General features: G+C 41.5%; 5 protein-coding genes across 5 annotated transcripts in view; all 5 read left to right on the top strand.

The window, feature by feature from the left end:
* LOC137269806 (NFX1-type zinc finger-containing protein 1-like) overlaps nt 1-10,633 on the top strand; it is a 10,918-nt gene extending 285 nt beyond the window's left edge. The window contains exons 2-4 of the mRNA XM_067803643.1: nt 2,656-2,720; nt 2,958-8,452; nt 8,657-10,633. Of these exons, the coding sequence (XP_067659744.1) occupies nt 2,677-2,720; nt 2,958-8,452; nt 8,657-8,760 (5,643 nt within the window). The 5' untranslated portion in view covers nt 2,656-2,676 and the 3' untranslated portion in view covers nt 8,761-10,633. The remainder of the gene's footprint in view (nt 1-2,655; nt 2,721-2,957; nt 8,453-8,656) is intronic.
* A 5,206-nt stretch (nt 10,634-15,839) lies between these two features.
* On the top strand, nt 15,840-31,791 carry LOC137269822 (NFX1-type zinc finger-containing protein 1-like). Its single transcript, XM_067803658.1, has 5 exons — nt 15,840-16,537; nt 21,072-21,132; nt 21,593-26,798; nt 26,958-28,413; nt 31,230-31,791. Exons 2-5 carry the CDS (start codon nt 21,095-21,097, stop codon nt 31,325-31,327), a joined length of 6,798 nt encoding a protein of 2,265 aa, XP_067659759.1. The 5' UTR covers nt 15,840-16,537; nt 21,072-21,094; the 3' UTR covers nt 31,328-31,791.
* An 8,636-nt stretch (nt 31,792-40,427) lies between these two features.
* On the top strand, nt 40,428-55,248 carry LOC137269826 (NFX1-type zinc finger-containing protein 1-like). Its single transcript, XM_067803661.1, has 4 exons — nt 40,428-40,551; nt 45,650-45,706; nt 46,194-51,652; nt 52,517-55,248. Exons 2-4 carry the CDS (start codon nt 45,678-45,680, stop codon nt 52,708-52,710), a joined length of 5,682 nt encoding a protein of 1,893 aa, XP_067659762.1. The 5' UTR covers nt 40,428-40,551; nt 45,650-45,677; the 3' UTR covers nt 52,711-55,248.
* Nucleotides 55,249-60,747: 5,499 nt separating this feature from the next.
* LOC137269816 (NFX1-type zinc finger-containing protein 1-like) lies at nt 60,748-70,592 on the top strand. Its single transcript, XM_067803654.1, has 4 exons — nt 60,748-60,890; nt 63,122-69,197; nt 69,783-69,876; nt 70,070-70,592. The coding sequence occupies exons 2-3, from the start codon at nt 63,191-63,193 to the stop codon at nt 69,872-69,874; spliced, it is 6,099 nt and encodes a 2,032-aa protein (XP_067659755.1). The 5' UTR covers nt 60,748-60,890; nt 63,122-63,190; the 3' UTR covers nt 69,875-69,876; nt 70,070-70,592.
* A 3,999-nt stretch (nt 70,593-74,591) lies between these two features.
* LOC137269848 (NFX1-type zinc finger-containing protein 1-like) lies at nt 74,592-143,739 on the top strand. Its single transcript, XM_067803690.1, has 7 exons — nt 74,592-74,694; nt 75,767-76,299; nt 76,619-77,149; nt 77,333-77,372; nt 77,570-82,605; nt 82,889-83,111; nt 143,132-143,739. Exons 2-6 carry the CDS (start codon nt 75,819-75,821, stop codon nt 83,092-83,094), a joined length of 6,294 nt encoding a protein of 2,097 aa, XP_067659791.1. The 5' UTR covers nt 74,592-74,694; nt 75,767-75,818; the 3' UTR covers nt 83,095-83,111; nt 143,132-143,739.
* Nucleotides 143,740-144,179: the final 440 nt, after the last annotated feature.

Raw genomic sequence — 144,179 nt, 5'->3', positions numbered from 1 at the left:
CAGAAAACAACTTATCAACATTCTTTTCTGACAAAATGTGATAGATGTAGGAATATGCAGGATGTATTTTGATAGATGTAGGAATATGTAAGATGTATTTTGATAGGTATAGGGATCTGTAGGATGTATTTTGATACATGTAGGGATCTGTAGGATGTATTTTGATAGGTATAGGGATCTGTAGGATGTATTTTGATAGGTATAGGGATCTGTAGGATGTATTTTGATACATGTAGGGATCTGTAGGATGTATTTTGATACATGTAGGGATCTGTAGGATGTATTTTGATAGATGCGTCTGAAATGATGCAGATATTTTTTTGTTGTAAATTTTGTCTTTTTGTTACAAGAGATTACATGGGTGGGTAAAAAATGGCTTCCAGTGATGATAGTAATTGCTCTTTATTTGGCTTATATCTTTGAAAAACAAAACATGATTCCATTGAACATAACCAAACCGACACTCTTTAGAGTATGTTTGATCAAAGTCAACAGTGTTATAAAGGGACATAACTCGTGATGACTTAATGATAAAATGATAGCAGTTGAGTTTGTGTTAAAGGACAGGTGAAGATCAGAATTACTTTTCGTACACCCTAACAAATCCGCCCTCATGGTTTCGTATGCCTTGGCTACTGACAAATCAGAATTTGATCAATTCATCTTAAGATATTAATAATGTCATTTATAACCTTAATGGCCATTCACTGGGTTGAAATGCATTTTATTCATTAGAATTATTTCGAGGTCAGATTTAGGGTTTATGGTAGTTTTAGACTTTGTACAAAAACAAAAACAAAAACGAAAAAATAGACTTATGTTCTTACGCACAGAATGATTTTTAAAACGTACGAGGGTTCCGAGAGGAAACCATTTCCCCCTTTGTCTGAAATTGCCTCATCATGAAATGCTGCAGATTTACCGTCACTGTTCGACCTGTTTCCCTGCTAAAATGTGTGTGTTGAACAATCAAGTTTGGACTCGACGTATTTTGCCATAAGTTCACAAGGAACACCCTTAGATCGGTCCTTCTTGTCTGATTTTTTTTCTGACGAAGGTGACCCGTGATATTCCGGATTAGAATTGATCTTCAGTACCCCATGCTTAAAATAGGATTAACGGGATCGGGTGGTCAGGCTCGCTGACTTGCTTGACACATGTCATCGTTCCCAATTGCGCAGATGGATGCTCATGCTGTTGATCACTGGATTGTCTTGTCCAGACTCGATTATTTACAGGCCATATAACTGGAATACTGCTGAGGCGTAAATCTGAACTCACTCACCCAGCACACACACTCTTACGACGATAACTATAAATATAAATATCACGTTATGGTGGGAGAACGATATTCCTGTGGTACTGATCTGATTCTGGGGCTCAAGGAGGTGCGGCTGGGTAGCCTAATGGTTAAAGCGTCCGATCGTCTCGCTGAAGACCGTGGTTCGATTCCCCACAAGGATACAATTTCCGGGATCCTCCCTGGTGATATAGCTGTAATATTGCTAATATCGACGTAATATCACACCCAGTCATACACTGTTTTCACGAAAGCAGATCCATATTTCTTGGAATATTGAGGACAGGTAATGGAGTTTTCGACTCCAAACACGTTCACCCCAGCACAGTTTCACCGCAGGCTATTTCACGCGGGTTTTTTTTCACCCCATTCAGTTTCACCTCATTTAGAGGTTGTCATTATATTTATTCAGATTGTTTAAATAATTGTTTCAGTGCTGGATCGGGTGAAGTCCTGTACAAGCACTAAAGACAAGTAATTGTCAGTTCAATGAATAGTAAGAGTTTACAGATTTACTCAAAATATAATAAATATATAAATATATCAATCAAACATTATTTATTAATGAGCATGAAGTACATAAGGGATTGGTCTATAAAAGCACTGTGTACTAGCGCGTAGACAGACAGAGACAACTGAGGCAGATCTGCAGACATGCAGTCGCCAGAAATGCAAGTGTAATGTCTAACTCACTGTCGACTTATTCTAAAGTTCGTTTAAGCTTAAAGCGCGATGAGATGAGATTAGATGATATATAAGCTCAAGTCATATGTGCCATCTCAACAAAAACAGGGTAGCATCTTCTCTTATTGTTGCAAAACGACTGCCTTATCATAATTATCACATTAAAAAATAATTATATTCTCCATGTATTAATGAGTTCTGTGAAACAACCCAGAATATGAGATGAATTGACGTAGATTGGAAATGGGTTGAAATAACCCGGGTGAAACTACTTGAGGTGAAACGACCTGGAACCCTTTCAGGGCTCAGGTGTTAACCGTCTATTTGACACCCAGCACCCGTTTAATTTAGCGACTTCGTAACAAATCCTTACACTATAACGCAGCTGTTCACACGCACGATATTAATTTTGCACATGCTTTTCAGCACAGTTCGATGCAATTCATCTGTATAAGGTTTGCAGTAGTTCCCCCAAGTTAGGGAGAAGTTCATCTGTATAAGGTTTGCAGTAGTTCCCCCAAGTTAGGGAGAAGTTCATCTACGATGTAACACATAATGGGCGTTTTAAGTGAATCTAAACTCTTGGTGGGAGGTATTTAATAGAAAAAATACTGATAAATTTATATTCGTGTGTTCAAAGCCTGCAGTGTAAATTGCTCTTGGTTTTCCAGGAGATGGAATAACCCAAAGCTATGTTCAGGCGTTCCTCAACACCGGGATTTCTGTACAACTCAGAGTAAGATTTAATTTTTAACTTTGTCACCACTATGTCATTCTTGAAACTCCGAGTAAATCAATTAAATTTTTTATGTTAAATGGTGTAAAATAACGTTGATATCAGGCACTTTAAAAGTTATCCACTAAGTGTTGTCGTTACATGTTATGATTGGTTATCTGTAACTGAAACCCGAATGTAAAATGCACAAAAGCAGTTCAGATACAACCCACAGTGGATTAAAATGTGATCTTTCAGACACTCTGCCAGAAGTCGAGACGAACGTCGAGATTACACAGAACACGCACGTCGAGAACCATGTCGGACGTGGGATGATAGCGATAACGTCCTAGAAAGACATGAAGACGAAAGGGACAGAGGGCCAGTCAGAGCATGGTCAACAAACAGATCAGTCAGTAGTGAAACAAGGCAGGGAGGAGGAAGAGGTGGATCCAGCAGAGGAGGTAGATACTATGATGACAGAGGCACAGGTCACAGCAGTGGAGGTTTTAGAGGAAGAGGAGCACATTTAGGAGGAGAGCGAGGGCGTCAGAGAGGGGGATTCAGAGGAAGAGGAATCTTTGGAGATGGAGAGAGAGGACATCATAACAGGGGTTATAGAGGAAGAGGACGAGGAGGCAGAAGAGATGGCCTGAACTTAACCCTACTTGAAGAACTCAGGGAAAAAGACCCTTCAACCATTGTAATGACGCTAGGATTGGACTCAGGAATTGACCTTTTCTTGAAACGGGAATCGCTTAATCAACGTGAGGTGTATGCCTTTGTGAGTGTTTTAGCCAAGGCATGTCGTTGCACAACTGCTCCTGAAAGTTTCAATAGAATTTTACTTTCTATTCGAGAGTCTCAGTTTTATGAACATGTTTCTGGTGTCTTGAGAAGTGGTGCTCGCGGGTTTTCAGTAACGGAAGAAGAGAAAAAAAACTTTCTTGGAGACCTGGCAATATTTATGAAGGAACTCTACATTCGGCTACCTCACTCGGCCATGGAGATGAGAGTTCTCGGTTTTGAAGATCTCTTGACAAAAGAAATTCACAAAATGCAAAGTACATCTGACGACATTCCACGCAACATTCTGTCGAACATTACCGCGCTCCAGGAACTAAAGAAAACTGTGCTTGATCAATCAAGAAGCAGGGCGGCAGAGAGAGATGACCACAAAGAGGGTGGCCCACCTGATGACTTCAGAGATGTATCTATATTTCCAAATGCTGATGACATCCATCCAAGTGAGAAACCATTCCTCAGAAAAAACAAATCAGTTGGCGGCTACAGGGATCTAGACCATTATCTTGATGTACAATTCCGACTTCTGAGGGAGGATTTTATTTGTCCCCTGAGAGAAGGCATAGAAGCCTATCTTGTTGCAGAAGCACCTGGCAAACGTGGGCAGCGTTTGAAGGATATCAGAGTGTATCACGATGTGCACATTGTTAGAACTTTGTGCTCAAACAATGGTCTACTTCACAGATTATCCTTTGATGTGAGTAACCTTCAACGTGTTAGGTGGGAAAATTCGAAGAGACTCATTTATGGATCCTTACTTTGTCTATCAAAGGATAATTTTAAAACGCTTTTGTTTGCAACCATCACTGAACGAGATCCTAAACTGCTGAAAGAAGGATGTGTAGATGTACTTTTTGAAGCATCTGAAGATCTTGACAAGAGACACTTTGACACAAAGTTTGTCATGGTGGAAACAACAGCTTTCTTTGAAGCTTATCGTCATGTCCTACGAGGATTACAAAACATAAAGGAGGGAGACCTACCTTTTGAAAAGTACATTGTTGCTTGCGAAAATGCAGTCAATCCTCCAAAGTATCTCAGTGAGGCAAACATACTGGGAAAATCACCAAAGTTTGATTTGCGCCCACTGATAGATGACAAAATTGATTTGCGTGAAGACAAACACCTACGTACTCAAGGGCGTGAAGTGAGCTATTTCTTCAGTCATGATGCAAGATGTGGAAGAAGTGTTCATGTCTTGGAAGACAGGGACTGGCCCTCTCCAGAGACACTCCATGTTGATATGTCACAGTTCCAGGCCCTGAAAACAGCTTTGACAAAAGAGTTTTCGATCATACAAGGACCGCCGGGCACTGGAAAGACTTATGTTGGGTTGAAAATTGTCAAAGCCCTTCTTCATAATGACCAGATGTGGAAAAAGCAACAATCCACACCTATGTTGGTCGTGTGCTACACAAACCATGCCTTGGATCAGTTTCTAGAGGGGATAATTCGTTTCTACAAGGGCGGTGTCATCAGGGTAGGCAGCAGAATTTCAAACGAGGAACTTGAACGCTACTCGTTGAGGACCCATAGACAAAAGATGAGAAAAGACAGGGACAAGGATCGAGATATGAAAAATGTTGGAAAAAGGCGGTGGGAGACAAAAAACAGAATGCTTGACCTTCAGTATCAGATTGAGGAAGTTGGAATGAAGTTGGAGGCTGCTGAAAAGACAGTTTTGCATGAAGACGTATTGAAACCATATATGAAAAGTCATTATGACACAATATTAGCAATGATGAAGAGAATGCACAGACAACAAGAATTTGAATCCCGTCAGAAGTTGCCGTTTCCAAGGTCCTTCATAGTAGAATGGCTTGGAGTTGGAAGCATGGAGGCTACAATGGAAACGTTTGGAGATCAGAGGCAAGATGCATTTCAACTGGAATATGATGATGAAGAAGGTGATGAGATTGACGTTCAAGAAGAGGCAGGGATTGTTCAAGCACAGCGCAAGGTTTATGACATGGATACTGATGATTTCCCCACCAATGAATTTGAAATTAAACAAAAGAAGATCCGAGGTCTCCAGAATCAAAGAAATCAGTATGTGGCGTTAGATGTTGCCTCGTTTGACAAAAACCAAATGCCTGTAGGAACAGGTACAGGATTTCAATACACAAAAAAGGCAAGAAAAAACATCAAACGTCGAATGTTAAAGCAGTTAAAATCCACACAGAGAATGCATGAAATGGAAGCACGTCGTGTTAGAGATCCATGGATGCTGACCATGGAAGACAGATGGAGGCTTTACAGACACTGGGTGTACAAATTTTGTGAAAGGTTACAGAAGGACATACACCTAAGAGAACAGAGCTACAAAGAAGTTGTGGCAGAATACAAAGAGCTGCAAGTGAATGAAGACATGCAGATTCTACGAGAAGCAACTGTTATTGGCATGACAACTACTGCAGCAGCACGGTATCAACAAGCTCTTACAGAAATTGGCCCACGTATCATTGTGGTAGAAGAAGCAGCTGAGGTTCTCGAAGGACACATCATCAGCACTTTAAGCAAGAAGTGTGAACAACTGATTCTCATTGGAGATCACAAACAACTGAAGCCAAACCCAACGGTGTATAATCTGGCCAAAAAGTTTAACCTGGATTTATCATTGTTCGAAAGAATGATCGACAATGGAATCCATTGTGATACCCTCGCCCTTCAACACAGGATGAGGCCAGAAATATCCACAGTGATGCGCCATATATATCCAAAACTTCAGGATCACCCATCTGTGTTTCACTACGAGAACGTCAAGGGAATATCTGCCAACATGTTCTTCATAGATCACAGCAACCAAGAGGAGCATGATGCAGATATGATGAGTCATTCTAATACATATGAAGCAACATACATAGTTGCTCTCTGCAGTTATCTCCTGAAGCAGGGATATGACAAATCACGAATCACTGTCCTTACAACCTATTCGGGTCAGCTGCTTAAACTGAAGAAGTTGATGCCAAAACAGGAGTTCCAAGGATTGAGACTGACAGTTGTTGACAATTACCAAGGTGAAGAGAATGACATTATCCTTTTATCTCTTGTGAGAAGCAACGCTGAAGGAAGTGTTGGGTTTCTGAAAATAGAGAACCGTATATGTGTTGCTTTGTCAAGAGCTAAAATTGGACTCTTTGTCATTGGCAACTTTAATCTTCTTTCCCAACAGAGTTTATTATGGAAGGACATCTTGGCAGACCTGAGGAAGAATGGTAAAGTGGGCCCAGCCTTGAACCTATATTGTCAAAACCACCCCTCAGAAACAGGAATCTGTGTTCAAAGCCCAGATGATTTCAAGAAAGCTCCAGAAGGAGGCTGTCTGAAGCCTTGTGTGTTCAGACTTGAATGTGGGCACGTGTGCACATTGCTTTGTCATCCTTATGACCCTGAACACAAAGATTATATTTGCCGGAAACAATGTACAAAACACTGCAAGAATGGTCACCAGTGCCCACGGTACTGCCACGAAGAATGTGGAAATTGCATGATACGTGTTGAAAAGATTATTCCAAAATGTCAACACAAACAGATGGTTCCATGTTTCAAGGATCCCAGTACATTTTCTTGCCAGGCCGAATGTAACACAACCCTTGATTGTGGACACACATGTGGAAACCCCTGTTCCATGAAACATGGGTGTACAGCAGTCGTGAAAAAAACATTCGGATGCGGGCACACAGGCGACGTCCTTTGTGCGAGGAAAACATTAGCACAATGCGAGGCCAAATGTCCTGAACTTCTGAAATGTGGACATAAATGTGAGGGTGACTGTACACGATGCCATGAAGGAAGGCTGCACATACCATGCCGCAAGATGTGTAAAGGTACTCTGATCTGTGAACATACCTGTGTATCTGGGTGTTCTCAATGTAATCCATGCAGAAAAGCATGTGAAAATCGCTGTCAGCACGCAACATGCACGAAATATTGTGGGGAGCCCTGTGATCCATGCAGTCAGCAATGCACATGGGAATGTGAACATTACAGATGTACACTGTCCTGCAGCGAGCCTTGTGACAGACCACCTTGCAATGAGCCATGCAAGGAGAAACTACCTTGTAAACACCCATGCATAGGTTTGTGTGGAGAACCATGCCCCAAACAATGTGGCATTTGCAACAAAGATGAAATCATGAAAGTAAATCCAAGGCCTGGTGCAAGATTTGTATTCCTTGAGGACTGTGGTCACATTGAAGAAGTGTCAGTGCTTGACCGCTATATGAACCGAGACTCAGCGGAGATCAAACTGAAAGTCTGCCCACATTGCAAGACAGTGATCAGGCACAATATGAGATATGGTTCTGTGATCAAGAAGACTTTGAAAAATATTGAAGTAGTTAAAAAAATCTGCAATGAGAACAAAGACCAGGTTCCACACACGAAACAAAGACTCATGGTCAAAGTGGGGAATGAGGAAAGAAACGACGAGAATGGCATCAAGACAGTCATGTTCAGTCGAGCTTACACCAACACGGTGGCGGGTCTCTCTGCGCTGGAAAACCAGTTTCATCTACTAGATTTACTGAAAGAGGTTTCTGCTGAATACGAAAAATATACAGGGACCACATTTATGAATGACCATGAATCAGGTTCACAGGAGGCAGATATGTTCTATAAATGGCTGATAACCCCAAGACAAGTCTTCAGTGAACAAGAGCAATACGATGCCATAAATGAACTCCTCAGACACAGAGCACTTTTGGTATATCTTGCCTGTGGCCAAGAAAGACAGACTGCATTGATGCGAATCTATTTGCCAATGCTAAAAGCCATTCTGTTGTCAGGAAAGCCGTACACAGAGGAGAAGCAGACCAGAGTTAAAACTCGGTTTCAAATCCTGGGGGATGCCGTGCCAAGTGATAAGGTAGACCAGATGACACATACAAAGGTGAAGCTGGTAGGCAATGTAGGACCAGCATCTGGAAAATGGTTTTCCTGCAAGAAAGGTGTGTACTATCTTTATTGACCTTATTTTGCAAGGTATCAGCATCACCATATCGGTACAGGTTGACATCTTTGGATTTTAAGAATCTCATTATTATATATAAGACTATATTGACATTTACGTAATAGTAACCGCATCCATATAACTACATTTCAGACATATATGGAATTTCGTGACCTATTTAGTTATTTTCATGTCTGTTTAGGTCATGTGTATTCAAATGGAGATCAGTCTGTATGTCCAGACTGCAAGACCATGAAAGACATTAAACAGCGGCGAATGTTTATGATGACTCCACTGGGAAAATAATCAGCATCAGCATGACGAAGAACTTTGTTATGAGTAGCACACGTACGCTGATGGCGCGTCCTGATACATGCTACCTAGACATTACGAATGGATCCACTATTAAGGACTTTACTACACTGCCATCTACGTTATGAACACCGTTACAAACAATGTGTGAACCTGTGTTCCGTTGCTACTGTGATGAACATTGTACTGCAGCATTTTCAGAATGCTGTTGTCGAAAGACTGGATTGTGCATGAAGAAAAGGAAAGATAAACATTTCAACTCTATGAATCTAATTCACGTTTACTGTGTTCGTGTATATACAATACATAACTATCATCGTCATTATTTGACTGTAGAAAGAAATATTCAGTGGCTGTGTGTCCACTGTTCATTTTGTCTTAGACTGAAACAAGTATATTGTTCGTTTTTAATACATGCGTATGCCCATTCTGGATGTAATATACACACTTTAATGTTTATGTTTACCCACTTAATTGTGTATTTGGACATTGCCAGTGCTTGAAATTTCAGAGTATTGTATTCTTTTAAACAAATGATTTACATGATATTGCTTAGAACTTTACTTTTAGATGGTTTAGGCAGATATTTACTTTATTATTTACACTTTAATCAGATGTGCTATGTACTCTCAGATATGTTGACCCACATGCCCGTATATTTGAAGTGTGTCAGAGCATTCAATGAGTATGGTATTAGAAAGTTTACAACAAAATACTAACATGATCTCATTTAGGTCTCGAAGAAACACAAGTATGTATTTCCTTATTTGTGCTTTAATATGTATGGTATTTTTATGATGTCTTGCTTACACTTTCAATGTGTAGCAAAGTGCCTGTACATGTGTAGGTGCGTTCAATGAAGCAGTTCTTGGAATGTACGAAATACATTATTAATCTGATCTCACTTTATAAATGCTATTTTATTGTCATTATGCACTGGTACTATTTTGTATAATTTAGCTAGTGCTCCAAGACGCATTTTAACATCCAGCATACTGATATACTTTGCTGTGTTTAAAATAGTCTTACTATTGTTATAATGACTGAGAAAACTGGTTGAAGAAAGACTGTCATGTTAGTTTTGTCTATAGTGGAATTCAACCATTACATTAACAGACATACAATGGACCTGGATGAAGACTTATATGGATAGACAACTTCTTTCCTGCAGAGGATGAGACGTTTCGGTGTAGATGCTAACACCGTTATCAAGCGTTTCAGTGTAGATGCTAACACTGTTATCAAGCGTTTCAGTGTAGATGCTAACACCGTTATCAATCGTTTCAGTGTAGATGCCAGCACCGTTATCAAGCGTTTCAGTGTAGATGCTAACACTGTTATCAAGCGTTTCAGTGTAGATGCTAACACCGTTATCAAGCGTTTCAGTGTAGATGCTAACACCGTTATCAATCGTTTCAGTGAAGATGCTAACACCGTTATCAAGCGTTTCAGTGTAGATGCTAACACCGTTATCGAGCGTTTCAATGTAGATGCTAACACCTTTATCAAACGTTTCTGTGTAGATGCCAGCACCGTTATCAATCGTTTCAGTGAAGATGCTAACACCGTTATCAAGCGTTTCAGTGAAGATGCCAACACCGTTATCGAGCGTTTCAGTGTAGATGCTAACACCGTTATCAAACGTTTCTGTGTAGATGCCAGCACCGTTATCAAGCGTTCAGTGAAGATGCTTACACCGTTATCGAGCGTTTCAGTGTAGATGCTAACACCGTTATCAAACGTTTCTGTGTAGATGCCAGCACCGTTATCGAGCGTTTCAGTGTAGATGCTAACACCGTTATCGAGCGTTTCAGTGTAGATGCTAACACCGTTATCAAGCGTTTCAGTGTAGATGCTAACGCTGTTATCAAGCGTTTCAGTGTAGATGCTAACACTGTTATCAAGCGTTTCAGTGTAGATGCTAACACCGTTATCAAGCGTTTCAGTGTAGATGCTAACACTGTTATCGAGCGTTTCAGTGTAGATGCTAACACCGTTATCAAGCGTTTCAGTGTAGATGCTAACACCGTTATCAAGCGTTTCAGTGTAGATGCTAACACCATTATCAAGCGTTTCAGTGAAGATGCTAACACCGTTATCAAGTGTTTCAGTGTAGATGCTAACGTCGTTATCGAGCGTTTCAGTGTAGATGCTAACACCGTTATCAAGCGTTTCAGTGTAGATGCTAACACCGTTATCGAGCGTTTCAGTGTAGATGCTAACACTGTTATCCAGCGTTTCAGTGAAGATGCTAACACCGTTATCAAGCGTTTCAGTGTAGATGCTAACACCGTTATCGAGCATTTCAGTGTAGATGCTAACACTGTTATCAAGCGTTTCAGTGTAGATGCTAACACCGTTATCAAGCGTTTCAGTGAAGATGCTAACACCGTTATCAAGCGTTTCAGTGTAGATGCTAACACCGTTATCGAGCGTTTCAGTGTAGATGCTAACACCGTTATCAAGCGTTTCAGTGTAGATGCTAACACCATTATCAAGCGTTTCAGTGAAGATGCTAACACTGTTATCAAGCGTTTCAGTGCAGATGCTAACGCCGTTATCGAGCGTTTCAGTGTAGATGCTAACACCGTTATCGAGCGTTTCAGTGTAGATGCTAACACCGTTATCGAGCGTTTCAGTGTAGATGCTAACACCGTTATCGAGCGTTTCAGTGTAGATGCTAACACCGTTATCAAGCGTTTCAATGTAGATGCTAACACCTTTATCAAACGTTTCTGTGTAGATGCCAGCACCGTTATCAATCGTTTCAGTGAAGATGCTAACACCGTTATCAAGCGTTTCAGTGAAGATGCCAACACCGTTATCGAGCGTTTCAGTGTAGATGCTAACACCGTTATCAAACGTTTCTGTGTAGATGCCAGCACCGTTATCAAGCGTTCAGTGAAGATGCTTACACCGTTATCGAGCGTTTCAGTGTAGATGCTAACACCGTTATCAAACGTTTCTGTGTAGATGCCAGCACCGTTATCGAGCGTTTCAGTGTAGATGCTAACACCGTTATCGAGCGTTTCAGTGTAGATGCTAACACCGTTATCAAGCGTTTCAGTGTAGATGCTAACGCTGTTATCAAGCGTTTCAGTGTAGATGCTAACACTGTTATCAAGCGTTTCAGTGTAGATGCTAACACCGTTATCAAGCGTTTCAGTGTAGATGCTAACACTGTTATCGAGCGTTTCAGTGTAGATGCTAACACCGTTATCAAGCGTTTCAGTGTAGATGCTAACACCGTTATCAAGCGTTTCAGTGTAGATGCTAACACCATTATCAAGCGTTTCAGTGAAGATGCTAACACCGTTATCAAGTGTTTCAGTGTAGATGCTAACGTCGTTATCGAGCGTTTCAGTGTAGATGCTAACACCGTTATCAAGCGTTTCAGTGTAGATGCTAACACCGTTATCGAGCGTTTCAGTGTAGATGCTAACACTGTTATCCAGCGTTTCAGTGAAGATGCTAACACCGTTATCAAGCGTTTCAGTGTAGATGCTAACACCGTTATCGAGCATTTCAGTGTAGATGCTAACACTGTTATCAAGCGTTTCAGTGTAGATGCTAACACCGTTATCAAGCGTTTCAGTGAAGATGCTAACACCGTTATCAAGCGTTTCAGTGTAGATGCTAACACCGTTATCGAGCGTTTCAGTGTAGATGCTAACACCGTTATCGAGCGTTTCAGTGTAGATGCTAACACCATTATCAAGCGTTTCAGTGAAGATGCTAACACTGTTATCAAGCGTTTCAGTGCAGATGCTAACGCCGTTATCGAGCGTTTCAGTGTAGATGCTAACACCGTTATCGAGCGTTTCAGTGTAGATGCTAACACCGTTATCGAGCGTTTCAGTGTAGATGCTAACACTGTTATCAAGCGTTTCAGTGAAGATGCTAACACCGTTATCAAGCGTTTCAGTGTAGATGCTAGCACCGTTATCAAGCATTTCAGTGTAGATGCTAACACTGTTATCAAGCGTTTCAGTGTAGATGCTAACACCATTATCAAGCGTTTCAGTGAAGATGCTAACACCGTTATCAAGCGTTTCAGTGTAGATGCTAACACCGCTATCGAGCGTTTCAGTGTAGATGCTAACACTGTTATCAAGCGTTTCAGTGTAGATGCTAACACCGTTATCGAGCGTTTCAGTGTAGATGCTAACACTGTTATTGAGCGTTTCAGTGAAGATGCTAACACCGTTATCAAGCGTTTCAGTGTAGATGCTAACACCGTTATCGAGCGTTTCAGTGAAGATGCTAACACTGTTATCAAGCGTTTCAGTGTAGATGCTAACACTGTTATCAAGCGTTTCAGTGAAGATGCTAACACCGTTATCAAGCGTTTCAGTGTAGATGCTAACACCGTTATCGAGCGTTTAGGTGTAGATGCTAACACTGTTATCAAGCGTTTCAGTGTAGATGCTAACACCGTTATCGAGCGTTTCAGTGTAGATGCTAACACTGTTATCGAGCGTTTCAGTGTAGATGCTAACACCGTTGTCAAGCGTTTCAGTGTAGATGCCAGCACCGTTATCGAGCGTTTCAGTGTAGATGCGAACACCGTTATCGAGCGTTTCAGTGTAGATGCTAACACTGTTATCGAGCGTTTCAGTGTAGATGCTAACACCGTTATCAAGCGTTTCAGTGAAGATGCTAACACCCTTATCAAACGTTTCTGTGTAGATGCCAGCACCGTTATCAAGCGTTTAATGAACATGCTAACACCGCTATCGAGCGTTTCAGTGTAGATGCTAACACCGTTGTCGAGCGTTTCAGTGTAGATTCTAACACCGTTATCAAGCAAAAGATAACGGTGTTAGAATCTACACTGAAACGTCACATCCACTGCTAGAAAGAAGTTGATTATCCATAAAAGTCTTCATCCTCATCATACCAACTTCTAAAATGCCACTTAAAGAAGTTATACTTAGGGCGTGTTTTCTTCTACGTGAGAAACCTACACAAAGGAATACTCACAAAACCTATGTACGAATAACAGTGTTTTAATGCAATTGTTTGTAATGGCAGAGGTCAGGTTGACAATTTTGCACTCTTCAAAACCATGATGATAAACGTGTTTTTACATTTAGAATTCTATTGTTAAGACAAAGAAATGTCACTGGTGTTAATACTGCAAGATGTCTTCTTTTTAACCCTTTCTGATTACTTCACGCTTGTTTACAGACGTAGATACAAGATTGTGAAAAACTGTACTTTGTGAAAGGTCAACAGTTTGTCGAATTTTAGTCTAAAACATTTATTTGCTTTTTTTATCTGCAATTATCAGAGTAGTTGTGAATAAATTAAGTGAACATATAACTATGGTCACCTATTTTTGCAAAGATTCATGCCATTACTTTATGCCGCTTATGTGTCCTTTTTAGTGGTCCGCTGCGATTTGATTGGAGACTACCGGTATTTCGGGCAATAAGAGAGAATGATAGTTCGCTGAACAGGGGGTGAGAAATTTTGAAGTAGAGCAGATTCATATTTGATTTGTCATTTATTAGCAACACTGATCATCTTCTGATAAAAAATTATCACTAATCCGCGATACTCTGTTATCTATACCAAGTACCGGTAGTCAGCTATTCATAACCAATACCTGGCAAAATGAGTTCATTAATAGAAACAGTTCATGCAGCTACAGGGGAGTGGGTACAGCTGACAGAACAGCCAGACAGACAGCTTTGGTGGTACATCCCTAATTACCTCTCCCAGGAAACCGAACTATACATTTTAGCCTTACAGGGACATCTGAAAAATAAATTTTAACCTTCCCGGTACGACACCAGAGGCATTAAGTAGTAGCTTGTAACAACAGGGGGCATGAGGAATGGGGGATAGAGGGGCGGAGTCGTTGGGTATGCCAAACCAGATCACTTTCATATAGATGCCACATCGTAACCAGCGGTTCAAATTTGCTTAATCCAAACTGGTGTGTGCGGATTTTAGTACTGAACGTTTCTGTTGCGTACATATAACAATAATATGTAGTACTGTTACGCTTCCATGCATATCTGTGTTTCAAATTTGAGTGAGAGTCACAGCGGCAAAATCTGAGGCATACCTTGCCTTCAAACCTTTTGCATATGCTGTATTCTTACATCATCATGTAAATTTATCAACCAGTGATCAAAGGACTGTAAAATAACAGATGTATCACAGAAAGTAGTACGCAGCGATTAAATAGATCATCATATGTAACGGTACAATATAAAAACACTCTCTCTCTCTCTCTCTCTCTCTCTCTCGAGAGAGAGAGAGAGAGAGAGCTTTCAAACACAAGTAGCATACATATACATGTGCGTATATTGCACAGTCACACTATGATTAATACAAGTCGCCAGAATATGTCAATTTATCCGTATTTCTGGACAAATAGAATGTCCATATTTAACATAAGTTACAAGAAGGACAGCGACGAATAGATATATAACGGGTTAAGGGCGATTCTACTGTTCATTAAAAAGCATACTGAACTATATTCGGTAAGTGGTAATTCCGAGTTTTATGTCTTGCGGGGCCTAGTTCAAAAAAGGTTTTATTTGATTTGTTTTATTACAACTGGAGACGCAATCTGAATGACAGTAGTAATGTTACACACGTTTCATCGAAATAGCTTTCCCATTTTTCATGGCGTACATATTTGTCGTTGTAATGAAGATTCTTATACAGGAACACCTTTCGAAGATCCGTAAAATGAAACCACTCATTAACCCAGTACAGTGGAAGCTGTCAACACCGGCATCCGTCTTTTCCAGCAGGTTGTCTAAACCGGCACAAAATCTAAGTCCCTTCCCTGACTTGTACATTTAACATCAGCTCTACAATCCAGCACATTGTCTGAAACGGATGATTTCTTCAGTCCCGGTGAGTGCCGGATTAGACAGATTCCACCGTGTCAGTCAAGTCTCAGTCTTGATTCACTTTCGATTCGATTTCCCTCTCACTGTTAGATTCCTCCAATACATATTTATTGCATTATCCGGCTATGACTGACACAAAGACGACATGAAAGCAGACTGCATTTGCTTTTTCTTCTCATGATAACTGTGCGGCTTACAGCAAATCCATTCACATTGTACCGTTGTCCTGTGAAGCTGTTTAGCTGTAGGGCGAGGCAATGGGGCGTGCTAGTGGGTAAATCGCTCGCTCGTCAAGCAGTAGCCACGATTTCGATCCTCCAGATGGGTGCAGTGTGTAGTGCCCATTTTGGTGCCCCCGCCCCCGCGTGATGTTGCGCGAATATAGCTAAACATTGTAAAAGCATACTCTAAACACTAAACGAATGACTTTGGATGATGCTTATATGGCACTGTTACTCTTGCTATTTCCGTGAAGGTCTACATGGCAGTGATATTGCCAACACTCACTCACTCACTCACTTCACAAGACGCTCACACGAAGTCCTCGAAAACAGGCTGCAGTTTCTGTTTCTATTTTTGGAAACACGATGCATTATGCAGGATAGTCAGCGAATGAGTTTGGTTTTAAACCGTTCTTAGCAAAATTCCAGAAATATCGTGGACTTCACACGCTGTACCCATGTGGAGAATCGAACCCAAGTCTCCAACGCTTTAACCACTAGGCTCCTGCACCGCCCCTGAAGAAAACACAGATTGCTTGACTTAAACAGAAAGTAGCTGTAATTCCTGGATAGTGAGATGACGTCATAGGAATTCCAGGAAATTTACCCTGATAACAAGAGTGGTGTCAAAAGTCTGTTGACAAGAGCAACAGAATAGAACATGTTGTGAAACAGGTATGTGGACTGGTCGCAGACTTAACCGTGTATATCACTTTTATTTGTCCTCGCTTTGCTTGTGCTAGTTTCTAAATAACAAAGCTAGTGTCACTGCAAGCTTCCTGATTCTGATTTTGAATCTGTGAGTTAGTGTATAGGCTACTACAGCCAGATAGACCCTGCGTAATCTGGTGGTTAAAGCGTCCGCTCGCCAATAGCTTTTCCTGCTTTATATTAAATATGCACTGTAATGTTGTAATTCTATCAGTTAGTGGTATGTTGGTGCATGTTACATTACACATACGATACGTCCCTCCGTGTAATACCATTTTTGTTAAACGTGTAAATGATTTGGTATCACACGAGCGTAAGCAAGTTCGATACAAAATCTTTCATGAGTTTAATGAAACTGGTATTTCATGGAAGCGACTTTTGTATTCTGTTTATTACTTCCAACACAAATTGATAGAAACTGCGGCTACATTGTGGGGGCCTGTGCCAGCCATAACAATTGTACCATAAATGACAACATACAGCAATGAAAATATCGACTTGAAGTCTTACGTTGTTGATCACTGAAAACAATGGCGGCTGGTAGTATGAGCAAAGGTCAAGGTCAAATGTCGTCACTCACAATAGTGACGTCATCTGTGTTGTTCTATGACATGTCTATATTTGTAAAATGTGTGTCAGTGACCTCCGTCGTTTTGTTGTTGGCAGTAAATGCTTCTAAACCGATGCCGCTGTTTTTATTCATTTTAGCTCCTCGGGCAGTTAATGAAACACCTCGGGCTTCTGCAAATGATAATGCCCTGAAAAATAGCGTTACCCTTATAGTAATAAACGACTTTATTCAGTCATTGTACATATTATGTGTTAAATTTGTAACAATATGAATAAATTCATAAACATAACTTCATAGAATAGTTTGTGGGATTTAATTTAAATGTATGTCATCGGAAACATTTTCTGGGTTAATTCCTAACAAACAGACATAATATAAAGTTTTCTTTAAGGACTGTTGAATGAAAATCAGAAAGTTAGATAAGTAAAGTTAGATGGTACATGATCTGTCATGGGAAATAAATTTTGTCCATTTAATGTTATCAAATCAAGAAACACATATGTAATGTAATTCTACCATACACATGGCCGGAATTTTTAAGTCTCTGTAAATGACTAGTTATATTAAGAGCTTTAAGTGATGAAAACTCTTGTAAGAAATGAATCAATAAATTGACATATATAAAATGACTCACAACACTGACTGATGGACATATTTCACAAGGGGTAAATATTTTATTTCAAGCTATGATGACTGGTGTTTCTGATGCAACCGACTACTTGCTTACGTGTATGGCACTTGTATACGTATACATAAAAATGTGCGGCAGTGTCAGAACCGAAATTTAAAACCAAAATGGATTCAGATGAGTGAGGAACTGATGCTCTAAACCAAATTTATGTGTTTCTTACTAACTTTTGCATTCTATACGGAATTTCTTCAGTTGTCAGGGATTTGTAATAATAAAAAAATTCTCGATAAAGAACTTTCAGGGGATACTCATGCGATGGAGGTGCATCTCCGAATTATTTTATATTAAGATCGGTGGTAGTATAGGAACTATTCGTAAGAATTTTCATTATTTCATAGATGTCACGGCACCCGAGACTGGCACGGCTTCGTGTTCTGTCGTCGGAAATTCGGTGATAATATACTAATTTTTCATGTCGTTTTCCCCGTTATCTTCTATCCTGTCAATTCGTTCAGCATTTGGAAATTTAAACGAACGATGCTTTTCTCAACAAAAAGCAGAGCAAAACGTGTAAGTTAGTGGCTTTTCGTCGTAAAAGATATTTTTTGTTAGTGAAGGTGACCAAGGCAACGCGTAAGCTGGGTTCTGTCTTTACATGTATCAAGTTGTCGCAGCGCACATTGAGTCGGGAACCAGACCGGAAACGAGACGTTGAACCGTCATTTTAAAAGGAGAGTCCACCGACTCGCAACCAAACGATCGCCCATTGTTATGTCCTTTGATATCGTTGCCATGCGAGAGCATTACCAGTTATGGATGGGTTGTATCGTATTGATCCAACTGTGAATAATACGCATGTAGCTTAGTTGGTGAATATTATATTATTAAGTTTCGTATACCTTCTCATAACTTAAATCTCTCTGCGATATGGTGGCGACCTAGACATAAAAGAAAAGGGAACTTCAAACTCTTGCTAAACAAATGATGGTCAAAGCTGTTGTCCTCTTCTTTGAGGAGTGGAAACTGTACATCCAGGAAATTGTCAAGGTTCTTGCAACCACCGATGGTTTTGTTCTTCCTCAGGAACATGTCCTTTAGCATATATGTCAATGGCATTTGGTATTACGGATAGATCTCTAAAACCATCAGTTGTATTTCAGATTTGGAGATCCAGATATTGGTCAAGATTCCTGTAACCATCGATGGTTTTATGCTTTATCATAACTAGTACCAGGTACTAGGTCATATATACATATGGAAATTAATTAAGCAACACCAAATTCAAAGACACATAAAAACTTAACAAAGTTTAACGAAGTAATTTTGATGATTGATTATTCAATTTTGATGTATTGACATACAGCATGAGCTTTTCATGGGTTGATATGACGCGCGTGAAGCTTGCACAGCGCACGTGCATTGCTTTAACCTCAACTTTCGAAAAATGCACTTTTTCCCTGGGGTGTTTACAAGCGCAGGTTGTCGATTGCATTCGGTTTTTCATTCATTTCAATGTCATGGCACGTAGGAAATTATCAGAGGCCACTCGTTGGCAAATAATCGGCATGAGGAATGCTGGTATGTCTCTAAGACAAATCGGGACTCAAATCGGACGACATCATTCCATAATTTCAAAACTTTTGAAAAAATACCGGGCCACTAATGAAGTTAAAGACCTGCCTAGACCAGGAAGACCCAGGAAGACCACAGTCCGGGAGGACAGAGCTTTACTGAGACTTGTACGGCGCAGGTCCTTCGACTCGAGCTCTCGGTTGAGACAGGAGTGGCTTCCAGGGAGACCCATCTCGAACAGGACTGTTCGGAATCGTCTGAAAGCTGCAGGATACCGGGCAAGGAGGCCAATCAAGCGACCCAGACTGTCTCCAGCCCATAAGGCAGCCCGACTGGCCTGGTGTAATGACCGTTTGCACTGGAACATTGCCTCTTGGAGGAAGGTCCATTTCTCAGATGAGAGCCGGTTCTTGCTGCACATGGTGGACGGTCGTACTCGGGTCTGGAGGCAGAGGAACACAGCAATGGCTCCACGGAACATCCAGGAGACTGTGGCCTTTGGGGGAGGTTCCGTTATGGTATGGGGGTGCATTTCCATGAACTGCAAGTTGGATATCATTACCATCCGTGGCAACCTTAACGGTGTTCGTTACCAACAGGAGGTTCTTGACAGGGCTGTGGTACCTCATTTTGAGAACCATCCTCTGGCAACGAGACCCATATTTATGGACGACAATGCTAGACCTCACAGGGCGCATGCTGTAAATGATTTTTTGCGGCAAAATGCAATTGACAGAATTCCATGGCCTGCCATGAGCCCTGACCTCAACCCCATTGAACATTTGTGGGACTTTATTGGCCGTCGTGTGAGGCAGAGAGACCCACCAGTCCATAATCTCAACGAATTGACGGCTGCCCTGCATGAGGAGTGGAACAGGATCCCCCAGAATCAGATCCGGAGACTCATCCAAGGAATGAGGAGGCGTCTGGAATCGGTGGTGCGTGCGCAGGGAGGACACACTAGATATTGATGAAAGTCGGTGTGCAGACTCTCAGATGACTGTTCTTTCTTTCCATGTGACATTTGTGTTAATACACCTGACAACAACGTCTGTGGATGAATAGTAAATTGTGTCCATTTTTTCATGAATTTAAGACAGTTTTAAGAATTTGGATTTCGTTGCAATAAAGCAAAGTCTTGATACTTTTTCCCTTTAAGTTGTTTGTCAGAGATCGTCTGTTGAATAAAAAAGTGTCAAACTATATCAACCCGGCATATTTTGATTGTCAGAACACTTCAAAGTTGCTCCAATAGAAAAAATTGGGGTGTTGCTTGATTAATTTCCAGGTGTATATATCAATGGTATTTGACATCATGGATAAGACTCTGAAACATCTGCTGTCTTTCAGATTTGGCGACCGAAGCTGGTGTTTTCCTCTGTTTCTATTTGTTTTGAAAAAATACTATCTTTTAAGAATGTATGACATTGAAAAGAAACAAATTCCAACGATACGCTAGTAATTCATACTTTTGTTTGTAAAGCTGTCACCACGTTATGCTACAATGTAAACTAGCATATGTCTCTGCTCAAGAAGACGTTAAAATAATTGATAAGGTAGGTTTATGGTTTGATTGTAGTTAATACGAAATGTGGAAAATGGGTGGTTTTGTTTTATAGTTATCATTCTTTGTTTTCTCGATTTGTCTTAGGGAAATGTGACACGTTTCAGACTGACTATAATTATCTGATACAAACATAATATACATATCCTTTATACACTAGATTCACAGGAGGAACGGAAAGTGATGGAAAGGGAGACTGGGGATGCGATAACTGATGGAAGGTAAAATAAAAAGCGTTTTCTGTAAAGCATTTCTGAATTTGTGTATTGCCTGTATTTACGTATAAAAAGTATTTCAGCTTAACTGATGTGTTTGGATCTCATGGAATTACCCCGGTGCAAATTTTCGAAAACGTTTGAAAAATGTGTTTTAACAGGCCTAACACACCCAGTTGATGTTTATTAATGGGATGGGGACTGCAGGTGTTTTAACCGTTAATGCTGAAACCCCTGGTTCGATGTTTGAAGTCCATATCTGGTGTTCTCCGCCATGCTATTGCTGGACTATTGCCAAAAGCAGCATAAAAATCACTTTGTTTCTGACCTCCGTGTCTTCACATCACCCCATGGATTATTGATCAAGATTCAGTCCGTCCTGACATAGCCGAAATACGCCATTACACAATATTCTAAACGCCATTTTCCAGAAATACGTTTACATATGTCCCTTTTTAACAATTAGGTGTGTCGCAGCACAACCAGATAAAGGAGGGGGAACATGTGAAGATAAAAATCAGAGTGTCAGAAGAGCAGAAGGAGATTTGAACGAAAGAGGCAGACAGTTTGATAGAACAGGCACTTGGAGCGGTGAAGCAGGTATCCAACGTCATGCCGGTTTCAAAGACTTGGAATTGCACAGAGATAACCACACGGGTCGGGGGAATACAGAATGCAAGAGTCTAAGCGATTGGAGAGACAGAGATTCTCGTAGTCCACACAGCAATCAGAATGGTTTCAAGAAAACACCTTTAGACGGAAACACAGGGAAAGTTGGAGGCAACTACGTAAGGGCAAACAATTGGAGAGTTCGACAATACCAGGGAGCAGATACTGAACAAGATGTGGGTTTCAAAAAGCTTGACAGACCCACAGATGGAAACCAAGGCACAGTTGATTCTACAAGTACAGACAACTGGAGGGATCGGTGTCCTGGCGGACCAAATAAGATGCAGCATATAGGCTTTAAAACCCGGGAAGTAAATTCAGATGGAAATAGCCAACAAGGCCCAGTTGATGCTACAAGTACAGACAACTGGAGGAATCGGTGTCCTGGCGGTCTAAATAACAAGAAGCATATAGGCTTTAAAACCCGGGAAGCAAATTCAGATGGAAATAGCCAACAAGGCCCAGTTGATGCTACAAGTACAGACAACTGGAGGAATCGGTGTCCTGGCGGACCTAATAACAAGAAGCACATAGGCTTTAAAACCCGGGAAGCAACTTCAGATGGAAATAGCCAACAAGGCCCAGCTGATGCTACAAGTACAGACAACTGGAGGGATCGGTGTCCTGGCGGACCTAATAACAAGAAGCATATAGGCTTTAAAACTCGGGAAGCAAATTCAGATGGAAATAGCCAACAAGGCCCAGTTGATGCTACAAGTACAGACAACTGGAGGGATCGGTGTCCTGGCGGACCAAATAACAAGCAGCATATAGGCTTTAAAACTCGGGAAGGAAATTCAGATGGAAATAGCCAACAAGGCCCAGTTGATGCTACAAGTACAGACAACTGGAGGGATCGGTGTCCTGGCCGACCAAATAACCAACAGCATATTGGCTTTGAGCCCCGGGAAACAAACTCAGATGGACATAGCCAACAAGGCCCAGTTGATGCTACAAGTACAGACAACTGGAGGGATCGGTGTCCTGGCCGACCAAATAACCAACAGCATATTGGCTTTGAGCCCCGGGAAACAAACTCAGATGGACATAGCCAACAAGGCCCAGTCGATTCGGCAAGAACACGAAATTGGAGGGATCGGTGTCCTGAGGGACCAAATATCAAACAGCATATTGGCTTCAAAGCACGGGAAGTACACTCATGCGGACAAGCAAGACAATACACACCTGGGTCTACAAGAACAGGCAATGGGAGAGATCGATGTTCTGAGGGAGTAGATATGAAAGGGGAAATTCCCACAGACAGAGAAAAAGGACAGCGTGAAAAAAATGTAAAAGGAACAAGTATCCAAAGATATGAAAACTCCGCTGGTCTGGTTTTGTCCCAGCTCAAAGAACTGACAGATAAGGATCCTTCTACTATTCTGTTGTTATTGAATTCAAGAATACATAGTTTGATGGATCGACCTACTCTTCAACCTGATGCTGTGTATACATTTGTAAGTCTCATAGCACAGGGCATCCAATGCAGAACTGAGTCCAGCAATGTCAGTAAACTGCTACTAGCTGTACACGAGTCTAACTTCTATGAACATGTTTCACATATTTTGGTGCTACTTGATACACATCTAACAGAAGAAGACAAAAGTCGATGCTTCCTAAAGGATCTGACAACCATTCTTTGTGAATTGTACATTCGACTGCCACATGCCTTTATGAAAGTAAAGGTACTTGGCTTGGAAGAACAGTTGATATTGGTAACCCAAAAGCTGCAAGGAAAATCCAATATCGTTGATGACGAAATTGTTTCTAACTTGAGTGAACTCCAGAAAATGAAATATTCAGCTCTTCAGAAATCAGTGACAGTTAAAAAAGAGGATATAGAGAGAGAACCGCCTGATGATTTTAGAGCTTTATCCATTCTACCAAGTACCAGTGATATCTATGGTAAGGAGGAAATATTCCTTAGAAAGAACAAAACCATTGGTGGTTACAAGAATCTTGACCATTATCTGGATGTCCAGTTTCGACTCCTCAAAGAAGATTTTGTCGGTCCATTGAGGGATGGTATTGGGGCTGTTGCTGGAAACACCAAGTTAAAACAAGGACAGAGGATAAATGACGTCCGAGCATATCATGGCGTACAAATTTGTAGCAAAGTTTATTCAGCCAGTGGAATATTGCACAGACTGCACTTTGATGTAAACGGTCTGCAGGAGATGGTGTGGGAAGACTCCAAGAATCTCATCTATGGTTCGTTAGTGTGCCTGCTGCCAGATAACTTTGAGACATTTATCCTTGCCACTATTACTGACAGAGATTCCAAACTTCTAAGATCAGGGATCGTAGATGTATCAATTGAATTTGGTCAAATAGGATATGACAAGAAATATACCATGGTTGAAACAACTGCTTTCTTCGAAGCCTATCGCCATGTGCTCAAAGCTTTGCAAGAGATTCAAGAGGGGGAACTTCCTTTTGAAAAGTATATAATTCACTGTGACACCAGTCAGGATTCGCCAAGACACCTAACAAGATGTACTGGATCATCATTATATGACTTGCAATCACTGAGAGTAAAAGCTTTGTCTGAACATATGGACAATTTTCCTTATGAATCTGCTACAGTTGTGAACATTTTGAAAGACGAAGATTGGCCTACTGCAGACACTCTCCTTTTGAATCCGCCACAGTATGAATCTTTGAGGAAAGCCTTGACCAAAGAATTTTCAATCATACAAGGTCCACCAGGAACAGGCAAAACTTTTATAGGTCTGAAGATTGCCAAAGCTCTGCTCCGTAATAGCCATCAATGGAAGAAGCCCATGTTGATTGTGTGCTATACAAATCATGCTTTGGATCAATTCCTTGAAGGAATCATTAGCTTTCAAAGAGAAGGGGTCATCAGAGTTGGCAGTAGGATTTCAAAAGAATGCCTTGAAGACTACTCACTAAACGTTATAAGGTTGAAAGAACGAAGCAAAAACATGAAGCGTGTCAGATGGGAACGCAGAAAAGCCATAGAATGGTTTCAAGTAGTGCTAGAGGATGCATATGTGAAACTGAAGAATGCAAGAGAGACAGTATTACATGAGGACATTCTTTGTCCATACATGCATATGTCTTATGACAAGTTGCTGAATGGGATGAAGAGCAAACTCACAGACCTTGAATTGGAACTTGGCCATGAAGTGGAATTACCTGCATGTGTTATGCAAGAATGGCTTGGAGTGGGAAAAATTGAAGCTACTGCACATTTGCCCCATGATGTATTTTCAGCTGAAGGAAAAATGGACAAAAAAGACGTGTCAGAAGATGGGAACGCAGCAGATGAGACAGAGAAGACAGAAATATATGAAACCGGTGGTTTTGCAAATATTGGGCCATCCTTTGAAGAGAGTTCAAAGGATAATCATCAAAAAGACAACAATGTTCCTTTTGGTACGTCAGAACGTAAAAGTTCGTCTGCTTCGAATGTGACCATCTATGGCTTCCAGTTTCTCAAATGCAAAAGAAAAAATGTGAAACAACGCATCCTAGGACAACTTAGGTCATCTGAGCGAATGGCAGAAGATGAAGCAGAACGAACTGGTGAACCATGGAGTCTGTCTATGCGTGACAGGTGGCGACTGTACAGATATTGGGTGTTCACATTTTGCGAAAGGCTCGAAAGAAGAATTCGGATCTATGAAGAGTGGTACAACAATGATTTGACAGAGTTAAAGGAATTACAAGAGGAGGAGGACAGCCAGTTATTGCAAGATGCCTCAGTGATTGGCATGACAACAACAGCAGCAGCTCGGCATCGACGAATGCTTGCCAAGATTGGGCCTAGAATCATCATAGTAGAGGAAGCAGCTGAGGTTCTTGAGGGACACATCATCAGTACTTTGAGCAAGAAGTGTGAACATCTGATACTCATTGGAGACCACAAACAACTGAGGCCAAACCCAACCGTTTACAACTTGGCAAAACGGTACCACCTTGATTTGTCCTTGTTTGAGAGGATGGTGTCAAATGGGATTCACTGTGACACTCTCTCTCTTCAACACAGAATGAGACCAGAGATATCATCATTGTTGCGCCACATTTATCCCAAACTTGAGGATCATCCATCTGTGTTTGATTACGAAAACGTGAAGGGTATTTCTACCAACATGTTCTTCATAGATCACAGAAATCAAGAAGAGACTGATGAACATATGATTAGCCATTCCAATGAATATGAAGCAGTCTATGTTGTTGCTTTGTGTAGTTACCTGTTAAAGCAAGGATATGACCATTCACAAATCACCGTCCTTACAACATATGCAGGACAGCAGCACAAAATAAGGAAGTTAATGAGGAAGGGTAATTTCCCAGATGTGAAGCTGACAGTTGTTGACAACTACCAAGGTGAAGAAAATGATATAGTTCTGTTGTCTCTTGTCAGAAGCAATCCTGAAGGAAGTGTGGGATTTCTGAAAATCGAAAACCGCATCTGTGTAGCTTTGTCTCGCGCAAGAATGGGGCTCTTTGTTATAGGCAACTTTGAGATGCTTGCTACGCAGAGTTTACTCTGGAAAGATATCTTGGAAGATTTGAACAAAAAGAAGCAGGTTGGACCTATCTTGCACTTGTATTGCCAAAACCATCAGGGAGGAACCGGAATCAGGGTTAAATGTCCAAACGATTTTAAAAAGGCTCCTGATGGAGGTTGCCTTAAGCCATGTGCGTTTAAACTTAAATGTGGTCATGTTTGTTCAAAATATTGCCATCCCTATGACCCTGAACACAAGGAATACCTTTGTATGAGGTCTTGTACTAAGATACTTTGCAGTAAAGGGCATCCATGCCCACAACCATGCCACGAGAAATGTGGACCATGTGTGGTGCCACTTCAAAAGATCGTCCCGTCTTGTGGCCACGAGCAGATCGTCCCATGTTTCCAGGATCCAAACACATTCTCCTGTATAAATGTTTGTGAGAAACTGTGCAGCAAAGGTCATTCATGTCCTCGACTGTGTCATGAGAAATGTGAACCATGTGTGGTGCCTGTTCAAAAGGTCATCCCATCTTGTGGCCATGAACAGATAGTTCCATGTTTCCAGGATCCGAGCACATTCTCGTGTAAGAATGACTGTGAGAAACTGTGCAGCAAAGGTCATCCATGTCCACGACTGTGTCACGAAAAGTGTGAACCATGTGTGGTGCCTGTTCAAAAGATCATCCCATCTTGTGGCCACGAGCAGACCGTCCCATGTTTCCAGGATCCACAAGAATTCCCGTGTCATGCAAATTGCGAAACGCGTCTTGACTGTGGGCACATATGTGGAGAAGCTTGTGGGAAAGCACATCGGTGCACAACAACAATTAAGAAGACATTTAGATGTGGACATGAGAAGGAGGTCTTATGCATTAACAAAGACACGGAAGAATGTAACGTCAGATGTGGTGAGACCCTTGACTGTGGACACAGTTGTGAAGGTAACTGCTACAGGTGTCATGAAGGAAGGCTTCATGTACCATGCCAGAAGATGTGCAAGGAAATACTGATCTGTGGCCATGATTGTGGCTCTAAGTGTTCACACTGTCCTCCTTGTAGGATGGCATGTGAAAATCGCTGTCCTCACAAAAGGTGTCCTAAATTTTGTGGTGAAATTTGTGAACCATGCAGTGCTCCCTGTGAATGGAAATGTGAACATTTCAAATGCACTTCGCTCTGCTATGAGCCTTGTAACAGACCACCCTGCAATGAACCATGCAAGAAGAAACTACCCTGTGAACACCAGTGTATTGGCTTGTGTGGCGAACCATGCCCAAAACAGTGCAGATTTTGCAACGCTGCTGTAGTAAGCAGTGTGAGCGGAAAGCCGAATGCAAGATTCATTTTCCTGGAAGACTGCGGGCATATTGTGGAAATTACTAGCCTAGACAGGCTTATGGAATCTACATCAGACCAAATCAAACTGAAGGAATGCCCGCAATGTAAGACAGTAATCAGATACAATATGAGGTATGGCAATGTAATCAATTCCATACTCAGAAAAGTGGATGTTGTCAAAAGGCAGTGCAATGGACAGGCAGAAATGGTTCTGGACACAGAAGAAAGGATGATGATTGAAGTGCTGAAGGATGAAGAATGCGAGGGAAATACAAAAGAAATGATGCTGCGTCAAGGATTTACCAACACTGTGGCAGGTCTCACTGCACTACAAAACCAGTTTACTCTCTTAGATGAGCTTACAAAGATTACCGATGAATATGATCGTTTTGTCGGTTTAGAAGGCGTGGCTGACTGTATCGATCTGACCATTAAGGAGACTGAACTATTCCGCAAATGGCTGTTGATACGAAGACAAGCCTTCAGCAGGCAAGAGGAATCAGATGCTCAGAAAGAACTGCTTAGACACAAAATGATTATTCACATGTTGGACTTAGAATTTCTTCTCGGTGCCAAATCTAAAGACAGTGACATACATGGTTACATGCTGATTCTGAAAGACATCCTTGTTTCTGGCAAATCGTACTCAGGTGAAAAACAACTCAGGGTTGAAAGAATATTTGACAGACTTTGGGGTATCGTAAACATCAACTTCTCAGAGGAGATTGACAACACAAAGGTGATGATTACGCCAACAACTGGAATTGCATCTGGTCACTGGCTGTCCTGTTGCCATGGTAAGTATAAAGTTTGAGATCTTAAAACGAAATAAGTAACATTCCTTTGTTGTTTTTTCATAACAACTGATTTTCTGTTAATTACACCTTGATATTTCTGTAACAAATTACCCATGCATATCATTCCATTTGCGTTATTATATACGAGATTGCTTCCGTAGCTTTTATAACGCGCCTGGACATCTCCATTTTGTTTTGAACAGATGAGGGGGAGAGCAGGAATGATGTTTGGTCTTTATTGCATGGATCTACAATTAGTCACCCAGAACCTGGAAACATGTTAGATATTATGACACATAATCAAACAGGTCATGATTGGTGTCCACTGATCATAGTTTAAGTTTGTGATCTTAGATTATATGTTCTTGTTTGCTCGTTGGTAAAAGCATCATCTATAGTATGCAGGCAAATGATGTAAAGTCGATGAAAATTGAACATGCATGACTAATATTATGTATCTGTTCGAGAAACATCAACTAAAGGACAAGGTATGACAGAGGCCATTATTGGCCCACAACATGTCATGATTATCAAAATTTTACAACACAATAATTTTAGCATAAAAGGAGCTAAACTAATTGTTGAAGTTACCTCCAATTGCATTTTTATGTTTTTAGTGTTGTTAGTTTTCCTCTTTGAAGACCTCAAAGTTAACATATTTTACAATATCTTCTAGAAACCTACATTTTCTGATTTTCAGAGTGGTAGAAAAGTGTGAGCAAAAGCGTGACCCATCCCAATTTTTTCACCACATATGAAGAGAGTAAATTAGAATGCACACCTAAAAAATTGTGGTGGGTCACGCTTTTGCTCACATCAAAATCTTTAAAAAAGTACATTTTTGCGGTTTATGAAATTGCCCCATACAACATCTCAAAAAATAAACATTGACATAAACTAACATCTTTAAAAACAATCCATCACATTTACACATCTGTGCCATGATACATTATATTTTGAATGGTTTTGTTATCTAAAATACACATATCAAACATCTTTATTAAAATTTTCAATATCATAAGGCACTCACAAGGCTGATTTATGAGAGGTAAACATTGGTTTTGGGTTGTTGGTCTCTGCTAGAAAAGTAAGAAGATGTATGAAGATTTTCAAAATATGATCAAGCAGTACTGTAAAGGTGAGAATCTTTGTTATTATGTAAGAATTTGATCATAGTTTTTCTATCATCTGTGTATCAAACACCTTTGAATCCCCTGTTACTGTCAAAATAACACTGTCATTCAACAGGATTGCCATATATAAACATATGGATTTTCCAAGACCTTATGTACCTTGATGTTTTCAATGACATATTAGATTTAACCAAAATGACTACACTTAACTGTATGAAAAGGATTTTTTAGCTAGAATAAGAACACTGTATCAAGGTCTAGCAGATGATGAACACAAGCTGACGTCAAGTCATACATAGTTGTAAAGTGTAATATCTAAGCTTAAATTCACACTGGGAGGCAAAGGATTATGTAGCCTAATGGTTGCAACAGTGGACTTTTTTGTTATCAGACATGCAAGTTCAAATCCATGTAACTTTTCTTTCTTTTTTTCAAAGTTTGTTTATCAAGTCTACAATGTTTAATTAAACTGTTTCGCATCAAATCCAAATATTGTAATTTGTTTTCATAAGTTTGGTAATCTATGTTACAACACTGGTGAAATAAGCTTTAATTAACATCATGTAAATCTTTTCTTGAGACACACTGACCATTCACCTTTTCAAGTCAGTTGCCTTTGTTCCCAATATTTTAAATTCATATTTTAGATATTTTGATCTACTTTAGGTTTATACACTTTTGAATACTGCAGTCCTTGAGAGTGAATCACATACTGAGATTGATGACTGTGTGAATGAAAAGTAATAGTGGATGTTTTTTATCTTTAAAGTGGATAAGTAGTGAATAATTACTCTGTGAAGTCTTTTGAATACTGACTTTAACACTTGCATGGTGTTGATATGAACCTGCACTTACAATGAAATTTCACCTGAAATGGTCCCCTTTGAGGTCAAGACCTGTGATTTTTAGTGCAACATGGTTGCCTATTGTATTAACATATGATGATTGAGATGATAACTGTATATTTGCTAAAACTGGTTGTAAATGCTGACTTGTAACACTTACTAGCTGGAATGAAACTGTGCCCAAAATGTAGCTTTACCCAAATCAGGCCCCTGTGATTCTTAGTACAACATGTTTGTCATCATGCTTACATGTTGTACAATGAACCCATGGATTACATTTGCAAAGAATGCTGTGAATAATGACTGAGTTTTGGGGACACAATTGGCAAGTAATTGAATTAACAGTGTTTTGCAACCCTAATTGGGCCCCTTGTGGTTAAAACAGTATGATTGACATTGATATGTTTTTCAGCATGACTACCTGTCGTAAAACTGCGGTAATTTGTATGTAAATAAAATGACAGTTGTAAATAAGCCATTATGGCACACTGATATTTCAGACTTTGTGTTATTTTTCATGGGAACTGATAAAACCCATTCTGGGCCCCCACTGCAGTAAAATTACACCTCAGAACATATAAAATATAGCATTTTTATGCAAAGCTAACTTGTCTCTAAACAAATAACATGTTTTCAGCCAATTCTGTTAGTGGGCCAAAAACCACCCTTATCATACCTTGTCCTTTAGGTCATATAGTCTCGTAGGACGAGAAACGTTCTACTGGATATATTATTTTCTGGAATGTCAGTGCATTGCACTGTTCTACAAGGGGAGATGTTTTCATAGAGTAGTATGGAGTCATGTTTTATTATTCAGTGACTATTCTTGCAATTACAGGGCATGTCTATTCAATAGGTGAAAGTCGGTATGGCTCCAAGCGTTTCTGCCCCCGGTGTAATCAGAAGGCATCACAGAATATTTTGAAGATGAATTGATTATTATTATCATTATGTGACTTATACTATGAAGAGGCTGGTGCGAAACCAAACATCAACATACGTGTTGTGAATATGGAACTGTTTTCTACTTCACTTGCACGTGGCAGTTCCTATGTGATGTTGCAAGAACTGGCGAGAGAACAGAGATGGAGAGGTACCGACTCTGTATGTGCAGTGGTTTCAACAGCTGTGCTACGCTGCGCCCATAACGCATGCGCAGTGAATAGTTTCGCGGAACTTGAAACAGTATGTATGCCCGGAGTATGAGGTCTTGAGCAGCAGTCTAATCTTGGTTGTTTAAATAATCTAGTCGTCACGTAAAAACAACTTGTTGATTGTGGTAAGCAGTCTGTGTCACAGAGAAAGCTCAGTGTCTGGTTTATTGACACCTATGTGTCTGCCTGCTGTCTGCTAAGACAACATACACGGCTTCAATCACTGACCACATGGTATTTGAACTATACGCCATAAACAAAATAAATTGAGTTTTGACTCCTGCATCCGAGTCCTGTCTCTGCCACATTATGCAATTAGGCAGGTGTGATACTTATACACATGACATGTTTTATGTCTGTAGTGTGCAAACAAACTACATCCATTTTTCTCCAATGACTAGATCGGATGGAAACTGGTGCAAACTTTTGTCAATTTCAAGTCCTGTTTTTACTTGGACAGTGACAGTTTCCAGTAAAGAGTTCACCATCTCTACTGATATGATTTTTGATTGGATCGAACGGAAATTCAGAGACCATGTACTTACAAAACCCAAAATCTCTATATACATTCTTTATGGATAACACCTTCTTCTAGTTACATGATTTTGTTTGACAACTGTATATGAATCCATACTGAAACGGTGAATCAAGTACAATAAATGAAGTTGTTATCCGTAAAGAATATTACGCTCTTGTGACTCGCCATAATTCTAAAATGCCCCTCAAACAGATCATCTTTCTGTACACACAATGAGCCCTCAGCGTATCGGCAAATGAACCAGCCAATCGGAAGCCATCGTTACACTTGAGTGCCCATCCACCCGCTGTGACTGGGTTCGGTCTCCCACTGGCTTCTTTTCGAGGGAAGTAAGCCCAAGTACAAAATATTGCACTTTTGAATCGAGATTGTACGCTTATAATTTTGTTTATTTGAATTTTTACATACAGCAATGTATGTTATATACCATGAATAAGTAATAATTGTGTTTTAATTATGTTTGAGTTTTTGGTTGTATGTGACCTTTAATGTTCATGTAAAGCTCCCTGATCTCTAAAATGTAGCTGTTTTGATCAGAGGACAAGACTGACTGAAATCATTCACCCTGTTGTATTTTCATCTGGATAGCCTTCTCGAGTTCACACAAGATGTGTAACAACATTGTTTTGTCCTCTGTGTACATGTATGTTATGGCGGTTGAACATGGACTTTCTTCTGGGTTTGCCACCACTGTCAAGCCAGTGGATTTCACGAAAGTAATAAACGTCTGCGACGAGAATCTGAATCACTTTCCGAGCCCATATAATCTATTCGTATATAGCACAGAGCCTACTCAATGTTATCATGAATATCTCAGTGTGAGGACTGTTTATCAGTGAGATAGGGTACATTTATGTTCCCTAGCCTCCTTGGGAAAAGTTCCGAGCCCATATAATATATTCGTTTATAACATAGAGCCTACTCAGTGTTATCATGAATATCTCAATCTGAGGACAGTGAGATAGGGTACATTTATGTTCCCTAGCCTCCTTGGGAAAAGTTAGTGCTACAATCCCCGTGACTGTGGATATGTAATTGAAACCAATAACATAGGTAATATTTGTGGAAAGTAGTGTTCATTAGGACACTGAGTCTTCATACAACAGATGTAATTAGGTTATTTTCGTAACATATATGCCTCATTATCTTAGTTCATGTCCCATATTTTGATTGGATATTTTTCAAACCAGTAATTTCAAATTCATTATACTTGAACACATTCAGCATACGCCTCGTTACACGTTCTGACAAATAGTTTGATGTATTTTAGGATGTGCTTTTAGGATAAATGTTTATTGTATTTGTTAATGTACATAGAGAGATTTATGTTGGCTATCACACACTTAAATACGTCCCCCTCATCCTCTGTAAGGAGGTCAAACTTTTTGCTAGTAGCCTGGTTTTAATTGGTAAGAATGAATCTGTTGAACCTACTGTCTTCATGTTTTAAATATGGTCTGTTTGGTTTTATTTTGGAACTGTGATATACCCACCTGTGTTACTGTCTTCTGTCAACAGATAATTTTTGAATCATTATCTAATTTTCGTCGCTACATTGCCGTAATATTGTCGACACAATGTAACATTTTAACTCACTTGCACACTTAAAACAATATGTTGCTATGTGTATATTTGCACTGATTTTGACACCAAAAGGTATATTATGTATATTACGTATATATTATATATTATTATATATTATGTATTAAAATATGTGAATATTTAGCAAGATTCATAACGTGAAGTTCAACATGAATTTGATGATTCATCCACGCAAATATATATGCTACTCAAATTTATGTTAAAGCCATGGATGGGGCAGAGATTGTATGCTGGTGTTGACAACCATATATTTATATTGTTACAAGCCAATAAGACATGATTTAATAAGACAACAGATACGTCCCAAGTATCTGTAAAAGTATATTGTTTCAATTTCGTACCATATTGCTGTCAAACAAGAGTATGACATGACAGACATTTCAATGCACTTGACTTAATGTTTTAAAGTTAGTTACACTGATGTGTGCTTGCTGCATGATGAATCAAATCAAGAAATGTCATTTAATGAAATCTAATGTAGTTGTTGTTTTAAGAATGAATATCTGCAGTCTTGGTTTGAGTGGTGACAACCTCTGGTTTTCATTTTTAATACATCTGTCCAGTTGCTTTTTGTCAGTTTAATAATAGACACAATATGTTGGTATGTACGCGTTTATGTGTTATTAATTTGAATTAGTTACCAATTTTGATGAAAGGATTAAGCAGTATGAGGACATATTATATATACGTCTATCTATCTATCTATCTATCTATCTATCTATCTATCTATCTATCTGTCTATTTATCTATCTATCTACATTAAATGTTTAGACTCACTTAAAGCACTCACTATTATATTTAGTTACATCGAAGATACATTTCCACAGTTTTTGGGGGGAACCAGCTGCAAGCTTTGTTCAGATAAACTTCACGAGGATCATGCATCAAATTGCTGAAAAGCATGTGTAAATATCGTGAATGTGAACAGCTGCGTATTTAGCGTAAACTGTTGTAAAGAATTCGTCAATTAACACAGTTTCATCATGTATTTTCGTCACTATGTGGCTGTGATATTGCCGATATGACGTAAAGTATTATGGAACTTATGCCAGTAATCGTTTCAGTGATACGAATATGTTTTACAATACCTTTAAACAGTTTAGAATGTTATGATATTATGCAAAATCTATTTTAGAACAGCTGACTGAATTCCAAGTAAGTGGGAACATTGTCATACGTGTGCACTTTAGCTTAATAAAACTGTCAAACAACAATTGCCAATTTATATGTTTATGACGGACCCAGTAGTTCGAACAGATCACCGTTTCGCGAACACTTGAAATCATCACGTTTTGAACGTAATTAAGAAACTCCTGATATCAGCAGAATCTACAGTCGATTTTACTTTCGGTAGAGTTTTATTCAGCACGTGGAAAGGGTTTATGGATTTTGATTACAACAGGTGGATGAAATTCGCATGAAGCAATACAATAAATGCTTTGTCGATCATCGCAAAATCAGTATTGCTTGCATTGTATTTGACTGTGACAAACATTGATATCATGATATAGAAGCATTAATGCCGTTGTCATTACATACAACACACACACACACACACACACACACACACACACACACACACACACACACACACACACACACACACACACACACACACACACACCTGAATACATTACCTAATATTATGTGCATGATTTGCGAAAGTGTTTGAAATTGTAAGACAGATGTTCCCTGCCGAGCGTTCCGACCCCTCCTTGTTCCAGGGTTCAATGGGTTTGTGTTAGGAATACCAAATATGTCTTTTGGAACCCTTATTTTGCTCTTTGGTGACCAACGTTACGAGTCGTTTATATCTGTTTCGTTAACGTTATGTGTGTGTGCAGTCATGTAACTACAATGTCGTGAGTGATTGAGTTTAGTTTTAAGCCGCCCCCAGTAATATTCCAGCTTCGGTCAGTAATTGATAGGGTCTGGACCTGACAATCCAGTGATCAACAGCATGAGCATCGGGATCGATGGCGTGTGTCAAACCAAGTCAACGAGCCTGACCGTCCGATCCTTTTAGTCGCCTCTTACGACAAGCATAGTCGCCTTTTCGTGGCAAGTGTGGGTTGCTGAAGCCCTATTCACGGGTCTCGTTACAAGTGACGCTGATCGAAACTCACTCACTCATTTAGATATTATAATATCGTTGTTTGTTGAAACAGACCTTGATGTCGCTTATCACTGCTCAACGGCTGTTTTTGCCCATCTTGTCATTCGTCAAGACAGTTTAACCATCGCGCCATATTCCACACACAATGTACTGTACTGATGTTTATTAAATCGACAATGCCTTCCGTACTCACTGCGTAGCTCTAAATTAGTTATAAATATTGCTGTGGATGGACATGTTAAATGTCATTTTACTTCCTATTAACATTACGCGCCTGTGAAGAGCACATTTGGACGTCATTAATTCATAATCAGGCAGATAATCTCGTGACGTCGTGCTTTTTTGTACATATATTTGGACTGAAAGGTTGTTTCAAAATAATTGCATGATTTCCTCAGATATCGACTCATATGGATTGTGTCACTTGGATTAGGATATATATCGTGAAAATGATATGTTCAAGGCAGTATTATAAATTAGATGATAGACCAACATAGACACAGTTTAAGCAAACTTAGCCTCGGTACTTTCCGTTACACTCCACTACTGAGTCTAACAAAACCTTATGGGAGGTCGCGTCAAGTAACCTTTGAGATTGACCAATCAGAACATAGCTTACCAGATCGCGAAAGTGGACATTCGCACGTACCTTTTGAACTTTATATCTCGAAAAGGTTCGTACCCGAACGATTCCGAATGCTGTTTGAGGAACGATCGCTTCCGGGTGATGCACACGACGCACGTTACAACCATGACAACGGTGAGTAAACAGTCGCTGAAAATGATGTTTTTGGCCATATTCAAGGATGCCAGCTTGTGGAAATATTAGCTAATGGTAACCGTGTCAATAGAATCCGCAAAGCGTATATACTGCAGGTCAAATAACTGTGTTATATGCGGATTCATATTTGTGGAGACATCCGTGTCAGTGACCTGAATAATTTGTAAGTCCCTCCGGTCCCTGAGTAGTAGCCGTTGTCTGATTGGTTAAATCTATTTAACCGTCTCGCTATTGATTGGACGGTCATAGGTCTCTCAAAGGCTGACGCGACCTTCTACTGGTAAATACATATAAGATGATCCACGACCTGACAAATGACCCCACTTTGCATACTTGGGAACGCCCCACAGAAAAATCCACTTGAAACAAGAGGGAGACAGGTTGTCTGATAAATATCGAGAAGTTCATTTTCCCCGTGCGGTTCACGCATGAAATGTTATAGCACACTCGATTTGGGAACAGGTACAATCCCAACGAATTGAATCAACACAATATACTGAGCAAATATGTTTAGGACCACCGATCCATTTCACGAAGCAAATGCCATTTTCCTGTTTTTTTTAAAACAAAATTGTTGAATATCTAAAATGTTTGTCAATGCCCCAATCATCTATTTGTCGTCGTCTTAACTAAAGGTTAGCGTGGAATATCAGTATCTTATGCCTGAAATTGCAGTCTTATCATTCGAAGGAATGTGCGGTGTTTTTTTAATGGGTAAAGTTGACTTTTCGTCTGCTAAATATTAAATAGATAATAACTACATATAGTTAATTGTGTTTCATTTAACCTTTTAATATCTGAAAAGTTATCTGTTACTGAATGGTGGTGGCTAAATCAGAGTAGCAAGGGGGAAATATATTTATCTCATAATTTTGTGCCTATTTCTCTGTACGAGCTGATTTGCATCCATAATTCCGCTGGTGATCGACCGGGAATACATGTCTTGGAAATTTATATAACCGGTTCCAGAGAAATGGCTAGTATTCAAACAATATTTCCAAATTTCTGTCATATTTTTATTATGGTCACCAAAATTGTGTACAGAAACCTGTAAGTACCTTTTGACATTGATAAGTCAGTGAGAAATATCTTTGTACACAAATTTGTCGGTTTGGGGATTACTCAGTTCCAGACTCAGTAGATTTATCAGTGACTAAAAAAATATAAAATACAGACAACTCACCAAAGATTACTCTTTTTTATGACAAAGTATGGGAACAGTAAAAACTTGATACAGCATGTGTCAATTATCATACAAGACACAACATTGCTGGAAAATTAGGTGGATTTATTGATTTATGCTTTAATTATCACTCTCTGAATCAGTCTCGGTGTCTGAATCACTTGCAAGTCCTAAGTCAATCACTAGTCTGTCAATTTCCCTATCGACTGCGATTTCACGTTGCCAGTAACCATCATCAGTTGTTTTAACATGTTTACAACATTCCGACCATTCTTTTGCACCGATTGCAGACATCCTTTCATTTATGGCAACTCTGAAGGAACTTTTTGTGAACTGCAAGTTTTGTGAAGCGACATAATTTTTCACATTTGCCCAAATTAACTCAATCGGGTTTAGTTCTGCGTGGTATGGAGGGAGACGTAGTACATCATGACCATGTTGCTTGAACATCGTGTCTACACTGTAGACAGGGCCCGATTTGCTGGATTTTGCAAGAAACAATAGTTCGGCTTTAAGCATTTTCTCATCAAATGAGATATTGTGCCTTTGTAGCCACGCTTTTAAGTCATCTTTTCTGTTGGCGGTTGTCGGACATTTGTCCACCTGCTTGCTATGATATGGTGCATTATCCATAACGATGACAGTGCGCAGGGGAAGGTTTGGGATCAAATTTTCCTGGAGCCATTTGGAAAAATTATCAAAGTTCATCTCGCCATGATAGTCTGCTGATTTGAGTTTGGAATCAAAAACAAGCACAGCATTTGGAACAAAACCGTTTTCACCCCCTGCATGAACCACAATAAGCCGAGGTCCGGTGCCAGACGGAGGTTGAACTCCATTTATTACGACTTCACCCTCAAGTTACCAACACTTGCAACCATGTTTCATCGATAAAGATGAGTGTTCGATTTTCTTCTCTGTATTTCTTTATTGCACTCAAGTATTGCAAACGCTTGGAAACATTAAAAGTTTACGGTTTGACTGCGTTTTTTGCCACCTAAACCCCATGTCTTTGAGATTTTTTCGAAAACTTTCCTTAGAACCCTTGTAGTTCAACTGGCACTTTGCCATATCATACATCGTATCCAGAGTGGGTAGTTGTTTTTTTACGCCATATAAACTTTGTACAAATTGACGGACTGCACACCGGTCGAAATCATCAAGTTTGTAACTGCAAGTTTTGGGTTTGCGCAACTGGGTGGGACTGATAAATGAAGGTCCACTCGCACTCCTACCACCTTCTGCCTTAATGCGCTTTAAAGTTGCCGTTGAGAGTCCAGTAGCAAGGCTACTTTGTAAAAGAGAATCTGTTTTGGTTGCACATTTTTTGTCCATATGCATGATAACATTGTATGCTATCTCCCTTGCCTGAGAATTAACTATTTGCCCATGTTTTCCTGACTTGGACATTTTTTACTACAACTGAAATCTGTTTAACAGTATTGAGAGAGGTGTAAAACAGTAGCGAGACAGGCGTTTCACAGTACTGAGACAGGTGTTAATCAGTAGCGGTGTTGATGTCATGTCACGGTTAACATGTATTGCATGTGCATTATCGTCAAGCTACCTGTAGCAGCCAAGTGTACTCGCCCAATTCGTTATACCGCCTCTCTTGTCACAGATGCATTGAGTGCGCAGGATCATCTAATATGCGTCTAGCATTACTAGGTTTTGTTAGACTCAGTGGTGGAGTGTAACGAATAACACTGAGTAAGTGTACTTAGACTGACATAGACATTACTGTGGAACACAGAGAAAAGATACACGCAGCCACATATTCTATAGCATAATAACTAAACTGACATTTAAAGCTTAATAATTATTTTGAGCCGGTTTTACAATTCTAATGTTTTATTTAAGTGGGTAATTTTCCTAATATACGTAAACTGTTCCTTTAATAAAGAACATGGCTTTCAACCCCCATCCCGTAAACGCTGAAACCCCCCACTCCAATAATCTGTATTCACGCTTTTGCATGTAACCCTGGTCTTCTCGGTGAACGAATTGTTACGGATCATCCAAAAGATCGTAAATAAGGCTTACGGAGTAGCGTCCCTTGCATAGCTTGTCCGTGCACTAATGCTGAAATTTATTGGCCTGTATTTCTCCTCCACCCAGACAACCTAAAGCACCCGTGACAGTTAATATACACACGCACACGAACACGCACGCGCACAAGCAGACGCATGTACACACACATCTGTTTTCGATTCCCGGCTCGAGCACTTTTCTTTTCTCTCTCCAGTTGATGTAAGTATATGATGGATATTACGAAACTACAACACTGACATGCTTTTCGATAAACTTGAAACTACATCAAGCGACTGAGATAGATACCGTTTCTTCACAAGGTTGTCTGTTTTATCCAGTTTCAATGAAACCCTGATAAACCCCAACCTCTCCCTGCCAGCGTCACGACTATATATAGACGCTCGCGTAACATTTGGAAATTCCAGGTACAGTCGATACGTCGAGTGACATTCATTAGATGCCCCGTAACCACACAGATCGTGGTGACATGACAAAACGTGTCATATATATCAGTTGTATGAGTCACGTGATAACACCTGCCGTAATCAAGCATACACGACCTGTAGTAAACAGAAACGAAAACGAAAATAGAGTGATTAGGCTGAAATTCTGATGACGTCACAGCTCTTAGACAGTTCCTGGAAAGCCCATGTTGCAGTGCCTTGTATATAACAGTGGGTGTTGTGTGCTACTATCAGTTCTGGGAAATCTAAAATGTGATTTGGTAGAACTTGGAGGTCCCGTGAAGGCCGATGGTAAGTACAGTTAAGCTTGAAGGCACCTTCATGTCCCTCTGATCAACGAAACCCGATTTAGCCGTGTTTGATCGATCTTTATATGCAGGAATGTATGTGCATGTGATTCAATTACTGACGAATTGTTGCGGTTATTTTATCAACTGTCGATGTGGATACTAGTTTGACAATGTATGTGAAGGTTACAAGCAAGATATGTTACGTGTAGTAAACACGGTTCATCGGTAGAGAGCCCGTACGTATTTCCTCAAATGCTTAAGGACAGGATATTTGCTGTGTTTTGCATCATTCGAAAATTGTGTTTATTTTGATTATCTATTAGTACTATTTTCACTGTGAGATATCTGGTACTTAAATATGGAACTGCCCAGAGATATTTCTAAGAATGGTGTTTCAAAATCGTAGATTAGCCTTTTGGACAGCCTTTACTACCAAAGCTTCCTTTTTCACCACTTTCTCCTCATGCGTGAAAGGCATGAATGAAAATCACCATGTCGCATATTTAGTATGTCTGTATCTCGCCATTTGACATGTAGGAAGCATCCACGTGCATGTGTACAATATGTATGAATCTCAAATCCTACATGTGTGAAGTATCCATGGATCTAACTACATGTATATCACAAATAGTTTGTATACATGGATCTCATTAACCTGTATACATTCTGCATAGATCTCACTATCTGACATGTATACAGTACACACTGATCTCAGAATCTGACATGTATACAGTATGCATGGATGTACCAAGCTGACATGTATTCTGTATACATGGATCTCACAATCTGATATGTATACAGTATGGATGAATAACACTATCTGACATGTATTCAGTATATATGGATCTCACTATCTGATATGTATACAGTATACAGTGATCTCACACTCTAACATGTATTCAGTATGCATGAATCTGACTATCTGACATGTATTCAGTATATATGGATCTCACAATCTGATATGTATACAGTATGGATGAATAACACTATCTGACATGTATTCAGTATATATGGATCTCACTATCTGATATGTATACAGTATACAGTGATCTCACAATCTAACATGTATTCAATATGCATGAATCTGACTATCTGACATGTATCCAGTATATATGGATCTCACTATCTGATATGTATTCATTATACATGGCTCTCACAATCTAACATGTATTCAACATGCATGGATCTGACTATCTGACATGTATTCAGTATATATGGATCTCACAATCTGATATGTATGCAGTATACATGGCTCTCACAATCTAATATGTATTCAATATGCATGGACCTGACTATCTGACATGTATTCAGTATATATGGATCTCACAATCTGATATGTATGCAGTATGCATGGATCTCACTATCTGAAATGTATACAGTATGGATGGATAACACTGTCTGGCATGTATTCAGTATATATGGATCTCACTATCAGATATGTAATCAGTATGCATGGATCTCCCTATCTGACATGTATTGAGCATATATGGTTCTAACAATCTGATATGTATTCAGTATGCATTGTTCTCACAATCTGACATGTATTCAATATGCATGGATCTCACTATCTGATATGTATTGAGCATATATGGATCTCACAATCTGATATGTATTCAGTATGCATTGTTCTCACAATCTGACATGTATTCAATATGCATGGATCTCACTATTTGATATGTATTGAGCATATATGGATCTCACAATCTGATATATATGCAGTATACATGGTTCTCAATATCTTATATGTATACAGTATGGATGGATAACACTATCTGGCATGTATTCAGTATATATGGACCTAAGTATCTGACATGTATTCAGTATGCATGGATCTCACAATTTGACATGTATTCAGTATATATGGATCTCCCTTTCTGATATGTATTCAGTATGCATGGTTCTCACAATCTGACATGTATTCAGTATGCATGGTTCTCACAACCTGACATGTATTCAGTATACATGGATCTCACAATCTGATATGTATACAGTATGGATGGATAACACTATCTGGCATGTATTCAGTATATATGGATCTCACAATCCTACATGTATTCAGTATATATGGATCTCACAATCTGACATGTATTCAGTATATATGGATCTCACTATCTGACATGTATTCAGTGTGTATGATTCTCATTATCTGTTATGTATACTGCATGTATAGACTTCACAGTGTGGCATGTATACAGTGTGCATGAATACCTCTATCTGACATATATACAATGTGTATGAATATCACTATCTGACATGTATAGAGTATGCATGGATCTCACTATCTGACATGTATACAGTACGCATGGATCTCACTATCTCAGATGAGTACAGTGTATATGAATATCACTATCTGACCAGTATACAGTAGATATGATTATGACTATCTGGTGTGTATACTCCATGTGTAGATCTAACAATTCTGCATGTATACATTGTGTACTGACTTCACTATCTGGTATGGATACAGTATGTATGAATCGCTTCTGCTATGTATACTGCATGTATACATCCCACTGTCTGACATGTATACAGTATGCATGGATCTTGCTCTCCCGGTATAGGCCTCACAAAGTGGCATGTATACAATATGCATGAACATCACTATCCAACAATGTCCAATAGACCGTATGTATGCATCATAATATGTTTTCCGTTGACAGGACGTGTGCATCACATACAATGCATGTTTGATTACGATATTTGATGCAGTGACAGTATGTATGTATCACATACTGCATGTATGCAACACATTATGTGGTACAATGACAGTATGTATGTATCAAACAGACCGTGTGTATGTATCACCTTACGTCTTACGTTGAAAGTGTATGTATGCATCACGGTACGTGGTACAGTAGCAGCATGTATGCATCACATGGGCCGTATGTATTTATCACGGTATTTGGTACATTAACAGTACTTATGTATGACCTGTGGCACATTGGCAGTAGGTATGCATCACATATGCCATATGGTATTGAACCCGGTGTGTGGTACAATAACATGATATTCATGGTATGTGGTGCAGTGACAGGAGGTACGTATCGCATAAACTTTTGGAAGTATCTTGGTATGTGGTAAATTGACTACTTGTGTATCACATGTGATACACTGGCATTAAGTATGTATCACATAGACCGTATGTATGTTTCATGGTGTGTAAATAGACAATATGTATATATCACATATAGTGTATATGTATCACATAGTATGTACGTTTCACATATACTGTGTGTATGTATCACTTACTAGATATGTATGATCATGATATGTGGAACACAGACAGTATGTGGGTATACCATGTGAATGTATCACATACATATTTTGTATGTGGTACATAGACAGTATTATGCATCAAGGTATGTGGTACATAGACAGTATGACTATATATGGTAAATATCCATTTTAGATGTATCACATGTATGTATATTAACATGGTTTGAAGCGGGAGATGAAAAGTACTATTACATGTTTCACCTTTCAAATCTTTTGTTGTGGGGTAGTAAAATCTTGTTATTTGTTGATATTTATTGCTTTTTATGCATTCCGAAGTACAATGGAAACTACTCTTTCTTTCGTTGTTTCTGAACTCGTGATGAATGGTCTCCCTACTGCGACTTTGAGAGAGATTTTTCAGTACTCTGAACCGACAATCTTATTCAGTGATGTAGCTGTAGACGTTGTAGAAGCCCGTCACTTTGGTCGAGATACATCTACCCCAGTCTTCAAAGTGTTGTGTTTGCATAATGAACGTTATGGGTTTTCCAACTATATAATACCACCACGTACCAATGTGGAGAAGCTTCTGCTCATTAGCGTACATTTTATCCACGATAATGTCCAGGGTATACATTCCGATAAACACTCCACTAAAATAGAAGTGATTTAGTGTAACATATACCCTGGAGATTATCATAGATGCATACACGTATGCTCATTGCAGTCATTGCATGTGCTCAAGAGAAGCTTAAAAAGGAGTAAGAATATACTGAAGGGGTTAGAATATACGAAAGGAATATGATTATACTTAAGGAATCAAAATATACAGGAGTAAGAATATACTGGAGGAATAATATTATACTAAAGGAATCAAATATACTGAAGTAGTAAGAATATACTGGAGTAATAACAATATACTGGAGGATTTGAATGTACGGGAGGAAAAACGATTGTAATGGAGGAGTAAGAATGTGCTGGAGGAATAAGATTATACTGAAGGAATCACAATACAGTGAAGAAGTAAGAATATACGTAAGGGGTTAGAATAGACTGGAGGATTTGAATATACTGGAGGAATAAGATTATAACGGTGGACTAAGAATATACCGGGAGAATCAAACTATACTGGAGGAATAAGATATTATAATGGAGGAGTTAGAATATACCGGAGGAGTAAGACTATACAGGAGGATTAAGAATATACTGGAAGTGTTGCAATATAGTGGAGGAGTATGAATATACTGGAGGGATAAGAATATGCTGGAGGGGGTAGAATATACTGGTGGATTTGAATATACTGGAGGAAAAACGATTATAATGGAGGAGAAAGAATGTGCTTGAGGAATAAGAGTGCACGCCACTGGTCTATTTATAGTCATTATTTCTGCAAAGGGAATTGACGACAGACAACCTAAACATAGAACCGCCACGTCAACAAAGTCAGTGGAGCCGATATGTAATAGGGACGAACGGTGACTACTGGTTATAAATCCTTCATGTGGATGAATACTCGCCTGTGTTCCTTTCGTCTAAATGCACATTTGAAATTTGGCGGCATATTATCTGTTATACCACACGTGTTTGCTGTTTTATGGAAGATCTGCACTGATAGTGACAGAATCTTTTCATAAAGAAATGTCTGGTAATTTATTTGAAATATGACGGATATGATTAATGCTAAAATAACACATAATCTCGACTATTCAGAAATATTCATGAAAAATGGTAAATATTGCTTCGTACTAAAAGAAACATCGATAAAACCGAAACTGCTAGAAACAGGAAGTTGTCAACTTTGTGCCTTAGATCCATGTGTATGCTAGTATATATTTCCTTTTTTACATACTTGTATTGTAACCGACACATTTTGTTATCTTTAGATCACACCACACACCTGGCTTGTTTACCATGGACAACGATGATGGTCACTTCAATAGGTGAGATGTAGTTGCAAGTTTATTTTGATGAGCTTCTTTAATATTATTCGAAGGATTCATGTTGTCAAATGGATGCAGTTTAATTATTTATTTATTCTTTTTAGGGTGGGGTGGGGGTGGGGTGGGGGGCGGAAGAGGGGGTGGTTTGGTTGGTTTTAAGGTTTTAAGGTTTTAAGGCATTTTTCTATACTATGTATTTTTTCTTTTATGCAACATGCTCTCTATGAAGAAATGCTGCAAAGTATAAATGAAATATGGCTTTGATGAATTTTCCAATTCAGATGTTGTCACTGGATTTCATAACGTTGACGTCGCCACCTGTATGGGTATTCAGCATCTGGGGTTGGGGAAACAATACTTACATTGTTAGCGCCCGGTAGCTCTCATATGTTTCGACGATAATGAAGACTTACTTTTCTTAGATGTCATATTAAATAACGCTGTTTGATGCATATCATCAATAGTTTTGTCATCTTTGCCATTCCAGACCTGGTTACGGACAGGATCAAGGTGATGGGAGACGACGAGGTCGAATGAGAGGTCGGGGTCAATTGGGTCACGGTAGAGGCATTAGAGGTGCTGGAAGAGGGGGAAGAGGTGGAGGACGAAATGAAGATGAACCGAATTTGGATCATGCAAGGTTTCGAGGAAGAGGGCGGGGAGAAAACAGAGGTAGGGGAGGACACCTGGGAAGAGGTATTCATCGCGCAGAGGAAGAAGAAGGAGGACACAATGGTGGGGATGGCGCAAGAGGAGGCAGGGGACAAGGGTTCCGAGGAAGAGGTGGAAGAGGGGGAGGTCGTTACCTTGATTACAAGCAGCTGCACGAACTCCGCTCAAAAGATCCATCTACAATTGTTATGACACTTGGCCAGGAATCAGGTCTCGGCTCACTTCTTAAACGAGCCAATCTATCACCTTATATGATGTATGCGATTGTAGGTGCCCTTGCACAGGCATGTTTATGCAAATCTGCTCAGACTAACCTTATTGAACTCTTGCTAACTGTTCAGCGGTCAAACTTTTACGACCATGTCACTAACGCTTTGAACGACACCAGACAGAGACCAAATGAAAATGCCAGAGAAAAGAGGCAGTTCATCAAAGACTTGATATCACTCATGAAAGAACTGGCCATCAGACTGCCACATTCATATATTCATGTACTTGGAGTGAAGAGTTTCCTGGAAATGATCGTGCCTGAACTTGAGCTGAAGTCGGAGATCGTAGATGAAGAAATGCTTCAGCAGCTGAGGCAGCTGCAGGATATGCAGACGCCAACTGTCGACAGGACGACAAAAACAGAAGGTGGGGATGTGAGAACGGAGTATACTGACGGGCCACCACCGAGTGATTTCAGAGATATGTCCATATTTCCAAATGCTGAGGACATACACCCTGAGGAGAAACCTTTTCTTCGCAAGAACATAGATGTTGGGAGATATAATGACCTTCAGCATTACTTGGACGTCCAGTTCCGCTTGTTGAGGGAAGATTTCGTCTATCCTTTGAGGAATGGCATTGCAGAGTATCAAGCTGCCAGTGTTCCAGGTGAGAAAGGTCCGAGACTGAAAGACATACGGGTATATCATGATGTCCAGATCGTGCGGACAGTGTGCTCAGATAGTGGACTTCTCCACAGAATCATGTTTGACACGAGCAAGCTTCGCAAAATTAGATGGGAAAATTCTAAGCGACTGATATTTGGATCGTTGGTCTGCTTATCACATGACAATTTTGAAACACTTCTCTTTGCTACTGTTTCTGACAGAGATCCCAAAAAACTTCAGGATGGTATACTTGATGTATTACTTGAAAATGATGCAGATCTTGGTGACATCCTTTCCTTAGACACCCGTTTTGTAATGGTGGAGACATCAGCATACTTTGAGGCGTACAGACATGTCTTGAGAGGTCTGCAGACACTCCATGATGGTGATCTTCCATTTGAAGAGTACATTGTGGAATGTGAGAGTGAAGTGAAGTCACCTAAATATCTCCGGGGTTTAAGGGCTGTGAGTTATGACCTGCGCCCTCTTGTGGATGAAAAAACTGTCCTAAGGGAAGACACTGCTTTGAGACTGCAAAAAAGGGAGGTAAGCTACAACTTCAGTCGTGAATCACAGATTGCCAACAACATTGACATACTAAATCATTTGAATTGGCCGTCTGCAATTCAGCTGCATCTTGACCACTCACAGTACAAAGCCTTAAAAACAGCCCTCACCAAAGAGTTCGTCATTATGCAAGGTCCACCTGGTACAGGGAAAACGTATGTTGGTTTAAAGATTGTGAAGGCCCTTTTGCACAACAAAAAGGCCTGGAATGCACAGAACAGATCACCAATGCTCATCGTTTGCTACACAAACCACGCACTAGACCAGTTTCTTGAAGGGATAATATCGTTCTACAGAGGAAGTATCATCAGAGTAGGAGGGAGGATCAAGAGTGATCAACTGGAGGATTACTCGCTCAAAGCACAGAGACAAAAGGCGCGGAAGTTGCACAGTTCCAGAGATATGAAAAATACTGGACGAATGAGATGGGAACTTCGTAACAGCATGATGAGTCTTAAACTTGAGATTGAAAAGATTGGTCAGCAAATAGAAGCAGCTGAGAGGGAGATATTACATGAAGATGTGTTGCGACCATTCATGGGTGAAAGCTATGATGATATGGTGATGGCAATGAATATGATGCTCATGCAGATGCAGGAAGCAAATGGTTATGCGCCACCACCAACCCCTGTCATAGTGGAGTGGCTAGGCATTGGCGCTTTTGGTGAAATGGTAAACCTAGCAGAGCAACCGCAACCAGAAGACATTGGAAATGAGGAAGAGGATGGTGGACTGATAGATGTTCAGGAAGAAGCCGATCTCTTGCAAGAGCAGAGACAGATGCATGGCATGGACGATGATGACATGGAGGAGAATGAACTTGACAAACTTCAGAGAATGATCGAGCGTCTTCAGTATGAACGAGGTGGATATGTAGCCTTTGATGTGACAAATCTGGACAGGACCCCGAAGGAACAAGAGGATGGGATGCAGTTTCAGGTACAGCCTGAAGCCCGAAGACGTTTAAAGAGACGTATTTTGCAAAGACTGAGATCAACGAAAAGGATGACATCAGCAGAGGCTCATCGAATCAGGGATCCTTGGGCACTCCAAATGAATGAAAGATGGAAATTATACAGATTCTGGGTACACTGTCTCTGTGAGAGACTACAACGTGACATAGCAACAAAGGAGGCTCGATACAAAGACGTGGTAACTCAGTACAAAGAGTCACAGATGATTGAAGACAAACAGATCATGGAGACTGCAACAGTGATAGGGATGACAACAACAGGGGCAGCCCGCTATCAACAGGTCCTGTCAGAGATTGGCCCCAAAGTGATAGTTGTTGAAGAAGCTGCAGAAGTGCTTGAGGGACATATCATTACAACTCTGAGCAAGAAATGTGAACATCTGATACTTATCGGAGATCATAAGCAGCTGAAACCAAATCCAACTGTATACAAACTTGCAAAGCAATTCAAATTAGATGTGTCTTTATTTGAGAGAATGATCAACAACGGCATGCACTGTGACACTCTGGCCCTTCAGCACAGAATGCGCCCCGAAATTGCCAGGTTAATGAAGCCAATCTACCCCAAGCTTGAAAATCATTTCTCTGTCCTCAATTATGAGACAATCAAGGGAATATCTGACAACATGTTCTTCATCAACCATGGATATACAGAAGAACATGACATTGAACGTGTTAGTCACTCCAATGAGTTTGAGGCTAGATATGTCGTAGCACTGTGTGAATATCTGATTAAACAGGGATATGAAAGATCACAAATCACAATGCTCACCACCTATTCAGGCCAGCTACTGAAACTGAAGAAGATGATGCCAAAGCAGATTTTCCAGGGAGTCAGACTGACAGTGGTGGACAACTATCAAGGAGAGGAGAATGACATAATAATTCTGTCTCTCGTGCGAAGCAATGCTGAAGGAAGCGTTGGGTTCCTCAAGATTGAAAACCGTGTTTGTGTGGCACTTTCTCGTGCTAAAAAAGGGTTATTTGTGATCGGGAACTTTGATCTCCTTGCTCAAGAAAGTCAGCTGTGGAGAGAAATAAAGAAAGATTTGCAGGTTAACAACCAGATAGGAACAACTTTGACCCTATACTGTCAGAATCATCCTAAGGACACGGGCATTGCTGCAAAGAAACCGGAAGACTTCGGGAAAGCTCCTGAAGGTGGTTGCATGAAGCAGTGCACCTTCAGACTGGAATGTGGACATGTTTGTTCTCGTCTTTGCCATCCTTATGACCCCAATCACGAAGAATACAAATGCAATAAACCCTGTCCAAAATCAATTTGCCAAAACAATCACCCATGTCCACGATTGTGCTATCAGCAGTGTGGGAAATGCGAAGTACCAGTGGAAAAGGTGATACCGCGTTGTGGACATAAGCAGCTTGTCCCTTGTTGCATGGATCCCAGGAAATACGTTTGTCAAGCTAAATGTGATGAGGTCTTGAAGTGTGGACACCCGTGTGGAAACCCATGTGGAATTGAGCATCAGTGCAAACAGATGGTGAAGAAGACGTGGAGATGTGGACATACAAATGATGTTGAATGCTTTCGAAAAGACTCAGCTGTCTGCAAGAAGAAGTGTTCAACAACACTGCAATGTGAACATATGTGTGCTGGAAACTGTCATGACTGTCATGAAGGAAGGCTACACGTATCATGCCGTAGAAACTGCAAAAGGAATCTAGTCTGTGGTCACGAATGTAAGGACATGTGCAGCAACTGTCCCCCATGCAGAAATGTGTGTGAGAACCGATGTCCGCACAGCAGATGTTACAAAACATGTGGCGAGATTTGTGTACCATGCAATGAGCCCTGTGAATGGAGATGTCTGCACCATGCATGCACCAAGAAATGCAGTGAGCCATGTGACAGACCTCCATGTGATGAACCTTGTCCAAAAGTCCTTCGCTGCGGTCACCCATGCATTGGACTATGTGGCGAGCCATGCCCACGTCTCTGCAGAGTGTGCAATCACGATGAAGTCACATCAATATTGTTTGGCACAGAGGATGAGCCAGATGCACGATTTGTTGAGCTTGAGGACTGTGGTCATATTGTTGAAGTATCTGCCATGGACAGGCTCATGCAAATGGATCATGAAAATGATACTATTCAGTTGAAAGCATGCCCTCATTGCAAGACACAGATTCGACGGAATATCAGATATGGCTCTCAAATCAAGAGAATGCTGAAGGATATAGACACAGTGAAAACACGTTATATTGGAAAAGAGGACAGGATACGTGTTTTGAAAGCGACACTTGAAGCTCAAGCCAAAAGGGAAATTGACCCCCAAGAACGGAATGAAAAACTGGATATGTTGAAAAAGGGTTATGTCAATACCGAAGTTGGCCTCAGTGCTATTGAGAATCAATTTCGGTTTTTGAAACGTGCGTCCAAATTATTTGATGCCTATGAAAAGCTTGCAGAAGACTGCCAAGAAGCAGTTCTACGTCCAGTTCTTAGGGATATCATTTCCAGCATGAAGGAGCTGGAGCAATTCAGAGAATGGCTCATGAGAACACGGACATCCCTCAGTGATCAGGAAATCTCAGATGCCCAGGATGAAGTTGATAGGAATAAGGCCATCATCAGGCTCTTAAAGACAGAAAGAATTATAGCCGTGAGACACATTCATTTGCCAGAGACTTTGCAAAAAGACCTCCAAGCCCTACAGGGAACTTTGAAATATGGCAAAAAGTTTACGAAACAGCGTAAAGAAAGAGTGAAGAATATCTTTGAAATTCTAAGGACGCATGTTCCCGAAACAGGTCTTGGCATATCTGATGAAGAAAGGGTGGAAATAGTGAAAGCAATGGGACTCACAACGGGACATTGGTTTAAGTGCCCTAACGGTAAGTTTTCGTAATTTTCTCATTTACCTATTTATAGTCCCGGCCTATAGTGTTACGTTCGGTCCGTACGTCCGTACGTCCCGTACATCTGTATTTATGTACGAATAATTTAAGAACCGTGGTATCGAATCATGGTATACGAAAGGTCCCAGTTAGGATGAGTGGCCTTGATCTTCATTTTAAGGTCGCAGGGGACATGTAACGTTTTACTCTTCTGAGCAAGATATTTCAAGAACCGTTCATTGGATTTTATTAAAACTGCATGTTGAGGTTGACTGGAGTTTCTTCACAGACTTTCAAAACTACCCTTGAATGTTTTTCAATAAGTTATTTCTTTACTACTAGTCTTGCTTATTTCATACACTATGACATTCCTGTTAAGCTCAAAGTGAGTCTTCAAAATATTTGTGTGTTTGAACAACTGCAGAGTAAGATATCAAGGGAGGCTGATTGTTTTTGTTGACATTTAACTTCATTTTAAACAACGACCGTCACTTTTATTTCTTTTTAAGACTGTTTGAAACATTTGCTGTGGGGATTATGTCACCTTAGTGACAGTGCTTGTACTTTCCTGGTGCAATAATTTGAAATAAAGTATTTAAAGAAAAACGATTAGCTGTTGACAAACAATTACTTTTGACAATTTTATTCGCCTAATATTTGGATATTTTAGGTGAATCTGTGGTCTTGAAGTAAATCATTTGGATGTACAATGTTGTGTTTGGGGCTGCGAATTAGGGTCCAGACACATCACAGCACAGGACACCAGGTCAGGGTTCCAGAAATTGCAACTGAACTCGAGCCTTGACATGCTCTATCCTATCATTCTGATCCCTCAAGAAACATAGTTACTTCCGATTTCAGGGCATATCTATGCAATCGGAGATTGTGGTGGAGCAACCGAGGAGTCGAAGTGTCCAGAATGTAAGGCTGGAATCGGTGGCACTGGGCACAGACTCAGAGGCGACAACGCCCTTGCACCAGAAATGGATGGAGCTTCGTATGCTGCATGGTCAGAGCAGGCCAATCTTCAGAACTATAACCTGGACTTGAGGTGACCGCCTGCGTCGGTTTGTTAAGACAACACTGTGGACTGTTGATAATGTGAAATGTGATATGTTTATCGATCGACATGTCCACCCGTACTCCCATTCATCGGAGGAACGTAAAGCGTTACTGTTCTTCTGAATGTTCAGAGTATTGTCTTTCTCAACTGTGATGTAGAAAACTTCACAACATATAACCATGCTGAGTGACTTTGTGAATAGAAGTTATCACTTCCCCCATGTAAGGACCTCTTACCTGGAAAACATAGACCAACGTGTCTAATTGAAGCTTATGTGTGAAAATATACAACGGCGTTTTTTGCAGACTTTGATTGTGGAAAAGATGAGTCTGAACTGTCAATTTGATGCATAAAATGATGTTAGATTGGAAGCTGTCTAAACCGCACTCATCGGGACTGAGGGAAAAATCCAGTTTAGACAGCCTGTTGGATTGTAGAGCTGAAGATAAATGTATAAGTCACGGTCGGGTCTGAAATTTTAAGCAGGTGTTGAAAACTTGCCGAATTGGACAAATGCCGGTTTTGACAGCTCCCATTGTATTTGTAAAGTGCTTAGATATCATAAAATTTGTTGTTCCTACTTTACTAAGTCGAATGTCCAATATGTCAGGTCATGCTGCAGGATTCAGGTCTAAGGCGTATCTTTGTGGGATCCGATTATGTTGACTTACTTCTGCTGCTGTACGCCGACGATCTTAATTTATTTGATGATTCTGTCATCAGATTGCAGAGAAAGATAAATAATTTACATAACTACTGTAGCTCTTGGGGTCTGCAGGTTAATATGGATAGGACAGAGGTTTTGGTATTTCGCAACGGTGGGTTCCTTTGTTCCTATGAAAAATGGTTTTACAATGATATTCCAATCAAAACATCAACATAATATAATTACCTTGGTATTCTATTTTCTACTCGGTTGTCCTGGACAAAGTGCACACAAACTCTAGTAGGTAAGGCCAGTAAGGCACTTTTTTCTCTGAAGGTATTATTTAATAAATACCCTAACATGCCTGCAAAGTTAATGTTCAAATTATTTGATACCAAAGTTAAACCAGTGTTATTATACGGCTCCGAAATCTGGAGATTTGAGGAAAGGAAATCGATCGAAATGTTCCATACTAATTTCTGTAAATATGTTGTTGGCGTTGGAAAACATGTCTCCAGTAATGGTATTTTAGCAGAATGTGGTAGATCAAATATTTATGTGGATTACTACCAAATGTGCATTATGTATTGGTGTAAATTGTTAAGGATGTCTGAGGATCGTTACCTCAGACAGTGTTATTTACTTATGAAGAAATTAGATTCAGCTGGTCGAGTGAATTGGGCGACATCGGTTAAATATCTTTTAAATGCTCATGGCTTCGGGTATGTATGGTATAGTCCGGATGTTGGTGATATTCCCCATTTAATTTCCCTTTTTAGGAAAAGACTTCTTGATTGTGATAAACAACGTATTCTCGGTAATATCAGATAATCTGTCCATTTAAGGTACCTTAAAGAAGTTAAGTCATTGTTAAATACTGAATATTATGTCTCTTCCATCAATCCAATAGCTATCAGAAGAAATGTATGTTTGCTCAGACTACATGCACTTCCTTTGATATGTAATATTCGAGATAATAATTTTGATAAGATATGTAAAATGTGTGACTGTGGCTCGAAAGACGATGAAATTCACTTCATGTTTGAATGCAAAGCATATGATTTTACTAGGGATAGGTATTTTTCATATTCTAGAATGGATAGCAAACAGACTAAATATTTTGGTTTCATAAGTTGTACTTGTATCCACACACTTTCTAACGGTTCTAAATATATTAAAGAAGCCCTTACTTTTAGAAATTCCATTACATCCTCTGCTACAAGTTAACTTAATTCCGTCAATGTAATTTGCTACTCTTTCTGTTTTAAATGGTTTTCCTTACTGTACATGGGCCAACGGCCTACAAAACCGAAATAAAGAAACTGAATGTCCAATACAAAATCGTCAAATAGACAAATACTGTAATTTGGAGTGGCATTTAGGGGTGTTAGTTAAAGTTGATTATAGGTGACTACACGTAAATGACTGACAGATTAAGCCTGATGGGGCTCGCATTGTGTGCTTTACTAACCCACCAGTATGGTAGTTACTAAGCCACAATCTGTTAGTACTGAACCTTTTATGAATCGCTATGTGTTGCTATAGTTGCTTTGCATAGCGATGCATCTTGAACCAACATTACTTTGAAATAGTGGAGATATATCCGTCATGGACAAATAAGAGGATTATCGGTAATGTTTAAGAACAGGTAAAGAAACGTGTTTTATCCACGACTTTGAGGAACATGACTATTACGTTGAAGCGGTGGAAGGGGGTTTATTTTAGAAATTGAGACGCGTCGGTACAATAAAATGTCTGTGTGTTCGAATGTGAAATTTTGTCGCAAAATGCTATCATAACCTGGATACTTCTTGCCTGGTATTCATTAAAATGATTGATCAGCTTTACCTGTGCCTTCAAAATAAATACTTGGTATTCACCTACTATTGGTCTTGCTGTTTTAATTGTTTCTTATTTATCACTAAGGGAAGGCGATTCACTCCTCGTGTCTTACCCTCATGTTGACGTAGCGGTGTTTGGATTTTGTGTACGACCCTAAGTACGACCTTGTGTGATCGGGGACCACCTCTTGGTATGAATCACATTAAATTAGGAGATAAACGTCATGTGTTGGCGAAGTTCCGAGTGTTATTTAGTGTTTGAAGCACGAGAATTCGTTTGAAAACGACGGCGTTGACGTCATGTGTTTTCCAATTTCCGGAAATTGAAACATGGGTTTCACTGTCTGCACCCATTCACATCGAGTACGGGTACAGCAGTAAAGGGTCCTCAGCTAGCCGTTTCAGCTGGTTTCATGCATGCATGTATGTTCTTTACTTCCTCCAATAATGTCGAAGAGTACAGAGACCTATGACATTAATACGAAAATGTGTGATTATGTACAGATCATTTAACAGTGGAAAAGAAAATTAAGCAAACGTATGTATATTACATTGGGTGACTGAATGAAGTCATAGGTAGATTCTGCTTTGCAGGTTCCATGAGCTAATGCTCCTGGCAACAATGTCGATGAAATGGGCTCTCATGTGGGTATGGATGTTCTCTATGATAGGGGTGATGCCACCAAGTAGAGTAGTAACTCTCATGTCATCAGTGCTGTTCTCCAGATTGATGTATGTCTCTAATGGCAAGATATAGAACAATCGTTCATGCATGTTATTTCTGTACCTGAACAGTTTATCGTAGTATAAAAACTGGTGCTGCACAATATCATCTGTCTCCTCGTCATACATACAGCAGAGTCCAGCACTGACCACCAGGGCGTACACAGGCGTACTGTACAGGTCAAACAGCTAACACATGTTCCACAGTCTGTGGGGCAAAAGGTTCGTGTGTATATCTCTATAAACCGTTGTAAGACGGGCCGTACGGATAACTGCTGTCTCCATATTGATATCTCTCTTGTATAAACTGCTTTATTACATATAGTTTTCCACACACATTTCGATGGAAAGAATCCCGTATCAATATACTGAAGCGGATATTGATACAGCAACCAAGTCATAAATAACAGCTTTATTGAAGCTACCACTTAAAAACTGTCCACATCTGAAATAAAACAGTAGGTTAATCATTTGTGTGGAGCTCGCGCGACATATTCTGCCGAAATAACTCAGAGTAAGTCAGAGCGTTTGTGTGGTAGCAGCAGTTGGAGATCGAACATGGAATCCTTGAACCAGAAAACAGAACAAAACACCTGTGATGGCATTAATGGGCGCAGGTTTATTACTTGATATTACAGAGGCGGAAATCGAGAGAAGTTTTGGAACGCCGACCCTTAAGGTAATGACATTTCAGGTCTCCTATGACAGCTTTTCCTGCACATATCATTAGAGAATCAATCAGTAATGATTGTGGCACCCAAGGGGTACTGCACCAAGTGATGCCATCAATCAGTTATAGGAATCAGGCAGCAATGATTGTGACAACCAAGTGAAGCATAAATCATATAGCTATAGCAATTGTGACAACCAAGGGTACTGCACTTAGTGATGCCACAAACCAATCATGTCCTTAGCCTACTCACAGTTCATTTCACCTCTGTGGGTTTGGTCACACCAAGATGTCGCTGTAAGAAGGCGTCCAGACTTGGAAAGCAGACCTACAGGGTCGATAGCACAGCAATATTTCCATCAACACTTTACGAGCTCGCCTCGAAATCCACCATCCGAATTCAAAGCTGCACCTGATGTGAATATTGAAACCACTTGCATCGATGGATGCTGAAATGAAGAGGACACAACCAGCAGAATGGTGCACAGAAGTATAGAAAACCAAAACAAAGTGTAAATGTAATATCACAACACTAATGATAATGGTTCAGACAATGAAAACAAGTTCAGAACTTGCATAGCATATCATATAACATGAAATCCATACAATAATGAAAAATTTAACACCAACCAATTCTTTAATATGTCACCAAAGAAAAAGGGGTGGGAGAAGTGGGGTTGAACTGTAGACGTCTGGTCAGTTTGCTTGCCGGCTTCAAAATGGCCGCAGCTATCACGTGATCACTGACACTTGTCAAAGGGGGGCAACTCCTGTAAGATGTCCTAATCACGCCCATTCCTTCACTTAAATTAATTTATTAAATATAAAATTGAATAAATTGCATTATTCTTGCAAAGTATGTTTGCAACCTAATTCTAATTCTTCTATTTTTAGTCTTGTGATGTTAGCAAGTGCCCTTTATTAATGCAAACTGTGGGCTAAGATGATACGTTGCCAGATTTTAGCACAGACAACTGGGTTCAACTTTCCTGCCCGAAGACCAACATCTTTGAGAGATGTTATTTTCCTTCTAGCAGAAGAAAACGGTCGTCACGTTCTCTCATGATGCAGCTGTTGTTTCACTTCTTACATCTGCTGACGTTGACTAAAAAAATGAAGTATCTAAGTTTACAAATTGGTGTAAACTTTACTAAGAAATACTAAGAAAACAAAAGAAATGATTATTGATTTCAGAAAAACTTGTGATCATTTGGCCCAGATTTCAATCAACAACGAAGATATTGAAATTGTACACACATACAAGTATTTGGGCACTGTTCTTGATTCAAAATTATCCTCGAACGATAACGTTGATTATGTTTACAAGACAGGTCAGCAGCGGTTGTACTTCCTTCGTCGTTTAAACACTTTTATAATTGATTGTTCACTCACGGTTATTTTCTACAAAACTTTTATACAAAGCATTTTAACTTTTAATCTTCTTTGTTGGTTTGGTAACCTGTCTGTTCAAAACAAAGCTAAACTCAACAAACGTGTTGACACAGCGCGCAAAATCATTGGCTCGGAATCAGTAACTCCCATCGGCCAAACTTACGAGCAGCAAATTGTTAAAAAAGTGCAGAAAATTGTAAATGGCAGCTCTCACATTCTCTTTTTTGATTTTGAATTTCTTCCTTCAGGACGCCGTCTGCGCATGCCTATAGCCAGAACAAACAGGTTCTGGGTCGTAGCACAACCTCCATAGGCACGAATAATCATGTACAATGTTCAGTGAAGCCTACAGTATATAATTTGTTGTACTGATCAGGGTCGTGACGTCTGCTAACACCATTGAAGGCATATGAAATCGTCCAATCAACGCTCCCCAGTTTGAGTTTGTTGAGTTGGGTGATCAGATCGTTGATGTAAAGTAGGAACATGCAAGCAGATAATAGTCCTCCTTGTCCCACTCCCTGTCTGATTAGGAAAACAAGACTCGTCATGCCGTTATATTGTAATACGCTATCGTCTCTTTCAGTATATGGAGAGCTGTGATTGCACCGTGTTCTTTCCTAAATCCAAAATGAGTTTGTTTGGAAATTCAGGATTAGTTACATGTACATGATCTACAACTTTGCCTAGCAATATCTTTTCAAACAGTTTACCGAGGACTGAGGTTAATGTGATCCCCCTATAACGGGTGGTCAGGCTCGCTGACTTGGTTGACAATGGTCATCAGTTCCCAATTGCTCAGATCGATGCTCATGTTGTTGATCATTGTATTGTCTGGTCCAGGCTCGATTATTTACAGACCGTCTCCATGCAGCTGGAATATTGGTGAGTGAGGCGTAAAACTAAACTCACTCATTCTCTCTTTGAGTCTTTATAGTCAGTATAAGACTGGTTACATCCTTGTCTTGGTTTTCCTTGGGATACCCAGTGACGCTTTGCGTGTCTCATCTGGAAGTGGTAATAGTTCAGGTTTGATCCTTTCCAGTAGGGTTTAAGGTATGGCCTATGCACACCACGCGGGAGATAGGCAGCCGCAGCTCAGTGTAGCCATGTTGTGATGGTATCCAGGTACTTGTCAATAGCATCTTTTGTCACAGTGGTCGTACTGGGGAGTATCCTACCCAACCGTTGAGCCACTTCAGTCTCATACATCGTTACATCTGTCGTGTTAGCCTTACTCCACTTTAGGGAACTACACTTCCGTGATGTTGTTCCAGTGAGAAAAGAATAAATCGTTAACGTCACAGTCACTTGAACATGATCGGATACATTACATGGAATGGTATCATCAGTGACAGTCTCTAGCAGCGATGAGTGTATTGACCCTGGAATGAAGACGTACAGTTGACCTCTTGGTCTTGGATATGTTTCGTTTTGTCGGTGGTATATTGTTCATATCCTGTTGTGTTGGAATCATAGCGCGATCTGATAAATACTTTTTGAACAACAATGAGGTTCGTTGTAAATATCCGCATTCACATCTCCACACAATAGTGTTACACTAGTGTTAGAGAGCTCATGCACAGTGTCGAACATGCATTTTACACGATATCTTCATACACATCGCAACTCTTTTTTTTTGAAGAGCGCAGATGTGCGCAAACAATAGACAGATCAACGCAGTGTTCACGTTGTATTCTTTCAGCACACAACCTGTCACTTACGGTGTCATGTACACACAAATTCTGACTTAATGCTTTCTTCACTAGTATTGCCACTCCTTCACTTCTCATGGTGTTTTGTGAGTACTTAACGGTTACAGCGCAATCTTAATGGCCTTTCATTTGTTCACAGTAACACTTAGTGTTTTCCGTTCACCACCAGTATTCTGTTATAGCCAGAATGTTTCGTGGAATATTCCATGTGGAAATGCAAAGCATGATGATGTAGTGTATGAGAATATGGTGAATACTTTTTATGCACTGCTTTGTCCTGACTTAGTCCTGAGTAAGGTATGCACTCTCTCATTTTGTGTTATCAGTTTTGCATCAATGCTGTCTACGTTCACTCTTAAAGTGTAAGTTGGTGTCGGACCCTCCTAGAGTTTCAGTAGTCTTACACTGGTCACATGCACTCCACGTTCCTTAGCGTAGTCTCAGTTTGCGTCTTGAATCACATTAACCGGTTCGTCAGCACGCATAGATGATAACACAAGTCTCTTTGTTTGAAATCTAGGCGTAATACCGTGGAAAGCTCTCGACCACTCGTTGTTAAATGTAACTGACCTTTTGTCACAGTTATCTATTGTATGTATGTATGTATGTATGTACGTGTATGTATGTATATATGTATGTATGTATGCATGCATGCACGCACGCACGCACGCATGCATGCATGCACGTATGTATGTATACGTACGTACGTACGCATGCATGGTTCTGTGTGTGTGAGTGCGTCTGTGAGTGTGTGCATGCGTGCGTATATGTATGTATTAGTGTGTGTGAGTGCGTGTGTGAGTGCATGCGCATATGTATGTATTAGTGTGTGTGCATGCATGCGTATTTGCATGCGTGTACCTAGGCGTGTTCTTGTGTGACTCCATACATACATACATACATACATACACACATGTATACTCAAACCTCATTAATTACAGCTACTTCCTAGTCACACCCTGCTGGCGATATCATACGACGAGCGTTTCATTGCATCAAATGTGAAAGTAGGACTACTTGGAAATGAATGTGAAACTAGACCAGTCACAGTAGTGATATGTAATCTGTGAAGTGGTTCGAGGAATGTGAGGCCAGTGTTACTCACGTTATCCCAACATGTCCGGGGTCACAAAGACCTCGCTGCCAGAACTATATTTACATACCTGATCAACACTGTGAACACTCGTGAGTATTACATACCTGATCAACACTGTGAACATTCGTGAGTATTGCATACCCGATCAACACTGTGAACATTCGTGAGTATTGCATACCTGATCAACACTGTGAATATTCGTGAGTATTGCATACCTGATCAACACTGTGAACATTCGTGAGTATTGCATACCTGATCAACACTGTGAACATTCGTGAGAATTACATACCTGATCAACACTGTGAACATTCGTGAGTATTACATACCTGATCAACACTGTGAACATTCGTGAGAATTACAGTATTTGTGTGCATCAGTTTGAGTCACATACGAACCGTCTTACGTATGACGTCATAATTATATACCGGGTGACATACTGTCCATGAAAAAACGTGACAGTGCTTCGGTGCCCTAAGGCTAGAAAAACCTATATGATACAATGTTACCTGATTAATCTACTCGATATGCTGGTCACGAAGGCGCTTGTCACTATATATAGGTAGATTGAATCTGGTGACGTTCATTTCCCAAACTGTTCATGATGTTGTAAATCGCAATCTGTACTTAACACAAATTAATTGTGAGTGACTGTAATAACAGTCATGAGTGAGTGAGTGAGTTTAGTTTTACGCCGCACTCAGCAATATTCCAGCTATATGGCGGAGGTCTGTAAATAATCGAGTCTGGACAAGACAATCCAGAGATCAACAACATGAGCATCGATCTGCGCAATTGGGAACCGATGACATGCGTCAACCAAGTCAGCGAGTCTGACCACCCGATCCCCTTAGTCGCCTCTTACGACAGACTTAGTCGCCTGTTATGGCAAGCATGGGTTTGCTGAAGTCCTAATCTAACCCGGGACCTTCACGGGTAAACAGTCATGAAGGCACTGTTATTCATAAAATCATCTTTTGGAAATATTCATTTTCTTTTATCTAGTAGCACCTGTAATCTCTACTGCAATATACTTTCCGAAACTTACTCCTAATGACAGATGGCGCATATCTATTAACAGGACCATGAGCGTGTATTGACAAAGCTGTATGACATTTACTCTTGTAGCATTCATCCAATCCCCAGTCTCCAATTTGAATCGGACGAATATCCTAGATCTGGATTTGATGTATATAGACCATTTAAGACACTGGTCGAACTTGAGACATAGCTTACAAATATTACAAGCAAGCAAAATCTGAGCTTTTGCCCTGTCTGTATGGCGGACGACTATTATCTGTTATATATGTGCGACGCGTATGCCGATTGGAAACAGGAGTCCATTCCCCAGAAATATCAGGTTCACGCTACAAGGGAATCAGTTATAAGAATTCTCTCATCAAAAGGCGAATCTGACCATGTTAAGTTGGCCCTGTTTTTACACATTCGATGTCGTTAAGGAAGAGTCTTATTTCTCCTGTCAACTAATTCCACAATGTCGCTGTTTTCTACAGTTTGCAATGTCCATAATTTGCCTGGCATCATAATAGTATGCACACGGGCAAGAGGTCTTATGTACAATAAACAATCTTGATCTGCTCTTGTAGTAAGCCCGAAAAATGATTCAGAATAGTTTGGCGCCGCCTTTTAGTACTATTCAAGCAATATCATAGCTTGGGCTTTGGCTTTACACATTGGGAAATCGAACCCGGGTCTTGGGCGTCGAGGAGGAAAATACCATTGCATACAACAGGTATTATGATCAGTTATATTGTGCAGCTTTATTGTATGCACAGTGCACACTGCACAGAGTCAGTATACTCCAGGACACATCAACATGATATTACCGAGTTGGGAGACAGCCAAAGACTATAAATAGGCTCAACGTTATCAACGGATCGATTGCTGACAAAGGCGTCCTCTGCTTGCGTTTAGCAGTCCTAGAACGAAGCACATGACTTATTCAGAGTAGGCAATTAGATCTACAGGTAGGGATTTTCATGAAACTGATTCAGGTAGTTAGTATTTCCAGTGTAGCACACTGTTCTCCTGCACTCAAAATCGGTTGAATTTTATGCAGCGATACCTTGTTTTGTTCAAAGATATTTTACAGACCAAATCCACAGTATCAACTGCCGAACAGAAGGTATTCAGGTGTCTACAATATAGATGTGGGATCATTTGAACCTTTTTAATCATAAGCATGAGGGATATGTGTGAAGTTGACAATGAACGAGAAGGCAAAACGACCTGCTGTCATATAACCACTGAAGTATTTGACGATGTATTGTTTTGTATTGTTTAATGCGTTGATATCTTTCAGATTGTTGAGCGTCATGACCGTGCTGCTGGGGTACTAATGTAGGGCAAGAGACTTCACAACACGGTCAGTATGGAGGAGTTCCCGCCACTGATGTCTGAAGCCAGGGCTGGAAAGAAGACCAGAGGTAAAGTGGAAAAGACGAAAGAAAAGCCTAAACCTGCACATGGAAAACTCTGCTTGAAAGATGTGGCAAGCGTTTTGGAACAGAGGGAAACTAATGACAGTTATGAACAGCTTTCAGATGAATGTGACGACACAGCAAAACAAAGCCCTATTCATATCAATATACCACCCCTATCAACAGTTCCACAGGAAATTCGAGGAACTGGGGCGAAGACCACAACCTCAAAACCATTGATTAAAGCAAAACAGAAAAAGAGAAAGTATTTTACTCTGGACTTTAACCTTCCACCAGCTTATCCAGAAACTCGCCATGAGCTGTATGGGAGCAACCCCTATGGAGCCCAAGGACGCGAAACAGCCATCAGAGATTCTTTGTGGTTGAAGCCTGTTTATGAACATGAAGATGTCGCTGCAACACCCAAATTAGAAAACCTTGATAACTCCAACAGGGTGATGACAGGATGGATACAGAAATTGGAAAAGCAAAATCAGAGTTCAAATTTGTGCGATAATCTTACTAGTACAATCCAAACTGTTGAAAATCCCTTCATGCATGACCGAGGCAGTGTGAAGAAGGGTCTCACATATAATCCAGGCTTTCAGCAAGGAGGACCATGTGCAGGCAATAGGTATGACTGTAATACTAGCATCATCCAAGCAAATTGCATGCCAACAGTCGAGGTAACAACTGTTTCTGAGACACACGCCCTTGAGAATAAACTACCAGAAGACCAAAGAAATAACAAACCTCCAAAGAAGGGTAGGAAACATAAGACCCACATGGTGCCAGCTCCTGTTGAGATACTGGGGTTTAAAACAAAGAATCCCAGTCGGAACACAAAAGGCCATAAAGGAAATACAATTTCTAGACATTTAAACAATAAGCCATTGCCTAAACGTCCAGCTCAACGAAAGCTTCAAAGGCGAGTCATTCCAACTATCCACCCTGATGACACGGACAGTTCAGATGAACTGGTTGAACGAGACTATAATTGGATCCATCAAGGTCTTACTGAGAGAAAGATTTCCGAGCCTCTCCTGATGACTTTACAATGTCAGCCATCCCCTGTAATAGCTTTGACTCTGGCAAGGAATGTAGATCTGGACGATCTTTTGAATGATGAAGCATCTGACATAGAAAACTGTCTTCTACTTGTGTCTCTGATATCCAGAGGATGTGAATGTCAAGTTGTCCCAAAGACTGGATTGCAAATCCTGACAAAGATGACAGGGTTTGTCGCAAAACATATACACTCCTTAACTGCACGAGTTGCAGAAAATGTTCATACAGTTGGGCCAATGACAATTCAAAACTTTTTCAGAGACATGGTGACCATATTAAAAGAGATGGTACAAAGGGTGCTGGACACAGGTACTGATCCAACAGCAATACCCACTCTGATTCTTATTGCTGCAGCTAAACAGTTGACAACAATTCCTGAAGAGTCACGACAGGCGATTCTTATGGATTTGATGTCATTGAAAGATGCAAGATTCAAAGTGTGTGAAGATACGTTCTTGCATAAGGATGACAATTTCCGACAAATCAAGCTCATGCCCACAAATGATGACATAAACCCCGCCATGAAACCACTCCTAAAGAAAAACAAGGCAGTCGGCAAATACACAGACGTTGATGAATATTTAGATGTTCAGTACAGGCTCCTCAGGGAAGACTTCATTCAGCCTTTACGAGAAGGTGTTTCAGAGTATCAAGACCTATTGGCAAGGAAGGACAGACGAACAATACGTCTGTATCAGAATGTACTAGTCAGGCGCTTCTTCTGCTCAGAAGATGGAATCGTATACAGGTTACAATTTGACGTGAGCAAACTTTCACATGTTGACTGGGGTAATACAAAGAGACTCATGTATGGATCAATGGTATGCATCTCAACTGACAACTTCCAGACAGTTCGGTTTGCAATAATTAGTGATAGAAAACCGGAGAAACTTCAGCATGGGAGAGTAGATATCAAGTTTGAGTCTAAAGTAAAACTGGACCCGCTAACAAAGTTTACGATGGTGGAAACTCCAGCTCTGTTTGTTGCATATCGACATGTGCTGATCGGAATTCAGCAGATAGGGAGCAACAAACTTCCAATGTCTGAGTACTTTGTGGAATGTCGTGCAACACTGGCACCTCCAAAGTATTTGACCAATGATGATGCTATCAGTTATGACATGAGTGGTCTTGCAATGACGTCAGGGGACGGCAACAGCGCTTCATTTAAGTCTGTATGTGTACACCAGGAAGTAGAATGGCCCATTGCTAGCGATCTGGAAATGGACGAATCCCAGTTCAAGGCATTTCATACAGCTCTTACGAAGGAACTTGCCATCATTCAAGGGCCTCCTGGAACAGGCAAGACATATGTTGGACTGAAGATCGTCAAAGCTTTGATGCAAAACAGACATGCATGGAACCCTGATAACTCGAAGCCATTATTGGTTGTTTGCTACACCAATCATGCACTCGATCAGTTCTTGGAAGGAATTTTGACATTTTTCAAAACAGAGGTTCTTAGAGTTGGTGGGCGTTCAAAAAGTGCAATATTGGTAAACCATAACCTCAACCAGAAAAGATCTGAGCTGTTCAAGAAAAAAGCCCACCTGGATGAAGACATCAGTACAATTCTGGAAATACGACAGGAATTGAAAGAGGACTTCCTTGTATGCCAAAGGGAGATAGAGGAGTATGGACAACAAGTTGATGCCACAACGGAAGGTGTCCTTCATGAAGACTATTTAAGGCCTTTTATGAAGCAGCATTTTAGGAAGATTACCAAAATATTTGGTAAGAAAGACCGTTTTTCTGCCCTTCTGGAATGGCTTGAGATTAAAGGAATAGGCAAGGAAGTCTCATTGCGCCCAACTGATACAGCAACCTCCAAGGGAAACGTACAAGTGGATGACAGCAAACAGGTCGATGGACACGAGGAGGAGGATGAGACAGAAAGGGAAAGGAAGCTTGATGACATTGATGAATACCTGCAATTACAAACAAGGAATTTGTCCATGTATAGGAATCGGTGTCTTGCTGTTAGTCTTCTTGACTGCGACTTGACAGATGAGGAATGGAAAACGAAACACAAAACTTCCATGAAAAAGGACAGCAGACAAACCCTGAAAACTCGTTTGAGAAAGGAAATTTTGTCGCACGCAAAAATGGAAGAACATGAAGCATCTAGCGTGAATGATGCAAGCGCTCTGACAATAGCTGACCGATGGCGATTGTATAGGTACTGGGTTGACCAGTTTTGCCAAAAGATGCACCACCTGATGGGGCCTCTGAGAACATTGTGCCAGAATGCTGCTGATAGGTACAAAGAAGCCAATGCTTTGGTCGACAAATACGTATTTGAACATTCCTCGGTGATTGGCCTAACTACAACAGGTGCAGCAAGGTATCAGAACCTCCTGACAGATATACAACCTCCTGTTGTGATTGTGGAAGAAGCTGCTGAAGTATTGGAAGGACATATCATTACATCCCTTAGTCCAGGGTGTCAGCACCTCATCCTGATCGGTGACCACAAACAACTTAGGCCAAATCCAAACGTGTATGAACTAGCCAGGAGATATAACTTAGATTTGTCTCTATTTGAACGGATGATCAACAATGGTTTACATTGTGATTGTCTGGAATTACAGCACAGAATGAGGCCCTCCATCTCGAAGGTGTTACGACACATCTATGAGAAGTTGAAGGATCATGAATCCGTGTTTGGTTATAAGGATGTTCTTGGAATTTCAGAAAACATTTACTTCATTAACCACTCTGTCCAGGAGTCAGAAAACAAGGAACTCATGAGTCATCTGAACGACTTTGAAGCAAAGTATATCACAAAACTATGCCAGTATTTACTGAAGCAGGGTTACAGTCACAGACAAATAACAGTCCTCTCAACATATTCCGCTCAGATATCACATTTGAGGTCAATGATGAGAGAAGAGAGACAAGAAGGTCTGCTGATAACAGCTGTTGACAATTACCAGGGAGAGGAAAATGACATCATTCTTTTGTCCTTAGTACGCAGCAACCAGGAAGAAAAGATTGGGTTTTTGAGGACTGACAACAGAATATGTGTCGCACTATCAAGGGCAAAGATAGGGCTGTATGTTATTGGGAATTTTGATCTACTATCTCGTCACAGTGAAACTTGGAAAAATATCACTCAAGACCTTAAAGATTCAAATCAATTCGGACCAGGTTTGGAACTCTACTGCCAGACCCATCCGAGAGCAGAGGGCGTCGTTGTCACAGATCCAAAAATGTTTCAACTGGTCCCTGAGGGTGGATGCTTGAAGCAGTGTCATTATTTGTTGGACTGTGGACATAGTTGTACTCTAAAATGTCATGCATATGATCCAAATCATGTGTTGTTTTCTTGCAAACAACAATGTCAGAAGCAGATTTGCAAACTTGGCCATCCATGCCCTGCTGCTTGCTCAGAGAAATGCCCTCCCTGTGAGTTCCCAGTCGTCAAAACTATTCCTAAATGTCAGCATACACAGGAGATACCATGCAGCGTGGATCCGGAGTTGCATGTCTGCCTCAATGCGTGTGACGAAATATTAGAATGTGGCCATAAATGTGGAAATCTTTGTGGGTATGAACACATCTGCTATGAGACTGTCCCGAAAACCTGGCCATGCGGTCACACAGGAGAGGTACTCTGTTCAGAACGAGATCATGCACCTTGTCTTGAGCGATGTGAAGCAACACTGCAGTGTGGGCATTCATGCAAAGCATTGTGTTATAAATGCAACGAAGGACGACTTCATATGCCCTGCAAACGGAAGTGTGACAAGATTCTTATTTGCGGCCATGCATGCACAGTCTCTTGTTCTAAATGCCCACCTTGTACTTTTGACTGTGAGAAGGCTTGCTCTCATGGAAAATGCCAGAACCCCTGTGGCCAGTCATGTCAGCCGTGTGAGAACCCATGCAAATGGGCTTGTGCACAATTCAAATGCACACAAATGTGTGGAGACATTTGCGACAGAGATCGGTGTGACAAACGTTGTCGACGAAAACTCGAGTGTAAACACACCTGTATCGGACTTTGTGGGGAAACCTGCCCCCGCGTCTGCAGAATATGCCACAAAGATGATGTGTCAACTTTTCTTACAGACTCAGAAGATATTTCAACAGCCAGGTTTGTTCTCCTTGAAAACTGTGGACACATCGTCGAGGTACATTCTTTGGACAGAATAATGGAGAAATGTAAGGCCAGCAAACAGATCCAACTTCCAAGCTGTCCATGGTGTAACACACTTATAAGACGTAATGCCAGGTATGGGGCTCAACTAAATCAGACACACAAACAAATAGAAATAGGAAAGGCTTTCCTGGCTGAGATGACAACAGAAAGACTAACAACCCTAAAGAATGTGATGCACACTGACATAGATAGTCTTGAATGTCACGATGATGTATGTAAATTGATAGCCAATGCTGGAGACGATGAAGCTCGCCTCGTAGCCGTTAAAAACCAGAAGACCTTTCTCATTGTACTGGAAAAGCTGAAGGCACGAATGCGTGAACAAGGGGAAGTGGACCATCAAGAAGAAATTTGGCAGGATATCACGAGTTTTGAGCAATGGCTTAAACTCCAGCGGGATGTCTTTACTGAGCAGGAAATCTCAGACGCTCGGAACGAATTCCACAGGATTACCATTTGTGTGTTTTTACATGACTTGTTATCACACGAAACTAAAGACGGTTTTCTACCTCCACCCATGGTGCTACTGCAAAAGGTCAGGGCTGTCATCAAGGCGAAGAAACAATTTACTGAAGACGAATATCAGCTTGTTACAAAACTGAAGCAGGGCGTTTCCGATGATTACCCCGAATGTGTCATGTTTTATGAGAATACCATGAAAGAAAAACTGTGTGTCTGGAGACACTTGAAAGCAGCACAAAAACATTGGTTCAAGTGCCAAGTCTGTGAGTATAGGACAGTTGACAGTAATTACTTAAAAAAGAAATGCAAGCATGCATTGCCGTAAATGTACTTAGGGAGCATTGCTTTTTTTCAGGCTTATGCAAGTTGATGCACATTCTAATAAACTAATTTATGCTTTAGTAGTCTTGCAAATTTCTTGCTCTTTCAGAATGCTTTCCTGTGATAGTGTGATTTGTAAATTTATGACTGTTTCAACTGTTTTCCTTACTAACAAGTGTCATTGACATTTTAGAAGCTGGAAAATTCAAAGCAATGAAGTTGTATTAATAAAGTGTAAAGTATTTTGAACTTGAATGATAAATGGTGATGTTCCTGGTATGGAAAGGTTGTATGTACCCTGTTGTAGCGAAAGCTTCCTGGTATGAAAAGGTTGTATGTACCCTGTTGTAGCGAAAACTTCCTGGTATGAAAAGGTTGTATGTACCCTGTTGTAGCGAAAACTTCCTGGTATGAAAAGGTTGTATGTACCCTGTTGTAGCGAAAACTTCCTGGTATGAAAAGGTTGTATGTACCCTGTTGTAGCGAAAACTTCCTGGTATGAAAAGGTTGTATGTACCCTGTTGTAGGTGATGACCACGTTTACTATGCTGAAGACGGCGAGGTGGAACACGAATGTTATATGTGCGTTCGTGACAGAGCTTTATTAGAAGACATGTAAAGGTAGATACTCATCTGTGCATGCGTATTTAAGTAGAAAGCTGTTCAAGATTCATAATGCTGATTATGATTAATAATGGAGTTAATTTGGTTGAACTTCCTTTTCTGTTCTTAAAGTTATAAAGCTATGACACCCAGGCCTGATCAATCTGCGCTAATCTGTATCACCGGACGCTTGATATATTTTTAATTTCAGACTAAGAGGAATCATGCGCAGATGTTTTCATCGATCGGAAATACATGGATCGCAGACCGTGAACTGTGCTGTTGGTTGTACTCTTCCATCAGGAATATAACAACATGGACTTGGACCAGTGAATGAGTTTATTTTTACGCCGCTTTTAGCACTATTCCAGCAATGTCACGACGTGGACACATGGAATGTGAAGAATTTAATCGCGACGAACAAACGGTTTAACCACAAGGCTACGCCTACCACCAAAGAAGGTGCTTTCCCTTATGTATTTGAGGAACAGAACAACTTGTATACAGTTGTACACGCGTGGATGTCGAGTATGTCAGGCTCATGATGTGATCCTTTACTATACAGACATGTGTTGTGTCACTTCGTTGTCCTTGAATTGTAAATCGGGCAGTGTTTTGTTTCCCTCAGACTGATTGACTCAGCAATATCCCAGCTATATATCGGAGGTCTGTAAATAATAGAGTCTGAGACAGTCAATACAGTGATCTATAGCACGAGCATTGGGTCAACCAAGTCAGCGAACCTGACCACCCGATCTCGCTAGTCGCCTCTTACGACAAGCATGGGTTACTGAAGACCAATTCTACGCCGGATTTTCACGGGTCTATGACCTTAGAAATTATTGTTTTTGTAGTATGTTTGCTATATGTTTGGAACAACAATGTTGTTTAAAGATATTGGTTACCATGATAGTAACATAACTGCATAATGATTAATGATGTCTGTATATAGGTTTGTCATTTATAAGATTTCGATAGGTTGAAAATGTGCATTAATGACGCTGCACAATTGCTCTTTCACCATTGACATAACACTTGGCTGTGTGATTGAAAATGTTGCTTGAAGGACGTAAATGTACATGGATGATTTGAAGGTGTTCTCATGGCAGATTCATGGATCATGACAACCATTGGAGTTGATTGTATGCCAGGGATATATATCATTTACTGGCCGTTCTAACTCATTAATACAAGCACCATGTGCGGAGTCCTGTAAAGTCCAGTACACACAAGAATTTGGTTAAGTCAGAGATAGCTCTACTTAATACCGGATGAAACAGCTCTCCACTTCCGGATATGTATAGTCTGTTTCCCGAATGAACAGGATTTTCCATTACAGTGTCGGTGTGGCAATATAACATGCTCATAACAAAACCTAAAAACACGCAAATTCCTTCATTGACAATGGATCCATTACATTACTAGCGTGGTATCCCTGCTCATGCTTGTATAATAAAGTAAAAATATTATATATAAGTACCCCAGGCTGACGTCCAAATATTAAACAAAGCTTGTCTCAGGTGATATTTGTAATTCTTACATTTTAACTCGAATGTAAATCCTACATTCTAAAACCTTCCAACATTTATTGAATATGGTCATCCAGACCACCATGGTCACGACGTGGACACGAATGTTAGTAAGTTAAAGTGAGAGAAAAAATTCGGTTATAGTATTTTAATATAATATAATATATAATAATAGTCTTTCGAAAGTATATTTTGAAAATATATTTTCAATTGCGATGCAGTACGGTCTCTCTATATATTCATGTACGTATAGTATACACAAATCAGATGTCCCCCAGTGATAAATATCATCAGTATCACTGTATAATGTGAGTTCTTTTTGAAATAGTTACGTTTCATAAATGACGTGACTATCAAGTGTATATAATAATATTTATCTTCGGAAGGATGCACGTATTCACGCTTAAATTCATTGATGTGAAAGCAATACCTAGAAGTTAGACTAGTAAATAAAGTTATTGATTGAATGTGACTATATGATCAAAACAACACGTCAGTAAAAATTTGGATCTATCGATCCAAAATAATATGGAACATTGCTTTATCGGCAGACTATTTCAGGTTGATTATTCGCTACAACAAACATTGTGTTATTGACGTGTCTCATGACGACTACCGGGGACAAGCCATTTTGGGTTAGCGCACATCAAATAACACGTGTCCTGATGCAGATCTGAACAGTATGATGAGGTGTATGATGGGGACAGCTAAAATGTGCCATCAATTGTAAGCTGGTCTTCGCATGGTTCTTGTCCAAATACAGAACTGAACTATGTATAGACCCTTGCGACACCAAGGTGAGTGGGCTAACTCTGAAAATACTACATGCCAGGGGCACAAAACCGTGATCATCATTCATTTTTACCTGAGACAAAACGACATTCACTGTCTCTCCTAATGTTTTCATAAAAGTTATCCACATTGGGTCACGTTAGGGGTTAGATCAATAAAGAATTGGGTAAAATGTTGTTGGGCGACGATGATTTTGTACTTGCCATCCAAGTAATCCTGACCCGCTTCCAGCTAGGCGCCATGCAGGTAGCAAAAGTACTGTAAGTCCCCATGGTCCCTAGTATGGTGATCTACCTTCAGTTGTTGGCAATCTATAGCCTGTTTTTATAGTGTATTGCCTTCTCTCATTACAGTATTTTAGTTTTACATGCTAGTTTTATGTTCAATTCTGTGATAGTCTAGTATTTTTACTGTCCATTGTCGACAGGTTTTACTCCTCCAGATGTTTTCATTGTATTAAGTGAACTGTTCTTGTCATAAGTGAATTGTTCTCGTCACGATAACCATTTTATTAAATATCGACTTGGTTTATTAGACCTTGTCGAAAATAATGGAAAAATGTGTCCATTGCAAAATCGAAACGAATTTGTCATTTATGCAATGTAGAAATGGAGAATGAAATTCACTTTGTGTTCGTCTTTCCATTTTATAGTGACCTTCGAAAGAAATATATTAAAGATCATTTGATAAAGATGCCACCATCGCATGCTTTCGTATATGTTTTAACTGCTAAGAACGAATTTCAAATGTTAAACCTTTCACTATATATTAAACATACATTAGTTAAAAGAAATGAATTGCTTAAAGAATGTAATACTCTCTGTGCGTAACTTTTTGTTATATACATACTCTCTTGTATATGGGCCGGAGGCCTTTTGTACAATACACCTATTGACTATGACTTTGATATGGCTGCAATATTGCCGATGTGACGGTAAATATTAACTCACTCACTCCTGAACTGCTATATCAGCGTAGCCGTAATCGTTAAGGTCACGCCGATGACCCTTGTCCACAGAAAGTGAGTGAGTGAGTGAGTTTAGTTTTACGTCGCACTTAGCAATATTCCAGCTATATGGCGACGGTCTGTAAATAATCGAGTCTGGACCAGACAATCCAGTGATCAACAACATGAGCATCGATCTGCGCAATGGGGAACCGATGACATGTGTCAACCAAGTCAGCTAGTCTGACCACCCGATCCCGTTAGTCGCCTCTTACGACAAACTGAGTCGCCTTTTATGGCAAGCATGGGTTGCTGAAGGCCTATTCTACCCCGGGACCTTCACGGGTCTCCACAGAAAGAAACATGTTAATACATACAGGCAAAAAAGCAAATACTCACTCACTCACTCACTCACTCACTCACTCACTCACTCACTCACTCACTCACTCACTCACTCACTCACTCACTCACTCACTCACTCACTCACTCACTCACTCACTCACTCACTCACTCACTCACTCACTCACTCACTCACTCACTCTGATCATAGTGCAAATTTTGACACCTCATCTCATATTGACCCGTGAAAGTCCCGGGGTAGAATAGGCCTTCAGAAACCCATGCTTACCATAAAAGACGACTGTGCCTGTCGTAAGAGGCGACTTACGGGATCGGGTGGTCAGGCTCGCTTACTTGGTTGACACATGTCATCAGTTCCCAATTGCGCAGATCGATGCTCATGTTGTTGTCTGGTCCAGACTCGATTATTTACAGACCGCCGTCATATAGCTGGAATATTCCTGAGTGCTGCGCAAAACTAAACTCACTCACTCACTCACTCACTCATCTCATATTTCAATCCCCATGTAACGGAACGTTTCTCTGTTTCCGTGCGTCATAATTAGAAATCCAATGTGGAAGCTTCCAATGTCCATAGCCATTATTAATTTAAATCACATACAGTTACTAGTGTCCTCCAACAAACAATCAAGCAAACAAACAAACAAACCTACATACATACACACCAATGCACACACACATGCATGCATAAGGACACACGTACATACAAATAAAAACACCCACGCACACACATCTCCGCCACTCAGTGATAGATACTGCGTGAATCATGTTGGACTTGACTACATTTGCACAGCATATCATGTGGTCTCTCGATCTTTAGCCTTGAAGATAATGTGTTGATTATTCAACACACGTACATACACGCATACTTTCACCCTCATTTCATAACCCTGGATTTCCTTTAACAAATATACTCATATCACCGAAAGCAGTCACGGGGACAGACAGACTACACTTATTCACCCATGACAGCAATACTGCTTGTTGACGAAGCCTTGAACGTCTGAGTCGGCCCACGACAACAAATGGCCAATCACTTCGTGTCTAGTTTCCCTTTCCTTTTCCCGGAATTTCCATCTATGGCCGACAAAGAAAAAATACCTTTCACTAGTCAAACACAGTATAGGAAAAGAAACGTATTGTATCATAAACGTTTACACGAGTATGTAAGCTGGCATTAAAGGAAAGGTGTTCAGTGTCTGCTTCATGGTAAGTCATCCTTTACCCTTCTTCACACCGGTAAAGCAAAAGCTACACACATAAAGATGAATGTCATTAACATAATTATTGACAATGTTAATACTGCCCACAGCTAAGCTAATGCGTAATTCGGCAGTTGATTTTATACATTGTGGCCATATAATTTCCATAACAAGTGCTATTTACAAACAGTTACTGGAAAACACCTCTGACGTATGGTCAGTGTTTTCGTGATGTATTTCCGCACCTAAATACACGGTGTAAGGGAGAGCACTCTATCGAGACCGGTTTGAATGTATGTAGAAAGTGTATGAACTCGGAAGGGTGAAAATAAATATCATATATACCTTCTACTGGGTCTTATGAGGTTATTTTTCGGCGCGTTCATCAGTGTCCAAGCTAAGTGGCTGGGGTCTGCAAATAATCGAGTCTGGATCAGACGACAGTCCCGTGGTCAACAGCGTCCATCTACGTAGTTGCTGACCCGTGAAGGTCCCGGGGTAGAATAGGCCTTCAGCAACCCATGCTTGCCATAAAAGGTGACTATGCTTGTCGTAAGAGGCGACTAACGGGATCGGGTGGTCAGACTAGCTGACTTGGTTGACACATGTCATCGGTTCCCAATTGCGCAGATCGATGCTCATGTTGTTGATCACTGGATTGTCTGGTCCAGACTCGATTATTTACAGACCGTCGCCATATAGCTGGAATATTGCTAAGTGCGACGTAAAACTAAACTCACTCACTCACTCACGTAGTTGCTATACGACGACACTGACTGAGGCTGACAGCTCGATCCCGTTGGTCGCCTCTTACGACAAGCATGGGTTACTGCAGATCAAAACTAACACGGATTTTCACGGGTCTAAGGTTATAGTAACTAGACGTGGTATAACGTTGTTTAGTAAAACGGTATGAAGACGTACAATAATATCGATGATAGACAGATCTACAGTGAGGTAAATGCTTGGTTAGATGATGTATGCTACTATCGTCGGAGATGTTCTATGGAATACTCTATACTTCATGATTTCTTACATTTTCAAAATGCAACATCATTTACATCAGCTGATATTTTCAGGAAACGTTAAACAAGAGCGCAGTGAAACAAAACAGGCATACCATCTGCTGAAATGTCCATGCGTGATGTAGGTGAATCAGTGTGTGAAGTAAGTGATGCTTCCCATGTCATGTTCGGACCAAAGAACACTCTCAACCACAGCCCATGTTCTATTGATGTGGAGTGTGCCGTTGAGTCACCAGATGCTTGCCCTGAATGTACAGTGGGTGAAAGCGCATCTTCAAACAACACAGAGTGTATTGACTTGAAAGAGAGGTTTCAGGAAAACACTGAAACAGACGGTGCATGTTCTACACAGGAGTGTCATATTCCAGAAGAGAGTTTTGATTTGGGAAGTGAGGCGACTACCTCTGGGCTTGATGATGAGGATGCAGATGAGGACGATCAAGCTAACACGACATCAGTGGTCATGGTTGGGTCGTCAAATACCCTTAATGTCATGCTACCTGGAGGCAAAGTCCGAAGCTTCTACATGGAACGGAATACAAAGGTCAACATTAAGTACAACACTTCTGCAGAACCTTTAACAGAACGTGAGTACATTGTAATCCAGTTATGGAATTATATTTCAGAATTTCATGAAAATTAAGGAACGGTACGATTGCTTGTGGATAAATATAGGATTTGTTATCAATAGAGCGCCATAACTTTTCTAAGTATGTAATAGTTTTCTGAAGCAAGTGTTTAATGGGATTACACCAAACCGAAGAAAGGAGCACCTAAGGAAAGCATCAATGACAGTTTTTCAATGTGTAAATTTCAGGCGTTCAAATATTCATGATGAACAAATATTTTCAAATCAGTAACACGTCCACACGCTCACGCATGTGATCTTTTGATTTTAAATTTCAGCGCACAAAGAGAAAGTCAGGATCACAATAGATATCGAAGGAAATCAATCAGCAATGGATGCCGTGTTTGCCAATTACCACCGCCCTAGGACAGGACTCCAGCAAAACCTACACAACCTTTTTGATCGGTTAAACTACGCCATTGACTTGATAACACCAGGGTCCATTGTAATAGAGTTACGGCCAACAACGAGTAATTCTGTGCAAACACTGCTAGAATCAATTGAAAATGGACAGTTTGATAACATTGTCAAAGAACTATTAAGCGAAGAGTCTGTATTCAAGATGATTGCTGGTAAAGAGGTTACTGTTACTGTTGAACTGAGCATTCCAGAGGAGATGATCCAGAAGGCTGGGACATCCCTCATCGACCCGGCTCCTGTAGACTGTCGCGTACTGCCAGATGTGAACGTGAGCGTGCGAGAGGAGGGCACCGAGGATGATGACAGCAGCCACTCTTCATCGGTTGATCCTCCTGATCCACAAGAGGCTGAAGACGATCCATCCTCCAGTGTTGACCCAGAGTCAACAGGTAGAATTATCTTTTCACCATGATATTCATTTTGGGATGATTAAACATAATCAGTTAAGATATTACGAGATTTATCATTTTGTTTTCCATTTTCTCTACTAATCCATAAGGGTAAAAATCTGACGCATTTAATTGTTACATGGAATAATGGCATCTGTTCAGTTTAGTTATTTCTCAATCTAGATTCCCAGGGTGGTGCAGACTTCAGAATGTCACGTTCAAGGTAAGAAAAACAATACACAAGTTCGAAAGTAAACAAATCTAGAAGTAGCAAATATCAATAATAAACATGGAATGATTCTTTTCACATTGTCATTAAAAATGGTGTTCAAAGTCAACGGTCTCTGTCAGGAATCAGTAACAAATCACTCAACTGTTCACTCCTCAATTTGATAATGCATCTAAACATTTGTCTTTCAGTCAAATTCATGGTAGACCACGAAGGCTGACTCTTTCTTCACTGAAGGGATTGCAGGACTGTGAACCATTAGTAATAATAACACACATCAATCAGGACGTAAAAGGTTTTAAAACTTTGCTCTGCAGAAAGGACCTGTCGCCAAAAGACTTCAAACTGATTGTGTCTAGTTTGAGTAAAGTAGTTCACTGTGAATCAATGCCAGAGTGGATCAATGACATACTTAGTAAAGTTGTTACTACCCCATTTTTTCGAACATCGTACGCAAATGTTCTGCCACGTATGGATCCAAATGACATAAGACGAGTGACTTTTGAGAGTTTTCCGATCTTCAGAGAGATTTTGAAACGTATGCCATCTGACGGGTGGCCGGTTGTGGACACCCTTGCTCTACTGTCACGTGGCTTGATGGTAAGAAATGGCATAAAAGATGTTAATGTCATTAAATGTGCAGAGGAATTAGATGAACTTCTGCTGTTAACTAAACCAGAAACACTTGAAATGAATGCATCAACATCCAAGCAGGACATGGATGAAGATGAAGAGTTTGGCACCCCTCCAGAAAGCTTCCGTGATCTTCCAGTCATCCCGAGAAAGGAGGAACTCGACGGAACTGAGGAGATCTTCCTTCTGCGCAATAAAGTGGGAACTAGATTCAAAGATCTGGAACACTATCTTGAATGCCAGTTCCGCCTCTTCAGAGCTGATGTCATTATGCCTCTGAAGAAAAACATTCAAGCATTCAAAAGGGCCGACACGGACACTTTTACAGACTATAGGACATATGTCGATGTACACATTTTGCGTCCTGTCTGTTCATCCAATGGTCTTTGCTATAGGCTTGCCTTTTCCACCACACATCTGAAAAGGGTCAAGTGGGAATCAAGTCAAAGATTGATCTATGGCTCCCTGCTGTGTTTGTCATCAGATAGATTCACTGACGATGTCCTCTTTGCAACTGTTGACAGTCGAGATCCTGAAAGTCTAAAACAGGGACTGGTTGATGTGAGGTTTCTGTCAGATGTACCATATTCCGCATACAGATCAAGAGGTGTTTGCTTTGATATGGTAGAATCACCTGCATATTTTGAAGCTTATAAGGATGTTTTGATTTGTATGAAAGATCTGTCTGGAAGTACCCTGCCTTTCCAGGAATATATAGTACAATGTGTAAACATTGTGAAGGAACCTCTCTATTTGCAAGAACAAAAAGATGCTCTGTATGATCTTCAATCCCTTTTAGATGAGGCGTTCAAAGTCTCCGACAGAAGGGAGAGAGACAACACTGAAACATCTTTGAAAAAATCAAAGTGTGCTCGAAATGTGAAGATTCAGGATAAAGGCTCTTGGCCTCAGATTGATGGATTAGATGCTTCCCAGTTAAAAGCATTACATAATGCTCTGACTAAAGAGTTTGCGTTGATACAGGGGCCTCCTGGAACCGGAAAAACCTACCTTGGCACACACATTTTGAAGACTCTTCTACATAACTCAGACGTCTGGCTTCGTGGGCAAAAACATCTACCTGTTCTTGTAGTATGTTACACCAATCATGCCCTGGACCAGTTTCTGGCAGGACTGTTGAAAGTTTTTGAGGGTAAACTTATTCGTGTCGGAGGGCGTTTCACGACAGAACTGATGAAGAGACACTCTCTTAAATATGCCAGGGATGGAATAAAGAAACAGAAAGCAGTGCCATCTCATATCCATGAAGCGAAAATGGCCATATTAAGAAAGATGAAATCTTTGAAGAGGACAATTCATTTAAGTGCAGCTAAACTTGAGGTAGCCAAGCGAGAAATCCTTCACGAGAACTGTTTGAGAAGCTTCATGGACGAGAAGTTGAGAAGGCAATTTCCACAAGAGGATCTGTCACCAAGAGGGCCTATCATACTGAAGTGGCTTCGCATTGATGCTGATTTAGCCTTAACAGACAGGACCAGCGATCAGAGTTGCAGAACGGAAGATGACAGTGATGAGGAAGATAGTGGTGAAAAGGGGGTCAGTTTATCTGACTATGACTTGCCAAGAAACAGACACCAAATAGTTCAAGACTTACTACAAATATTAGATCTTGACTTCGACTTTGACACAGAAGACACCATGGATGAGAATGAACTACCTGAGACAGAAGATCAAGTTACACAGAAATATGTAGCCTTCAATGTCACAAAACTAGGAGACGGCACGGTGTCTCGGTTTTACTCAGCACAAGAGAGAAGAAAGCAGGTGGAAACACTTCAAAAGAAAAGGAAACTTAAACAAAGTTTAATGGAGAAAATCACATCATTTGACTCAATGACAAGGGATGAAGAAACAAGTCTCAACGACATATGGAAGCTACCGCACAAAGACAGGTGGCGTTTGTATCGGTTTTGGGTTGATCTATTTTGTGAACACGCGTGGGAAGAAATTACTCTGAAAGAAGAAGAATATGAAAACTGTTCTTTTCGATTCCAGGAAGTTTCGTTGCAAGGTGATAAACTCATATTAGCAGAGACTGACGTCATTGGAATGACCACAACAGCTGCGGCAAGGTATCAAAAAATACTGAATGAGATAGGACCCAGGATAATCATCATTGAAGAAGCCGCTGAAGTTCTAGAAGCCCATGTTATTGGTACTTTGAGTAAAGGGTGTGAACATCTCATACTGATTGGAGATCACAAGCAACTTAGACCCAACCCCACAGTGCATGAGCTTGCAAAAAAGTACAACCTTGAAATTTCATTGTTTGAAAGGATGGTAAAATCTGGTCTACACTGTGATACTTTAGAATGGCAGCACAGAATGCGGCCCGAGATAGCTGAAATTATTCGGCCTATATACCCACAGTTGAAGGACCACGATGTTGTGAAAGCATATGGCAACGTAAGGGGAGTAAGCAGAAATATCTACTTCATTGAACATCAACATCCACATTCCTTCGATGAGGAGACTAAAAGCTTTGAGAACTCTCATGAAGCAGAATACCTCGCTGGCCTCTGCAAGTACCTCTTAAAGCAAGGCTATCAAAACGAGCACATCACCATTCTCTCCACTTACTCAGCGCAAATAGGTCGCCTCCGATTCGCATTGAAGAAGCAACAAATAACAGATGTGAGCGTTGTAGCAGTGGACAGTTATCAGGGAGAAGAAAATGACATAGTACTCTTGTCACTAGTAAGAAGTGGAAACAAAGGCTCTATAGGATTTCTGAAAGAAGAGAATCGTGTCTGTGTTGCATTGTCAAGGGCAAAGATTGGTCTTTATGTCATTGGCAACTTTACACACATTGCGGAACACAGTGACCTATGGAAGGAAATATGTAAAAAGGCAATGATTTGTGATTACCTTGGCCCTGCCTTGGTCCTGAGCTGTCAACGACACCCGGAAACGGCTTGCATTGAGGCTCTTGATCCAACAGACTTTGCAAGTGCTCCCGAAGGTGGATGTGAGAGACAGTGCGATTACCGACTACCATGTGGTCACGTTTGCACGAAGATGTGTCATTCAAATGACCCGCATCACATTGAATCGCCTTGTTTAAAACCATGTGGGAAAGTTTGCAAGAATGGGCATTCAGGCTGCAGTGAGCTTTGCTACAAACCATGCCCTCCATGTGAAGTTCCCGTGCAGGTGAAACTACAAGCATGTGGACACACACAGGTGATTCCTTGTCATACTGATGCTGGACGATACCAATGCCTTGAGCCTATCACTGTTACTAAACCATGTGGCCACTCTTCTTCTGTTGCCTGTGGAAGGAAGGATACTGAACCATGCAACTATCCCTGTAAGGTCCAACTGACTTGTGGCCATATATGCCAAGGCACATGCGGATCCTGTCACAGGGGGAGGCTACACCAGCCGTGTACTGCAAAATGCACAGAAATCCTAATATGTGGCCATGAATGTCTGTCAACATGCAACAGTTGTCCTCCATGTGAGAAACCATGTGAGAATAGATGCAGTCACCGTACATGCACTTTAGCCTGTGGAGATCCGTGTGTTCCCTGTTCAAGGCCCTGTGACATAGCATGTAGACATTCCAAATGCACGTCAACCTGTGGAGACATGTGCAAGAGGGAAAAGTGCAATGCCATATGTAGGAAGAAATTAAAATGTCGTCATCCTTGCATTGGACTTTGCGATGCCCCGTGTCCAAACGTATGCAAGGAATGCAACCCAGAAGAAATATCGAAAGCTCTGGAAGCCTTTGGAACCGAAATCTCAGGGAACAACAGGCTCATTCAACTGGAAGAGTGCTCTCACATATTTGACGTGAAAGCCATGGATAAATACATGGAAGGAGATTCGGGAGACGTCGAAAAAACTGTTGTGGAACTTAAAAAATGCCCAATCTGCAAGACTCCCATTAGGCGGAACCAGCGTTATGTGAACATCATCAAAGGAACTCTTTCAGATATTGAAAAGGCCAAACTGAAGGTCAGAGAAAATGGACGAAGAGTGCGGGATTTGCAACAAATGATTTTGTCGATGCGAAACAGATTTCAAGGCTCAGACAGGGTAATCGTAGAACGATTGACAACTACCAGTCTTGTTCCGTCGGAGGGTCACTTGTCGGCACAGGTCAGTCAGTTGCGAATCATGGAGAGAGTACTTGGCCTAGAGAAACTTGTAAGATCAGATGCCGCCAAGAATAGCTCTCATCTGTATGAGCAACTTCTAAGAGCCATACATGCCTTCAAGGAATGGCTTCTAGTTCCAAGGTCTTGTTTTGGGAAGCAGGAGAGGCAGGATAGTGATGGCGAGATGAAACGACTATCTATGAGCCGATACCTCATTACAGCATCCCACTTGATTGACTCAGACAGGAAGGGTAGTAGTGCTGACATGAATATGCGGATTCACGATATGATTCAGCGCCTAGCCTCTTCGGAGACGCACGAATCAGTTCTGTCCGATGCCAAGGTACTGGTGGAAGAGGTCAAGGGCCATGTATCAGAATCCAAGATTGGAGCATGTGATGAAGAGAGGGTCGTGATTGTAGAAGCGATTGACATGAAACAGGGTCACTGGTACAAATGCAAAGAAGGTCGGTATATTGTGTGTTTTGTATATTTGTACAACTTGTATAGAGCACATGTTCTTACTTTTCTTGTTTGTATTGGAGTATGTCTTATGATGATGTTTACACATTGTCAGATGTCGTCTTTAGTGGACTGACTTTAGTAGATTCTAACTGAACAATGATAAAAACTAACCAAGTTTAAACTATCGAACAAGAGTGGACTACATTATTGGTTATTGTTGGTTACATTACTGTTGGTTACACTTGTGCAGACACCATAATGTATGGTTGTATTACCTTTACCCAGGCCATGTTTATGCCATGAGTGAGTGTGACAGACCTCACGAGGAGGTCACGTGTCCCGAGTGTGAATCATCTACAGGAGGGTCTGCCTGTGGAATAACAGAAGACAATGTCTGGGCTCCGGAGATAGACGATCCAGAGGACCTGCCGTGGTCTGATAAGAGAGACTATGAACTTGCATGGAAGCTACACGAGGAACTTAACGGATAAGACGTTATTCGTTATGCGTAAGACGTTATTCGAGCATCATATAGCTTCACATACTCACCTATACACTCAATAACGGACCTTACCACTTCAAATCTCATTGACAACGCCTGACAATCACACTGTACTGACTAACAGGAATCATCACCTATACACTCAATAACGGACCCTACCACTCCTAATCTCATTGACAACGGCCACCAATCACACTGTACTGACTAACAGGAATCATCACCTATACACTCAATAACGGACCCTACCACTTCTAATCTCATTGACAACGCCTACCAATCACACTGAACTGACTAACAGGAATCATCACCTATACACTCACTAACAGACCCTACCACTTCTAATCTCATTGACAACGCCAACCAATCACACTGTACTGACTAACAGGAATCATCACATATACACTCACTAACGGACCCTACCACTTCTAATTTCATTGACAACGCCTACCAATAACACTGTACTGACTAACAGGAACCATCACCTATACACTCAATAACGGACCCTACCACTTCTAATCTCATTGACAACGTCTACCAATGACACTGTACTGACTAACAGGAACCATCACATATACACTCAATAACGGACCCTACCACTTCTAATCTCATTGACAACGCCTACCAATCACACTGTACTGACTAACAGGAACCATCACATATACACTCAATAACGGACCCTACCACTTCTAATCTCATTGACAACGCCTACCAATCACACTGTACTGACTAGCAGGAATCATCACATATACACTCAATAACGGACCCTACCACTTCTAATCTCATTGACAACGTCTACCAATCACACTGTACTAACTAACAGGAACCATCACATATACACTCAATAACGGACCCTACCACTTCTAATCTCATTGACAACGCCTACCAATCACACTGTACTGACTAACAGGAACCATCACATATACACTCAATAACGGACCCTACCACTTCTAATCTCATTGACAACGCCTACCAATCACACTGTACTGACTAACAGGAACCATCACCTACACACTCACTAACAGACCCTACCACTTCTAATCTCATTGACAACGCCTACCAATCACACTGCACTGACTAACAGGAATCATCACCTATACACTCACTAACAGACCCTACCACTTCTAATCTCATTGACAACGCCTACCAATCACACTGTACTGACTAACAGGAACCATCACCTATACACTCACTAACAGACCCTACCACTTCTAATCTCATTGACAACGCCTACCAATCACACTGTACTGACTAACAGGAACCATCACATATACACTCAATAACGGATCCTACCACTTCTAATCTCATTGACAACGCCTACCAATCACACTGTACTGACTAACAGGAACCATCACATATACACTCAATAACGGACCCTACCACTTCAAATCTCATTGACAACGCCTACCAATCACACTGTACTGACTAACAGGAACCATCACATATACACTCAATAACGGACCCTACCACTTCTAATCTCATTGACAACGCCTACCAATCACACTGTACTGACTAACAGGAATCTTCACATATACACTCAATAACGGACCCTACCGCTTCTAATCTCATTGACAACGCCTGACAATCACACTGTACTGACTAACAGGAACCATCACCTACACACTCACTAACAGACCCTACCACTTCTAATCTCATTGACAACGCCTACCAATCACACTGTACTAACTAACAGGAACCATCACATATACACTCACTAACAGACCCTACCACTTCTAATCTCATTGACAACGCCTACCAATCACACTGTACTGACTAACAGGAACCATCACCTACACACTCAATAACGGACCCTACCACTTCTAATCTCATTGACAACGCCTACCAATCACACTGTACTGACTAACAGGAACCATCACATACACACTCAATAACGGACCCTACCACTTCTAATCTCATTGACAACGCCTACCAATCACACTGTACTGACTAACAGGAACCATCACATATACACTCACTAACAGACCCTACCACTTCTAATCTCATTGACAACGCCTACCAATCACACTGTACTGACTAACAGGAACCATCACATACACACTCACTAACAGACCCTACCACTTCAAATCTCATTGACAACGCCTACCAATCACACTGCACTGACTAACAGGAACCATCACCTTCACACTCACTAACAGACCCTACCACTTCTAATCTCATTGACAACGCCTACCAATCACACTGTACTGACTAACAGGAACCATCACATATACACTCACTAACAGACCCTACCACTTCTAATCTCATTGACAACGCCTACCAATCACACTGTACTGACTAACAGGAACCATCACATATACACTCAATAACGGACCCTACCACTTCTAATCTCATTGACAACGCCTACCAATCACACTGTACTGACTAACAGGAACCATCACATATACACTCAATAACGGACCCTACCACTTCCAATCTCATTGACAACGTCTACCAATCACACTGTACTGACTAACAGGAACCATCACATATACACTCAATAACGAACCCTACCGCTTCTAATCTCATTGACAACGCCTACCAATCACACTGTACTGACTAACAGGAACCATCACCTACACACTCAATAACGGACCCTACCACTTCTAATCTCATTGACAACGCCTACCAATCACACTGTACTGACTAACAGGAACCATCACATATACACTCAATAACGGACCCTACAACTTCTAATCTCATTGACAACGCCTACCAATCACACTGTACTGACTAACAGGAATCTTCACATATACACTCAATAACGGACCCTACCACTTCTAATCTCATTGACAACGTCTACCAATCACACTGTACTGACTAACAGGAACCATCACATATACACTCAATAACGGACCCTACCACTTCTAATCTCATTGACAACGCCTACCAATCACACTGTACTGACTAACAGGAACCATCACGTATTCACTCAATAACGGACCCTACCACTTCTAATCTCATTGACGACGCCTACCAATCACACTGTACTGACTAACAGGAACCATCACACATACACTCAATAACGGACACTACCACCTCAAATCTCATTGACAACGCCTACCAATCACACTGTACTGACTAACAGGAACCATCACATACACACTCAAAAACAGACCCTACCACTTCTAATCTCATTGACAACGCCTACCAATCACACTGAACTGACTAACAGGAACCATCACCTACACACTCACTAACAGACCCTACCACTTCTAATCTCATTGACAACGCCTACCAATCACACGGTACTGACTAACAGGAACCATCACCTATACACTCACTAACAGACCCTACCACTTCTAATCTCATTGACAACGCCTACCAATCACACTGTACTGACTAACAGGAACCATCACATATACACTCAATAACGGACCCTACCACTTCAAATCTCATTGACAACGCCTACCAATCACACTGTACTGACTAACAGGAACCATCACACATACACTCAATAACGGACCCTACCACTTCTAATCTCATTGACAACGTCTACCAATCACACTGTACTGACTAACAGGAACCATCACATATACACTCAATAACGGACCCTACCACTTCAAATCTCATTGACAACGCCTACCAATCACACTGTACTGACTAACTGGAACCATCACATATTCACTCAATAACGGACCCTACCGCTTCTAATCTCATTGACAACGCCTACCAATCACACTGTACTGACTAACAGGAACCATCACCTACACACTCACTAACAGACCCTAGCACTTCTAATCTCATTGACAACGCCCACCAATCACACTGTACTCACTAACAGGAACCATCACATCTGTACTCACTAACAGACCCTACCACTTCTAGTCTCATTGACGACGCCTACCAATCACACTGTACTGACTAACAGGAACCCTCACCTATACACTCACTAACAGACCCTACCACTTCTATTCTCATTGACAATGCCTACCAATCACACTGGTACTGACTAACAGGAACCATCACATATACACTCAATAACGGACCCTACCACTTCTAATCTCATTGAGAACGCCTACCAATCACACTGTATTGACTAACAGGAACCATCACCTATACACTCACTAACAGACCCTACCACTTCAAATCTCATTGACAACGCCTACCAATCACACTGTACTGACTAACAGGAACCATCACATATACACTCAATAACGGACCCTACCACTTCTAATCTCATTGACAACGCCTACCAATCACACTGTACTGACTAACAGGAACCATCACCTACACACTCAATAACGGACCCTACCACTTCTAATCTCATTGACAACGCCTACCAATCACACTGTACTGACTAACAGGAACCATCACCTATACACTCAATAACGGACCCTACCACTTCAAATCTCATTGACAACGCCTACCAATCACACTGTACTGACTAACAGGAACCATCACATATACACTCAATAACGGACACTACCACCTCAAATCTCATTGACAACGCCAACCAATCACACTGTACTGACTAACAGGAATCATCACATATACACTCAATAACGGACCCTACCACTTCTAATCTCATTGACAACGTCTACCAATCACACTGTACTAACCTACAGGAACCATCACATATACACTCAATAACGGACCCTACCACTTCTAATCTCATTGACAACGCCTACCAATCACACTGTACTGACTAACAGGAACCATCACCTACACACTCACTAACAGACCCTACCACTTCAAATCTCATTGACAACGCCTACCAATCACACTGTACTGACTAACAGGAACCATCACATATACACTCAATAACGGACCCTACCACTTCTAATCTCATTGACAACGTCTACCAATCACACTGTACTGACTAACAGGAACCATCACATATACACTCAATAACGGACCCTACCACTTCAAATCTCATTGACAACGCCTACCAATCACACTGTACTGACTAACTGGAACCATCACATATTCACTCAATAACGGACCCTACCGCTTCTAATCTCATTGACAACGCCTACCAATCACACTGTACTGACTAACAGGAACCATCACCTACACACTCACTAACAGACCCTACCACTTCTAATCTCATTGACAACGCCTACCAATCACACTGTACTCACTAACAGGAACCATCACATATATACTCACTAACAGACCCTACCACTTCTAGTCTCATTGACGACGCCTACCAATCACACTGTACTGACTAACAGGAACCCTCACCTATACACTCACTAACAGACCCTACCACTTCTATTCTCATTGACAATGCCTACCAATCACACTGGTACTGACTAACAGGAACCATCACATATACACTCAATAACGGACCCTACCACTTCTAATCTCATTGAGAACGCCTACCAATCACACTGTACTGACTAACAGGAACCATCACCTATACACTCACTAACAGACCCTACCACTTCAAATCTCATTGACAACGCCTACCAATCACACTGTACTGACTAACAGGAACCATCACATATACACTCAATAACGGACCCTACCACTTCTAATCTCATTGACAACGCCTACCAATCACACTGTACTGACTAACAGGAACCATCACCTACACACTCAATAACGGACCCTACCACTTCTAATCTCATTGACAACGCCTACCAATCACACTGTACTGACTAACAGGAACCATCACCTATACACTCAATAACGGACCCTACCACTTCAAATCTCATTGACAACGCCTACCAATCACACTGTACTGACTAACAGGAACCATCACATATACACTCAATAACGGACACTACCACCTCAAATCTCATTGACAACGCCTACCAATCACACTGAACTGACTAACAGGAATCATCACATATACACTCAATAACGGACCCTACCACTTCTAATCTCATTGACAACGTCTACCAATCACACTGTACTAACCTACAGGAACCATCACATATACACTCAATAACGGACCCTACCACTTCTAATCTCATTGACAACGCCTACCAATCACACTGTACTGACTAACAGGAACCATCACATATACACTCAATAACGGACCCTACCACTTCAAATCTCATTGACAACGCCTACCAATCACACTGTACTGACTAACAGGAACCATCACCTACACACTCACTAACAGACCCTACCACTTCTAATCTCATTGACAACGCCTACCAATCACACTGCACTGACTAACAGGAATCATCACCTATACACTCACTAACAGACCCTACCACTTCTAATCTCATTGACAACGCCTACCAATCACACTGTACTGACTAACAGGAACCATCACCTATACACTCACTAACAGATCCTACCACTTCTAATCTCATTGACAACGCCTACCAATCACACTGTACTGACTAACAGGAACCATCACATATACACTCAATAACGGACGCTACCACTTCTAATCTCATTGACAACGCCTACCAATAACACTGTACTGACTAACAGGAACCATCACATATACACTCAATAACGGACCCTACCACTTCTAATCTCATTGACAACGCCTACCAATCACACTGTACAGACTAACAGGAGAAATCACATACACACTCACTAACAGACCCTACCACTTCTAATCTCATTGACAACGCCTACCAATCACACTGTACTGACTAACAGGAGAAATCACATACACACTCACTAACAGACCCTACCACTTCAAATCTCATTGACAACGCCTACCAATCACACTGTACTGACTAACAGGAACCATCACATATACACTCAATAACGGACCCTACCACTTCTAATCTCATTGACAACGCCTACCAATCACACTGTACTGACTAACAGGAACCATCACCTATACACTCAATAACGGACCCTACCACTTCAAATCTCATTGACAACGCCTACCAATCACACTGTACTGACTAACAGGAACCATCACATATACACTCAATAACGGACACTACCACCTCAAATCTCATTGACAACGCCTACCAATCACACTGAACTGACTAACAGGAATCATCACATATACACTCAATAACGGACCCTACCACTTCTAATCTCATTGACAACGTCTACCAATCACACTGTACTAACCTACAGGAACCATCACATATACACTCAATAACGGACCCTACCACTTCTAATCTCATTGACAACGCCTACCAATCACACTGTACTGACTAACAGGAACCATCACATATACACTCAATAACGGACCCTACCACTTCAAATCTCATTGACAACGCCTACCAATCACACTGTACTGACTAACAGGAACCATCACCTACACACTCACTAACAGACCCTACCACTTCTAATCTCATTGACAACGCCTACCAATCACACTGCACTGACTAACAGGAATCATCACCTATACACTCACTAACAGACCCTACCACTTCTAATCTCATTGACAACGCCTACCAATCACACTGTACTGACTAACAGGAACCATCACCTATACACTCACTAACAGATCCTACCACTTCTAATCTCATTGACAACGCCTACCAATCACACTGTACTGACTAACAGGAACCATCACATATACACTCAATAACGGACGCTACCACTTCTAATCTCATTGACAACGCCTACCAATAACACTGTACTGACTAACAGGAACCATCACATATACACTCAATAACGGACCCTACCACTTCTAATCTCATTGACAACGCCTACCAATCACACTGTACAGACTAACAGGAGAAATCACATACACACTCACTAACAGACCCTACCACTTCTAATCTCATTGACAACGCCTACCAATCACACTGTACTGACTAACAGGAGAAATCACATACACACTCACTAACAGACCCTACCACTTCAAATCTCATTGACAACGCCTACCAATCACACTGTACTGACTAACAGGAACCATCACATATACACTCAATAACGGACCCTACCACTTCTAATCTCATTGACAACGTCTACCAATCACACTGTACTGACTAACAGGAACCATCACATATACACTCAATAACGGACCCTACCACTTCAAATCTCATTGACAACGCCTACCAATCACACTGTACTGACTAACTGGAACCATCACATATTCACTCAATAACGGACCCTACCGCTTCTAATCTCATTGACAACGCCTACCAATCACACTGTACTGACTAACAGGAACCATCACCTACACACTCACTAACAGACCCTAGCACTTCTAATCTCATTGACACCGCCTACCAATCACACTGTACTCACTAACAGGAACCATCACATACATACTAACTAACAGACCCTACCACTTCTAGTTTCATTGACGACGCCTACCAATCACACTGTACTGACTAACAGGAACCCTCACCTATACACTCACTAACAGACCCTACCACTTCTATTCTCATTGACAATGCCTACCAATCACACTGGTACTGACTAACAGGAACCATCACATATACACTCAATGACGGACCCTACCACTTCTAATCTCATTGAGAACGCCTACCAATCACACTGTACTGACTAACAGGAACCATCACCTATACACTCACTAACAGACCCTACCACTTCAAATCTCATTGACAACGCCTACCAATCACACTGTACTGACTAACAGGAACCATCACATATACACTCAATAACGGACCCTACCACTTCTAATCTCATTGACAACGCCTACCAATCACACTGTACTGACTAACAGGAACCATCACCTACACACTCAATAACGGACCCTACCACTTCTAATCTCATTGACAACGCCTACCAATCACACTGTACTGACTAACAGGAACCATCACCTATACACTCAATAACGGACCCTACCACTTCAAATCTCATTGACAACGCCTACCAATCACACTGTACTGACTAACAGGAACCATCACCTACACACTCACTAACAGACCCTACCACTTCTAATCTCATTGACAACGCCTACCAATCACACTGCACTGACTAACAGGAATCATCACCTATACACTCACTAACAGACCCTACCACTTCTAATCTCATTGACAACGCCTACCAATCACACTGTACTGACTAACAGGAACCATCACCTATACACTCACTAACAGATCCTACCACTTCTAATCTCATTGACAACGCCTACCAATCACACTGTACTGACTAACAGGAACCATCACATATACACTCAATAACGGACGCTACCACTTCTAATCTCATTGACAACGCCTACCAATAACACTGTACTGACTAACAGGAACCATCACATATACACTCAATAACGGACCCTACCACTTCTAATCTCATTGACAACGCCTACCAATCACACTGTACAGACTAACAGGAGAAATCACATACACACTCACTAACAGACCCTACCACTTCTAATCTCATTGACAACGCCTACCAATCACACTGTACTGACTAACAGGAGAAATCACATACACACTCACTAACAGACCCTACCACTTCAAATCTCATTGACAACGCCTACCAATCACACTGTACTGACTAACAGGAACCATCACATATACACTCAATAACGGACCCTACCACTTCTAATCTCATTGACAACGTCTACCAATCACACTGTACTGACTAACAGGAACCATCACATATACACTCAATAACGCACCCTACCACTTCAAATCTCATTGACAACGCCTACCAATCACACTGTACTGACTAACTGGAACCATCACATATTCACTCAATAACGGACCCTACCGCTTCTAATCTCATTGACAACGCCTACCAATCACACTGTACTGACTAACAGGAACCATCACCTACACACTCACTAACAGACCCTAGCACTTCTAATCTCATTGACAACGCCTACCAATCACACTGTACTCACTAACAGGAACCATCACATACATACTAACTAACAGACCCTACCACTTCTAGTCTCATTGACGACGCCTACCAATCACACTGTACTGACTAACAGGAATCATCACCTATACACTCACTAACAGACCCTACCACTTCTATTCTCATTGACAATGCCTACCAATCACACTGGTACTGACTAACAGGAACCATCACATATACACTCAATAACGGACCCTACCACTTCTAATCTCATTGAGAACGCCTACCAATCACACTGTACTGACTAACAGGAACCATCACCTATACACTCACTAACAGACCCTACCACTTCAAATCTCATTGACAACGCCTACCAATCACACTGTACTGACTAACAGGAACCATCACATATACACTCAATAACGGACCCTACCACTTCTAATCTCATTGACAACGCCTACCAATCACACTGTACTGACTAACAGGAACCATCACCTACACACTCAATAACGGACCCTACCACTTCTAATCTCATTGACAACGCCTACCAATCACACTGTACTGACTAACAGGAACCATCACCTATACACTCAATAACGGACCCTACCACTTCAAATCTCATTGACAACGCCTACCAATCACACTGTACTGACTAACAGGAACCATCACATATACACTCAATAACGGACACTACCACCTCAAATCTCATTGACAACGCCTACCAATCACACTGAACTGACTAACAGGAATCATCACATATACACTCAATAACGGACCCTACCACTTCTAATCTCATTGACAACGTCTACCAATCACACTGTACTAACCTACAGGAACCATCACATATACACTCAATAACGGACCCTACCACTTCTAATCTCATTGACAACGCCTACCAATCACACTGTACTGACTAACAGGAACCATCACATATACACTCAATAACGGACCCTACCACTTCAAATCTCATTGACAACGCCTACCAATCACACTGTACTGACTAACAGGAATCATCACCTATACACTCACTAACAGACCCTACCACTTCTAATCTCATTGACAACGCCTACCAATCACACTGTACTGACTAACAGGAACCATCACCTATACACTCACTAACAGATCCTACCACTTCTAATCTCATTGACAACGCCTACCAATCACACTGTACTGACTAACAGGAACCATCACATATACACTCAATAACGGACGCTACCACTTCTAATCTCATTGACAACGCCTACCAATAACACTGTACTGACTAACAGGAACCATCACATATACACTCAATAACGGACCCTACCACTTCTAATCTCATTGACAACGCCTACCAATCACACTGTACTGACTAACAGGAGAAATCACATACACACTCACTAACAGACCCTACCACTTCTAATCTCATTGACAACGCCTACCAATCACACTGTACTGACTAACAGGAACCATCACATATACACTCAATAACGGACGCTACCACTTCTAATCTCATTGACAACGCCTACCAATAACACTGTACTGACTAACAGGAACCATCACATATACACTCAATAACGGACCCTACCACTTCTAATCTCATTGACAACGCCTACCAATCACACTGTACAGACTAACAGGAGAAATCACATACACACTCACTAACAGACCCTACCACTTCTAATCTCATTGACAACGCCTACCAATCACATTGTACTGACTAACAGGAGAAATCACATACACACTCACTAACAGACCCTACCACTTCAAATCTCATTGACAACGCCTACCAATCACACTGTACTGACTAACAGGAACCATCACATATACACTCAATAACGGACCCTACCACTTCTAATCTCATTGACAACGTCTACCAATCACACTGTACTGACTAACAGGAACCATCACATATACACTCAATAACGGACCCTACCACTTCAAATCTCATTGACAACGCCTACCAATCACACTGTACTGACTAACTGGAACCATCACATATTCACTCAATAACGGACCCTACCGCTTCTAATCTCATTGACAACGCCTACCAATCACACTGTACTGACTAACAGGAACCATCACCTACACACTCACTAACAGACCCTAGCACTTCTAATCTCATTGACAACGCCTACCAATCACACTGTACTCACTAACAGGAACCATCACATACATACTAACTAACAGACCCTACCACTTCTAGTCTCATTGACGACGCCTACCAATCACACTGTACTGACTAACAGGAACCCTCACCTATACACTCACTAACAGACCCTACCACTTCTATTCTCATTGACAATGCCTACCAATCACACTGGTACTGACTAACAGGAACCATCACATATACACTCAATAACGGACCCTACCACTTCTAATCTCATTGAGAACGCCTACCAATCACACTGTACTGACTAACAGGAACCATCACCTATACACTCACTAACAGACCCTACCACTTCAAATCTCATTGACAACGCCTACCAATCACACTGTACTGACTAACAGGAACCATCACATATACACTCAATAACGGACCCTACCACTTCTAATCTCATTGACAACGCCTACCAATCACACTGTACTGACTAACAGGAACCATCACCTACACACTCAATAACGGACCCTACCACTTCTAATCTCATTGACAACGCCTACCAATCACACTGTACTGACTAACAGGAACCATCACCTATACACTCAATAACGGACCCTACCACTTCAAATCTCATTGACAACGCCTACCAATCACACTGTACTGACTAACAGGAACCATCACCTACACACTCACTAACAGACCCTACCACTTCTAATCTCATTGACAACGCCTACCAATCACACTGCACTGATTAACAGGAATCATCACCTATACACTCACTAACAGACCCTACCACTTCTAATCTCATTGACAACGCCTACCAATCACACTGTACTGACTAACAGGAACCATCACCTATACACTCACTAACAGATCCTACCACTTCTAATCTCATTGACAACGCCTACCAATCACACTGTACTGACTAACAGGAACCATCACATATACACTCAATAACGGACGCTACCACTTCTAATCTCATTGACAACGCCTACCAATAACACTCTACTGACTAACAGGAACCATCACATATACACTCAATAACGGACCCTACCACTTCTAATCTCATTGACAACGCCTACCAATCACACTGTACAGACTAACAGGAGAAATCACATACACACTCACTAACAGACCCTACCACTTCTAATCTCATTGACAACGCCTACCAATCACACTGTACTGACTAACAGGAGAAATCACATACACACTCACTAACAGACCCTACCACTTCAAATCTCATTGACAACGCCTACCAATCACACTGTACTGACTAACAGGAACCATCACATATACACTCAATAACGGACCCTACCACTTCTAATCTCATTGACAACGTCTACCAATCACACTGTACTGACTAACAGGAACCATCACATATACACTCAATAACGGACCCTACCACTTCAAATCTCATTGACAACGCCTACCAATCACACTGTACTGACTAACTGGAACCATCACATATTCACTCAATAACGGACCCTACCGCTTCTAATCTCATTGACAACGCCTACCAATCACACTGTACTGACTAACAGGAACCATCACCTACACACTCACTAACAGACCCTAGCACTTCTAATCTCATTGACAACGCCTACCAATCACACTGTACTCACTAACAGGAACCATCACATATATACTAACTAACAGACCCTACCACTTCTAGTCTCATTGACGACGCCTACCAATCACACTGTACTGACTAACAGGAACCCTCACCTATACACTCACTAACAGACCCTACCACTTCTATTCTCATTGACAATGCCTACCAATCACACTGGTACTGACTAACAGGAACCATCACCTATACACTCACTAACAGACCCTACCACTTCAAATCTCATTGACAACGCCTACCAATCACACTGTACTGACTAACAGGAACCATCACCTATACACTCAATAACGGACCCTACCACTTCAAATCTCATTGACAACGCCTACCAATCACACTGTACTGACTAACAGGAACCATCACATATACACTCAATAACGGACACTACCACCTCAAATCTCATTGACAACGCCTACCAATCACACTGAACTGACTAACAGGAATCATCACATATACACTCAATAACGGACCCTACCACTTCTAATCTCATTGACAACGTCTACCAATCACACTGTACTAACCTACAGGAACCATCACATATACACTCACTAACAGACCCTACCACTTCTAATCTCATTGACAACGCCTACCAATCACACTGTACTGACTAACAGGAACCATCACATATACACTCAATAACGGACCCTACCACTTCAAATCTCATTGACAACGCCTACCAATCACACTGTACTGACTAACAGGAACCATCACCTACACACTCACTAACAGACCCTACCACTTCTAATCTCATTGACAACGCCTACCAATCACACTGCACTGACTAACAGGAATCATCACCTATACACTCACTAACAGACCCTACCACTTCTAATCTCATTGACAACGCCTACCAATCACACTGTACTGACTAACAGGAACCATCACCTATACACTCACTAACAGATCCTACCACTTCTAATCTCATTGACAACGCCTACCAATCACACTGTACTGACTAACAGGAACCATCACATATACACTCAATAACGGACGCTACCACTTCTAATCTCATTGACAACGCCTACCAATAACACTGTACTGACTAACAGGAACCATCACATATACACTCAATAACGGACCCTACCACTTCTAATCTCATTGACAACGCCTACCAATCACACTGTACTGACTAACAGGAGAAATCACATACACACTCACTAACAGACCCTACCACTTCTAATCTCATTGACAACGCCTACCAATCACACTGCACTGACTAACAGGAACCATCACCTATACACTCACTAACAGACCCTACCACTTCTAATCTCATTGACAACGCCTACCAATCACACTGTACTGACTAACAGGAACCATCACATGTACACTCAATAACGGACCCTACCACTTCTAATCTCATTGACAACGCCTACCAATCACACTGTACTGACTAACAGGAACCATCACATATACACTCAAAAACGGACCCTACAGCTTCTAATCTCACTGACAACGCCTACCAATCACACGGTACTGACTAACAGGAACCATCACCTACACACTCACAAACAGACCCTACCACTTCTAATCTCATTGACAACGCCTACCAATCACACTGTACTGACTCACAGGAACCCTCACATATACACTCAAAAACGGACCCTACCACTTCTAATCTCATTGACAACGCCTACCAATCACACGGTACTGACTAACAGGAACCATCACCTACACACTCAATAACGGACCCTACCACTTCTAATCTCATTGACAACGCCTACCAATCACACTGTACTGACTAACAGGAACCATCACCTATACGCTCAATAACGGACCCTACCACTTCTAATGTCATTGACAACGCCTACCAATCACACTGTACTGACTAACAGGAACCATCACATACACACTCAATAACGGACACTACCACCTCAAATCTCATTGACAACGCCTACCAATCACACTGTACTGACTAACAGGAACCATCACATATACACTCAAAAACAGACCCTACCACTTCTAATCTCATTGACAACGCCTACCAATCACACTGTACTGACTAACAGGAACCATCACCTACACACTCACTAACAGACCCTACCACTTCTAATCTCATTGACAACGCCTACCAATCACACGGTACTGACTAACAGGAACCATCACCTATACACTCACTAACAGACCCTACCACTTCTAATCTCATTGACAACGCCTACCAATCACACTGTACTGACTAACAGGAACCATCACACATACACTCAATAACGGACCCTACCACTTCTAGTCTCATTGACAACGCCTACCAATCACACTGTACTGACTAACAGGAACCATCACATATACACTCAATAACGGACCCTACCACTTCTAATCTCATTGACAACGCCTACCAATCACACTGTACTGACTAACAGGAACCATCACATATACACTCAATAACGGACCCTACCACTTCTAATCTCATTGACAACGCCTACCAATCACACTGTACTGACTAACAGGAACCATCACATATACACTCAATAACGGACCCTACCGCTTCTAATCTCATTGACAACGCCTACCAATCACACTGTACTGACTAACAGGAACCATCACCTACACACTCACTAACAGACCCTAGCACTTCTAATCTCATTGACAACGCCTACCAATCACACTGTACTCACTAACAGGAACCATCACATATATACTCACTAACAGACCCTACCACTTCTAGTCTCATTGACAACGCCTACCAATCACACTGTACTGACTAACAGGAACCCTCACCTATACACTCACTAACAGACCCTACCACTTCTAATCTCATTGACAATGCCTACCAATCACACTGGTACTGACTAACAGGAACCATCACATATACACTCAATAACGGACCCTACCACTTCTAATCTCATTGAGAACGCCTACCAATCACACTGTACTCACTAACAGGAACCATCACATATATACTCACTAACAGACCCTACCACTTCTAGTCTCATTGACGACGCCTACCAATCACACTGTACTGACTAACAGGAACCCTCACCTATACACTCACTAACAGACCCAACCACTTCTATTCTCATTGACAATGCCTACCAATCACACTGGTACTGACTAACAGGAACCATCACATATACACTCAATAACGGACCCTACCACTTCTAATCTCATTGAGAACGCCTACCAATCACACTGTACTGACTAACAGGAACCATCACCTATACACTCACTAACAGACCCTACCACTTCAAATCTCATTGACAACGCCTACCAATCACACTGTACTGACTAACAGGAACCATCACATATACACTCAATAACGGACCCTACCACTTCTAATCTCATTGACAACGCCTACCAATCACACTGTACTGACTAACAGGAACCATCACCTACACACTCAATAACGGACCCTACCACTTCTAATCTCATTGACAACGCCTACCAATCACACTGTACTGACTAACAGGAACCATCACATATACACTCTATAACGGACGCTACCGCTTCAAATGTCATTGACAACGCCTACCAATCACACTGTACTGACTAACAGGAACCATCACCTACACACTCACTAACAGACCCTACCACTTCTAATCTCATTGACAACGCCTACAAATCACACTGCACTGACTAACAGGAATCATCACCTATACACTCACTAACAGACCCTACCACTTCTAATCTCATTGACAACGCCTACCAATCACACTGTACTGACTAACAGGAACCATCACCTATACACTCACTAACAGATCCTACCACTTCTAATCTCATTGACAACGCCTACCAATCACACTGTACTGACTAACAGGAACCATCACATATACACTCAATAACGGACCCTACCACTTCTAATCTCATTGACAACGCCTACCAATCACACTGTACTGACTAACAGGAGAAATCACATACACACTCACTAACAGACCCTACCACTTCTAATCTCATTGACAACGCCTACCAATCACACTGCACTGACTAACAGGAACCATCACCTATACACTCACTAACAGACCCTACCACTTCTAATCTCATTGACAACGCCTACCAATCACACTGTACTGACTAACAGGAACCATCACATGTACACTCAATAACGGACCCTACCACTTCTAATCTCATTGACAACGCCTACCAATCACACTGTACTGACTAACAGGAACCATCACATATACACTCAAAAACGGACCCTACAGCTTCTAATCTCACTGACAACGCCTACCAATCACACTGTACTGACTAGCAGGAACCATCACCTACACACTCACAAACAGACCCTACCACTTCTAATCTCATTGACAACGCCTACCAATCACACTGTACTGACTAACAGGAACCATCACATATACACTCACTAACAGACCCTACCACTTCAAATCTCATTGACAACACCTACCAATCACACTGTACTGACTAACAGGAACCATCACCTACACACTCAATAACGGACCCTACCACTTCTAATCTCATTGACAACGCCTACCAATCACACTGTACTGACTAACAGGAACCATCACCTATACGCTCAATAACGGACCCTACCACTTCTAATCTCATTGACAACGCCTACCAATCACACTGTACTGACTAACAGGAACCATCACATATACACTCAATAACGGACACTACCACCTCAAATCTCATTGACAACGCCTACCAATCACACTGTACTGACTAACAGGAACCATCACATATACACTCAAAAACAGACCCTACCACTTCTAATCTCATTGACAACGCCTACCAATCACACTGTACTGACTAACAGGAACCATCACCTACACACTCACTAACAGACCCTACCACTTCTAATCTCATTGACAACGCCTACCAATCACACGGTACTGAGTAACAGGAACCATCACCTATACACTCACTAACAGACCCTACCACTTCTAATCTCATTGACAACGCCTACCAATCACACTGTACTGACTAACAGGAACCATCACATATACACTCAATAACGGACCCTACCACTTCTAGTCTCATTGACAACGCCTACCAATCACACTGTACTGACTAACAGGAACCATCACATATACACTCAATAACGGACCCTACCACTTCTAATCTCATTGACAACGCCTACCAATCACACTGTACTGACTAACAGGAACCATCACATATACACTCAATAACGGACCCTACCACTTCTAATCTCATTGACAACGCCTACCAATCACACTGTACTGACTAACAGGAACCATCACCTATACACTCAATAACGGACCCTACCGCTTCTAATCTCATTGACAACGCCTACCAATCACACTGTACTGACTAACAGGAACCATCACCTACACACTCACTAACAGACCCTACCACTTCTAATCTCATTGACAACGCCTACCAATCACACTGTACTCACTAACAGGAACCATCACATATATACTCACTAACAGACCCTACCACTTCTAGTCTCATTGACAACGCCTACCAATCACACTGTACTGACTAACAGGAACCCTCACCTATACACTCACTAACAGACCCTACCACTTCTAATCTCATTGACAATGCCTACCAATCACACTGGTACTGACTAACAGGAACCATCACATATACACTCAATAACGGACCCTACCACTTCTAATCTCATTGAGAACGCCTACCAATCACACTGTACTGACTAACAGGAACCATCACCTATACACTCACTAACAGACCCTACCACTTCAAATCTCATTGACAACGCCTACCAATCACACTGTACTGACTAACAGGAATCATCACCTATACACTCACTAACAGACCCTACCACTTCTAATCTCATTGACAACGCCTACCAATCACACTGTACTGACTAACAGGAACCATCACCTATACACTCACTAACAGACCCTACCACTTCTAATCTCATTGACAACGCCTACCAATCACACTGTACTGACTAACAGGAACCATCACATATACACTCAATAACGGACCCTACCACTTCTAATCTCATTGACAATGCCTACCAATCACACTGTACTGACTAACAGGAACCATCACATATACACTCAATAACGGACCCTACCACTTCTAATCTCATTGACAACGCCTACCAATCACACTGTACTGACTAACAGGAACCTTCACATATACACTCAATAACGGACCCTACCGCTTCTAATCTCATTGACAACGCCTACCAATCACACTGTACTGACTAACAGGAACCATCACCTACACACTCACTAACAGACCCTACTACTTCTAATCTCATTGACAAAGCCTACCAATCACACTGTACTAACTAACAGGAAGCATCACATATACACTCACTAACAGACCCTACCACTTCTAATCTCATTGACAACGCCTACCATTCACACTGTACTGACTAACAGGAACCATCACCTACACACTCAATAACGGACCCTACCACTTCTAATCTCATTGACAACGCCTACCAATCACACTGTACTGACTAACAGGAACCATCACATATACACTCAATAACGGACCCTACCACTTCAAATCTCATTGACAACGCCTACCAATCACACTGTACTGACTAACAGGAACCATCACGTACACACTCACTAACAGACCCTACCACTTCTAATCTCATTGACAACGCCTACCAATCACACTGCACTGACTAACAGGAACCATCACCTATACAGTCACTAACAGACCCTACCACTTCTAATCTCATTGACAACGCCTACCAATCACACTGTACTGACTAACAGGAACCATCACATATACAATCACTAACAGACCCTACCACTTCTAATCTCATTGACAACGCCTACCAATCACACTGTACTGACTAACTGGAACAATCACATATACACTCAATAACGGACCCTACCACTTCTAATCTCATTGACAACGCCTACCAATCACACTGTACTGACTATCAGGAACCATCACATATACACTCAATAACGGACCCTACCACTTCTAATCTCATTGACAACGCCTACCAATCACACTGTACTGACTAACAGGAACCATCACATATACACTCAAAAACTTACCCTACCGCTTCTAATCTCATTGACAACGCCTACCAATCATACTGTACTGACTAACAGGAACCATCACCTACACACTCACTAACAGACCCTAGCACTTCTAATCTCATTGACAACGCCTACCAATCACACTGTACTGACTAACAGGAACCATCACATATACACTCAATAACGGACCCTACCACTTCAAATCTCATTGACAACGCCTACCAATCACACTGTACTGACTAACAGGAACCATCACGTACACACTCACTAACAGACCCTACCACTTCTAATCTCATTGACAACGCCTACCAATCACACTGCACTGACTAACAGGAACCATCACCTATACAGTCACTAACAGACCCTACCACTTCTAATCTCATTGACAACGCCTACCAATCACACTGTACTGACTAACAGGAACCATCACATATACAATCACTAACAGACCCTACCACTTCTAATCTCATTGACAACGCCTACCAATCACACTGTACTGACTAACTGGAACAATCACATATACACTCAATAACGGACCCTACCACTTCTAATCTCATTGACAACGCCTACCAATCACACTGTACTGACTATCAGGAACCATCACATATACACTCAATAACGGACCCTACCACTTCTAATCTCATTGACAACGCCTACCAATCACACTGTACTGACTAACAGGAACCATCACATATACACTCAAAAACTTACCCTACCGCTTCTAATCTCATTGACAACGCCTACCAATCATACTGTACTGACTAACAGGAACCATCACCTACACACTCACTAACAGACCCTAGCACTTCTAATCTCATTGACAACGCCTACCAATCACACTGTACTGACTAACAGGAACCATCACATATACACTCAATAACGGACACTACCACTTCTAATCTCATTGACAACGTCTACCAATCACACTGTACTGACTAACAGGAACCATCACATATACACTCAATAACGGACCCTACCACTTCTAATCTCATTGACAACGCCTACCAATCACACTGTACTGACTAACAGGAACCATCACCTACACACTCACTAACAGACCCTACTACTTCTAATCTCATTGACAAAGCCTACCAATCACACTGTACTAACTAACAGGAACCATCACAAATACACTCACTAACAGACCCTACCACTTCTAATCTCATTGACAACGCCTACCAATCACACTGTACTGACTAACAGGAACCATCACGTACACACTCACTAACAGACCCTACCACTTCTAATCTCATTGACAACGCCTACCAATCACACTGCACTGACTAACAGGAACCATCACCTATACAGTCACTAACAGACCCTACCACTTCTAATCTCATTGACAACGCCTACCAATCACACTGTACTGACTAACAGGAACCATCACATATACAATCACTAACAGACCCTACCACTTCTAATCTCATTGACAACGCCTACCAATCACACTGTACTGACTAACTGGAACAATCACATATACACTCAATAACGGACCCTACCACTTCTAATCTCATTGACAACGCCTACCAATCACACTGTACTGACTAACAGGAACCATCACATATACACTCAATAACGGACCCTACCACTTCTAATCTCATTGACAACGCCTACCAATCACACTGTACTGACTAACAGGAACCATCACATATACACTCAAAAACTTACCCTACCGCTTCTAATCTCATTGACAACGCCTACCAATCATACTGTACTGACTAACAGGAACCATCACCTACACACTCACTAACAGACCCTACCACTTCTAATCTCATTGACAACGCCTACCAATCACACTGTACTGACTAACAGGAACCATCACATATACACTCAACAACGGACACTACCACCTCAAATCTCATTGACAACGCCTACCAATCACACTGTACTGACTAACAGGAACCATCACATATACACTCAATAACGGACACTACCACTTCTAATCTCATTGACAACGTCTACCAATCACACTGTACTGACTAACAGGAACCATCACATATACACTCAATAACGGACCCTACCACTTCTAATCTCATTGACAACGCCTACCAATCACACTGTACTGACTAACAGGAACCATCACCTACACACTCACTAACAGACCCTACTACTTCTAATCTCATTGACAAAGCCTACCAATCACACTGTACTAACTAACAGGAACCATCACAAATACACTCACTAACAGACCCTACCACTTCTAATCTCATTGACAACGCCTACCAATCACACTGTACTGACTAACAGGAACCATCACGTACACACTCACTAACAGACCCTACCACTTCTAATCTCATTGACAACGCCTACCAATCACACTGCACTGACTAACAGGAACCATCACCTATACAGTCACTAACAGACCCTACCACTTCTAATCTCATTGACAACGCCTACCAATCACACTGTACTGACTAACAGGAACCATCACATATACAATCACTAACAGACCCTACCACTTCTAATCTCATTGACAACGCCTACCAATCACACTGTACTGACTAACTGGAACAATCACATATACACTCAATAACGGACCCTACCACTTCTAATCTCATTGACAACGCCTACCAATCACACTGTACTGACTAACAGGAACCATCACATATACACTCAATAACGGACCCTACCACTTCTAATCTCATTGACAACGCCTACCAATCACACTGTACTGACTAACAGGAACCATCACATATACACTCAAAAACTTACCCTACCGCTTCTAATCTCATTGACAACGCCTACCAATCATACTGTACTGACTAACAGGAACCATCACCTACACACTCACTAACAGACCCTACCACTTCTAATCTCATTGACAACGCCTACCAATCACACTGTACTGACTAACAGGAACCATCACATATACACTCAACAACGGACACTACCACCTCAAATCTCATTGACAACACCTACCAATCACACTGTACTGACTAACAGGAATCATCACACATACACTCAATAACGGACCCTACCACTTCTAATCTCATTGACAACGTCTACCAATCACACTGTACTGACTAACAGGAACCATCACATATACACTCAATAACGGACCCTACCACTTCTAATCTCATTGACAACGCCTACCAATCACACTGTACTGACTAACAGGAACCATCACCTACACAATCACTAACAGACCCTACCACTTCTAATCTCATTGACAACGCCTACCAATCACACTGCACTGACTGACAGGAATCATCACCTATACACTCACTAACAGACCCTACCACTTCTAATCTCATTGACAACGCCTACCAATCACACTGTACTGACTAACAGGAACCATCACCTATACACTCACTAACAGACCCTACCACTTCAAATCTCATTGACAACGCCTACCAATCACACTGTACTGACTAACAGGAACGATCACATATACACTCAATAACGGACCCTACCACTTCTAATCTCATTGACAACGCCTACCAATCACACTGTACTGACTAACAGGAACCATCACCTACACACTCAATAACGGACCCTACCACTTCTAATCTCATTGACAACGCCTACCAATCACACTGTACTGACTAACAGGAACCATCACCTATACACTCAATAACGGACCCTACCACTTCAAATCTCATTGACAACGCCTACCAATCACACTGTACTGACTAACAGGAACCATCACATATACACTCAATAACGGACACTACCACCTCAAATCTCATTGACAACGCCTACCAATCACACTGTACTGACTAACAGGAATCATCACATATACACTCAATAACGGACCCTACCACTTCTAATCTCATTGACAACGTCTACCAATCACACTGTACTAACTAACAGGAATCATCACATATACACTCAATAACGGACCCTACCACTTCTAATCTCATTGACAACGCCTACCAATCACACTGTACTGACTAACAGGAACCATCACATATACACTCAATAACGGACCCTACCACTTCTAATCTCATTGACAACGCCTACCAATCACACTGTACTGACTAACAGGAACCATCACCTACACACTCACTAACAGACCCTACCACTTCTAATCTCATTGACAACGCCTACCAATCACACTGCACTGACTGACAGGAATCATCACCTATACACTCACTAACAGACCCTACCACTTCTAATCTCATTGACAACGCCTACCAATCACACTGTACTGACAAACAGGAACCATCACCTATACACTCACTAACAGACCCTACCACTTCTAATCTCATTGACAACGCCTACCAATCACACTGTACTGACTAACAGGTACCATCACATATACACTCAAAAACGGACCCTACCACTACTAATCTCATTGACAATGCCTACGAATCACACTGTACTGACTAACAGGAACCATCACATATACACTCAATAACGGACCCTACCACTTCTAATCTCATTGACAACGCCTACCAATCACACTGTACTGACTAACAGGAACCTTCACATATACACTCAATAACGGACCCTACCGCTTCTAATCTCATTGACAACGCCTACCAATCACACTGTACTGACTAACAGGAACCATCACCTACACACTCACTAACAGACCCTACTACTTCTAATCTCATTGACAACGCCTACCAGTCACACTGTACTAACTAACAGGAACCATCACATATACACTCACTAACAGACCCTACCACTTCTAATCTCATTGACAACGCCTACCAATCACACTGTACTGACTAACAGGAACCATCACCTACACACTCAATAACGGACCCTACCACTTCTAATCTCATTGACAACGCCTACCAATCACACTGTACTGACTAACAGGAACCATCACCTACACAATCACTAACAGACCCTACCACTTCTAATCTCATTGACAACGCCTACCAATCACACTGCACTGACTGACAGGAATCATCACCTATACACTCACTAACAGACCCTACCACTTCTAATCTCATTGACAACGCCTACCAATCACACTGTACTGACTAACAGGAACCATCACCTATACCCTCAATAACGGACCCTACCACTTCAAATCTCATTGACAACGCCTACCAATCACACTGTACTGACTAACAGGAACCATCACATATACACTCAATAACGGACACTACCACCTCAAATCTCATTGACAACGCCTACCAATCACACTGTACTGACTAACAGGAATCATCACATATACACTCAATAACGGACCCTACCACTTCTAATCTCATTGACAACGTCTACCAATCACACTGTACTAACTAACAGGAATCATCACATATACACTCAATAACGGACCCTGCCACTTCTAATCTCATTGACAACGCCTACCAATCACACTGTACTGACTAACAGGAACCATCACATATACACTCAATAACGGACCCTACCACTTCTAATCTCATTGACAACGCCTACCAATCACACTGTACTGACTAACAGGAACCATCACCTACACACTCACAAACAGACCCTACCACTTCTAATCTCATTGACAACGCCTACCAATCACACTGCACTGACTGACAGGAATCATCACCTATACACTCACTAACAGACCCTACCACTTCTAATCTCATTGACAACGTCTACCAATCACACTGTGCTGACTAACAGGAACCATCACCTATACACTCACTAACAGACCCTACCACTTCTAATCTCATTGACAACGCCTACCAATCACACTGTACTGACTAACAGGTACCATCACATATACACTCAAAAACGGACCCTACCACTTCTAATCTCATTGACAATGCCTACGAATCACACTGTACTGACTAACAGGAACCATCACATATACACTCAATAACGGACCCTACCACTTCTAATCTCAATGACAACGCCTACCAATCACACTGTACTGACTAACAGGAACCTTCACATATACACTCAATAACGGACCCTACCACTTCTAATCTCATTGACAACGCCTACCAATCACACTGTACTGACTAACAGGAACCATCACCTACACACTCACTAACAGACCCTACTACTTCTAATCTCATTGACAACGCCTACCAGTCACACTGTACTAACTAACAGGAACCATCACATATACACTCACTAACAGACCCTACCACTTCTAATCTCATTGACAACGCCTACCAATCACACTGTACTGACTAACAGGAACCATCACCTACACACTCAATAACGGACCCTACCACTTCTAATCTCATTGACAACGCCTACCAATCACACTGTACTGACTAACAGGAACCATGACATATACACTCAATAACGGACCCTACCACTTCTAATCTCATTGACAACGCCTACCAATCACACTGTACTGACTAACAGGAACCATCACGTACACACTCACTAACAGACCCTGCCACTTCTAATCTCATTGACAACGCCTACCAATCACACTGCACTGACTAACAGGAACCATCACCTATACACTCACTAACAGACCCTACCACTTCTAATCTCATTGACAACGCCTACCAATCACACTGTACTGACTAACAGGAACCATCACATATACAATCACTAACAGACCCTACCACTTCTAATCTCATTGACAACGCCTACCAATCACACTGTACTGACTAACTGGAACAATCACATATACACTCAATAACGGACCCTACCACTTCTAATCTCATTGACAACGCCTACCAATCACACTGTACTGACTAACAGGAACCATCACATATACACTCAATAACGGACCCTACCACTTCTAATCTCATTGACAACGCCTACCAATCACACTGTACTGACTAACAGGAACCATCACATATACACTCAATAACGGACCCTACCGCTTCTAATCTCATTGACAACGCCTACCAATCATACTGTACTGACTAACAGGAACCATCACCTACACACTCACTAACAGACCCTACCACTTCTAATCTCATTGACAACGCCTACCAATCACACTGTACTGACTAACAGGAACCATCACATATACACTCACTAACAGACCCTACCACTTCTAATCTCATTGACAACGCCTACCAATCACACTGTACTGACTAACAGGAACCATCACATATACACTCACTAACAGACCCTACAATTCTAATCTCATTGACAACGCCTACCAATCACACTGTACTGACTAACAGGAACCATCACCTACACACTCAATAACGGACCCTACCACTTCTAATCTCATTGACAACGCCTACCAATCACACTGTACTGACTAACAGGAAACATCACATATACACTCAATAACGGACCCTACAACTTCTAATCTCATTGACAACGCCTACCAATCACACTGTACTGACTAACAGGAACCATCACATATACACTCAATAACGGACCCTACCACTTCTAATCTCATTGACAACGTCTACCAATCACACTGTACTGACTAACAGGAACCATCACATATACACTCAATAACGGACCCTACCACTTCTAATCTCATTGACAACGCCTACCAATCACACTGTACTGACTAACAGGAACCATCACGTATTCACTCAATAACGGACCCTACAACTTCTAATCTCATTGACAACGCCTACCAATCACACTGTACTGACTAACAGGAACCATCACATATACACTCACTAACGGACCCTACCACTTCTAATCTCATTGACAACGCCTACCAATCACACTGTACTGACTAACAGGAACCATCACATATACACTCAATAACGGACCCTACCACTTCTAATCTCATTGACAACGCCTACCAATCACACTGTACTGACTAACATAAAAAATCACATACACACTCACTAACAGACCCTACCACTTCTAATCTCATTGACAACGCCTACCAATCACACTGCACTGAGTAACAGGAACCATCACCTATACACTCACTAACAGACCCTACCACTTCAAATCTCATTGACAACGCCTACCAATCACACTGTACTGACTAACAGGAAACATCACATATACACTCAATAACGGACCCTACCACTTCTAATCTCATTGACAACGCCTACCAATCACACTGTACTGACTAACAGGAACCATCACATATACACTCAATAACGGACCCTACCACTTCTAATCTCACTGACAACGCCTACCAATCACACTGTACTGACTAACAGGAACCATCACCTACACACTCAATAACAGACCCTACCACTTCTAATCTCATTGACAACGCCTACCAATCACACTGTACTGACTAACAGGAACCATCACATATACACTCACTAACAGACCCTACCACTTCTAATCTCATTGACAACACCTACCAATCACACTGTACTGACTAACAGGAACCATCACCTACACACTCAATAACAGACCCTACCACTTCTAATCTCATTGACAATGCCTACCAATCACACTGTACTGACTAACAGGAACCATCACATATACACTCACTAACAGACCCTACCACTTCTAATCTCATTGACAACGCCTACCAATCACACTGTACTGACTAACAGGAACCATCACCTATACACTCAATAACGGACCCTACCACTTCTAATCTCATTGACAACGCCTACCAATCACACTGTACTGACTAACAGGAACCATCACATATACACTCAATAACAGACACTACCACCTCAAATCTCATTGACAACGCCTACCAATCACACTGTACTGACTAACAGGAACCATCACATATACACTCAAAAACAGACCCTACCACTTCTAATCTCATTGACAACGCCTACCAATCACACTGTACTGACTAACAGGAACCATCACCTACACACTCACTAACAGACCCTACCACTTCTAATCTCATTGACAACGCCTACCAATCACACGGTACTGACTAACAGGAACCCTCACCTATACACTCACTAACAGACCCTACCACTTCTAATCTCATTGACAACGCCTACCAATCACACTGTACTGACTAACAGGAACCATCACATATACACTCAATAACGGACCCTACCACTTCAAATCTCATTGACAACGCCTACCAATCACACTGTACTGACTAACAGGAACCATCACATATACACTCAATAACGGACCCTACCACTTCTAATCTCATTGACAACGCCTACCAATCACACTGTACTGACTAACAGGAACCATCACATATACACTCAATAACGGACCCTACCACTTCAAATCTCATTGACAACGCCTACCAATCACACTGTACTGACTAACAGGAACCATCACATATACACTCAAAAACGGACCCTACCGCTTCTAATCTCATTGACAACGCCTACCAATCGCACTGTACTGACTAACAGGAACCATCACCTACACACTCACTAACAGACCCTAGCACTTCTAATCTCATTGACAACGCCTACCAATCACACTGTACTGACTAACAGGAACCATCACATATATACTCACTATCAGACCCTACCACTTCTAGTCTCATTGACAACGCCTACCAATCACACTGTACTGACTAACAGGAACCCTCACCTATACACTCACTAACAGACCCTACCACTTCTAATCTCATTGACAATGCCTACCAATCACACTGGTACTGACTAACAGGAACCATCACATATACACTCAATAACGGACCGTACCACTTCTAATCTCATTGAGAACGCCTAACAATCACACTGTACTGACTAACAGGAACCATCACCTATACACTCACTAACAGACCCTACCACTTCAAATCTCATTGACAATGCCTACCAATCACACTGTACTGACTAACAGGAACCATCACATATACACTCAATAACGGACCCTACCACTTCTAATCTCATTGACAACGCCTACCAATCACACTGTACTGACTAACAGGAACCATCACCTACACACTCAATAACGGACCCTACCACTTCTAATCTCATTGACAACGCCTACCAATCACACTGTACTGACTAACAGGAACCATCACCTATACACTCAATAACGGACCCTACCACTTCTAATCTCATTGACAACGCCTACCAATCACACTGTACTGACTAACAGGAACCATCACATATACACTCAATAACGGACACTACCACCTCAAATCTCATTGACAACGCCTACCAATCACACTGTACTGACTAACAGGAACCATCACATATACACTCAAAAACAGACCCTACCACTTCTAATCTCATTGACAACGCCTACCAATCACACTGTACTGACTAACAGGAACCATCACCTACACACTCACTAACAGACCCTACCACTTCTAATCTCATTGACAACGCCTACCAATCACACGGTACTGACTGACAGGAACCATCACATATACACTCACTAACAGACCCTACCACTTCTAATCTCATTGACAACGCCGACCAATCACACTGTACTGACTAACAGGAACCATCACATATACAATCAATAACGGACCCTACCACTTCAAATCTCATTGACAACGCCAACCAATCACACTGTACTGACTAACAGGAACCATCACATATACACTCAATAACGGACCCTACCACTTCTAATCTCATTGACAACGCCTACCAATCACACTGTACTGACTAACAGGAACCATCACATATACACTCAATAACGGACCCTACCACTTCAAATCTCATTGACAACGCCTACCAATCACACTGTACTGACTAACAGGAACCATCACATATACACTCAATAACGGACCCTACCACTTCTAATCTCATTGACAACGCCTACCAATCACACTGTACTGACTAACAGGAACCATCACATATACACTCAATAACGGACCCTACCACTTCTAATCTCATTGACAACGCCTACCAATCACACTGTACTGACTAACAGGAACCATCACCTATACACTCACTAACAGACCCTACCACTTCTAATCTCATTGACAACGCCTACCAATCACACTGTACTGACTAACAGGAACCATCACATATACACTCAATAACGGACCCTACCACTTCTGATCTCATTGACAACGCCTACCAATCACACTGTACTGACTAACAGGAACCATCACATATACACTCAATAACGGACCCTACCACTTCTAATCTCATTGACAACGACTACCAATCACACTGTACTGACTAACAGGAACCATCACCTATACACTCACTAACAGACCCTACCACTTCTAATCTCATTGACAACGCCTACCAATCACACTGTACTGACTAACAGGAACCATCACATATACACTCAATAACGGACCCTACCACTTCCAATCTCATTGACACCGCCTACCAATCACACTGTACTGACTAACAGGAACCATGACATATACACTCAAAAACGGACCCTACCACTTCTAATCTCATTGACAACGCCTACCAATCACACTGTACTGACTAACAGGAACCATCACATACATACTCACTAACGGACCCTACCACTTCTAATCTCATTGACAACGCCTACCAATCACACTGTACTGACTAACAGGAACCATCACATATACACTCAATAACGGACCCTACCACTTCTAGTCTCATTGACAACGCCTACCAATCACACTGTACTGACTAACAGGAACCATCACATATACACTCAATAACGGACCCTACCACTTCAAATCTCATTGACAACGCCTACCAATCACACTGTACTGACTAACAGGAACCATCACATATACACTCAATAACAGACCCTACCACTTCTGATCTCATTGACAACGCCTACCAATCACACTGTACTGACTAACAGGAACCATCACATATACACTCAATAACGGACCCTACCACTTCTAATCTCATTGACAACGCCTACCAATCACACTGTACTGACTAACAGGAACCATCACCTATACACTCACTAACAGACCCTACCACTTCTAATCTCATTGACAACGCCTACCAATCACACTGTACTGACTAACAGGAACCATCACATATACACTCAATAACGGACCCTACCACTTCTGATCTCATTGACAACGCCTACCAATCACACTGTACTGACTAACAGGAACCATCACATATACACTCAATAACGGACCCTACCACTTCTAATCTCATTGACAACGACTACCAATCACACTGTACTGACTAACAGGAACCATCACCTATACACTCACTAACAGACCCTACCACTTCTAATCTCATTGACAACGCCTACCAATCACACTGTACTGACTAACAGGAACCATCACATATACACTCAATAACGGACCCTACCACTTCCAATCTCATTGACACCGCCTACCAATCACACTGTACTGACTAACAGGAACCATGACATATACACTCAAAAACGGACCCTACCACTTCTAATCTCATTGACAACGCCTACCAATCACACTGTACTGACTAACAGGAACCATCACATACACACTCACTAACGGACCCTACCACTTCTAATCTCATTGACAACGCCTACCAATCACACTGTACTGACTAACAGGAACCATCACATATACACTCAATAACGGACCCTACCACTTCTAATCTCATTGACAACCTACCAATCACACTGTACTGACTAACAGGAACCATCACATAAACACTCAATAACGGACCCCACCACTTCTAATCTCATTGACAACGCCTACCAATCACACTGTACTGACTAACAGGAACCATCACCCAGACACTCACTAACAGACGCTACCACTTCTAATCTCATTGACAATGCCTACCAATCACACTGTACTGACTAACAGGAACCATCACATATACACTCAATAACGGACCCTACCACTTCTGATCTCATTGACAACGCCTACCAATCACACTGTACTGACTAACAGGAACCATCACATATACACTCAATAACGGACCCTACCACTTCTAATCTCATTGACAACGCCTACCAATCACACTGTACTGACTAACAGGAACCATCACCTATACACTCACTAACAGACCCTACCACTTCTAATCTCATTGACAACGCCTACCAATCACACTGTACTGACTAACAGGAACCATCACATATACACTCAATAACGGACCCTACCACTTCTGATCTCATTGACAACGCCTACCAATCACACTGTACTGACTAACAGGAACCATGACATATACACTCAATAACGGACCCTACCACTTCTAATCTCATTGACAACGACTACCAATCACACTGTACTGACTAACAGGAACCATTACCTATACACTCACTAACAGACCCTACCACTTCTAATCTCATTGACAACGCCTACCAATCACACTGTACTGACTAACAGGAACCATCACATATACACTCAATAACGGACCCTACCACTTCAAATCTCATTGACACCGCCTACCAATCACACTGTACTGACTAACAGGAACCATGACATATACACTCAAAAACGGACCCTACCACTTCTAATCTCATTGACAACGCCTACCAATCACACTGTACTGACTAACAGGAACCATCACATACACACTCACTAACGGACCCTACCACTTCTAATCTCATTGACAACGCCTACCAATCACACTGTACTGACTAACAGGAACCATCACATATACACTCAATAACGGACCCTACCACTTCTAATCTCATTGACAACCTACCAATCACACTGTACTGACTAACAGGAACCATCACATATACACTCAATAACGGACCCTACCACTTCTGATCTCATTGACAACGCCTACCAATCACACTGTACTGACTAACAGGAACCATCACATATACACTCAATAACGGACCCTACCACTTCTAATCTCATTGACAACGCCTACCAATCACACTGTACTGACTAACAGGAACCATCACCTATACACTCACTAACAGACCCTACTACTTCTAATCTCATTGACAACGCCTACCAATCACACTGTACTGACTAACAGGAACCATCACATATACACTCAATAACGGACCCTACCACTTCTGATCTCATTGACAACGCCTACCAATCACACTGTACTGACTAACAGGAACCATCACATATACACTCAATAACGGACCCTACCACTTCTAATCTCATTGACAACGACTACCAATCACACTGTACTGACTAACAGGAACCATCACCTATACACTCACTAACAGACCCTACCACTTCTAATCTCATTGACAACGCCTACCTATCACACTGTACTGACTAACAGGAACCATCACATATACACTCAATAACGGACCCTACCACTTCCAATCTCATTGACACCGCCTACCAATCACACTGTACTGACTAACAGGAACCATGACATATACACTCAAAAACGGACCCTACCACTTCTAATCTCATTGACAACGCCTACCAATCACACTGTACTGACTAACAGGAACCATCACATACACACTCACTAACGGACCCTACCACTTCTAATCTCATTGACAACGCCTACCAATCACACTGTACTGACTAACAGGAACCATCACATATACACTCACTAACGGACCCTACCACTTCTAATCTCATTGACAACCTACCAATCACACTGTACTGACTAACAGGAACCATCACATAAACACTCAATAACGGACCCCACCACTTCTAATCTCATTGACAACGCCTACCAATCACACTGTACTGACTAACAGGAACCATCACCTATACACTCACTAACAGACCCTACCACTTCTAATCTCATTGACAATGCCTACCAATCACACTGTACTGACTAACAGGAACCATCACATATACACTCACTAACGGACCCTAAAACTTCTAATCTCATTGACAACGCCTACCAATCACACTGTACTGACTAACAGGAACCATCACATATACACTCACTAACAGACCCTACCACTTCTAATCTCATTGACAATGCCTACCAATCACACTGTACTGACTAACAGGAACCATCACATATACACTCAATAACGGACCCTACCACTTCTAATCTCATTGACAACGACTACCAATCACACTGTACTGACTAACAGGAACCATCACCTATACACTAACTAACAGACCCTACCACTTCTAATCTCATTGACAACGCCTACCAATCACACTGTACTGACTAACAGGAACCATCACATATACACTCAATAACGGACCCTACCACTTCTGATCTCATTGACAACGCCTACCAATCACACTGTACTGACTAACAGGAACCATCACATATACACTCAATAACGGACCCTACCACTTCTAATCTCATTGACAACGACTACCAATCACACTGTACTGACTAACAGGAACCATCACATATACACTCAATAACGGACCCCACCACTTCTAATCTCATTGACAACGCCTACCAATCACACTGTACTGACTAACAGGAACCATCACCTATACACTCACTAACAGACCCTACCACTTCTAATCTCATTGACAATGCCTACCAATCACACTGTACTGACTAACAGGAACCATCACATATACACTCAATAACGGACCCTACCACTTCTAATCTCATTGACAACGACTACCAATCACACTGTACTGACTAACAGGAACCATCACCTATACACTCACTAACAGACCCTACCACTTCTAATCTCATTGACAACGCCTACCAATCACACTGTACTGACTAACAGGAACCATCACATATACACTCAATAACGGACCCTACCACTTCCAATCTCATTGACAACGACTACCAATCACACTGTACTGACTAACAGGAACCATCACATATACACTCACTAACAGACCCTACCACTTCTAATCTCATTGACAACGCCTACCAATCACACTGTACTGACTAACAGGAACCATCACATACACACTCAATAACGGACCCTACCACTTCTAATCTCATTGACAACGCCTACCAATCACACTGTACTGACTAACAGGAACCATCACATATACACTCAATAACGGACCCTACCACTTCTAATCTCATTGACAACCTACCAATCACACTGTACTGACTAACAGGAACCATCACATAAACACTCAATAACGGACCCCACCACTTCTAATCTCATTGACAACGCCTACCAATCACACTGTACTGACTAACAGGAACCATCACCTATACACTCACTAACAGACCCTACTACTTCTAATCTCATTGACAACGCCTACTAATCACACTGTACTGACTAACAGGAACCATCACATATACACTCAAAAACGGACCCTACCACTTCTAATCTCATAGACAACGCCTACCGATCACACTGTACTGACTAACAGGAACCATCACATATACACTCAATAACGGATCCTACCACTTCTAATCTCATTGACAACGCCTACCAATCACACTGTACTGACTAACAGGAACCATCACCTATACACTCACTAACAGACCCTACTACTTCTAATCTCATTGACAACGCCTACCAATCACACTGTACTGACTAACAGGAATCATCACCTATACACTCACTAACAGACCCTACCACTTCTAATCTCATTGACAACGCCTACCAATCACACTGTACTGACTAACAGGAACCATCACATATACACTCAATAACGGACCCTACCACTTCTAATCTCATTGACAACGCCTACGAATCACACTGTACTGACTAACAGGAACCATCACATATACACTCAATAACGGATCCTACCACTTCTAATCTCATTGACACCGCATACCAATCACACTGTACTGACTAACAGGAACCATCACATATACACTCAATAACGGACCCTACCACTTCTAATCTCATTGACAACGCCTACCAATCACACTGTACTGACTAACAGGAACCATCACCTACACACTCACTAACAGACCCTACCACTTCTAATCTCATTGACAACGCCTACCAATCACACTGTACTGACTAACAGGAACCATCATCTATACACTCACTAACAGACCCTACCACTTCTAATCTCATTGACAACGCCTACCAATCACACTGTACTGACTAACAGGAAACATCACTTATACACTCAATAACGGACCCTACCACTTCAAATCTCATTGACAACGCCTACCAATCACACTGTACTGACTAACAGGAACCATCACATATACACTCAATAACGCACCCTACCACTTCTAATCTCATTGACCACGCCTACCAATCACACTGTACTGACTAACAGGAATCATCACATATACACTCAATAACGGACCCTCCCACTTCAAATCTCATTGACAACGCCTACCAATCACACTGTACTGACTAACAGGAACCATCACATATACACTCAATAACGGACCCTACCGCTTCTAATCTCATTGACAACGCCTACCAATCACACTGTACTGACTAACAGGAACCATCACCTACACACTCACTAACAGACCCTAGCACTTCTAATCTCATTGACAACGCCTACCAATCACACTGTACTGACTAACAGGAACCATCACATATATACTCACTAACAGACCCTACCACTTCTAGTCTCATTGACAACGCCTACCAATCACACTGTACTGACTAACAGGAACCCTCACCTATACACTCACAAACAGACCCTACCACTTCTAATCTCATTGACAATGTCTACCAATCACACTGGTACTGACTAACAGGAACCATCACATATACACTCAATAACGGACGCTACCACTTCTGATCTCATTGAGAACGCCTACCAATCACACTGTACTGACTAACAGGAACCATCACCTATACACTCACTAACAGACCCTACCACTTCAAATCTCATTGACAACGCCTACCAATCACACTGTACTGACTAACAGGAACCATCACATATACACTCAATAACGGACCCTACCACTTCTAATCTCATTGACAACACCTACCAATCACACTGTACTGACTAACAGGAACCATCACATATACACTCAAAAACGGACCCTACCACTTCTGATCTCATTGACAACGCCTACCAATCACACTCTACTGACTAACAGGAACCATCACATATACACTCAATAACGGACCCTACCACTTCTAATCTCATTGACAACGCCTACCAATCACACTGTACTGACTAACAGGAACCATCACCTATACACTCACTAACAGACCCTACCACCTCTAATCTCATTGACAACGCCTACCAATCACACTGTACTGACTAACAGGAACCATCACATATACACTCAATAACGGACCCTACCACTTCTAATCTCATTGACACCGCCTACCAATCACACTGTACTGACTAACAGGAATCATCACATATACACTAAGTAACGGACCCTACCACTTCTATTCTCATTGACAACGCCTACCAATCACACTGTACTGACTAACAGGAACCATCACATATACACTCAATAACGGACCCCACCACTTCTAATCTCATTGACAACGCCTACCAATCACACTGTACTGACTAACAGGAACCATCACCTATACACTCACTAACAGACCCTACCACTTCTAATCTCATTGACAATGCCTACCAATCACACTGTACTGACTAACAGGAACCATCACATATACACTCAATAACGGACCCTACCACTTCTAATCTCATTGACAACGCCTACGAATCACACTGTACTGACTAACAGGAACCATCACCTATACACTCACTAACAGACCCTACTACTTCTAATCTCATTGACAACGCCTACCAATCACACTGTACTGACTAACAGGAATCATCACCTATACACTCACTAACAGACCCTACCACTTCTAATCTCATTGACAACGCCTACCAATCACACTGTACTGACTAACAGGAACCATCACATATACACTCAATAACGGACCCTACCACTTCTAATCTCATTGACAACGCCTACCAATCACACTGTACTGACTAACAGGAACCATCACATATACACTCAATAACGGACCCTACCACTTCTAATCTCATTGACACCGCCTACCAATCACACTGTACTGACTAACAGGAACCATCACATATACACTCAATAACGGACCCTACCACCTCAAATCTCATTGACAACGCCTACCAATCACACTGTACTGACTAACAGGAACCATCACATATACACTCAAAAACGGACCCTACCACTTCTAATCTCATTGACAACGCCTACCAATCACACTGTACTGACTAACAGGAACCATCACCTACACACTCACTAACAGACCCTACCACTTCTAATCTCATTGACAACGCCTACCAATCACACTGTACTGACTAACAGGAACCATCATCTATACACTCACTAACAGACCCTACCACTTCTAATCTCATTGACAACGCCTACCAATCACACTGTACTGACTAACAGGGAACATCACATATACACTCAATAACGGACCCTACCACTTCAAATCTCATTGACAACGCCTACCAATCACACTGTACTGACTAACAGGAACCATCACATATACACTCAATAACGCACCCTACCACTTCTAATCTCATTGACAACGCCTACCAATCACACTGTACTGACTAACAGGAATCATCACATATACACTCAATAACGGACCCTCCCACTTCAAATCTCATTGACAACGCCTACCAATCACACTGTACTGACTAACAGGAACCATCACATATACACTCAATAACGGACCCTACCGCTTCTAATCTCATTGACAACGCCTACCAATCACACTGTACTGACTAACAGGAACCATCACCTACACACTCACTAACAGACCCTAGCACTTCTAATCTCATTGACAACGCCTACCAATCACACTGTACTGACTAACAGGAACCATCACATATATACTCACTAACAGACCCTACCACTTCTAGTCTCATTGACAACGCCTACCAATCACACTGTACTGACTAACAGGAACCCTCACCTATACACTCACTAACAGACCCTACCACTTCTAATCTCATTGACAATGCCTACCAATCACACTGGTACTGACTAACAGGAACCATCACATATACACTCAATAACGGACCCTACAACTTCTAATCTCATTGAGAACGCCTACCAATCACACTGTACTGACTAACAGGAACCATCACCTATACACTCAATAACAGACCCTACCACTTCAAATCTCATTGACAACGCCTACCAATCACACTGTACTGACTAACAGGAACCATCACATATACACTCAATAACGGACCCTACCACTTCTAATCTCATTGACACCGCCTACCAATCACACTGTACTGACTAACAGGAACCATCACATATACACTCAAAAACGGACCCTACCACTTCTAATCTCATTGACAACGCCTACCAATCACACTCTACTGACTAACAGGAACCATCACATATACACTCAATAACGGACCCTACCACTTCTAATCTCATTGACAACGCCTACCAATCACACTGTACTGACTAACAGGAACCATCACCTATACACTCACTAACAGACCCTACCACCTCTAATCTCATTGAGAACGCCTACCAATCACACTGTACTGACTAACAGGAACCATCACATATACACTCAATAACGGACCCTACCACTTCTAATCTCATTGACACCGCCTACCAATCACACTGTACTGACTAACAGGAATCATCACATATACACTCAGTAACGGACCGTACCACTTCTATTCTCATTGACAACGCCTACCAATCACACTGTACTGACTAACAGGAACCATCACATATACACTCAATAACGGACCCCACCACTTCTAATCTCATTGACAACGCCTACCAATCACACTGTACTGACTAACAGGAACCATCACCTATACACTCACTAACAGACCCTACCACTTCTAATCTCATTGACAATGCCTACCAATCACACTGTACTGACTAACAGGAACCATCACTTATACACTCAATAACGGACCCTACCACTTCTAATCTCATTGACAACGCCTACCAATCACACTGTACTGACTAACAGGAACCATCACCTATACACTCACTAACAGACCCTACTACTTCTAATCTCATTGACAACGCCTACCAATCACACTGTACTGACTAACAGGAATCATCACCTATACACTCACTAACAGACCCTACCACTTCTAATCTCATTGACAACGCCTACCAATCACACTGTACTGACTAACAGGAACCATCACATATACATTCAATAACGGACCCTACCACTTCTAATCTCATTGACAACGCCTACCAATCACACTGTACTGACTAACAGGAACCATCACATATACACTCAATAACGGACCCTACCACTTCTAATCTCATTGACACCGCCTACCAATCACACTGTACTGACTAACAGGAACCATCACATATACACTCAATAACGGACCCTACCACCTCAAATCTCATTGACAACGCCTACCAATCACACTGTACTGACTAACAGGAACCATCACATATACACTCAAAAACGGACCCTACCACTTCTAATCTCATTGACAACGCCTACCAATCACACTGTACTGACTAACAGGAACCATCACCTATACACTCACTAACAGACCCTACCACTTCTAATCTCATTGACAACGCCTACCAATCACACTGTACTGACTAACAGGAACCATCACCTACACACTCACTAACAGACCGTACCACTTCTATTCTCATTGACAACGCCTACCAATCACACTGTACTGACTAACAGGAACCATCACATATACACTCAATAACGGACCCCACCACTTCTAATCTCACTGACAACGCCTACCAATCACACTGTACTGACTAACAGGAACCATCACCTATACACTCACTAACAGACCCTACCACTTCTAATCTCATTGACAATGCCTACCAATCACACTGTACTGACTAACAGGAACCATCACATATACACTCAATAACGGACCCTACCACCTCAAATCTCATTGACAACGCCTACCAATCACACTGTACTGACTAACAGGAACCATCACATATACACTCAAAAACGGACCCTACCACTTCTAATCTCATTGACAACGCCTACCAATCACACTGTACTGACTAACAGGAACCATCACCTATACACTCACTAACAGACCCTACCACTTCTAATCTCATTGACAACGCCTACCAATCACACTGTACTGACTAACAGGAACCATCACCTACACACTCACTAACAGACCGTACCACTTCTATTCTCATTGACAACGCCTACCAATCACACTGTACTGACTAACAGGAACCATCACATATACACTCAATAACGGACCCCACCACTTCTAATCTCACTGACAACGCCTACCAATCACACTGTACTGACTAACAGGAACCATCACCTATACACTCACTAACAGACCCTACCACTTCTAATCTCATTGACAATGCCTACCAATCACACTGTACTGACTAACAGGAACCATCACTTATACACTCAATAACGGACCCTACCACTTCTAATCTCATTGACAACGCCTACCAATCACACTGTACTGACTAACAGGAACCATCACCTATACACTCACTAACAGACCCTACTACTTCTAATCTCATTGACAACGCCTACCAATCACACTGTACTGACTAACAGGAATCATCACCTATACACTCACTAACAGACCCTACCACTTCTAATCTCATTGACAACGCCTACCAATCACACTGTACTGACTAACAGGAACCATCACATATACACTCAATAACGGACCCTACCACTTCTAATCTCATTGACAACGCCTACCAATCACACTGTACTGACTAACAGGAACCATCACATATACACTCAATAACGGACCCTACCACTTCTAATCTCATTGACACCGCCTACCAATCACACTGTACTGACTAACAGGAACCATCACATATACACTCAATAACGGACCCTACCACCTCAAATCTCATTGACAACGCCTACCAATCACACTGTACTGACTAACAGGAACCATCACCTACACACTCACTAACAGACCCTACCACTTCTAATCTCATTGACAACGCCTACCAATCACACTGTACTGACTAACAGGAACCATCACATATATACTCACTAACAGACCCTACCACTTCTAATCTCATTGACAACGCCTACCAATCACACTGTACTGACTAACAGGAACCATCACCTATACACTCACTAACAGACCCTACCACTTCTAATCTCATTGACAACGCCTACCAATCACACTGTACTGACTAACAGGAACCATCACATATACACTCAATAACGGACCCTACCACTTCAAATCTCATTGACAACGCCTACCAATCACACTGTACTGACTAACAGGAATCATCACCTATACACTCACTAACAGACCCTACCACTTCTAATCTCATTGACAACGCCTACCAATCACACTGTACTGACTAACAGGAACCATCACCTACACACTCACTAACAGACCCTACCACTTCTAATCTCATTGACAACGCCTACCAATCACACTGTACTGACTAACAGGAACCATCACCTATACACTCACTAACAGACCCTACCACTTCTAATCTCATTGACAACGCCTACCAATCACACTGTACTGACTAACAGGAACCATCACCTACACACTCACAAACAGACCCTACCACTTCTAATCTCATTGACAACGCCTACCAATCACACTGTACTGACTAACAGGAACCATCACCTATACACTCACTAACAGACCCTACCACTTCAAATCTCATTGACAACGCCTACCAATCACACTGTACTGACTAACAGGAACCATCACATATACACTCAATAACGGACCCTACCACTTCTAATCTCATTGACAACGCCTACCAATCACACTGTACTGACTAACAGGAATCATCACCTATACACTCGCTAACAGACCCTACCAGTTCTAATCTCATTGACAACGCCTACCAATCACACTGTACTGACTAACAGGAACCATGACATATACACTCAATAACGGACCCTACCACTTCTAATCTCATTGACAACGCCTACCAATCACACTGTACTGACTAACAGGAACCATCACATATACACTCAATAACGGATCCTACCACTTCTAATCTCATTGACACCGCCTACCAATCACACTGTACTGACTAACAGGAACCATCACATATACACTCAAAAACGGACCCTACCACTTCTAATCTCATTGACAACGCCTACCAATCACACTGTACTGACTAACAGGAACCATCACCTACACACTCACTAACAGACCCTACCACTTCTAATCTCATTGACAACGCCTACCAATCACACTGTACTGACTAACAGGAACCATCATCTATACACTCACTAACAGACCCTACCACTTCTAATCTCATTGACAACGCCTACCAATCACACTGTACTGACTAACAGGAAACATCACATATACACTCAATAGCGGACCCTACCACTTCAAATCTCATTGACAACGCCTACCAATCACATTGTACTGACTAACAGGAACCATCACATAAACACTCAATAACGCACCCTACCACTTCTAATCTCATTGACAACGCCTACCAATCACACTGTACTGACTAACAGGAACCATCACATATACACTCAATAACGGACCCTACCACTTCAAATCTCATTGACAACGCCTACCAATCACACTGTACTGACTAACAGGAACCATCACATATACACTCAATAACGGACCCTACTGCTTCTAATCTCATTGACAACGCCTACCAATCACACTGTACTGACTAACAGGAACCATCACCTACACACTCACTAACAGACCCTAGCACTTCTAATCTCATTGACAACGCCTACCAATCACACTGTACTGACTAACAGGAACCATCACATATATACTCACTAACAGACCCTACCACTTCTAGTCTCATTGACAACGCCTACCAATCACACTGTACTGACTAACAGGAACCCTCACCTATACACTCACTAACAGACCCTACCACTTCTAATCTCATTGACAATGCCTACCAATCACACTGGTACTGACTAACAGGAACCATCACATATACACTCAATAACGGACCCTACCACTTCTAATCTCATTGAGAACGCCTACAAATCACACTGTACTGACTACCAGGCACGATCACCTATACACTCACTAACAGACCCTACCACTTCAAATCTCATTGACAACGCCTACCAATCACACTGTACTGACTAACAGGAACCATCACATATACACTCAATAACGGACCCTACCACTTCTAATCTCATTGACAACGCCTACCAATCACACTGTACTGACTAACAGGAACCATCACATATACACTCAAAAACGGACCCTACCACTTCTGATCTCATTGACAACGCCTACCAATGACACTCTACTGACTAACAGGAACCATCACATATACACTCAATAACGGACCCTACCACTTCAAATCTCATTGACAACGCCTACCAATCACACTGTACTGACTAGCAGGAACCATCACATATACACTCAATAACGGACCCTACTGCCTCTAATCTCATTGACAATGCCTACCAATCACACTGGTACTGACTAACAGGAACCATCACATATACACTCAATAACGGACCCTACCACTTCTAATCTCATTGAGAACGCCTACAAATCACACTGTACTGACTAACAGGAACCATCACCTATACACTCACTAACAGACCCTACCACTTCAAATCTCATTGACAACGCCTACCAATCACACTGTACTGACTAACAGGAACCATCACATATACACTCAATAACGGACCCTACCACTTCTAATCTCATTGACAACGCCTACCAATCACACTGTACTGACTAACAGGAACCATCACATATACACTCAATAACGCACCCTACCACTTCTAATCTCATTGACAACGCCTACCAATCACACTGTACTGACTAACAGGAACCATCACATATACACTCAATAACGGACCCTACCACTTCAAATCTCATTGACAACGCCTACCAATCACACTGTACTGACTAACAGGAACCATCACATATACACTCAATAACGGACCCTACTGCTTCTAATCTCATTGACAACGCCTACCAATCACACTGTACTGACTAACAGGAACCATCACCTACACACTCACTAACAGACCCTACCACTTCTAATCTCATTGACAACGCCCACCAATCACACTGTACTGACTAACAGGAACCATCACATATATACTCACTAACAGACCCTACCACTTCTAGTCTCATTGACAACGCCTACCAATCACACTGTACTGACCAACAGGAACCCTCACCTATACACTCACTAACAGACCCTACCACTTCTAATCTCATTGACAATGCCTACCAATCACACTGGTACTGACTAACAGGAACCATCACATATACACTCAATAACGGACCCTACCACTTCTAATCTCATTGAGAACGCCTACAAATCACACTGTACTGACTAACAGGAACCATCACCTATACACTCACTAACAGACCCTACCACTTCAAATCTCATTGACAACGCCTACCAATCACACTGTACTGACTAACAGGAACCATCACATATACACTCAATAACGGACCCTACCACTTCTAATCTCATTGACAACGCCTACCAATCACACTGTACTGACTAACAGGAACCATCACATATACACTCAAAAACGGACCCTACCACTTCTGATCTCATTGACAACGCCTACCAATGACACTCTGCTGACTAACAGGAACCATCACATATACACTCAATAACGGACCCTACCACTTCTAATCTCATTGACAACGCCTACCAATCACACTGTACTGACTAACAGGAACCATCACCTATACACTCACTAACAGACCCTACCACCTCCAATCTCACTGACAACGCCTACCAATCACACTGTACTGACTAACAGGAACCATCACATATACACTCAATAACGGACCCTACCACTTCTAATCTCATTGACACCGCCTACCAATCACACTGTACTGACTAACAGGAATCATCACATATACACTCAGTAACGGACCCTACCACTTCTAATCTCATTGACAACGCCTCCCAATCACACTGTACTGACTAACAGGAACCATCACATATACACTCAATAACGGACCCCACCACTTCTAATCTCATTGACAACGGCTACCAATCACACTGTACTGACTAACAGGAACCATCACCTATACACTCACTAACAGACCCTACTACTTCTAATCTCATTGACAACGCCTACCAATCACACTGTACTGACTAACAGGAATCATCACCTATACACTCACTAACAGACCCTACCACTTCTAATCTCATTGACAACGCCTACCAATCACACTGTACTGACTAACAGGAACCATCACATATACACTCAATAACGGACCCTACCACTTCTAATCTCATTGACAACGCCTACCAATCACACTGTACTGACTAACAGGAACCATCACATATACACTCAATAACGGACCCTACCACTTCTAATCTCATTGACACCGCCTACCAATCACACTGTACTGACTAACAGGAACCATCACATATACACTCAATAACGGACCCTACCACCTCAAATCTCATTGACAACGCCTACCAATCACACTGTACTGACTAACAGGAACGATCACATATACACTCAAAAACGGACCCTACCACTTCTAATCTCATTGACAACGCCTACCAATCACACTGTACTGACTAACAGGAACCATCACCTACACACTCACTAACAGACCCTAGCACTTCTAATCTCATTGACAACGCCTACCAATCACACTGTACTGACTAACAGGAACCATCACCTATACACTCACTAACAGACCCTACCACTTCTAATCTCATTGACAACGCCTACCAATCACACTGTACTGACTAACAGGAACCATCACATATACACTCAATAACGGACCCTACCACTTCAAATCTCATTGACAACGCCTACCAATCACACTGTACTGACTAACAGGAACCATCACATATACACTCAATAACGGACCCTACCACTTCTAATCTCATTGACAACGCCTACCAATCACACTGTACTGACTAACAGGAACCATCACATATACACTCAATAACGGACCCTACCACTTCTAATCTCATTGACAACGCCTACCAATCACACTGTACTGACTAACAGGAACCATCACATATACACTCAATAACGGAGCCTACCGCTTCTAATCTCATTGACAACGCCTACCAATCACACTGTACTGACTAACAGGAACCATCACCTACACACTCACTAACAGACCCTACCACTTCTAATCTCATTGACAACGTCTACCAATCACACTGTACTGACTAACAGGAACCATCACATATACACTCAATAACAGACCCTACCACTTCTAATCTCATTGACAACGCCTACCAATCACACTGTACTGACTAACAGGAACCATCACCTATACACTCACTAACAGACCCTACCACTTCTAATCTCATTGACAATGCCTACCAATCACACTGGTACTGACTAACAGGAAACATCACATATACACTCAACAACGGATCCTACCACTTCTAATCTCATTGACAACGCCTACCAATCACACTGTACTGACTAACAGGAACCATCACCTATACACTCACTAACAGACCCTACCACTTCAAATATCATTGACAACGCCTACCAATCACACTGTACTGACTAACAGGAATCATCACATATACACTCAATAACGGACCCTACCACTTCTAATCTCATTGACAACGCCTACCAATCACACTGTACTGACTAACAGGAACCATCCCCTATACACTCACTAACAGACCCGACCACCTCTAATCTCATTGACAACGCCTACCAATCACACTGTACTGACTAACAGTAACCATCACATATACACTCAATAACAGACCCTACCACTTCAAATCTCATTGACACCGCCTACCAATCACACTGTACTGACTAACAGGAATCATCACATGTACACTCAATAACGGACCCTACCACTTCTAATCTCATTGACAACGCCTACCAATCACACTGTACTGACTAACAGGAACCCTCACCTATACACTCACTAACAGACCCTACCACTTCTAATCTCATTGACAATGCCTACCAATCACACTGGTACTGACTAACAGGAATCATCACATATACACTCAATAACGGACCCTACCACTTCTAATCTCATTGACAACGCCTACCAATCACACTGTACTGACTAACAGGAACCATCCCCTATACACTCACTAACAGACCCTACCACCTCTAATCTCATTGACAACGCCTACCAATCACACTGTACTGACTAACAGTAACCATCACATATACACTCAATAACAGACCCTACCACTTCAAATCTCATTGACACCGCCTACCAATCACACTGTACTGACTAACAGGAATCATCACATGTACACTCAATAACGGACCCTACCACTTCTAATCTCATTGACAACGCCTACCAATCACACTGTACTGACTAACAGGAACCCTCACCTATACACTCACTAACAGACCCTACCACTTCTAATCTCATTGACAATGCCTACCAATCACACTGGTACTGACTAACAGGAACCATCACATATACACTCAATAACGGACCCTACCACTTCTAATCTCATTGACAACGCCTACCAATCACACTGTACTGACTAACAGGAACCATCACATATACACTCACTAACGGACCCTACCACTTCTAATCTCATTGACAACGCCTACCAATCACACTGTACTGACTCACAGGAACCATCACATATACACTCACTAGCGGACCCTACCACTTCTAATCTCATTGACAACGCCTACCAATCACACTGTACTGACTAACAGGAACCATCACATATACACTCAATAACGGACCCTACCACTTCTGATCTCATTGACAACGCCTGCCAATCACACTGTACTAACTAACAGGAACCATCACATATACACTCAATAACGGACCCTACCACTTCTAATCTCATTGACAACGCCTACCAATCACACTGTACTGACTAACAGGAACCATCACATATACACTCAATAACGGACCCTACCACTTCTAATCTCATTGACAACGCCTACCAATCACACTGTACTGACTAACAGGAACCATCACATATACACTCAATAACGGACCCTACCACTTCTAATCTCATTGACAACGCCTACCAATCACACTGTACTGACTAACAGGAATCATCACCTATACACTCAGTAACAGACCCTTCCACTTCTAATCTCATTGACAATGCCTACCAATCACACTGTACTGACTAACAGGAACCATCACATATACACTCAATAACGGACCCTACCACTTCCAATCTCATTGACAACGCCTACCAATCACACTGTACTGACTAACAGGAACCATCACCTATACACTCACTAACAGACCCTACTACTTCTAATCTCATTGACAACGCCTACCAATCACACTGTACTGACTAACAGGAATCATCACTTATACACTCACTAACAGACCCTACCACTTCTAATCTCATTGACAACGCCTACCAATCACACTGTACTGACTAACAGGAACCATCACATATACACTCAAAAACGGACCTTACCACTTCTAATCTCATTGACAACGCCTACCAATCACACTGTACTGACTAACAGGAACCATCACATATACACTCAATAACGGACCCTACCACTTCTAATCTCATTGACAACGCCTACCAATCACACTGTACTGACTAACAGGAACCATCACCTATACACTGACTAACAGACCCTACCACTTCAAATCTCATTGACAACGCCTACCAATCACACTGTACTGACTCACAGGAACCATCACATATACACTCACTAACGGACCCTACCACTTCTAATCTCATTGACAACGCCTACCAATCACACTGTACTGACTAACAGGAACCATCACATATACACTCAATAACGGACCCTACCACTTCTGATCTCATTGACAACGCCTGCCAATCACACTGTACTAACTAACAGGAACCATCACATATACACTCAATAACGGACCCTACCACTTCTAATCTCATTGACAACGCCTACCAATCACACTGTACTGACTAACAGGAACCATCACATATACACTCAATAACGGACCCTACCACTTCTAATCTCATTGACAACGCCTACCAATCACACTGTACTGACTAACAGGAACCATCACATATACACTCAATAACGGACCCTACCACTTCTAATCTCATTGACAACGCCTACCAATCACACTGTACTGACTAACAGGAATCATCACCTATACACTCACTAACAGACCCTTCCACTTCTAATCTCATTGACAATGCCTACCAATCACACTGTACTGACTAACAGGAACCATCACATATACACTCAATAACGGACCCTACCACTTCCAATCTCATTGACAACGCCTACCAATCACACTGTACTGACTAACAGGAACCATCACCTATACACTCAATAACAGACCCTACTACTTCTAATCTCATTGACAACGCCTACCAATCACACTGTACTGACTAACAGGAATCATCACCTATACACTCACTAACAGACCCTACCACTTCTAATCTCATTGACAACGCCAACCAATCACACTGTACTGACTAACAGGAACCATCACATATACACTCAAAAACGGACCTTACCACTTCTAATCTCATTGACAACGCCTACCAATCACACTGTACTGACTAACAGGAACCATCACCTATACACTCACTAACAGACCCTACCACTTCTAATCTCATTGACAACGCCTACCAATCACACTGTACTGACTAACAGGAACCATCACATATACACTCAATAACGGACCCTACCACTTCAAATCTCATTGACAACGCCTACCAATCACACTGTACTGACTAACAGGAACCATCACATATACACTCAATAACGGACCCTACCACTTCTAATCTCATTGACAACGCCTACCAATCACACTGTACTGACTAACAGGAACCATCACATATACACTCAATAACGGACCCTACCACTTCTATTCTCATTGACAACGCCTACCAATCACACTATACTGACTAACAGGAACCATCACATATACACTCAATAACGGACCCTACCACTTCTAATCTCATTGACAACGCCTACCAATCACACTGTACTGACTAACAGGAACCATCACCTACACACTCACTAACAGACCCTACCACTTCTAATCTCATTGACAACGCCCACCAATCACACTGTACTGACTAACAGGAACCATCACATATACACTCAGTAACAGACCCTACCACTTCTAATCTCATTGACAACGCCTACCAATCACACTGTACTGACTAACAGGAACCATCACCTATACACTCACTAACAGACCCTACCACTTCTAATCTCATTGACAATGCCTACCAATCACACTGGTACTGACTAACAGGAACCATCACCTATACACTCACTAACAGACCCCACCACTTCAAATCTCATTGACAACGCCTACCAATCACACTGTACTGACTAACAGGAACCATCACATATACACTCAATAACGGACCCTACCACTTCTGATCTCACTGACAACGCCTACCAATCACACTGTACTGACTAACAGGAATCATCACATATACACTCACTAACAGACCCTACCACTTCTAATCTCATTGACAACGCCTACCAATCACACTGTACTGACTAACAGGAACCATCACATATACACTCAATAACGGACCCTACCACTTCCAATCTCATTGACAACGCCTACCAATCACACTGTACTGACTAACAGGAACCATCACCTATACACTCAATAACAGACCCTACTACTTCTAATCTCATTGACAACGCCTACCAATCACACTGTACTGACTAACAGGAATCATCACCTATACACTCACTAACAGACCCTACCACTTCTAATCTCATTGACAACGCCAACCAATCACACTGTACTGACTAACAGGAACCATCACATATACACTCAAAAACGGACCTTACCACTTCTAATCTCATTGACAACGCCTACCAATCACACTGTACTGACTAACAGGAACCATCACCTATACACTCACTAACAGACCCTACCACTTCTAATCTCATTGACAACGCCTACCAATCACACTGTACTGACTAACAGGAACCATCACATATACACTCAATAACGGACCCTACCACTTCAAATCTCATTGACAACGCCTACCAATCACACTGTACTGACTAACAGGAACCATCACATATACACTCAATAACGGACCCTACCACTTCTAATCTCATTGACAACGCCTACCAATCACACTGTACTGACTAACAGGAACCATCACATATACACTCAATAACGGACCCTACCACTTCTATTCTCATTGACAACGCCTACCAATCACACTATACTGACTAACAGGAACCATCACATATACACTCAATAACGGACCCTACCACTTCTAATCTCATTGACAACGCCTACCAATCACACTGTACTGACTAACAGGAACCATCACCTACACACTCACTAACAGACCCTACCACTTCTAATCTCATTGACAACGCCCACCAATCACACTGTACTGACTAACAGGAACCATCACATATACACTCAGTAACAGACCCTACCACTTCTAATCTCATTGACAACGCCTACCAATCACACTGTACTGACTAACAGGAACCATCACCTATACACTCACTAACAGACCCTACCACTTCTAATCTCATTGACAATGCCTACCAATCACACTGTACTGACTAACAGGAACCATCACCTATACACTCACTAACAGACCCCACCACTTCAAATCTCATTGACAACGCCTACCAATCACACTGTACTGACTAACAGGAACCATCACATATACACTCAATAACGGACCCTACCACTTCTGATCTCACTGACAACGCCTACCAATCACACTGTACTGACTAACAGGAATCATCACATATACACTCACTAACAGACCCTACCACTTCTAATCTCATTGACAACGCCTACCAATCACACTGTACTGACTAACAGGAACCATCACATATACACTCAATAACGGACCCTACCACTTCTGATCTCATTGACAACGCCTACCAATCACACTGTACTGACTAACAGGAATCATCACATATACACTCAATAACGGACCCTACCACTTCTAATCTCATTGACAACGCCTACCAATCACACTGTACTGACTAACAGGAACCATCACATATACACTCACTAACAGACCCTACCACCTCTAATCTCATTGACAACGCCTACCAATCACACTGTACTGACTCACAGGAATCATCACATATACACTCAATAACGGACCCTACCACTTCTAATCTCATTGACAACGCCTACCAATCACACTGTACTGACTAACAGGAACCATCCCCTATACACTCACTAACAGACCCTACCACCTCTAATCTCATTGACAACGCCTACCAATCACACTGTACTGACTAACAGTAACCATCACATATACACTCAATAACAGACCCTACCACTTCAAATCTCATTGACACCGCCTACCAATCACACTGTACTGACTAACAGGAATCATCACATGTACACTCAATAACGGACCCTACCACTTCTAATCTCATTGACAACGCCTACCAATCACACTGTACTGACTAACAGGAACCCTCACCTATACACTCACTAACAGACCCTACCACTTCTAATCTCATTGACAATGCCTACCAATCACACTGGTACTGACTAACAGGAACCATCACATATACACTCAATAACGGACCCTACCACTTCTAATCTCATTGACAACGCCTACCAATCACACTGTACTGACTAACAGGAACCATCACCTATACACTCACTAACAGACCCTACCACTTCAAATCTCATTGACAACGCCTACCAATCACACTGTACTGACTCACAGGAACCATCACATATACACTCACTAACGGACCCTACCACTTCTACTCTCATTGACAACGCCTACCAATCACACTGTACTGACTAACAGGAACCATCACATATACACTCAATAACGGACCCTACCACTTCTGATCTCATTGACAACGCCTGCCAATCACACTGTACTAACTAACAGGAACCATCACATATACACTCAATAACGGACCCTACCACTTCTAATCTCATTGACAACGCCTACCAATCACACTGTACTGACTAACAGGAACCATCACCTACACACTCACTAACAGACCCTACCACCTCTAATCTCATTGACAACGCCTACCAATCACACTGTACTGACTAACAGGAACCATCACATATACACTCAATAACGGACCCTACCACTTCTAATCTCATTGACAACGCCTACCAATCACACTGTACTGACTAACAGGAACCATCACATATACACTCAATAACGGACCCTACCACTTCTAATCTCATTGACAACGCCTACCAATCACACTGTACTGACTAACAGGAATCATCACCTATACACTCACTAACAGACCCTTCCACTTCTAATCTCATTGACAATGCCTACCAATCACACTGTACTGACTAACAGGAACCATCACATATACACTCAATAACGGACCCTACCACTTCCAGTCTCATTGACAACGCCTACCAATCACACTGTACTGACTAACAGGAACCATCACCTATACACTCACTAACAGACCCTACTACTTCTAATCTCATTGACAACGCCTACCAATCACACTGTACTGACTAACAGGAATCATCACCTATACACTCACTAACAGACCCTACCACTTCTAATCTCATTGACAACGCCTACCAATCACACTGTACTGACTAATAGGAACCATCACATATACACTCAAAAACGGACCCTACCACTTCTGATCTCATTGACAACGCCTACCAATCACACTGTACTGACTAACAGGAACCATCACCTATACACTCACTAACAGACCCTACCACTTCTAATCTCATTGACAACGCCTACCAATCACACTGTACTGACTAACAGGAACCATCACATATACACTCAATAACGGACCCTACCACTTCAAATCTCATTGACAACGCCTACCAATCACACTGTACTGACTAACAGGAACCATCACATATACACTCAATAACGGACCCTACCACTTCTAATCTCATTGACAACGCCTACCAATCACACTGTACTGACTAACAGGAACCATCACATATACACTCAATAACGGACCCTACCACTTCTATTCTCATTGACAACGCCTACCAATCACACTATACTGACTAACAGGAACCATCACATATACACTCAATAACGGACCCTACCACTTCTAATCTCATTGACAACGCCTACCAATCACACTGTACTGACTAACAGGAACCATCACCTACACACTCACTAACAGACCCTACCACTTCTAATCTCATTGACAACGCCTACCAATCACACTGTACTGACTAACAGGAACCATCACATATACACTCACTAACAGACCCTACCACTTCTAATCTCATTGACAACGCCTACCAATCACACTGTACTGACTAACAGGAACCATCACCTATACACTCACTAACAGACCCTACCACTTCTAATCTCATTGACAATGCCTACCAATCACACTGGTACTGACTAACAGGAACCATCACCTATACACTCACTAACAGACCCCACCACTTCAAATCTCATTGACAACGCCTACCAATCACACTGTACTGACTAACAGGAACCATCACCTATACACTCACTAACAGACCCTACCACTTCTAATCTCATTGACAACGCCTACCAATCACACTGTACTGACTAACAGGAACCATCACATATACACTCAATAACGGACCCTACCACTTCTAATCTCATTGACAACGCCTACCAATCACACTGTACTGACTAACAGGAATCATCACATATACACTCAATAACGGACCCTACCACTTCTAATCTCATTGACAACGCCTACCAATCACACTGTACTGACTAACAGGAACCATCACATATACACTCACTAACCGACCCTACCACCTCTAATCTCATTGACAACGCCTACCAATCACACTGTACTGACTCACAGGAACCATCACATATACACTCAATAACGGACCCTACCACTTCTAATCTCATTGACACCGCGTACCAATCACACTGTACTGACTAACAGGAATCATCACATATACACTCAATAACGGACCCTACCACTTCTAATCTCATTGACAACGCCTACCAATCACACTGTACTGACTAACAGGAACCATCACATATACACTCAATAACGGACCCTACCACTTCTAATCTCATTGACAACGCCTACCAATCACACTGTACTGACTAACAGGAACCATCACATATACACTCAATAACGGATCCTACCACTTCTAATCTCATTGACACCGCCTACCAATCACACTGTACTGACTAACAGGAACCATCACCTATACACTCACTAACAGACCCTACCACTTCTAATCTCATTGACAACGCCTACCAATCACACTGTACTGACTAACAGGAACCATCACCTATACACTCACTAACAGACCCTACCACTTCTAATCTCATTGACAACGTCTACGAATCACACTGTACTGACTAACAGGAACCATCACATATACATTCAATAACGGACCCTACCACTTCCAATCTCACTGACAACGCCTACCAATCACACTGTACTGACTCACAGGAACCATCACATATACACTCAATAACGGACCCTACCACTTCTAATCTCATTGACAACGCCTACCAATCACACTGTACTGACTAACAGGAACCATCACATATACACTCACTAACGGACCCTACCACTTCTAATCTCATTGACAACGCCTACCAATCACACTGTACTGAAAGAGTGAGTAGGCTTAGTTTTACGCCGCACTCAGCAATATTCCAGCTATATGGCGGCGGTCTGTAAATAATCGATTCTGGACCAGACAATCCAGTGATCAACATCATGAGCATCGATCTGCGCTATTGGGAACCGATGACATGTGTCAACCAAGTCAGCGAGCCTGACCACTCGATCCCGTTAGTCGCCACTTACGACAAGCATAGTCGCCCTTTATGGCAAGAATGGGTTGCTGAAGGCCTTTTCTACCCCGGGACCTTCACGGGTCCACACTTTACTGACTAACAGTAACCATCACATATACACTCAATAACGGACCCTACCACTTCTGATCTCATTGACAACGCCTACCAATCACACTGTACTGACTAACAGGAATCATCATATATACACTCAATAACGGACCCTACCACTTCTAATCTCATTGACAACGCCTACCAATCACACTGTACTGACTAACAGGAACCATCACATATACACTCACTAACAGACCCTACCACTTCCAATCTCATTGACAACGCCTACCAATCACACTGTACTGACTAACAGGAACCATCACATATACACTCAATAACGGACCCTACCACTTCTAATCTCATTGACAACGCCTACCAATCGCACTGAACTGACTAACAGGAACCATTACATATACACTCAATAACGGACCCTACCACTTCTAATCTCATTGACAACGCCTACCAATCACACTGTACTGACTAACAGGAACCATCACATATACACTCAATAACGGACCCTACCACTTCTAATCTCATTGACAACGTCTACCAATCACACTGAACTGACTAACAGGAATCATCACATATACACTCAATAACGGACCCTACCACTTCTAATCTCATTGACAACGCCTACCAATCACACTGTACTGACTCACAGGAACCCTCACCTACACACTCAATAACGGACCCTACCACTTCTAATCTCATTGACAACGCCTACCAATCACACTGTACTGACTAACAGGAACCATCACATATACACTCAATAACGGACCCTACCACTTCCAGTCTCATTGACAACGCCTACCAATCACACTGTACTGACTAACAGGAACCATCACCTATACACTCACTAACAGACCCTACTACTTCTAATCTCATTGACAACGCCTACCAATCACACTGTACTGACTAACAGGAATCATCACCTATACACTCACTAACAGACCCTACCACTTCTAATCTCATTGACAACGCCAACCAATCACACTGTACTGACTAACAGGAACCATCACATATACACTCAAAAACGGACCTTACCACTTCTAATCTCATTGACAACGCCTACCAATCACACTGTACTGACTAACAGGAACCATCACCTATACACTCACTAACAGACCCTACCACTTCTAATCTCATTGACAACGCCTACCAATCACACTGTACTGACTAACAGGAACCATCACATATACACTCAATAACGGACCCTACCACTTCCAATCTCACTGACAACGCCTACCAATCACACTGTACTGACTCACAGGAACCATGACATATACACTCAATAACGGACCCTACCACTTCTAATCTCATTGACAACGCCTACCAATCACACTGTACTGACTAACAGGAACCATCACATATACACTCACTAACGGACCCTACCACTTCTAATCTCATTGACAACGCCTACCAATCACACTGTACTGACTAACAGGAACCATCACCTATACACTCACTAACAGACCCTACCACTTCTAATCTCATGGACAACGCCTACCAATCACACTGTACTGACTAACAGGAACCATCACATATACACTCAGTAACGGACCCTACCACTTCTAATCTCATTGACAACGCCTACCAATCACACTGTACTGACTAACAGGAACCATCACATATACACTCAATAACGGACCCTACCACTTCTAATCTCATTGACAACGCCTACCAATCACACTGTACTGACTAACAGGAACCATCATCTATACACTCACTAACGGACCCTACCACTTCTAATCTCATTGACAACGCCTACCAATCACACTGTACTGACTAACAGGAATCATCACATATACACTCAATAACGGACCCTAGCACTTCTAATCTCATTGACATCGCCTACCAATCACACTGTACTGACTAACAGGAACCATCACATATACACTCAATAACGGACCCCACCACTTCTAATCTCATTGACAACGCCTACCAATCACACTGTACTGACTAACAGGAACCATCACATATACACTCAATAACGGACCCTACCACTTCTAATCTCATTGACAACGCCTACCAATCACACTGTACTGACTAACAGGAATCATCACATATACACTCAATAACGGACCCTACCACTTCTAATCTCATTGAGAACGCCTACCAATCACACTGTACTGACTAACAGGAATCATCACATATACACTCAATAACGGACCCTACCACTTCTAATCTCATTGACAACGCCTACCAATCACACTGTACTGACTAACAGGAACCATCACATATACACTCAATAACGGACCCTACCACTTCTAATCTCATTGACAACGCCTACGAATCACACTGTACTGAGTAACAGGAATCATCACATACACACTCACTAACAGACCCTACCACCTCCACTCTCACACACAACACGGACCAATTACGCACCACAGTGCCTAACAGGCCTCACTAAATACACACTCACTAGCAAACCGTGCCACCCCTACTCTCACACACAACACCTGCCAACCACACACCACATTGACTAAGAGGCCTCATTACCTACACATTCAATATCAGACCCTACCACCTTTACTCTTACTGACAACACCTACCAATCACACACTACACTGACATAACTTTAGCTACAGTGCATTGTGCCCCTAACCGTATCACTCCCTGCCTCGGGTACATATGAACCTATCAACGTCAAACAATGACAACATTTTAGCTACATGCAATCCACCTACAACCAGTTTGAGAGTCTTCCTTTAATTGTCGTCATTTTCCTTTCCATAACAATTTCATTTCTTTTTTTGCAGCCCTTTCTTCCAGAGTCACATTCGTGAAAACAGAATCCTCCAAAGATGTTAGCAGCACGGTTGCACCCGATTTTAGCTACTGAGAGCATGAATGCAATGGACAGAGAATTTGTATTCCTGGGGCAAAACTGGCCAGGTGTCTCTCAAATCCTACGAAACGAGATGTTATCGAGTTTCCAGTGAACTTCTTATGTGATAACACTCACCATTAAACATGTCAGATGTTGGACTAGCATTTACTGTGAATAATCTGATGTAATATATATATATATATATGTGTGTGTGTGTGTGTGTGTGTGTGTGTGTGTGTGTGTGTGTGTGTGTGTGTGTGTGTGTGTGTGTGTAATGTGTAACTTTTTCTAAGAAGTATTTATTATTTGTGTATCATGTAGCTCAAGAATAATTGTTATCTTGTCGTTATTATTCATATTCTGCTTTATTAGGAACATGGAACATGGATGTGTTTAAAGTGTAACATTGCTTGCTGTTGGATGAAGTCGAATTCCATCGCAAAGCTATGTAAATTAGTAAACATTTGAATGTACAAATATTCTCCAGTTAGCATTCCAAATGTATCAGAATGGTATTGTAAACATGTTGTGGTCAAATACTTTGTTGTTTAGTTTGTTTTTAAGAAAAGAAAACCTGATGTATGACTCCTCTTGCATCAATATTCACTAAACCATTACCAACTTCTACCCCCATCTGTGATGTGGCATATTATGCTCTGGAGTTGCTGAAGGTTTGAGCTCCCGCTTGCAATCCGAGTATACGTATGACTCAAGCACGTACTCGTTCATACACACACAGACACATACAGACACACACACACACACACACACACACACACACACACACACACACACACACACACACACACACACACACACACACACACACACACACACACACATATATATATATATATATATATATATATATATATATATGCACACAACATACTCCATACATACACACCTACAACGGATACACTTATACATGCACACATACCATGCACACGCACATACATTCACAAACAACCATGGAT

The sequence above is a fragment of the Haliotis asinina genome, unplaced genomic scaffold (assembly GCF_037392515.1).
Source record: "Haliotis asinina isolate JCU_RB_2024 unplaced genomic scaffold, JCU_Hal_asi_v2 scaffold_17, whole genome shotgun sequence".
Taxonomy (NCBI): Eukaryota; Metazoa; Mollusca; class Gastropoda; order Lepetellida; family Haliotidae; genus Haliotis; species Haliotis asinina.
This window is presented reverse-complemented; position numbering and strand designations above follow the sequence as displayed.

Coding starts and splice junctions, on each gene's coding strand:
- LOC137269822 (XM_067803658.1), top strand. CDS start 21,095: ATGGAAAGGGAGACTGGGGATGCGATAACTGATGGAAG. Junction 26,799..26,957: donor GTGTGGTGCCTGTTCAAAAG/GTCATCCCATCT, acceptor CCTGTTCAAAAG/ATCATCCCATCTTGTGGCCA. Junction 28,414..31,229: donor CTGGCTGTCCTGTTGCCATG/GTAAGTATAAAG, acceptor TTGCAATTACAG/GGCATGTCTATTCAATAGGT.
- LOC137269826 (XM_067803661.1), top strand. CDS start 45,678: ATGGACAACGATGATGGTCACTTCAATAG. Junction 45,707..46,193: donor GATGATGGTCACTTCAATAG/GTGAGATGTAGT, acceptor TTGCCATTCCAG/ACCTGGTTACGGACAGGATC. Junction 51,653..52,516: donor TTGGTTTAAGTGCCCTAACG/GTAAGTTTTCGT, acceptor TTCCGATTTCAG/GGCATATCTATGCAATCGGA.
- LOC137269816 (XM_067803654.1), top strand. CDS start 63,191: ATGGAGGAGTTCCCGCCACTGATGTCTGAAGCCAGGGCTGGAAAGAAG. Junction 69,198..69,782: donor TTGGTTCAAGTGCCAAGTCT/GTGAGTATAGGA, acceptor ACCCTGTTGTAG/GTGATGACCACGTTTACTAT.
- LOC137269848 (XM_067803690.1), top strand. CDS start 75,819: ATGTCCATGCGTGATGTAGGTGAATCAGTGTGTGAAGTAAGTGATGCT. Junction 77,150..77,332: donor TGTTGACCCAGAGTCAACAG/GTAGAATTATCT, acceptor TTCTCAATCTAG/ATTCCCAGGGTGGTGCAGAC. Junction 82,606..82,888: donor CTGGTACAAATGCAAAGAAG/GTCGGTATATTG, acceptor ACCTTTACCCAG/GCCATGTTTATGCCATGAGT.